The sequence below is a fragment of the Sipha flava genome, unplaced genomic scaffold (assembly GCF_003268045.1).
Source record: "Sipha flava isolate LNK unplaced genomic scaffold, YSA_version1 35a_pilon_pilon, whole genome shotgun sequence".
NCBI classification, from domain to species: domain Eukaryota; kingdom Metazoa; phylum Arthropoda; class Insecta; order Hemiptera; family Aphididae; genus Sipha; species Sipha flava.
The window spans coordinates 1019853-1129084 of NW_020273058.1; the positions used below are offsets into that span (position 1 = coordinate 1019853).

General features: G+C 30.1%; 11 protein-coding genes across 20 annotated transcripts; 3 read left to right on the forward strand and 8 right to left on the reverse strand.

Annotated features, from left to right (window-relative positions):
- Positions 1-1851: 1851 nt before the first annotated feature.
- LOC112687601 (glutamine-dependent NAD(+) synthetase) lies at positions 1852-5998 on the forward strand. Of its 2 annotated transcripts, none has more exons than XM_025560395.1 (3): positions 1852-1939; positions 3662-3918; positions 3994-5998. In XM_025560395.1, the coding sequence occupies exons 2-3, from the start codon at positions 3670-3672 to the stop codon at positions 5899-5901; spliced, it is 2157 nt and encodes a 718-aa protein (XP_025416180.1). In that variant the 5' UTR covers positions 1852-1939; positions 3662-3669; the 3' UTR covers positions 5902-5998. The 2 variants fall into 2 exon arrangements, with proteins under 2 accessions (XP_025416180.1, XP_025416179.1); XM_025560394.1 differs by lacking the exon at positions 1852-1939 and adding an exon at positions 2366-3134 and having other exon boundaries at positions 3994-5997.
- A 1953-nt stretch (positions 5999-7951) lies between these two features.
- On the forward strand, positions 7952-18187 carry LOC112687602. 4 transcript variants are annotated; one of them, XM_025560396.1, is made up of 9 exons: positions 8238-10397; positions 11296-11374; positions 12769-12958; positions 13401-13560; positions 14247-14508; positions 15045-15163; positions 15240-15371; positions 15961-16095; positions 17843-18187. In XM_025560396.1, the coding sequence occupies exons 1-9, from the start codon at positions 10215-10217 to the stop codon at positions 18065-18067; spliced, it is 1485 nt and encodes a 494-aa protein (XP_025416181.1). In that variant the 5' UTR covers positions 8238-10214; the 3' UTR covers positions 18068-18187. The 4 variants fall into 4 exon arrangements, with proteins under 4 accessions (XP_025416183.1, XP_025416181.1, XP_025416182.1 ...); XM_025560397.1 differs by having other exon boundaries at positions 8240-10397; positions 12814-12958; XM_025560399.1 differs by lacking the exon at positions 8238-10397 and adding an exon at positions 10429-11200.
- A 1545-nt stretch (positions 18188-19732) lies between these two features.
- Positions 19733-22522, reverse strand: LOC112687591 (vigilin-like). Its single transcript, XM_025560385.1, has 5 exons — positions 22340-22522; positions 21523-21738; positions 21159-21341; positions 19978-20131; positions 19733-19902 (listed from the first exon to the last, which is right to left on the reverse strand). Exons 1-5 carry the CDS (start codon positions 22520-22522, stop codon positions 19733-19735), a joined length of 906 nt encoding a protein of 301 aa, XP_025416170.1.
- A 7112-nt stretch (positions 22523-29634) lies between these two features.
- Positions 29635-57101, forward strand: LOC112687727 (UPF0598 protein CG30010). 5 transcript variants are annotated; one of them, XM_025560611.1, is made up of 4 exons: positions 29635-29806; positions 55270-55488; positions 56438-56486; positions 56588-57101. In XM_025560611.1, exons 2-4 carry the CDS (start codon positions 55324-55326, stop codon positions 57034-57036), a joined length of 663 nt encoding a protein of 220 aa, XP_025416396.1. In that variant the 5' UTR covers positions 29635-29806; positions 55270-55323; the 3' UTR covers positions 57037-57101. The 5 variants fall into 5 exon arrangements, with proteins under 5 accessions (XP_025416396.1, XP_025416398.1, XP_025416397.1 ...); XM_025560613.1 differs by lacking the exon at positions 29635-29806 and adding an exon at positions 52230-52250; XM_025560612.1 differs by lacking the exon at positions 29635-29806 and adding an exon at positions 53286-53381.
- On the reverse strand, positions 35837-37091 carry LOC112687592 (prostaglandin G/H synthase 2-like). The gene is made up of 2 exons (XM_025560387.1): positions 36760-37091; positions 35837-36359 (listed from the first exon to the last, which is right to left on the reverse strand). The coding sequence occupies exons 1-2, from the start codon at positions 37089-37091 to the stop codon at positions 35837-35839; spliced, it is 855 nt and encodes a 284-aa protein (XP_025416172.1).
- Positions 37932-39095, reverse strand: LOC112687593. The gene is made up of 4 exons (XM_025560388.1): positions 38748-39095; positions 38557-38673; positions 38308-38462; positions 37932-38179 (listed from the first exon to the last, which is right to left on the reverse strand). The coding sequence occupies exons 1-4, from the start codon at positions 38983-38985 to the stop codon at positions 37943-37945; spliced, it is 747 nt and encodes a 248-aa protein (XP_025416173.1). The 5' UTR covers positions 38986-39095; the 3' UTR covers positions 37932-37942.
- Positions 49650-50625, reverse strand: LOC112687728. The gene is made up of 2 exons (XM_025560614.1): positions 50486-50625; positions 49650-49957 (listed from the first exon to the last, which is right to left on the reverse strand). Exon 2 carries the CDS (start codon positions 49928-49930, stop codon positions 49682-49684), a length of 249 nt encoding a protein of 82 aa, XP_025416399.1. The 5' UTR covers positions 49931-49957; positions 50486-50625; the 3' UTR covers positions 49650-49681.
- Positions 57102-57716: 615 nt separating the features above from the next.
- On the reverse strand, positions 57717-62985 carry LOC112687629 (tetratricopeptide repeat protein 27). Its single transcript, XM_025560451.1, has 17 exons — positions 62758-62985; positions 62521-62689; positions 61771-61851; positions 61541-61682; positions 61208-61463; positions 61027-61154; positions 60841-60953; positions 60706-60772; positions 60509-60622; positions 60230-60448; positions 59983-60171; positions 59569-59721; positions 59130-59291; positions 58885-59055; positions 58634-58829; positions 57895-57998; positions 57717-57818 (listed from the first exon to the last, which is right to left on the reverse strand). Exons 1-17 carry the CDS (start codon positions 62840-62842, stop codon positions 57717-57719), a joined length of 2451 nt encoding a protein of 816 aa, XP_025416236.1. The 5' UTR covers positions 62843-62985.
- A 5192-nt stretch (positions 62986-68177) lies between these two features.
- Positions 68178-75784, reverse strand: LOC112687652. The gene is made up of 3 exons (XM_025560493.1): positions 75630-75784; positions 70570-70688; positions 68178-69333 (listed from the first exon to the last, which is right to left on the reverse strand). Exons 1-3 carry the CDS (start codon positions 75663-75665, stop codon positions 69072-69074), a joined length of 417 nt encoding a protein of 138 aa, XP_025416278.1. The 5' UTR covers positions 75666-75784; the 3' UTR covers positions 68178-69071.
- Positions 75785-80053: 4269 nt separating this feature from the next.
- LOC112687655 (extensin-like) lies at positions 80054-83825 on the reverse strand. The gene is made up of 3 exons (XM_025560497.1): positions 83367-83825; positions 81752-81840; positions 80054-81479 (listed from the first exon to the last, which is right to left on the reverse strand). The coding sequence occupies exons 1-3, from the start codon at positions 83385-83387 to the stop codon at positions 80321-80323; spliced, it is 1269 nt and encodes a 422-aa protein (XP_025416282.1). The 5' UTR covers positions 83388-83825; the 3' UTR covers positions 80054-80320.
- Positions 83826-83925: 100 nt separating this feature from the next.
- LOC112687654 (uncharacterized protein DDB_G0283357-like) lies at positions 83926-90415 on the reverse strand. 2 transcript variants are annotated; one of them, XM_025560495.1, is made up of 6 exons: positions 90307-90415; positions 87004-87197; positions 86139-86389; positions 85770-86068; positions 85216-85522; positions 83926-84383 (listed from the first exon to the last, which is right to left on the reverse strand). In XM_025560495.1, exons 1-6 carry the CDS (start codon positions 90313-90315, stop codon positions 84121-84123), a joined length of 1323 nt encoding a protein of 440 aa, XP_025416280.1. In that variant the 5' UTR covers positions 90316-90415; the 3' UTR covers positions 83926-84120. The 2 variants fall into 2 exon arrangements, with proteins under 2 accessions (XP_025416280.1, XP_025416281.1); XM_025560496.1 differs by lacking the exon at positions 83926-84383 and having other exon boundaries at positions 85118-85522; positions 90307-90414.
- Positions 90416-109232: the final 18817 nt, after the last annotated feature.

The window sequence follows — 109232 nt, forward strand, 5'->3', positions numbered from 1 at the left end:
ATTTTATAATTATGTAATCACCAGTCTTTGTTAAACTCCTATTATTTTAACATTATTGAAAAATATCTTAGTTAAGAGCATATTTTAAAATTAAAATAATGGTTTGTGTTTTAGGTTTGTTATTAATTTAAATAAATTACAATGTATTAGTTATTTAATTTTAATAATCACCTTTTGTCCAAATTAAGAACTCTACTTAAATCAAATTAATCAAAAATGTAATATTAACTTAATAAAAATACTATTACATTATCAGTCTTACTCGTTACAATCAGTTAACTGTCTTGTAATTCAAAAATTAATTTAAATATTTTTTAGTCATTCATTTAAATGTCCAGAAAATTGTAGTCTATCATGTTGTAGACAGGTACAAACGTACTTTGTTTAGGTAAGCACTTTCAAATAAATTAACTGTTGTAATTTAAATGATTATGTACTCCTGTATTGAAAAACTATATCCATAGACTTACAACTCATACAGTAAGTCATCCACTTGATTTTTTTTTAAATAGAGTTGTTTATATATAAAAATAAATTAGAATATCCAAACATGTATGGTTGTATAAAAATTTGAAATCTCGAAGTTACAATGAGAACTCATGAAAATTGTATCAAAATAGTAAGTGATGATTTATTTAATAAAAATTACTTCTCCCTTTATTTTTTTAGTAAGACTTGGAAAAATAGCATAAAATACTTGGGCTTAGTTGTCCTGTTTTGATTATATATTTATTATTATTACTTTAACCCGTAACTGGTACAGTGAAAAAATAAACTGTAACTGGTACAGTGCGGTGTGACATACCGCTTCATTTGATATCAATATTTGGACCTTTTTAGATTAAGTTCTTAAATAATTTTATTAATATTAATTATCTGTATAGTATTACAATCATTCTACATTTTTTTTTTCAAACAAATTATTTCTTAGTGTTTCAATGAATGAATTGTTACATAAAAAAATTATAGTACAATTTATTTCTGAATCTTTTATTTTATTCTAGAATTTTTCAATATCAGTTTTTAAGGTTCAAACTTATATATAATAATAAAAGACATACTGAAGAATAAGATTAAAAAAATATAATGAGAAAAATCATTTTTTAAGTAAAAATAACTATAACCAAACTCCAATTAAAATGCTTTATTATAATAAACAAAAATAAATACAATAAACTTCAAATATAATAGTAAATATAAATAACATAATAAAATATAACTATAGTGAACTAAATTTAAAAATAAAAACAAAAATTTCTTCAAACATATAAATGGATATCGAAAATGTTATGGATATGGTACAGTGCGGTGTGAGATACCACTGAACATTTTATATCAACAATAACAAGTTATGACAGTGAACATAACATGAAAAACTTATATACATTTTACCTCCATACAAAGATATACGTAACCTCCAAGTAATATTATCAATATTATAATTGTTATGTAGGTTAAAAAAAAAGTACAGCAGTGTATGACACGGCAAGTACCAGTTACGGGTTAAAGAACGTCTTATAATATTATTAATTAGTATACTATTATTATTATAATAATCATTATTAGTCAACAAAACATCTCAATATTGTATTTACATCTGGTAACTATTAATATTTATTACAAATAACCATGTGTAATTATTGAGATGTTAAGAAAAATGTAAACGATTTTAATTTTTCTGTAAGAAAACGTCATTTAATTTTATTAGTGTTTTAAAATTTTCGACAAAAACCGTCATGAAATTAATTGAAAATAAAATGTGTATAAATGTAATAATACATTATATATATGATATCAGTTATCTCATCGATTAATTATTCTGTTATAGTTATTAATTTGTTCATAATAATCAGTCATCTAGGAAAATTAAATGTCTTATTCTGGTTAAACTGATTCTTCCATCTATCGTTTATTAAATTGTAATTATGGTATTTTAAACGTAAGTTAATACATTTTTTTTATTCCGCGGCGTTCCATGTTGAATCCCAAATAGTTGTATCCTATTAACAAGCCACAGATCGATTACAGTTTTGTGCAGTTCGAAATGTTTGGTTGGTGCAAATTGTGCAACGAATCGTAAAAAAGCGCAAACAATTTACCAGCTGTGGTGGAAACACAGATATATGTATAGGAGAGGATCGCAACTGCAATGTGAGCTAGTTTTTCGGAGCAATTATCATAGCTAAAATTTTTTATTTTCATTATCATCCTATGTTTGTTATCACTAATATATATCAAATAGGTAAATATTATTTCTATATTACTACAATATTATAATATATTATAATGTAGTATATATAATAATATTATATTATGTAATTGGTTTTTTCTATATACGACACTGAACTTAATATTCTGGTCTTATAACACAATAAAAAAATTGTGTTAAAAAAGAATTATAACTATTCAAGCATCCAAATTGTGCCGCAATTGGAAGCGGGACTGGGGGTGATCAGCACTGTCAAGGGGCCTCAGCTTAGAAAAATTGAGGACTCAAAATGCATAGAATTTATTGTACTGAATACATTTGTGAGAATATCAAGACCAGTGGTACAGGAACTATTTTACATTATTTTTCAAATTATAGTTTTGTTCCCCTTATATCAGAGAGGTAAATTTTCTCCGCTCCCATATCTGATGACACTGCAAAGACTTAAGGTAAATTGAAAAATATTGAATATTCTAATTCACTGTAAATATTAATAGAGCTAATAACATCAGAGTTTAAATTGTGTATCATATTTATGGATTTTATATTATATTTAGTGATAACTAACACAGGATGATAATGAAACTATCATTAATTTCAGCCATGATAACTGCTCCGAAAAATTAGCTCACGTTGCTGTCGCGATCCTCTCATATATATATCTGTGATAGAAACGAATGTGTTATCAATGTTATCATCACATTCCAATCCAATCACGTGTTGGTTGCATGTAACTAAGGAAACGTATTTTGACTGTGGAGAGGGGGTGGGTATTGTGATATTTTGAAAATTTAATAAATTGATCAAACTATAGGACATCATGAACTGTGAAGAACATGATTTAATATTAATATTATTTTCACCCTGAGATTTACATTACGTCGTGTAAAAAATTTTTTGTTTTGTGAAATAAACTGTTATCTGGGTAAGTACAATTTTGAACTTAAATTGAAAATAAAACTATTTTCCCCAATAAATTATTGTCAGCATTTATTGTATTTTTTTTTCTTATTTAACTTCTAAATTAAAAATCACTAATGAGTCATAACTTAAAGAAGTATAAAATCGTTTCCCCGTAATTTAAATTAATTTAGGTAGGTTTTAGTAGTTGACAGTTTTCATATTATGTAATATAATATAAAATCATTTTAAACTTAACACATTTTTTAATTTAAATTGAATATTTATTTTACTATTTTACATTAATCCAAATTTAACTGTATATACAATTATAAATATGTATAAATTGTTATGTTAATTTGTCTCTGGGAGAGATTATATGTAAATATAATAATTTGAATAATAAGGACATTTAGAAAAACTATGATTTTATAAGTTGCCCATCTATTTTCTCCACAAAACAATATAATGTCTAGGATCTTATAAGAGCTATAAGAAATATTTTAGTAAACTTATATTCAACTGTATCTAATTTAGTAATTAACATTTTAGTTAGAAAAATGGGTCGCTTTGCTACTGTAGCTGTAAGTTGTTTGAATCAGTGGGCTTTGGATTTCGATGGTAATAAGCGTCGTATATTGCAAAGTATTGAAACTGCTAAGCTATTCAATGCAACATACCGCAGTGGACCTGAACTTGAAATATGTGGCTACAGTTGTGAGGATCACTTCCTAGAGAGTGACACCCTTTTGCATTCATGGCAAGTTCTGATTGATATAATGATGCATCCATCTTCATCAGATATTTTGGTTAGTTATTCATTAGTGTTAATAAAACATTTATATTATACATTTTTATATATTAATATTATATTATATGCTTAGATTGATGTTGGTATGCCAGTAATGCATAAAAATTCTACTTACAATTGTCGAGTTGTATTCCTCAACAAACGTATTTTGTTGATCAGACCTAAATTACTCATGTGTGATAGTGGTAACTATAGAGAATCTCGTTGGTTTACTCCATGGAAAAAAACACATTCCATAGAAGATTTTTATTTGCCTCGAATTGTGCAGGAACTCACTGGCCAAACTATTGTACCTTTTGGAAATGCTATAATTGCTACTGTTGATACTTGTATTGGTTATGAAATTTGTGAAGAACTGTGGACACCGAATAGTACTCATATTCCATTATCTATGGATGGTGTTGAAATAATTGTAAACAGTTCTGGTTCTTATATGGAATTGCGTAAATCTTCAATTATTTTGGATCTAATTAAATCTGCCACTTTTAAAAATGGTGGTTGTTATTTGTACAGTAATCTTAGAGGATGTGATGGCCAACGTGTTTACTTTAATGGTTGTTCAAATATTGTGATGAATGGTTCTCTTATTAAAATAGGCTCTCAGTTTAATATAAAAGATGTAGAAGTGACTTGTGCTACAATAGATTTAGAAGATATTCGTAGTTATAGGAATGCTATAAGATCTCGATCCAGCTTTATTTCAGAGCCTTACCATAGGATAAATGTGTTAGACTTTAGTTTATCTAGGGAAATGCGCAAAACACCAGATCCCATTTTGACTGATTTTAAATGTTTATCTCCTGAAGAAGAGATTACCTTAGGTCCAGCATGTTGGCTTTGGGATTATTTGAGACGTTCTAAACAAGGTGGATACTTTTTGCCATTGAGTGGTGGTGTTGATTCATCAAGTACAGCATGTATAGTATTTTCCATGTGCAATTTAATATATCAGGCGTGCAAAGATGGTGAAACACAAGTTTTGAATGAAGTGCGTGCTATTGTTGGTCAACCTAATTATTTTCCTTCGAATGCAAGAGAACTATGTAATCAGTTGTTAACAACCTGTTATATGGCTACTGAAAATTCGTCTTCACAAACAAAAAAACGAGCTGAAGACTTATCTTCTCAAATATTTAGTTACCATTTGAGTGTTGTTATTGATAAAGCGGTCTCTGCAGTAATATCTATTTTTGTCGGTTTAACTGGTAAAACACCACAGTTTTCCATTTATGGTGGATCTCCCCGTGAATCGCTTGCCTTGCAAAATGTACAAGCTCGGTTGAGAATGGTTTTAACATACTTATTTGCTCAATTAATGTTATGGGTGCGAGGCCGACAAGGCGGACTTTTAGTCTTGGGTTCAGGCAACGTCGATGAAGCACTTAGAGGGTACATGACAAAATATGACTGTTCAAGTGCTGATGTGAATCCAATTGGTGGTATTTCAAAATCAGATCTTAAAATGTTTCTCAGATATTTTAGAAACAAATATTCATTATCTGCAATAGATGATATTATAAACGCTACACCTACAGCAGAATTAGAACCATTGGTTGCTGGACGCACTTCACAATCTGACGAAGCAGATATGGGCATGACTTACGATGAGCTCAGTGTTTATGGAAAGTTAAGAAAACAGAACTATTGTGGTCCATATAGTATGTTTTGTAAATTGTTGTTGTTATGGGGTGATAAGTATACAGCTGAACAAATTGCAGAAAAAGTAAAACACTTCTTTAGGTGTTATGCCATAAATAGACACAAAATGACTATCTTGACTCCTAGCTATCACGCTGAAGCATATGGTCCAGATGACAACCGTTTTGATCATCGGCCATTTTTATATAATGTTTTATGGCCATGGCAATTTCGTTGTATTGATCAAAAAATAGAAGAATTCAATGACAAAAAAAGTGAAGTTCCTAGGTACCAAATATCTTTTGAATCTAATAGAAATGGAAAATATGCTGTGAATGTGTAATAGAATTTTTGATGTTCATGTAAAGTATTGAACTGTATTAACATTAATTTTGACATTCAAATAACTATTAACTTATAGAATTTTTTCTCTTTTTTTTATAAATCGATTTTAAGTTCATAAAATATAACTATTAGTACTTATTTTGTTAAATGAATTATATTATGTTGTAGAAGTGTTCAATCATTTTTAACTGTTCATAAATGTATTGTTGCTAGTTTAATATCACTTACACTACTTACTAATTGCTTAACTAAATTGGAAAAAGGGGCATAGATCTATCCTATTTATATATTATGTATTAAATATTATAATTTACGAAACAATAAAATATCTTATTGTCATAATTTTTATTTTATCAAAAATTGTTTGTGTTTGTTTAATTTTAAATTTGACTATCATTCTGCAAGATAACTTTGCTATATGCATAGAGTCATTAATTTCTACAAAACATGTAAGTAAAAATGTGTTTATTCCATAATATAAATAAAATATAATGAGATTACATTTTATTGTTAAACTAAAAATTATACACATCTATTAGGATAACAGTAGTTATCAAATAAAAGTTAAATTCACGTTGGATATGACTTAAATTGCTATTATTGAACCGGGTTGTTTATTTTTACAATCGGTCAGCTTACATATTTACGTATATACAATGATTTGTAATAAACTAATTGAAATTGATTAATTAAACATTAAACTATCAAAAACACCCAGGTTCTTTTCGATAAAATTTTGTGAATATGATTTATATCACTATCCGTAAAGAACACAAATTTAACGTATTAAAAACTGTACCTATTATCACGTATAAATACATATTTGCGAAAAGTGTTCTCTCTGATGAACTCGTACCCATTGCGTGTTAAATATTTGAAAAAAAAAATATTTTGAATATGTTACCTATATATTATGAAGGCCAGATACAATAATACTACAATCATAATAATGTATGAAAAAGATATATTACGATATTATAACTATTGTCGTGTTACAGTCATAGTAAGCATCTGCATAAGAAATTGTTTTTTTTTAAAGATTTTTCCAAGAATTCTCATTGTTCTATAGTTGACTTGATGATGCTATGGTCTTAAATATTTACAGCGCCAAACGCATACGTGTTATACCGTTATAGATTTATATTAAGTCGTTTGCATGTCGTAATTTCTGATGAATCATTATATAAAAAAAACGACGGAGTAACTGTTGATTAAAGACTTACACGGATAGATCGTAACGAATTCAATGTAAACTCACACCTTCTGTTCCTCCTAATTTTAATCATCGAAAATAAGCCTTAAAAATAAAATACTCATATACAAAACCATTACAGACCCTGTTTGTTCATTAAGCATCGAAATTTGAGGTAAGGCCAAACTTTCCGCTGCCCACTGGAAGAATTTCATAAAAATCTTCAAAATGTCAACATTAACCATTCCGGGAAATCATATTCGATATTTTATCGTGTTGCAAACGACTAGATACCTATGATATGATTTCAGTTCGGTTGTAAGTAAACAAAAAAAATTATTTAAATAAATCTATATTCTATCTATACTGTTATAGTCAGGCCCGGCTCAAGGGGTAGGCAATATAGGCCCAAGCCAAGGGCGGCATTTTTCCTGGACAATTTTTATGTATAAAAAAAAAATATTTGATAAAATATTTACACTAAATTTCCCCTATGTTTGTTTAAACACTTGAGCCGGGCCTGGTTATAGTATTACTACATTTAACTAAAAGTGTTTTTAACTTGGAATGCTGTGTAACCTACGTGTGGTGGGTTCGACACAGTTACACAATCATAAGTTGTGAAGATTTAAGTATAAAAATTAATAGACTTTCAAGAATTCTTGCTTAGGTGTCACTGATGTTTATTGACTTGTTATAAGACCGTTCACTTCTCTTTACATTACCCTTATATACCTGAAATGGTATATACCTAATTAAACAGTTGATTTTCGCACTACATACTTGTGCTAATCTCCTTATAGCTACAACGTGTGAACGATCATTCGTGAAACCCTGACATGTGTTCATGGAATATAAGTATAAGTATTGATTAATAGAATGTTTTTTAAAAGTTTAATACGTACAAGTATTTTCAAGTTATACACATGACTTATGATCAGATTTATAACCAATCGGCATTTGAACCGAAACACACAGAAAACCTCAACATTGAAAAATTGTTGAACGATTTCAATTTGAACTCGAACAGGGAATTACAAGTGTAGGTAATTAAACATTGATCTTAATAAAATTAATGATTATTACACCTCTAACCTATTTGTTCATAATATACCTCTACCATGGTAGATATGAAAAAAAAAAATATCTAGGTATAGTTGATATTGCATCTAAAACTTCTAACATTGTGGTCTAGCCACGGACAGTATTATAGGACGTGCGGAGACCGCAACATGATGCGCGTGCTACGACAGATGCTGTACCATTTTAACGGGCACGTGTCGCGGAACGGTGCAGTCGTATTCAATTGGCGCGGTGATTTTCAACGGGGACGCACAAAGTTAATTTTTACTAAGAAAAAAACGATCGAAACATTTTGTTCGAAACAGTAGGCAAAGAAGACCGTTTTCTCATTAAATTTTCATCGGAAACACTTCTATGAACGTTTAACCATCTGTTTTTTTTTTTTCTATTATTTTTACAAAATCAATCGTCCATGGGTGCAAACCGGCAACGGTTTGTCAATCGCAACAAATCTACGCTCGCCTGATACAACCCGGACCAACCGCAGCCGTAGTGCATACTCGTATCGTGCGTATGTCATGAGACGCGCAAATCGCCACCGTCGCGATCCCATCGAAACGCGCGTGCTGTGGTATGCGTCCAAAGAGTCGGAAAAAAAATTCTACACACGCGCGCGCGCACACACATACGAATTTACTGACGCGCACACGCGTCCACGCAAGAACGCGCGCGTGAACGGGACCGTGTTATTTATAGACGCGTTGCGACTGACTGATATGCGCGCGAGCGTTTTTTCCTCTCTCATTATTTCCACTATTATTCGTTTTGTTATTATTACATGCATACAGAGTGATTTATTTGCATTAGCCGTTTGCTCGGTTCTCGAGCGTACCCGTCGGGTTTCGCACCACCCGAGGTGTTTTGGGAAAAAATAATTCCTACGCGATCGCCGTGACATTTTTCGCGTACGCGACGGCTGGTTTTTCTTACCGTTTATTTATTTTTTTTTCCTCCGAACCGTACACTTGCGTTTCCCGAGTCAGATCTCTCTGTTCGATCGACGTGTGTACGATTGCAGTGGTAAAATCGCACGCGAAATGATTTACCGCGAAACCTTGTCGACGTGCACTACCGAACGGGTAGAATACGAAATCACGTAGTTACACAGGGCAGGGCCCCCTATTATCTTCACACGCAAATTCAAAATTCACGCATCATATTGCTTTTGTAAATGTGAATACCTATCGTGAAACGACAAATGAAAACAATTCTCAAATGATATACCGAGTAAAAAGAAAATCCAGTTAATTTTTCTGCAAAATAAACGTGTTATAAGTTACGTGAATCATTGATACATTTAAATTCCGATTGTCACTGCAATCACCACGTAGGATTCGGGAGTTTACTGTTGAACGCGTCAACACTGTCGATTGTTTCAATGAATAAAAGTGTCCGAAACGTCCAAGGCCGTCCGGGGCACTGGTTAGCCTGGCCCTATGATGGCTACGACACCGCGTACGTGCCACTGTCGGTCGTGCAGGTCCGGCGGAGAACGTCGGTCGAAGTCGGGCGACGAGCACACGTGCACGTAGAAATCGTCGTTTTTTCGAAAACGATTGGTGTTTTCCAAGCGCCGGTTTGAAAACTAATAAAATACGCGCATCCTGTATAGCCGTGTACTGCACGTATAATTATACGTACGACGACGGCGGCAGCTGGATCAGTCCTCGTCGCGCGCTCGCCGTCCGACGGCCAACGACCGCTGGTGGGCCCGCGCGGTTATCCGATCCCTGTACGGTCGCGCGTCCTCCGTCCGATCCTTTACCCACCGCCACCAACTCCAAACGGGCTCGTCGACGTCGTAACGGGTCCCGTGCGCGATCCTGCTGACCGGCCGGCAGTGCTATCGGTCGCGCGTCCAGCGTCGTTCCGCCGGGGCCCGCGGGCACACGGTCCGCGGCAGCCAATAAACACCCGAAGTGTACCGCGACCGGCAAACTGCGGCGTTGAACGTTGCTGCAGAATCTGTTTTTACATATAATAAATTCGTTCGTTTATTTCGGATTCGGGCGATCCGGCCGGCGGACATCGTCGTCATGGACATCGCCGCCGCCGACGGACAGCCGCACGGCAACAACGGCGGCAACAGCTATTGCCGGAGGTACAAGCGCGGCAACCCGAGTCCGAAGACCAAAAAGCAGTTGGAGAACGAACTGAATCGCCAGAGGAGCTTCTTCGTCGGCGGTCCCGCTCCGGGTCACGCGACACAGCACATGCAGGTACCTACGACCGGGACCGGGCGAGATGCGCGAACAGTGGACGGCGGGGTTGGCGTCGGCAGGACATGTACGCGTTTCGAGTTCGAAAATAGAAATCAAGTCGCGATCGTCGTCTTCCTATGCGTCTCCTCCGCGTCAGCGATTTGGAGATTCCCGCGCGCACAAGCAGCTGGAACCGTCAAACTGCGAATCGCGACAGGAAATTATACCGTAAAGTCGTCCTGTAGCGCGACGTCGTACCGCTATTTCAAGGCAACCCACCGTGGCGCTCATTTTATTTTTTTTTAAAAAAAACCCAATTTTAATTGAATACGAGCTTTTACTCTACTGCTTAACCCGTGGCGACCGCCCATTTTGCCAACCCCTGGTCACGGCACTGCCGTTCGAAAACGCTTTCCTCGGTACCGTGACAACATATAGTCTTGTACGACTCCGGTGCGTTCCGTACGCCCGTGGAATGCTGTTGGTACGGGCACGGTGCGCCCTGTATTTCGGATGATATGCCGCAGCGAATAAGGATCAGAACGTTCCCCTCCCACACCGATAAAACCGCTCTTTTTCGATAGCGCGAAATATATGTTCATTCGTTGCACATCACGGAAACGCGGTGTAATTACCACACCCACCCACGGTGCAAGAGAATTTGCACGCGACTACGGAACGCACCACTCGTATTCATCGGCTGTCTTAATTTAGACATGCCAATGGACATGGGTATGGATCATTACAAGTAATAATTTGTGTTGTATTGCACTGCTATGCGTTTGCATAACTCACCGTACCCGAAAGCAGATTGATATCGAGTGCGATTTTTTTTTTCTTCAAATTTCTATTAACCGTCCCTCGTTTACATGTTTTTGTTTTAATCTTTTTTTTTTTTTTTTTTTTTGTTGGTCAGGGAGGCCATTTGAATAGAAGTAATAGCGGTGTTATGGGACAAAAGAAACATCCCACACTTGCTATTTATCGTCCACCGAGTATGTATATAATTTTGTGCTTTGACGTTATGAGTAATCACACCGTGTAATCACTCATAACATTAAGTGCGCTAGTCTCGAATTTAAACAGTTAATTCTAAACGAGTCTTAATAATACAACACTCTTGACTGTTTTTCTAATACAATTACTTTATGTGATAATATTTACTCCCGTTATTAAAACGTTTAACAATACGGCTATTCTTACGGTTAGTTTTTTCTCCGCAACCAATTATAAATATTAATATTATATAAAATGTTTGTGAATTTGTAACTCGAAAACAGTGGCATATTTTTGTTGGGGAAGGGCGTTCCCCCCATAAATTGTTATGTTTTTATAAGTATTTGCTTTATATTTACTAAGATAAAATTACAAAAATTACAATGAAACTTAGAATTTATGATTTATCAGATTACCTATTGTTGATTATTATTTTAAATAAATATTGTTTTTTGGTACCTAATATAAGTTTAAGATGTATTGTTATTTTATGATATGATGTTATGTAAATTTTCAAAAAAGAGTACGTATATTAGGTGCAATAAACGTTGTTGAACGTCTAGAATTTTATTGAGAAGGGGAAAAAGAAATAAAGCCCCCCTCCATAGAGTAAAGTCAGATATGCCACTGCTCAAGAGATGCATTGATTATTTGTACTGAAAGAATCACGTTGTATGCATAACTTGAAATAATATAGTGTGTAATATTAACAACACAATTTTTTAATTTAAATTCCCATCTTACCGTTTGCCGTGAAAAAATTATAATTTCAACTGTTTTGAACTGTCATGTTTGTTGTTTGGAAATAATATTAAACACGAGTGCTTCGATTATGAAATATCTTAAATAAATGTTCCGTTCTGTTCAAATGCATATCAAACGCATATAATACATAATTTTTGACTAAAGTAATAAATCATTATAAAAATAAACATGAATTTTCAATTCGATTAATATTTTAATATTCCGATATAGTAAAAAATATATTATATATATAATTTTCATTCTATTTTTATTATACGCATTTTAAAATCGATTTACTTACCGTAAACTACAAAGGAAATCAAAAATTTGGCTGTAATCACCCAAGGTTTATAGATTATAATCAATAAACATTGATAATCATCTATTATAAAATTTATATTTATTATAAAATTTGTAAACTAATAAGTGACACGACTATAAATACAGAATAAGCAAAACATAGATCTTATATCAATCAAATTCGTTTTGATAAAAATATTTGACATATAATTAAGTCATAACTAAGAATTATATTAATTTACAGCCATGTATTGGTTATTTTTTGATGGACCACGACTATTCTTATTAATGTGTCTTGTTATTCAGCATGAAATCTTTTTATTAACGACATGCATTTGGCATGATGTAGGTGTTCGAGGTGACATAAATAATAACAGTGATAATGTATATATAGCCAACGGAGTCCAGAAATCCAAGAACATCAAAGTCGCTTCAGACGCATCGGAAGGCTGTACTAATCTCAACGTGCATGCCAAAGAGTTCTCCTTAGAACGATCGAAAACTGCTCCTCAGTCCATCATGAATGGTGCAAAACCGGAGTAAGTTGGTCGTTTAAAATTAATATTTTAGAGTACGAGAACGAAATAGTTACAATGTTTTCTAAATATTGTTAAATCCTTGTAATCGATTTATACTTCTATTGACCAATATACAAATATAATGTACTAAGGTACCTTTTTGTACTACAATCGTTTAGCGACCAGAGACGTTTTAATATTTCTTTAACTTTCTTTCGATGTTTCAAACTATTTTATCCATCTAATGTTAATTCTTAACAGCTCATATATCATACAAGAATATAAACACACCCTTCGAACGCATTAATTATAACCGAAATCCATCACGGTTCTGTTAAAACATGTTTATGTTATAAATTGGACAATCATCAGAAATATAACGTTGTAATTCACGATAGCACATTTTCATCATTCTTTTTACGGCGAAAGATAAAATAATATAATACATCTATGTTCATTTCAGGAGCACTCATCACGGTGGTAGTACGACCATGTCGAGATCGAGAACGTTCTACACCAACGGCGAGATAAAATCGAATGGCCAGAAGAAAAGTTTTGAGTACAACAAAGGGTATAAGAATAATTTTCAACAGTTGAAAAACACGCAATACAAAGATATTCAGGTAATTTTCACACACATAGTACGTAGTGTATTCTGCTAATGGTAAAAAATGTTTGAATAGGTGATGCAAATGCAGGGTCGGACTGATTAGAGTCCGGCCCATTATCCCGATTATAATAGTGACTCTAATCTCTGGCCATAGGCGTAATTAGTTGGCGACTAGAGCGCTTAGCCATCAATTTTTTTTGCTCCTCTTCCGAAGTGTAATTTATGGATTATTTGTTATGTAACTGAAACTCCTTGTCATAAATCTTTTTCCATCAACGGTAGCTACATTCTTAAATTTAAATTTAAATGATCGCTTTATTTTTTATTAACAACATCTTGAAAATGTTTTATTTTTATTTATTATTTACAAACTATTATATTATTGTATGTGATGTATTGTAAAAAATATCGTGTCGTATAATACTTATAAAATAAAAGTAAATACAAAAATATTCGTCACTCAGAAGAATAAATGTACAGATTTAATTTTAGTAACATTAATGAATAAAATGGTGATAATAACCAACAAGTACCGAGGGTTGTAGGGGCAGAGTCGTCCACTTAATTTCCTGTCACTATAAAAATGGAGCTCTCTCCCCTAACTTTAAGGTCTAGCTATGCCTATGCGTCTTTGTCTGCAAGTTACATCACGACAGTATATACCTTTATGTGTTTGGTAACTCAAACGAATGTCTTCAGGGTCCGAAAGTGCAATTTAAGGAGCCCAGAAAGAAGCCAAAACCCACGTCCAATGATGAATCAAATAAACACGTGATAGATTCAAAAAATGACTTTAGTTTGAGACGGTCAAAAAGTTATAATGGCCCGGACAGTAAACATTATCAAAATACTTCCGAAGAAACACATTTGTCGTGGAAACATCAATCGAATGAGTTTTGTGTTAAAAACTTAAATTGTTTTCCTGAAGATATTAACGACATGGCTAAACGTATAGTTAAAGGTAAATATATATATATATATATTTAATAAAATATTTACAATGAAAATAGAGAAATCGTTTAAGACATTTTCATGGATAAAAATATTGTTTAACGTAATATGGATCTCAATATTTGATTGTAAAAATGCGTATAATATTGCGTTACATAATTTTTTGTCAGTATTGTGGTCAAATTACTTTAAACTAGATAAGTTCACATAGATAATATTACGTAAACACGTTTTTGTTTTATTAACTAATAATATTACTTAACAAATACCGTTTTACATTTATTATTACAATTATTGCTGTCGTTGGAAATTTCGTTTCTTATGTAATCCCAAAGAACATTTTTACGGTTTATTCTGGCCAAAATACCATTCTTCATTTGAAGGTATTTTGAGTGTTTAATTGTAGAATAAGAAATATTTCTTAAAACAATACGAAATGGTTTGCAATTGTATTGCATGTAAAGTGAAATCCATACTGGGTAAAATAAAAACACACGAGTATAGTATATTTTGTATTGAAACAATTGAATACATTTTACATTCCAGATACGAAAAACTCGCCGACTAAAGATTTAATGCTTTTGGCGTTGAAAATAATTGAACATGCGGTTAGCAAACAAGCCGCTTTGAACCCTTCGGTTAACCTGTCACTATATATCATCGAGGTGATTTTTTATTATAACGTCGTCCTGATACACATTAACAATTTTTATTAATTTCAAGTGTTTAACATTATGATAGAGAGACACAAGAGACACCTACGTGAACATGGTAATTAATACCATACAACTGTGGTTCGTGAAACGAGATAAACTCTTGCAACCACCCAGATTCTTTTTGTACGCAACGTTCGTGTTACAGATGTACAAAGGGGTAAGTAAACGCTCCAACACTTTATCGTCATATTGTTAATTATTGCGGTCGTGTCGTCATGGATAAAATATATGCATTCATAATATTCACCTGTATAATATAGCGACGTCGATGCTTTAGCTTGAAAAAATTTAACAATGCGACGCGTTTGAATGTTCGGGGATCATTCAGGTTTTTTTTTTTTGATTTCACGGCGTATATAACGAAAGGAATTATTTTATGGAACGCTTAAGCTTAGGTTCAATAGAACTAATTAGATCTATTGATAGTAGTGAAAGAGGGGATAGCAAGATTCCGAGAGAAAAAATATTACTAAATACCTAACTGAAGCTTATGATTTTAAATGTCTATTACATTTTAAATTCAAAATTTGCTAAAAAAACAAACACAATTATTTGTCTGCTAAAATATAGTCTTTAATTAGTCTATATAGTTTTGCCTTTGCCTATACATAACCATAATGTCATATTATAAATGTAGGTATTATTTAAATTATAAATTATACATTATCCAATATTAAAAATACACAATTAATCGTTATTAAATTAATCAATTTAACAATTATCCGTTCGTTTCGAATGATTTTCAGATGAAACAGAATAAAGTATTATTAAGCAGAATGGAGAAGGAGGCTTATTCTCGTAAACAAACCCTGCTCATGTTATTGTTCAAAATCTGTGAACACTGCTTGATGCCCACCAAAGAGCAGACATCGACTGAAGAAGTAATAATAATCTGCATTGCATTATAATAAGATCATTGAAAACGTTACGATAATTAATTACGAATAGTTCAAAAAGACCGTGAAATAATTGAATAGCTAAAAATACCTTATTAGGTTAGTGGTTCAATGAGTAATTATTTTTAAAGAATATACATAAGACATAAATCATACAGAAATAAGAAAAATGTCTAGACATTTAGTGACACAGTTTTAATACCTCATTGGTTCATGTTTATCCCATTTTTCCTAATTTAGCATTACTTAACTACTGTTTGTACACCGAATAAAAGTACTACAGATGAGAGAGGATAGAAAAATTGGGTGAATGTAAGTTACCACATAAAATATAGCAGGTAAAAATCACTTTTTGGTTTGTTTATGTAAGTTCCTATACGAAAAAAATATACCGGTACGTAAGTTCCTACACAAATAAAATGTATAAAGAACACAAATGTCCTTCTCACTTTATTTAGACATAGGACTGACAACATAGTTGGTGTGGTTAAAATATGTTTATTTTGCATTTTTTTAAAAAATCTAATTCGATTTTTAATTGAATCATGTCCATACTTATAGAATAGTGAGTCATCCACATGTCACACGTATTCTATAGGCATGATAATAAAAATAATAATAATATAAATTAAATCGTATGTGGCTTATTAAGAAAACTTTTAACATAATCATACTGCGTTATATTGTGTTAAAAAAGAAAAAAATGTATTAATCGTATTATATGCAATGTGACAAACCGCATTTTTATTACTATTCAGAGTAATAACTAGGACTCAGAAGTTGATGCATTTTGCATTTTTTAACTTTTTAGACGATGCTCTCCTGACTAAAAATGTGTTTAATTAGCATGTGAATCCGAATAACTAATTTTTATTTTGCATTTTTTGGTATTTATTACTTTTAAAATCAATTTTTGACATTTTCCAGTCATTTTCTCACATTTTTAGTCATTTTTACTGATTTCACATTAGGTCACTTCTTATCGTTTCTTGTCGACCATTATGCCGATAACTTAAGACTTAGAAATTACCACGAACTTAGATTAGTACTCATCCGATTATATCCCTCCGATTACAGTCGTCGCGTCGTTGTGTTATTATTTTTTTGTAATATTTTCAAAATTCCAAAAATTAAAATGTCGGTTAGTTCTCGTCTACGTCTCTTAATCACTTCAGTGGACGTGTAGAGAAGTTTTTCCAAATATAAATATTTATAAACAGATAATCGTCGTTCATTTACTTTTGATAACATTGAATAGGTACGCTTGCATTGTACAATGCAATGATTTTGATTTTTGAGTAATTTTTAAGCTTAGATAAATTTATATAGAATTTTATAGTAAATATTTGTAATTTTTTAAGGACATTTTTTGTTATTATGATGTCATATTTGGATATTTTCTTAGGTCATTTTTTTAATGTTTTTAAGGTCATCAACTTCCGAACCCTAGTAATAACTAATAATGATGGTAGATAATAATTCATTATATTTTCAATCATGGAATTGCATGTAGAAAATTACATATTGCATATTGCTGTACTTTTGTTCATGTAGGAACTTACATATGTAAACGTTTACTTGCTGTGCTTTGTGTGAGAACTTACCGTGGCCCGAAAAATTAATATCATAATTAATTGCTTTTTCAGTTGTAGGCAATAATAATAATAGTTAGTACATTGTTATTGATTTATATTATTATAGTTATTATCACTATTTGTTTTCATCTGTGCAGATCGAATGTCTGTTCGACATCGTAGACGCCGTTGGACGAGATCTGGAACAGGAGGTGCCGGACTCATTAAAACAATTGTACGTGACCATTCGAGACGTGATGTTGACACGCGACTGTACGTCGTCCGTGAAAAAGATCCTTTTGCACCTGATCGAACTGAGAGCGTCTAAATGGGCATTGCCGTCGTGCACGATAAGTTACTACAACTCGAAACAAAATGTTTAGTGTTTTTATAATTATATTTAAGACAGTACTGTAATCATGATGATATTTTTATTACGGGGACGATTGTAATAACTCCTCCAGACCTTATATGATAAAAAGATCTAAATTTTTCTGAAAAAATTGTGTTATTGAATTTCTCACGCATGCGAATTCTATGGAAAACTATCTACTAATTGAGTTTCTCATTTGCGCAGACATTCCTCGAACATTTTTTTGAAATCGGATCGTTGAAACTTGATGAACACCGGTACTTCGAGATATTCTGACTCGATTGGAAAAATATATTATACTCACAGCAGTGATCGTAGGTTTTCATTTATTTTCAAACCAAACCTCGCAAGAAGACAAATGTTTAGTTCTGCGTTTCAAGTATGAATATGAAAAGATACGGCTCTAGCCTTTAAATTAATAATATAAAATCAATTGTAAACGCTTTTATTGTTTGAAGTTGGTTGAATGAATTAAATTCAGTATCAATTGAATTATTCAGTAAGTTCAGAACAATAATTACTCAATTAATTGTTTGCGACAACGTAATATTTAAAAATTTTGAAAAGTGAATGCAATTTTTTTAGTGAACAATTTGATATTAAAATATCATTTGATCTTATTATTTTTGCAGTGATCTATATTGATATTTAAATTAAAAATGGATAGACGAGAGCTTCAGTGTGGAATGTTATGTTTCGGTAGTGTAATACATTCGCAAGGATGAAGAATATGAATTTTTTTTTAGCGAAACTTCGTTTATACTTATAGCAAAGCGTAGGAAAAATATCTTGTCTTATGTAGGTTTCTAACAATTACGTAAACGTGTTTAATTTTATTGTTGCATAACAATATGCGTGTTTTTACCTTTAAAACACAATATCTAATCCAGTGTTTTAAACTTTTTTTGGAATTATAAACACGACCGTAGTCGATTATACGTAAGTCATGCGTATGCATTATTGTTACTTCGTTCCTAGTCAAATTAAGAATGCAAAATTATACATTAATTTTTACTTGTTTATACTATTTTTTCAGCGGAGCTGTTTGTTTTGATTAAAAAAAAAAGAAATAAATCTTTTAACAAAATCGAAACAATTAAAAATTACACATCGAAATTATTTTTTATATATGGTATTATTTTATTTATTTATGTATGCGAGATATATGAATAAACACAGTTTCCTTGTGTAACCGGAGAATACACGTATTATTGATACCTATATTTAAAATTGTTTTTTTAACAATTATGTGTTAAAATAAATAAAACAGAACTAAATAAATAAATGTGTAACTTTGATTATTATTATATGTGTAATATACGACCGGTTTCGAATTATGGAAATAATTATCTTTACCAGGTTACGCATTCATTTATTTGTTTATTTCTACAAAACTATTTATTTATATATTTAAACATTATTTTAAAATCTCGTGTCAAAAAAAATGTAACTTAAAATCATAAATCATAAAAGGTTTTTTTTCCAGTTGAATTATATTATGAGGCGGAATAAATGATGTAAATAATATATATATAATATACTACTGTAATCCATTATTAGTATATTTATATAAAATGCACAAAAAATAATGTTTTATATAATTATTATTTTAATAAATATTACATAACAATATGCCAACATGAATATATCCATCTTTTATAATAATATTCAACGTTTAACAGGAATTTGATTTGCTATCATTAATCACAACTTTATTTCCAGCACCAGGTTTGAGAAATTTTAAAGACTCATCCAATGCCTTAGCCAATTCAGATATTGATTGAAACGCTTTATTTACATCGTCTTTCAAACCTCGTATTTTGACTAAATTGTTTTTAGTCGCGGCTAAAATATCGAACCAAATATTATTTATCAATAAACAAAATGCGAAAAAACAAATAAATCAACATTATTAATTACCTGGACTGGGAAATGTAATTTTAACGTTAAAGGTTTCTTGAAGTTGTATAACGTTTTTACCCTTAATTCCGATCATAGCTCCGTGATGACGTTGATCAATTAAAATTTCTTTTTCACTTACATTTTTTAACTTCAATATAATTTCCTCCAATTCCTAATAATAATTTAAATTGTTAGAAAACCACGAATGAAACTACATGATGGACATTTTTTGAAATACCCAATTTTGTTAATATATAAGACTTGTACATTTTTTTGGGACAAGATAAATTCTTTAAAAAAAAAAATTCTCAACAGAAATTTTGTAGAAAATTAAACCTAATGTATTAAAAATTAATTTTTAATGAATCGATATCGATTTTTGTTAACATTTAATTTTCAAATGATTATAAATCTATTTTTTAACATAACGCTAATTTTTTAATAACTATTAAGATACATAAATAATGGAAAGTTGTAGTACATTTTCAGACTTTTTGTTGAATTTCAATAATTTTATCTACATACAGTTCATGATATTTTCAAGTATTTATCAAGAATTTAATTAATAATAATAATAATAATATATATTTATTGGCCAGAAAAATTACAATGATTTTATATATAACATAGTTAAATGGTCCATCTCACTACTGAGGATTACTTCTTATCGGATATCGATAACCGCGAGAGATTTGACTATATTAAGTTTGATTAATTTGTTTTTTGATGCAAAAAATTTATTTTAGATTGAAGAAGGGCAAAACCATCAAATTCTTACAATTTTTATTTACATTGATATTATTACGATATTAGTTTACAAATATTTAGATCAGTGTTTATTAAATTCATCATATTAAACAAGACAAAATATCCCCTTAGATAATCGAAAAATGAAAAAATGTATATAACTAGTTCTATACACAAAATTGTGCAACAATCTTTCCTTACCACTTTTATAAATAGTAACAAGTAATTTATATTTGCCCAAAATTTCAAATTGATTGTGATAATGGTTTTGACTGTACACAAATCACTGACCGAGTGATACATGAATTAAGATTTAGAATAACCCAAATGTTTTAAATAATATCTACGTTTTTAAAATTTCAATGAATGGTTTTAGTGGTTACCACAATCATACGGGATATAATTAAAAAAATTTATATTTCGATTCGTTGAAACATATTTTTGCTACATACTTTTATTGCTTTTGCCGTACTATTTCTTGTTCCGGTAACATTAATAATCTCGGACGTATTTTTAATGCTAGGTATATGTATTCGTGCTCCGGTACGTATTTCGATATCTTTTCGGACCGCTCCTTTTTTACCCATTAATTTACCATGATGTTCCTTAGCAATATTAATAGTACGAGTAATGTTCTAAAGAAAAAAATATTATTATAATTATTTATGCGTACAAAAAATTATAAAATAACAAATGATTCGTCAATTTTTTATTATACACATTTAAGTATTAAAATATTAAAAAAAATATATATATATAATTCATAATTCATTTATAATTTGCGCACAAAAATATACTTAATTACAAACAATTTACTTGGGTTTGGAAAAAAGCGATGATCTTAAGTTTCGCTTGATCAACGTTAACTCTTTTTCCCCTGACGAGAAAAGTCGATTCCATATTTTTTGATGTGCTAATCTCTACTTCCACATTAGTTTGTATAGCAATTTTTCTAAGTACATCTTTATATTTTTCTCCCGCGCATGGTTTACACTCTTCCATATTACAATTTTCGGCAGTTATTGTAAATACCTACAAATTGTACTGAATAAAAACTATGTTTTTATTTTATTTTTACTCCAGATATAAATTCACAAAAACTTTTTAAAGCTTAACTATTCATACAAAAAGAAAATATTGTTAAAATATTAATAAAAATAATCGTTATCTTTTTTTTTTCGTTGCACAGATAAAGAAGATAAATAAGAAAAACTGCTATAAACAGATATTATTTTATACAACTTTTTTACCAATTTACAGTTTACTTTTACATTACAGTAAATTAATAGCTATTGGAATATAAAAACAGCATAGTTAACAAAACTTTTCAAACACCTATCAATATAATTATTTAATCATCATAATATTTGTATAGTAGTATATTTTAAGTCAAAGCGTAATAATGAAACTACGAATATATTACAAGTCATCAATAATAAAACAATTTTCTTTTTTTTCGGCCCTGAGGGGGGTTTGAACCCGGGAACCCCCCGTATGTTATGCCACTGTCCTGAACTGACTACATGGTTATAATCGTGATAACGCATCGGTCACATTACAATCCCAAAGACATGTAATCATGTTTATCGTTCTGATACTAATTAAATATTATTAAAATGACTTCATGAATTACTTCATTTACAGTTGAAGTTTTAACTTTAATCTGTTTTGCAGACACTGCACTCTGACGCTTGGTCCTTATGTTGTCCAACGTCTTTAAAGACGGTAATGCCGGAAACACAGTGGCATAGCTGGTGCCGTTGTATCCTGCAACTCCTGTGCTAGTAAGGTTGGACACAACTGGTACACTGTTCATCTTTAGAATATTATTCTGATCTCAAGTTTTAGTCCTGAAAAAATACCAAAGACTTATCTGTTTCAAAACAAAACTGAGAACACTAATCAAAATCTGAATAAATGTAGTAATTTATTTCAGTCTAATTTGATATGAATGCTCAATTAGTGTGGTGGTTTAGAAAATGATTTAACACTTCATATAAATCAAATAGATATTTTTCTATGACTATAAACAATTGACAAACAGATTCAATCACCAATAGTTACGAATATGCAAAATATTATTGTAATATCGATACATAACATGTGTGCAGAGTGTACCGCGCAAACGGGCCCCAAGGCTTACATACATTTGGGGACCCTTATTCCCAGCCTGAAATAAACTACACTTTACACACAATTATTTGATAATAAAAAGAAAATTTTTTAAAATTTAGATAAGATTGTTATAATGTTTTAGAATAATATAATATTTATTTAATAATGAGTCCATTGAGTATTTGAGTAGGAATACAACATACCTACCTAAACTACTTAAATAAATTTACTACATAAATATAGTGAAGTATAACAGTTATAGGCAGTGATGTATTGCTAAAATAAATCATGGGTAGACGCCTTATTTCATTTAGTAACTATCATATGGTAGGAACCAATAAAATGTTTTGTCGCTTCGCTGGAACAATATTTATTTTACGTATATTATAAACCTGATATAATATTATACTTTTGTATTTATTCTATAATACAAATTACTAACATGCTATACAAATGGACTAATTATTTTATTTTTTATTTTAAGTGGTTATTGATTTTTAATTTAACCACTCTTCATATCTCTATCATTGATTAAACATACATATGTATACAACGTAATTATTTATGTATAACAATATTAATATATTCGAAAAGACGGCAATTAGAATGATACAACTTGATATGATGTTGTGGGTAAAACCCTTCGTGATAATTCTTATAGTTTATTATTATACAGGCGCGACATTCACAACACTCCAATAAATGTGCGTTTTTCGATTTACTTTGTTCGTCATACTTTTATGGGACACATTATGAATTATTATGAATTGGGTCCGGACGTATTTTATGGAGTACATGAGTCCGGTCCCAGTATATTTAATAGAGTGCATGAGTTGGGTCCCGATATACTCTAGCCTATTAGCGTTACCCAGGAGACACCACGAGGAGGTTGGCTAGAATGTCTCCCAAAAATGTTGTTTTTGTTACTTTAAGGTAACGTTCTGATGTAGATATTATTAAAATATTAAAATTATTATTAAATATGAGACATTTTTTTTTTTTTTGTTACTTTTATTGTTTTTTTTTTTTTTTATCGGAAATATTTGTACTATTTTAAACTAAGCAACAAAATTTAAAAGACACATCTTTTACAAAATTTAAGCGGCTCAATTCTCCACTAGTAAAACTAAGCATTCCTCGTAAAAATTTTTCTTTTTTTACTTTTTTGATTGGCTGTGTGGCTGAGCTCCGAAGTGATACGTAAATTTCACTTTGGATCCCAAGTAAAATTTCTATTAAAACAAAAATGTTAGGATGTGCTGCACTGAAACTAGCATTTAATTTTGCATGAAAACTTTCACAACTATTTGTGGTTGCTGCAAACTCGGCCCAAATATTAGGAGGAAATAATGCATCTTGCTCAATATATGTTTTTAGAAGATAATCACAAAATTTATCGACGTTTGTATTAATTGGTTTGATAGTTATTAAGTCATCAATAAAACAATTAAATACCTCCTCTGGTTTCAAAAACGGTAAACCAAAAACACACTTAAGATAGTCACTTATATCATTATCGAAACGTTTATACGTGTTTGATATCCCAAGCTGTTGAATTTTTCGCCACCATCTTTATGCTAAGTGAAATCTACAACCCTTAATAATAGCATTTGGCCAAACACACTTGACAGACGTATGAATTGACACCTCAAAATCGACATATATTTCGGTAGGTTGAAAATTCAGTTGAAGAGACGTGCAATAACTCACAATATACTGAAAAGCTTTAGTGTACGTTTCTAATATTTTGTTGGGTAATACCAAGAAAACCAATGATACATACAATCCATTTCGAAATCCATGAATAGTAAAAAGTTGTAAAAATTATTTCGTACAAATTTTAAACGTCCCGTCCATGTATACTTTAGTAACATCACACAAAGCTTTCAAATTCGTCTCAGTTGAAAAACCTATAATATTATCTACCAAATTATTACAGAATAAAAATTGTTCGCCTCTGTTTGTAGTTATGTTCATTATGGTTAAACAATTATGGGTGTCTTGTATGCTTTTAGGTAATTTAGGATATAGTACTTTACGAGCATGATGGATGTTGTTTTTTATTAATTTCAAATCATTAGTGTCTATCGAAAGTATATCGCTGTTTTTCAACTCAGATCTAATGATCTTTGAAGGTCGTGTAGAAATATCATCTTGTGCTTTTCTTTTAACCGAGTTACTTAACTTTTGTCTATTCAGAACCTTCTCATCACATTTTTGGTGATTATGCACGTTACATTTCTCTATTATGTCTAAAGTGCAAGATAGTTTTAAAAAACACTTACAGGTATTAAGATAACACTTCCAACGTTGTGCATCATTCCGCAACATTTTGTGGAAGCGAAATTTAAATCCGTCTTTAATGATAATTTTTTTACCATTTTCGCTTGACATGAAATCTATAATTTAAATTTTATATGTAATATAACAAAAAAAAAAAATACAGGCTATACTTTTTATATTTTATATTTTATTAGATGGACTTTTAGACTTGACACGTGCCGGTATACTGACAACTTACAATATGATTACAAGACTGTAAGATAAGATATTACCGATTATTATTAAGACTGCTCTTATAGCCGGAAATTATCACGGACCCAATTCGAGTATTGTCGAATAACATCGCGGACCCAACTCATGTTTATTTTAAGCGATCAAATAGCTCGGGACCCAACTCGCGTTTTCCCCTATTATGGTCATTACAGGCATAATGAAAATTTTAAATTTAATCTTATTTTGTAGATAATTTATATAGATTTAGGCTAGGTTCACATGGACACGCGTATACGCGTGTTAGCACGCCACAGAACGCGCGTATAACCGTTCAGATGGCTGCGTGTCACGCGCGTTGTACGGGAATGTTCTAGTCAAAAACTATACTACTTAGTATAGTTCAAATTATCATGAAGAATGAATGTGGTAGATGCTGTGTGTTTATTGCCCGTCCACCGAAGGATGAGAAGATGCAGACAAATGACGGAAAGGAAATATTGGGTTCATCCTATTTTGAAAACAAGGCTTTCTTTAAGTCTTAGATTATTATTACATTATATTTAGTGCTACATTATATCCTAAACTAATAGAGCACCATGACATATTTTTCAATTCCTTTAAAATGTCCATTAAATCATTTGATGACCTATTGGAAATAATTAAAGACTCCTTAGAAGCTGATGACAATGTCCCAGATGGCAGGCCTTTTTTTTATTTCATTAATTAACTGTATTGAATATTGAATTTATTATAATTTATAACTATTTATATTAAAATTTGAATTACTAATAATTATTTTTATGAATGTTTGTTAATATTTAATATTTCATAATCTCTTGAGATAATATCACAGAATAAAAGTATTCTGTGATAATTCTGATAAATATTTTTTGAAGATAAGAGGTACGATTGATAAGAGCATAAGGCCGCCATCTTGCAGCAATTCGGCGTTTTCTGTCTCTAGACGCTTGTCACTATTGGTCACCGGGTGACATACAAAAAAATTTCAGGCTTCGCTTATATTTTATATCACGTTTATTACTGTCACATTGACAAAATAATTTAATTAAAAAAAAAAAAAAAAAATAGATTATGTTTACTTTTTTTTTACGTCAGTATTCTTCAAAGACTTGTTTTATTTTTAATATTCGGATCTACATCTGAGTGACATAATTTACTTCTATTGTCTTTTGCTGATCTATGATTTATCATCTACGAATTCACATAGTCTTTGGGATTCTACTTTTCTAATGAAAACTTGTTAAATGAAAACAAATTTGAATTTTTCATAAAAAAAAAAGTAATAAAAAAATAATATATACGATACCGAATCACGTCATAAATATAACCAAAAGTTTTACTATTTATATTTGTCAAATTATAAGCTATACGCTAGATACGGCTGTATACCCGCGTATCATCAATTTCTCATAAGCTATACGCCATGAATAAAAATAGCATATTGGGTATATGCCATATATCCCCGTATACCTTCCAATACACCACTGGTTATAGGTATTTAGTTTGATGTATATACATATATCATACAAGGCTGTTAAATGCTGTGAGTATCATTTGTCGACTGTTGTTTTTTTTTTTACGTTTTTGTGGCAGACGTGCCTTACATAGTTCCTTTGTTTAAAAAATTAATCTAGCAATATCTCAAGATCTCATTTTCATATTTCTATTATACATTACGTTACATTTATTTATATTACCGAATTATACATTTATTTTATTGTTTTTTTATATATGTTTTTGAGCCAAAGTGGCTAAGGTACCAAACCTAAAGCATTATTTTTATTATTATTATTATTATTATTACATTATACAGTCTACTTAAACTTCAATTTGCATTTGTTCTATTTTTTATATTTATTATTTATTTTCAACACATCGTTGAGTTTCTCCTGAGTGGCTACTGCTGCCACCAGGGCAACACTTCTTCCAATCTAACTATATACTTAGCAACATTAAATACAAACAAACGAATAATAGTTTGAAATTGTGAAGATTGACAATAATCGTGTATTGAGTGATAAATATTAACAAATTCAAAAAATGTATAGATTTGACAATAATAACAGCAAGCCAAACATTTACAAGTACCGATATCCCTCTTACCTGATGGGAATAGCACCTCCTCGAGTATACTCAAGTGTTGACGTTAGAAATATGTTGGTACCCAAAACATATGAATTAAGGAAGGTCAGCTCTGTTATGAACCATAGTCATCGTTTTAATGTTATGTCTACCAAATCTCTGGAATTCAAGGACGTCAAGTCAACGAAAGAAAATGTTAACGAAGACAAAAATACGAACAGTGCAACTGATATTTATCAAAAAAATAACATTAAAGCTGAACGCGAAACTGATGTTACCGACAATTTAAATTCTGTAACAGATTTCCAGAATATTGATGATGAGGTTAAACTAATTAAAAGGTGTAAAAAATGTCATAAAGATTGGCCTTATGACGATTTTGTATGGGATCAACAAGTAAAGACCCAAATGATTAGAACAATTAAGGAACTATCTCCAGAATGTTAGTTCCTTAATTGTTAATTGTTAATTTGTAATAAATATTTTAAATATTTGCCATATTTGATTTTAGTATACACACGTAACTCATACTCTGAATAGTCAATACTTCACTTTTGGACAGTGGCGTACCTGTGAAACATTTTTTGGGGGGGTGGCATAAATTAATTGCACAATTTTTTATGGTTATAATATAATCTGAAACTTTATTATAAATTATTACTAAATACTTAAAAGTCATGTTGATCACTTGATATCAATGATAACCACATTATAAAATAGTGACTATGTGTGACCATCACTCCTAATCCCAATTCGGTCTAATATTGATATTTTATATTACATTGATAAGTGATATCAAAAACTTTTGATATCAAACACGATTATAATCAGTGAAAATTAAAAATATTTATAATTTACATTTACATTAATTTGCATTATGGCATCAAAAAACTTCTCGGGGTGGGGGCAAATGCCCCTGTTGCCCCCCCCACAGGTACGCCTGTTTTTTTTCCAATTATTTTTTCCATTTTGGGGCCCTATTAATAAATTTCTGGGTTACATGCTTTAGATATTTGTGACTTTTATCCAAATATTCATGAACTCTTGAAAATAGTTTGTACTATGCCTGTATCAACTGCTTCACCTGAACGATGTTTTTCAAGTTATGCCGGCTACACACAATCAGTTCAAACTGTCAGTTAAAACTGATGCCCCTTGAGTCCGCACACGTTCATTTTTAACTGAATACAGATATCATTTGTTTGTGTTCTCTGTCAGTACACCTAGTGTAGTGTAAAGTGTGCACACAAGATGTCATCGGATGATATTTTAGCAATACTTGGCCTTTTACTAGTGTTTAGAAAGAATAAAAAAAATCCATATAAATGCAAAGAGTGGTTTTTGGGACATTTTTGATTTTTCACGGTTTCAGAGATCTATGAAAATACAAATTACGGATATACGGGTATACGGGTACGTATGCGTAGATAACTGCGACACGGTTGACGATAATCACCTACACATTCTATTTGTACACATTTTTAACCGAATAGTTCCGTCATTTCAGTTTAAAAATATGTGAAATCATATTTCAATCAGTTATAACTGACAGTTAAAACTGTTCAGTAAAAAGTGACAGTTAAAACTGATGGTGTGTAGCATTATAAATAAATATTAATATTTATTGTGATTATAATATATATTATAACATACGTTATAAATAATAGAAATTAGTTGTTGTTGAACTGGTAATTTGCGGGGAAAACCATATAACGACCATATTATAATCTCCGTTGCGCAATGACGCTTAGAAAACGCGCGTATTATTGTTCGGTCACTATAATATGACGTACACTGACAAACGCTACAAACATTTGTTATACACAATTTCACAAAAGTTTTGTGATAAAACACAATACTCATTTATAGAAAATGATTAAGCTTAAGCTCATTCTTCATTATTTGTACAGCGGTAGTACATTGTAGTATTGTACATCGTTAGTTCGTCGTTACATACATAATTTTAGACATTTGTCTCTGAATTTCTTAACACGTTCGCTGCTGACGACGTTAATTGGCGTCATCAATATGCGATTTTTCTTTTCTTTATAATTTTATCAGCGTTACTGATAAACAAATAAGTTTTCGTCAGCGTTATCTTCAAGTATTGTTTAATCGTTTTGTGCTAGTCGTACCTTGATAATTCTAATTTTAGATCTTGGTTTATCCAGTTGAAGTAGGGAAGTTTTATCTGTTATTTTTCGTCAACATAGTAACAAGTAAATCAAATTATGGTCAGCAGTGAACGTGTGAACCGTATTTTTATTGTATCGTTAATTTTTGAATTTTATAATTTGTACTTATTTATCTAAGACGGCAGTAGTGCGTACATACACCTGCAGTTGTCCTGTTTAAAGTTGTATTTGTATAGGTACCTACATTTTCGGTAAGTACCTGCAACTTTTTCATTGTCGTGCCGAGTGCTCCCTATTGTTATTAATATTGTAATGTAACTACCTAGTTCCCATACTAACATGGGTGTGGGTGAGTTGCGGCCCGGCGTGTCGTTTCCGGTGTTGGAGACCGGTGAATTCTGGCCCGATAATATTTTAGCCGTAGGTTAGTTGCGGTCCAACAATATTTTGGCTGTAGGTGAGTTGCGGCCCGAATAATAATCATTACCTATGTACCTATTGGCTAGTGTAACTATTTGTACTATGTGGTGTTGGCTATACATTTAGTGATAAACGAATAACTATAAACAAATTGTTCGATACGTATGGCAAGTTATATCAGAGGGCGGACACAACACGGCGGCAACGAAATCAGCGGCCATTTTAATTGAGACACTTTAGTTATCAAATTATAATCAGTGATAACTGATATTCGGTATTAGTTGTAATTTCAATTATGGTAATTGTTCAAAATGTGATCTACCAACAGGGGCGGACTGGGTATTCGACAGGCCAGTCAGCGGTTTCAATACTTCGGGCCATTTTTACGGAAAATTAATAACCATAATAAAGTCAATTTTTTTTTTATCGAATTACTATTCAACTATGATGTTTGCTTATAAGTGATCACAGTAATTGTTGATTATTTATTAGTATCATATTATAAATATGATAATATTAAAAGACTGGCTACAAATGTTTGTGATTTTACTGTAGCACGGCCTAGCCCACGAACAGACTACAAACTATCTGCTATGTAGACAGCAAATCAAGATTTACAAGAACCACATCATACAACAAATATTTAATGCATATCTATAAATATTTTTGTCAGTATAATGATTATTCTTAAATAAAAATAATTGCAACAAATAAAAATAAAATATACAAGTACAATTCTGATAATAATATATTTATTTACACTAAATTTGAAACATAACTGAATATTCTTGCAAGTATAAAAATTACCCAATAAGCATCCTTTTCATTTCAGTGGAAGTGGCACCTAATCGATCAATTATAATATGAGGTACAATCAAGCCATGTTCATGGTTCATAAACATGAATGCTTCTAATTTGTCTTTAGAAAGAGTTGACCTAAGTCTAGTTTTTATAGTTTTAAGTATTGAAAAACTCCTTTCACAACTTACTTGAGTAAAATCTAAACTTAATATTACCTTATATACCGTATATCGTATACCGTATATAACATTGTAATTTGGTGTATGAGTCATTATTGTGTATACATATAAGAATAAACATGAAATGCACGATTTACAACGATTTTTTTCGGATAATGCACATTTTAAATCATCTCCCATATCTGTGTGGTTTTCATTTTCTTCGAAAAATTTATCGTTACAATCTTGATACAAAATACTAGCATCTATATTTGCTATGGCCTCGTAATTTGTAGCAAATTCTATTAACTGACGTTGAATATCTAAAATATCGACATTGGCCATGGATGTGATTTTGGACAATGACCCTTCTGGAAACATGAATCGGGGAGTTTTTAATTGTGAAAATGTTCTTGGATCAAAAAATGCAGCATCTTGAATTACATCCTCATTAATCATATACCTGAACAAGCAAAATAAGTATGTTACTAAAAAATATTGCTATATCTATAACAGTAAAAAATTAACAAAACTAATATTTTCAAAATATAATTATACTAAAACATACCTATACGCGTTTTTGATAAGTGTGATATTCTGCTTTTTGATCTTTTAGGAAATAGATCAGCATTTTATAGGAATTTGGGTTATTTGTCATAATTTTTAGGCGATCTGTCGAGGATTTACAGTAGAAATTATTTACACCAATTAGTTCAATAAGGATTGCGCAAAGGTCTGTAAAATTGATAACGCCTCGAACAAAAATTGGTGGAGGTAGAGTTGGTTTGATACCGACGTTGAGGGTTTCTTCCGTATACTGCACGGGAGAGTCCGGTTGGATAGTATTTGATGTGGTAGCAGACACTGGTTCGTCTTGTGAGAGAACTTCATAACGGTTTGAAGTAAAAAATAATTTTTTGTTGTTTTGAATTTTTGGTGAATTTTGTTCAAATGAAGAGGACAAGTTTCTTTTGTTTTTTGACGAGATCTTTGTTCAACTGTCTGATGGAGAATGAGAAGGAGAATTATTCATGTTGGTGATATCCTGGTTGCTGACTGGACGGCCACTGTTGTTAGTTATTGGAGTCTTGTTTAGGCCAACAGTCTGTGGTTTACTAGTGTCGTTAGTATTTGTGGTGATCAAATTTGAATTTTTATTTTTGTACGTTGATTGCGACATAATTAATGTACAATACGAACAATGTCGTTACCGCCGCCCGCGACGAGCGATAAGTCGCCGTCGTCGTCCGCGGCGTGCTATAAGGACGACTCGTTAAAACGGCATGTTGTATGTAATAGCGAAAAATGTAGGTAGACGACGGCTTGTTATTGAATTTTTATTATTTATATTATTTATAAACAACTATAGAGACAATATTGAAATTTGTAATTTCACATAAGTTAAATTAAAAGTGTAAACGTCGATTTGTGGATTTCACATATTTGACATAGTAAATGTAATGACGGAAAAATAAAAATAATGAAACACAAGAACGGAGCGTGCTAGGCGGGTGCACGCGACGATCGCCGAACGTGAATTGAATACACTACAAATATTTATTTTAATTATAATTATTTATTATTTGCAATTATAATACAAAATCTAGTTTCTTTGTTTAGTTGCTGGTTCATCAATTATTTTATTAATATTTATGTCAATTATCTGATAAACTAATAAAAGTGCTAGTCCGATAAGATGTTCTTAAGGAAAAAAAGACTAAGGAGGGATTGATCCCCTAAATCCCTCCCACATAAATACGCTGTTGCTCTAGGGCAGAGAACTTGCAGCGTTTGCATATTTGTTTTGCACAATTAGAAAAATAGTATAGTACGAAATAAATACGTTTCATGCTTTCACAAAGCTGGTCTTGAAATATTATATAACATATAAATGCATATTTTGAGTTGTTTTTTGTTTTTAAGACATATTTCTTCCACTTTATAATTTTAGATAAAACTTTTAAATAATTTTATAATTTTATCAATACTTTTCCGTCGACGTTTTTATTTCATCTAATGTGAGACCGAAATATTGTTGAATAAAGAAAAAAAATGTTGATCATATAATATGGTTGTTGACAGTCGTAGACGTATGCTTTTCCTAAAAATATGTCTTTAGGGTCGCCTATTTGATAAATTTTATTTTTAAAAAATAAACTCGTTATCTATATCATACAATTATTGACGGAACTTGGTAAATTCTAAAATATGCTAGGAACTTTTTTTAAGATACTAAAAATTGCATTGAATCTTTCTTTAATAATTTTGTATTTTAGCCATTTAGTTTTAGTTCTACCGTCTGCGTATGTGCATCTATTCATAATTCATATCAACTTTACGTATTTGTGTATCGTTTTAATATTAAAATGTCGAAAGGTAAACAATCTTTTAATATTCAGTTAAAAAGTTATTTATCGAAATTTGATGATGATATATTTTTGACTGACGGTTAAGTCCTATACTATAATTATTCTGACATTAAAAACGATTTAATGTTATTATTAACATTTAAAATATTTATAGAGCATATTTTAGTGCATATTATAGGATTTTTAAGTATATATATGCTTGCAAATTTAGCACTTTTTTAGAGCTACAAGTTCTCTGTCCTATTAATCACTATTGTTCCGCTGTAGTCCAAACAAAACAGTCGATAGGCTATGATTATTATTATATGTACCACTTAAGGCAGGTGCCTAGTTTGCCTATACCTTGAGCCGGCCCAGTGTGTATGTGAAAATTACTTAAATTGGATACAGATAGCAACTGGCCAGCATTGCATCGTTAAATCTGGAGTTTTATTTTATATGTTATTAATAAAGCAGAGGACTTGTAGAATTTGTATATTTTTTTTTGCACAGTCACAAAAATAGTAAAGTGCAAAATAAATATGTTTCATGGTTCCACAAAGCTAGTTTTGAAATTTTATTGTCTATATAAATGCATGTTTTGCGTTTTTCTGGTTTTAGGGCATATTTCTTCCGTTTTATACGTACTTTTAGATGCATATTTTAAATAATTTTTAATTTTATCAATATTTTTTCGTCGACCATTTATTTATATGAGTTACCTTTTTGTTATAAGTTTTAAACAAAGTAAATACCATAGGTATAAGAAACTTATAAATTATTTTATGACTTTATTTAAAAAACTGGAAATTTCTTTCATACACATAGGTGTGTGCAGGAATTTTATATGAGGTGTGCTATAAAGAAAATGTGGCCACTTCCCTTTATATGAGACATACCAAATTTTACCTAACCTTCCCTCCTAAAAAAAAAAAAAAGAATAAATTTGGGTTACACCTTGTGCGCATGCCTATGGTTAGACAGCATTAAAAAATATTTATAATAATTATTATAATATTATAATATTTTATCATATACAAGGTGGAAAAAAAGCATGATAATCTATGTGATTATTATAATTTGTGCATCAAAGAAGAACATACATTTTTATTCTTTTTAATAATACTGTACTCGTAGTTATTAAATGATTTCAAAAAAAAAAAAAAAAGTAACTTTTTATTGAGAAATTGTTATTATTTCAAATCTATGTTTTATTATTGAAATAATATTGCAAAATTCTACACTAAAAATTTGACACAATATTATTTTTATTTTTAGTCCCACTAAACACAATGGTGGTGCCAAAATTGTGAAAATTTTATGTATCAAATTGCATGAAAATCCTAAATACAATTTAGTGGTGGCAATATTTTTTGACTATCCTAAAAACTATTACTAATTTTTTTCTATAAATCATTTAATAACGACAGTCTTGTTATACAAATAAAAGTATAAAAATGTATGTTCTTATTTAATGCACAGATTAGGAAAATGACATAGATTATCATGCTTATTTTCCACTCTGTATATGATAAAATATTATCATTACTTTAAATATTTTTAATGCTGTTTAATCATAGGCATGCACACAGGGTGTAACCGTAGGTTAACTCAAATTTATCATTTTTTTTTAGGAGGGAAGGTTAGGTGAAATTTGGTATGTCTCAAATAAAGGAAAGTAGCCACATTTTCTTTATGGCACACCCCATAAAAATTCCTGCGCACGCCTATGTGTATAACATTAGATGTTTTTTACCACTTTGTATAGTGTGAAATGTATGTTGTTATACATTGAATCCATAGACCTTATACTCATAGACCGGCCTTGCTTATAAAGTGACCGATGCACACCCCCAATTTCTGTGCGCGCGTGACAACGCACGCTTGTTATAATGTTAATAATTATAGTAACACAATTGTGTTCATTGCAACTTGTGATAATCATTAATCACTATTCTCTTATCAATCACAATAACATGTTCATTAAAGTGATTGCTACAAATTCTATAAGAAATCAAAACATTTGAAATGAAACACTTGTCCATCCACAAATTTCTGACCTCTTCATCTATTGGAAACCTATTTTATAACAATAAACCTATTATTACAATAATCTATAATAACCTATTTTATAATGTTATTTTTTTTAAATTATATTACTACAATATCTACTAATGTTTTATTATTTACTTGTGCAATTTTATTGGATAATAGTTGTCATTGTAAACTTGTTTACAAAATGGAATGAGGCATTTGTAAACCATATTGAAAAATTATTAAAATGATATTATACCTATTATAGAATAAAAATATAAATCGTTAAAAATTCAAAACCTGGAATAATCGAAAAATCAAATAACAGCTGATGTCTAATAATCGTACACTCATATTATACATAGATCTTTTATGGTATGCACAATAATTTTTATATCGTGCGTCAATTATCATAACGCTGCCAGCGCCTCTATCACGGTTCAGATTTTAATTCACAGGGCCGGTCTATGAGTATAAGGTCTATGATGAAATCACCTTGTATAGATGAATACAAATATATTTATTTAGTATAGAGGTCAACAATAAGCTCATTGTTGTCACATTCATCTTGTAAGTTATTACAGATGAACGTTCTAATGCTGGCAGACTTTACTAAGGAAAACCCATAATCGCCGCCAAACGTATCGGAATTCCACATGGTTTTGGTGTATAGAGGATTCGTCACAATTGAATTGACGATATAGCTATTCATCATTACCGTAAACGTGGGAACAGAGTTATCACTTGTTTTCTCCGCAAACATTCCGACCAACAGTTCCACGTTGTCGACGTTCTCGTACAACGATTCCAATCTCCTGGCAACTTCACGATTGCCCGTGAGCTCGTAAAAGCTTCCATAAGCGTGCAGACCCAAGTGCGTCCGATATCTGTTGAAGCTCTGCACAGAATTTTCTCTCGACAGCTTCATCAGAACCTTCGTCAACGGCTCCGTCTCGGCACTGCCGTTGTTGTTACTCATTGCGCCCATCGGTTGGTCCACCATCAGCTTGACGGTATCGCTTATATCGCTATCCAACAATCGGCTGAAAACATTAAAATCAGACAGACTCAACGTATTTCATATATTTTCCAAACAGGATTTTATCTCGACTGTTTGGATACGTCCGGAACGTAGAAAAGCAGTTGATTTATCGACAAGTAAAAAAAAAAAAAAAAACGCACAAAACGTAGCGCTTTTTCGAAGATGAAAACGAAACTAGCAGTTGTTCGCGTTGATTATTATACCATTAACGATATGTTTTGGCGTGCAACAGAAGTGTGCATGTGTTAGCAAACGTAAAACGAAAGAAAAAAAATATAATATACTATCAAGAACGCATTGTCTCGCGGTCTCGTCGCTCGACCGTTGAACAACGGACGTGCGTCGTCGGGCGACGAGACCGTTCGACCGCAACGCTGAGCGAACAATTTCGAACAACCGACCTGCTGTCGCGATGGAAAGACGTCGAGCCCGCCTTAGCGTTCTCGAACCCTGTATGCGCACCGGCACCACCGGACGGCATCATCATGGTCAGCAACATTTCCAAGGGCGTGGTGGACGGACGATCGCCGGCGGCCCACCGTGCCGCCGAGTCGTGCTTGGACGGCCACCGGTTGCCGCCCACGTTCAGGACGTCGTTGATCATGATGCCCATCATCTGGCCGACCAATATCCGCCTGGCCGCGGCGTATAGCCACTCGTCCGTCCATTCCGGATGCTGCGCGGCCAGTTGGTCGCATACGCGGTTGTGTTCGCGCACCCACAGCGTGTGCATCGCGAACAGCATCGGGTCCGTGCTCAACAGCGGATGACCCACGGACCGCTGGCGTGGGTTCACGGCATCCGCCAACAGCGCGTACCACCCGACGTCGAGATCCCGGCCCTCAGTCGTCGCGTACTCGGCCACCCTGTCGAACTACCGTGCAAGCGATCAAAGACTTTGCTTTTTTTTTTTTTATTATATTCGATTCAAGACGTCATTTCGCGTTTACAGAAGCATTAACTGTGCGCGACGAAGGGTAATATTTTTACTATTATTACATATTATATCGACTACAGATTGTAAGTATAAACTATTATTATTTATAAATGGGTAATCAAATATTTGCATCTTATATGTTCTTACTAAAATTTATTTGTACATTTTTTTTCAATTTGTTATTTCTATAATTTCTATAATTTAACAAATTACGTTTCCATATTGCATATTTGCATCTCACTTTTTGCTTTTGAAAATTTTAATAAAATTAGTAAATAATTATCACTGCAACATCAAATATAAAGTTTAATAAAAATTGAAATTTTATTTTGTATGTTTTGCATTTTTTTCTTGCATATTTTGACTTATTTTAGTGCATTTTTGCATGCATATTTTATAATTTATAATACATATAAATCCAGTCTTTAATTATAAGTGAACAAAAGTAAAAATAAAATATGTATGGAACTGATCAATTTTTTTAAAAAATTATATTGTCAAATTAACTGCGGTTATTATTATATATCGCGTATTTGTAAATAAGTATTTATTGAATTGATAATTATCTGGACCTCCGTCTTTTTTGTTATTGAGCAATAAGAAGCAAATAAAAAGCACCTCCTTCAAATTGCAAGATAGATATACTACTACAGAACACCGCAGCCACGACGAGACGGTAGTAAAACGGCGAAGATATTTACCCAATGAGTTGGTCCACCGGCCCTTATCCGGGAAAACGCCGAGATGAACTTTTCGATGAGCGTAAGCCGCGGTGGATAGTGCTCGTCGTTCAGACGACGTTCGGTTCTCAGCTTTCCGCCGACAAACGATCTCAACTCTCCACGGGCGGTTCCATCGGTCCCGTACAGCTGGGAGCCCGTCACCTGCGGCCGCGTAACACGTGATTTATTGATTGTTCAAAACGAATATCAAATCAATACGATGATAATCGCCAAGATCCTCTCTCTAAACACCGGGTTATGTGCGAGTGCGCTACGACACATATACAAACCGTTGAATTGAAATCCTCATCGAGAAATTGCAAAACGAAATACTGATAGAACGTGTGCCAAAGCATGTTCCGGCGTCTCGGGTCCCGTTTCGTCAGGTCGTCGGGTTTCCTACGGATAATGTTATCGTACACCGTGTCCAATGGTGGTAGTGTGTCTGAAAAACGTATCGTTCTCAGAGTTCAGCGTCCTCACGCATGGCGCGTAGATATATGGTTAAAACGTAGGTATATTAAAACGTAAAAAATTACCGTCGGTTGGACTGTGTAATGGGCAACCGGGTGGTAAGATTCTCGTGTTCGTCATTGCATTGCCGCCACCGTCCGAAAACATTCCTTTTTTCATCCGTCTCATATGCTCTTGGTAAACTGCAAAACAACGCAATAATCGTAATAACAGAGCGGACGCGACGGAGACCATGCGTCGAGTATGAGTAGCTTACACGAAACGATTGTCGTCTGCTGGAGATCCGACGTGAATGGAAGAAACGACCACCACATGAGGGGCATGCCTCTACGAAGGTCCGAGTTCGTGCTATCGAACAGACGGCCTATATACCGGAACGCCGCCGAGAAGTACGACTCTGGGCGGGAGTAAAATGCAAAAGCCAAACGGATTATTACAAGAATTAACGTTCGCATTTTTATACTGACGTTTAAAATACACTTCATCGCCACCATCACCAGAAACCCAACCCAACCCTGTTCCCAAACATACTGATCTCTTTTTAAATAGTGGACGCCTCCGAATATTTATTTCGACGACCAAGAGCAACGGTGCGCAACCTTTTTTGTTCCACGACCCATAAATGAATTTATTTAGATGAGGCGAACTACAAAAAACTTTCTTCTTACCAACATTAAGTAAGTATATAACATAAACTTACTTGTTGTATACAAACATTTTATTCATATAAATTATATTGTTAATTTTAGGCAATTTTATTATTTCTTTCATTTAATTGATCCAAAACATAAAAAAAAAATACAAAATTATAGTTTTATAAAATCTAAGATGCAAACATAAGTTATATGAAATAATATACATAATATTTAACTTTTTTATTTGGTATTAAGTTATTAGCGACCTTCTAATAAAATTTGGCGACCCCAGGTTGCGCACCACTGACCTAGAGGTTTCATCGTATCACATCACATCATAGTCTTACCAGAGTGCAAGCAACGTGCACCGTAGTAGCCGTCGACGCACTTGCACGTGAAACCGTAACCTTTGTCCAATGGGTATCCGCCGTTCTCGCAACTGAGCCGGTCGAATGCTTGGCAGTACGTCTCGGTCGGAGAATCTGAAACTATTGCATTAGACACGCGACGTGGACACGACCGAAAGATGATTAGGTGCGTGAAGAAAGAGAAAAAAGGGGAAAAAATTATAGCTATAAAAATAAAAATGTTTTATCATGGCTTACCTTTGGTCCCTTTGAATCTACTGTAGAGACTGTGGTGCCATCCGAACAACGAGACTGCGATTACAGCTATTATCAATGGAAACGCAAACCTGGATACGAAACCTATACGTGGAAATGACACACCGCCAATGCAAAATTCAATGCACCATAATAATATAATTTATTATAGAATATATTCTAATAATAATCATATAGCTTATAGCAAAAAAAAAAAAAAAGTCTTTTAATTAAAATAATATCAGATAAAAGAGAAGATTGCTTACAGCGATCTTGCTATTTAGCTAATACAGTGGATTGCATAAACACAGGTTTAAGAATTTTAATAAACATTAATGATATAAAAATAATAAAAAATGTCGGATCGCTGGTTGTCAGAACTATGTGCTGTCAAATTTCCCATTTTCCTTATGCGTGTCCAGTACTCAACGGATTTAAAAGAGGAGGGTACAGAGTATCGATCATTCAAACTATTTTGTTTACTAAAATTGCAACCTCTCCTTACTAAAGGACCGACGTTCCTTTTTTTTTAATGTAACAACGGCTGTATATAAACTGTGGCAAAATGAACCTTTTACAAAAGTCAATACGTGAACTGCGGCGAGAAAAAATACAACATTATATGATCTGTGACATAACCGATAAGATATATTATACAAAATTCGGCAATTTATTTTATATACCTACGATATTATATATACCTAGTATATAATGTACCTATACTATATAATATCTAAATCATATATTCCAACCTATGAGTACCTATTTACGTATATCGTTTAATTAATTATGTTATGTTGCTTCATGCGTGTTTCCGTGTTTTATTATCACTTAATGTTGATTCATATTTAAATTTGAATTTAAAATTGTTTGCCATTCTAGCAAAACATTGTTCTAAATTCCATCTCATTGAATTAAATATTTAACTACTTCTACTGACATCTAACTCTAGTAAATACGTGTTTTCTAGTATTATCAAAAGTTAAGGAATCAATATTTATATTCCGTTCAGCGAGAGAACGTGCCGCGGCATAACCAAAATTGATTTTTGCGTATTTCCAACCCGTGCCCCAGCCATAGATTTCCTCACTGAGACCACTTCGTTAACGATTAATAATATTAGTTTATTATTGGCATAACATAATAATTTCGGTGTGCATACGTGTCAGGGGCAGCTCTAGAGTCATGGTTAGGGTAGGAGGAAGTTATAATTTTACAAAATCTATTTTGTTAACAATATTCATTTTTTTATAAATACAGTACGAGCTTTGGGGGGGAGCCTGTAGCCCCTAGCTCCCTCCCCCTGGAGCCGCCCCTGACACGTGTATTCTATAAAGGTGGCAATAATCAATAAGTTTTCGTATTATAGTTTTTTGAATGATTGAGGTAGCTAAGAAGGGTAAACGAGATCTCGGCGACGGATTGATCGTCATTCTACATGCGCAGAACCGGCACGTTCTCTCGCTGGACAGACTATAGTATGTTTCGTTAAGACTTAAATATACATTTGGATTCCTTTACTATTTTGTATGCAAGACGCAACATAACATAATTAATTAAACTATTACAACTATAGCATACTATAAAGTACATAATATTGTAGGTGTACAAAATACATTTCCGCAGCTTATATAGTGTATCTTATCGGTTTTGTTGCAGATTGTATAATGATAAATTTTTTTTTGTTGCAGTTTACTATCTCCCGTAACAACATCCTGCTTATTTTTATTTTTTTTTTTTTATCCAATCGTTGGTGTATATCGTACACGCTATTGTTTATTTATTATGTACTTTTTCGCGACGGCAACAGATTTTCGTCGACCAGTTTCCGTCTTGTGTTACCAACCACCGATGTCTTGCGATTCTTTCCCAGCAAATCGTCGGACACGATTAATTCCTTCTTTTCGCATATCGCGGCAGGCGCCTTGGGTACTACATCATTGGCTTTGTACACTAATACAAATTTTGGCTTAGGCGTCGGCATCAATCTTAATAAGGATTTTGTTGAACACAAATTGTCCACAGTCAGCTTGATTGTCTGACAACGACGCGCTACGTGCTGGTCGGACTTGTAATATACAGACATTAATTCTATAAAAATCAAAACGAAAAAAAACACGAATACAATGTCCTCGTCGTGATAATAATAAGATGCAACCATTCGACAGGCATTATCATTCTGGTCCGGACGTTATTTATGGCAATTTCTTACTTTCAAAAATGTCGAATTGTTGTCTCAATTCTCTCCGTCCGAAAATACATTCTTCCATTCCGGCGTCAGAATCTAGTAGCCATATGATTTTTGACAAACTCTTCTTTAAACGAATAATTGCCCTAATTTCTGCTATCACAATAAACGACGATTTTGTGTCGTTTTCTCTCGACTTCATAACAGTTGAACTAGCTAATAATTATAATAATTTATAATGTTAAAGTATTATTATTTTATTGGGTAAACATTTTTAAATCCATCGAATATACAACAATAATTACATACCTCTTATCATTTCCATTTTTTGTTCAATAAAACTATTTTTGGGCTGCAGAATTCTAATTATTTTTCAACTGATATCTACAAAAAATTTTAATACAGTAAAAAATCAAATGGTTACCTTTTGTATATACGTACAAAACTGTTTACAATAAAACTTTCATATTTTTTAATTTATTTTTATTCAAACCAGCTAATAAAATAATGATTTCATATATGTCAAACAGAAGATTACTGATCAAACTCGTGTTTGTTTAGATAGATCATTTTAAGCGTTTAATGTTGTTTAAATACATTTCAGTTGAAGTCGGTTGTTGTTTATAGTCACATGCCAACAAAAACGTGTTCTTAATCTAATTAAAATGAAGGTTTCATTTTTACAAAAATATATTTGAATCAAGTCTACTAAATAACACCATGATAATATCATAATATATTATATCAGTGTAAATTTCCTTCGTTATATCCTGTGTTATCATGATAGGTAGGTTCATAATAATAATATTGCCATAATCTTGAACAAGTAATCGGATAAGAACGTTATATTAAATGTATAATATTCTAAAAATGGAATTTAAAATTATAAATCTTCCTCGATTAAACACCGTGGTAGATTCTATACTACATCTAAAGCAAGTAATCATCTCGCATCTATCGTCTTAATTTATTTAAAATTTAGATTTCAACTTATTATGTATGTTACAGTTACAGTATTAAATCAGTTAGTCTATTAAATAATTAGATAATTTATAAAATAACTATAATGTGTAGGTAAAAGTAATTAATAGGAAACAGAAAGATTGTTGCTATTCTTTCCTAGGTACAAGACGAAAATGTTAGCTACCCCTCGAGAATTTCTCGAATGCAAGACTGGACTACGTTTATTACTAAGTCGTTGTCGATTAAATAAAACATTATTTGCCTATTTTTAGGTGATTTTAAAAGTGAGCACGTATATAGGGTTGGTTTGGGGGTTAAAACCCCCCCGAAAATTAAAATTTGTTAATTTATTTACATCAATCATTGACAACTACAATAACGAGTCGGTGATGGATTAGTGTTGTCGATAAGATATTTATGTGATTACAACAAATTATGATTTTTATGAAATTGATGGTTACATACTTACTATTGAATTTTGTGTTGATTCATTATTAGTAATTGATAGGACTGTGTCAGAATGCAATGCAACTTCAATAGATGGTCGCGTGCTAGGTATAAATCCAAAATTTAATTTTTGTTGATTTTTGTCGTGAGCAATAGCTTTTAATTTTTGTCTTATCAGTTTCATTTTTTCTTGCCCATCCAGAGCTACGTTTTAATTTCATAGGGTATTTATTACTATCGTCATCACCACTACGCTTGTCCATTTTAAATTGAAGATATGTTACTCATCTAAATTCCAAACAGTATTGAATGAATATATTTAAATAAAAAATTAAAACAATTAAATTAACCCATCATTGTACTAATACTTAAATAAATTATTGATGGTAATATAAAAGACTAGAGTACTAGACTAAAATACCGTTTCCGCTAAAAATCACATTTCTAATACAATGATATACCACTGAATTCAAATTGAACACAATATACATTATAGCAGTGTTTAGAAGGTTCCATAAAACAGTGAACGCGTTCATGGTTAGTTCACGTAAAATTAAACTCGTTCTTTCAAACACTGCATAATAGTATTTATAGTCACCCACTTGACATTATATACAGTAAAACGTTACCCACTTGCGACTAGCCCGCATTTTATTATATAAAATAATAATTAGTTATAAAATATTATAATTTACAAATTATAAATTTTATACTAAAATAAATTCAGTTTTTAAATTGTTTGATATTATTTAACAAAATCCAATAATCGTGACTAAAGTCTAAAGAAATTAAGCGAAGAAAAAAATTAACATTTATTTTATATTTTTCAGTTTTTATAGTCTATAATTAGCAATATAATTTTAGTTGTCTCGTAGTTAGCTTTTACGCTGGGCCCCATGCATGACCGTAATACGTTTAGTAAATATTATGTCGCATGAATTCAATTGTTTTGAGAAATTAATTTAATTTCTGTTTTTTTATATAATATGTAATGACTTGGTACGAATTAGTTATGAATTATGATTAATGTTTAGACATTAATAAAAATAAAAATAAACAATGGGTTTGATATACATGATATAATATTATGTTCTTCCGTTATCAAATATATGTATAATATGTACTGCGCGACGCGGGTATAGAAATAACCCGAAGCCCGTATAGTGATTTAATCAGAACGATGTGAAAATAGAATAAGCCGATAAAAAAAACAAATTAATGTGAATTCATTTTCAGCAGAAACATTGTGTATTAAGCTGGGCGTCCACTAAGTCGGAGAGGTCGGCGCGACGCGGAGCGGCAATATAATAAAATGCCTGTTAACTAATACAAATCCGTCCACTAGGAGGTCGGAGCGGCGCGACGCGACGCGGCGCCGCTTTCCAGAGCTCCGGTGACTTCTTGAGATCGGCGCCGCGTCGCGCCGCGCTGGCTCACCGACCTAATGGACGATGAAGCGGTCGGATTTTTCCATGTTCGTTTGCTGTCGGTTAGTTTCGGAGTATTGTCGTGTCACTTGCGTGCTTATCATGTTTTCAGTTATCACGTTTTAAAATTTTAATTTTTATACAAATTTATATGATAACTTAAAATCATTTATGTATCATTTAATGTTCAAGTAGGTATTTCAACATAACCATCAAATATAATATATAACACAACATCAGGGTAAGTTTATATACAAAACATTAATAAATAAGTGTCATTTTAAATTGTTCATCATATATACCTCATATTGTATTTGTTTGATGTTAAATCAACACTTCATTTGGAACTTTGGAAGAATATATTTTTATATTTGATACATAATATATTATTAGGTGTATAGGCACAAAAATAATTTTGCTATATTAAGTAAAGAGGTCGAAAGGTGAACAAAATAAAAAAAAAAACAAATTCATATGGTAGAAGGAAAATATATTTTTAAGTATAGTATAGTATATCATGTTGCAGGATGAAAATAATAGCTTAATGTTTAATGAGAAAAAAAATAGTTTAAATATTAAGATTAAATTAGATACTAGTTCACAATATTAAACGTAAAGTTCATAGACCATATTTATATGTTTTTGCATACCTATATGGACGGGTGTCCGGATAAAATCCGCACCGCGCCGCGCCGACCTCTCCGACCTAGTGGACGCTCAGCTTTATTGTCCAGTGTTTAGAATTTGTCTTATTATTATTATAAGATACATTTTTATCTGATTTTATATTTTATTTTTATAAATAATGCAGGGCAAAATTATATTTTATGGCCGATAGGCCAGTCCGCGATCGCTGACCAGCGGACCGGTTCGTCCGCCCCTGTCTACCGAACAGTGTGAAACATGGTGACCTACTGGATACCAAGAAGTTTTTACTTGTGGATCATTTTTTAGATTGTATGTATACCATAATACAGGCCCATGTGCTGGATTTCAGAATAGGAAGTGTTTAAAAAAAAAAATGTATAAAATAGATTCATCGATGATTAAATAGTATTATACAGGTATTTATATACATTTTTTAAGAATATTAAAAACGTTTATATCGATATAATACTATAAAATACAAATCATTGTTGTAGTAAATTTACAAATACAATTGTAATACATTTACAAAAACACAATTTATATTTTTTTGGTAATGATGGGAGGTTGGGGGTTGACTCATGGTCATACCATAGTATAAGTCTTATAAGCCCCCCAAATCTCAAACTCTTATTGCACCTAATACCTTGAAAAATAATACTACTACTAGTAAAATTTTAAAATGCGCAGTAGCTTATAAAGAATATTACTACCGTTTCATGATGGAATAAAATGTTACTAACTTCCTACTGTACCTCAAATAAAATGGCTGACTAATTTCATTATTGTCCTATGCTGCCCATGTAATTTGTTATCAGTGTCTATTCTGTTTTATTCTGTGGTTATAACTTTATATAATATACAGTTTATGTTTTTATATATATATATATTATTAATATAATATATTATATATATAAATATATTAAAATTATTATTTGTATAAATAATATAAATAAATTATGGCTAGACAAAATTGAATCGATGTTCGAAAACAAATTGTAAAATGGGAACAGTGTACATTTTGAAAAAACTTGACGTCGAATCCATTTGCGTTCTAGAAAATAAATATATTTTATCAGTAAAATGTTAAATTATTAAAAATCTCATTTATAAATCTATAATTAATGCTTGACTATTGTCAAGTTCAAATAATTAATGATCTTATGATAATTTGGAGTTGAAATATTCTATTAGAAACAGAAAATCATAAATCTTGTATAGATTAAAAGAGGTGAAATATCACTTCAAATAAATTGTGATATTGGTGTCCCATTCTGAGTATATATATTATACTTATATGTTTACATAGATTATGAAATGCATCTACCTATTTAATGTTTACTTTAAATATGCACTTGAGTTCGGTTGGTTAAATTCATATTTATAGTAATTTAAATTTTTCTTAAATATCTTATAAAACAGTGTTGTATCTTTTATAGATGAATTATGGATGTGGGTGTAACTGTTCGTATTTATTTTTAAAAAATACCTATCTTCTACGCGTATTTTTTATCGTTGAAGCATTTTTCCACTTTTGATTATTTGAAGAAGCATTACGCTGTTTCGGACCTCCGGTTTTCGATAAGTTGCTAACTGCTGTTGCTTTAGATACAAGTTTAACTTCGTTAATAACAATCCTGCAGTAGTTTTCATATATTTCTTTCTCTTTTATTTGGTTTGTGTCTCCACACAGCCACAATGTAGAGCCATAAATGATGGATCGCAGTATCAATACCATTTGTGATATAAACTTGAAGTTATCGACGGGTTTAATAGGTGCACTCTAGAAAGCAAAATTTCTATAGCTTCTAATATCTTTCCTAATGTTGTTAAAGCCTCTTTCAAGTGAACTAAAATATGCCGTTGAACTGGTGAACAAGCAATTAATTTTCGCTTTTTTTATGAAATATGTAATTACGTCTCCAGGACATTACACATTTCGTCTGATATCATTCAATAACCTATGGATGGACAAAATATAAATTATATTTTTATCAAATTTAACTTTTCAAACCTTTCAATCAGATATAGCATATATATATACTTATGTATAGCTTTGGTATGTATTGAATGATAAATAAGTTATAAATATAAGTATATTTACTATAAATAATTTATACATCTATGAAACATGTGAATAAAAATCAAATATACTCGTAATATCTATACTTAGGTAATAATTATTATTATTAAAATAGGTTTGATGCATCTCAGAACATTTTAAACATAATTAGTTTTCTTTCAAAGACGGGTATTCAGCGTTTACTTTATTCACCAGATCATCTGAACAACCGTTCTTTTTAGACTGTTCAAGGTCAATGAAAAGTAGAATGTCGCTCATCACTTCTAATTCCAATATTTCTTTCGGTGTGATATAAGCTTTCAACTGCGGCGGCGGTACGTGATTGAATATCTTGCAAAGGTTTTATGATAGAATTAAAGGTCAATATATTTGGTAATTTCTTACACTTACTTTAGAGGGGATGCAAACTGTTATACTTATTCGGGTTCCAGCAAATATACTAACAATAACTTCCTTGACTTGCTTCCAATCTAAACCGTCATAACCGCAACCGATTTTTTAATTTTGTTAAGTTCATGGCTTTAATTTTTTCTAATAGGGACTTGAGAACTACTGTTTACGATTGTATTGTAAGTTTTCCGCCACTGTATTGCTTTGTAACCAAGCAAAAAGCAGTTTAATTATGCCTTGATAACCACGCCAACATTTCCTACTGTTAGATTTTGGTCGAACAGTTGACCAACACCGCCGAAATAACGTCTAGCAATCGATCGCAATTATTGTTATTTTTATGAATATAATTTTTTTAAAGATATTTTTAGTTGAATTTCCCCGCAATTCCAAATCCAATTTTTAAATCCTCGGTTACACAATGAGCCAGAGCAACATCTCTGGGCAAGTTGAATAAATTGTCATATGTTTCTTTCGGGTAACTTGAAAATATTTAAAAATATTTTTTAAAAAATTGAAAATATTTTTATTCATAAACTACTAATAATTCATACCAAGTTCTCTCTTCTATTGTCGGTATTTTTTATTTTAAACTATTAAACATAAATAATTTTTCGCAAAAATCCCGTAAGGTGCTATATAATATTACACGTTGCTGTTCAAATACACAAGAAAAAAATTGATATAGTATGGTTATATATACCATCGAACTACTATTACATACAACACAGACATAAGATAGGATATTTGTTCGAATATTTACAAAGTGAGTAGGATCAGTAGTATCGTTGGTTGGACACGTATGGCTCTTTTCCTCCGCAAATACGTTGGTGACAACGTCCGGGGTGGCTGTATCGAGTCCTAACGGCAATTTCACTTACGGCGTACGGAAATATGATCACGTGCGAAAAGACGGCGTACAGGATGACAACCGCGTATAACGGATCGGCGTATGGTACGCAGACAGTGGGGAGGTAATCGAGTTGGCCTGCAAGTATACCGTGGTCGACTCGACGTCTTTGACTGGTGGCGGTGGGTACCACTACGACGGCGGACGCGGTCGAAGCGGACGGACACGATCGGAGCGGACGGACTCGGTCGGAGCGGACGGACACGGTCGGATCGATCGCTAATTTATTCCGTTTGAAACCCGTACTATCCTGGACTTTAAACTATAAAAGTATACCGTGGATAGTTCGGTAAAGAAGTTGGCACTGGGTTAGAACACGCTGCAACGGAAGGTTGTGGGTGGGCCTCGGACAACGACTAGTTTTACGAAACGAACTGCTACCGAGTCCGGGGAGGGAAAAGGTTGTCGTGGTCGACGGAATCACTGGTACTTATGTGTTTACGCCCGACACGGTTTTGGAACCTCTCGTTTCTGGTGGCCGCATTGGTGGTGCCTTAAGACCGAACGGTGAATACTACACGATCATAGACGGAACAGCAACGTGGTCCCGGTAAGGTTTCAACTTGAACCCGTTTTTTACTTAAAAAATCTACAAATGTAAACGGAGATTTATTTATTTTATTTATTTATTGTTGGTTAGAGCGTTGTATACGTCGTGGCGATCAGCGATATCTGTGTTTAGGTAAATCACGGTCGAAAGCTTGTTGATGATAGGGAATTGTACCGATAGAGGTCGACGGTGTCCCGTTACATGTTTTTTTTTTTTTTTTTGAACTATGTTTATTACATTTAATTTAAGTATTTATTTATAACTCGCAGTTACGCTATTAGAAATAATATACAATAGTTGAATAAGTTTCTGTTTTTATTTTTATTTTCTACATTGATTCACAATTTCAATTAATCCCACTTGTGTCTGTGATGTTCTTCTTCCTTCCTCCTTTTATCAGCCCACATCTTTATATTGGCTTCATTGTTGGCAAACTTCTGTAATTGATAGAACACAGGTGCGACCAAAACAGCAGATCCAATGAGCCATGGGAACATCCAGTGGTGTTTAAAATGCAATTTAAATGGAAACTGAACAACCTTCGCAGTAAATGTGTAAGGAAAGATCATCTTACGGCTCAATTTTTCACCATCACCCATCGTGAATTTCTTTTTGTAGGACTTTCGCTGGAAATCAAAAAAAATAATTGACCTCTAAAACGGTACTCACTGAAAGGGCGACGCATACGAGATTAGAAAATTAGAAAGATTAGAATATTAGGCTTTAACAAGCTAAAATAAACGGTAACGCTATAATACACGGTTAGTTGGCTGTTGTTTTTTTCTTGTCTCCTAAGTTGATTACATATCGTTATAATAAATAAAAAATTAGTCTTCGATGGGTTTACTCTCTAAGACACCTAATACCTGTCGCACGTTAGTGTGATAACCAAAAAAATTTAGACAAACATTGTGGGTGTATCAGTTGTTCAATGCGATAAAACGGTGAAACGGTATGTACCTACAGTACAAAACGAGATAGTGAAATTATTTTCTATGGATTTACAATTTTTTGGGAGATCTAAATCATTCCACTACGACGTTAGTGTAATATATGTTACGTAATTATTATGCAAGAATCGGTATCGCTGCATTGTGTGAAAACGCGATAGCGAATATTTAAATAATCATATTAATAAACAGTCTGTGTCTTACTCGGATACCGTGAACTGGTCTTGTTGTCCTACCACATGTACGTCTTGTACGTATATACTTGCAAACCAGTGGTGTTTTGGAGGGTATACGCAGGTTTACGAGGTATACCCGTGAACCATCATGGTGATTTAGTGTATACTTTATAAAAGAAACACCAATACGCACGTATACACACGTATACGCTCGTATACCTACTTCATAAATAGAAAAAAAATCCACAGGACATACGTTTATTTTTAGAAAATTTGTTATTGGTAGGTTAATAATAACATTGATAACTGATTATTATTTATAGCTATCGATTATCGTCTAACTATATTCATTAGGTATCAAATTATAATATCTACAAGTGGCCGTTGACGTTTCTATACAAGAATATACTAAATAGTGTGGCCATTGATTAAATAAACATAGATAGCCCACGCAATGTTAATTTTGGAAACTCCTAAAAAGGCCCAAATGGAGCTAGAATTGTAGTAGTAATGGATTCCTGGTAACAGAATGCGCTGACGTTCCAAATAAACATTTGTAATCTCCAATTTATTGTTATTCGTGATCAATGTTGATACATTGCTGATAAACTATAATCAATTTTAACCGTTGTAATTTATTCCTTTTATTATGTATAGGTTCTATTAAAGTTAATCGTATATATTTTATATGTTTTGTTGTTACCTATTTGACGATTACATGATTAAGCTTTTATTTTACAATTATATTTATATTTTTTGCCTTTAAAATCGGGCAATTATTGAATTCTCCATAGAAGCTTTAAATACTTAGATAAATCAAGAAATAATTAATACACTTTTTTTTTTTATATATTAAAGTTTATACTCGTGAACATGAGATCCAGAAAAGATCTGAATACTCGCGAGTGAAGCGAGCGTCTTTTTGAATGATAAAATCTGATAAGTTTTGATCTTAATGAATACACAATAGTCATTGTCATAAATCCTTAAATACGCGTATACCCTATATTTTTTTTGTCAAAACACCAATGGTGCAAACATAACAGTTAGGAATGTAGCAATTGTGTTCAATATCACTCCTGCACGTGCACTTGTACTATCGTTCATAATTGCTGTGACATTCGTCCCCCCCCCCCGAGAAATATCTCTATGACGTACAGGGGTTGGTTTAGCCCTGAAAGTTCAGATGGGTACTAGTGGTATGAACTAGCGAACGAGTGACTCGAATTACGATCACAAATGTAGGTCCGAACGTTAACATTTCCAAATTGCGCTGTCGCGTCCACTCGGGTGTGGATCTAGAAATGAAATAAGTGGGAGGGTGGCTAGTAAAGTGAGTTAAGGGTACCATACACGGAACGATCTATTGTCAAACTTGTCGTCAAACCAATCGGCCGATCAGTTGTCAAACCTGACGCAGTCCACACACCAAATGATTAGTTTGACGATATCTAACCTAACTTTTTAGTTGGTGAAGTTTGTTTTGTTTGTTTATATTGTGATAATGTGATATGGTTTATATCGCAATTGAAAATCGAAATATTATTCAAGTGGTTGCATTTTATAGTTTATGGAATTTTTTCAATTTCGCTTTGTATATTTTTGCGCACAATGGACAAAATAGATCGAAAGAGGAAATTATTGCTGACAACTGCTCTTGTTTTGTATGTGGATGATGATGACGATACATAAAAAAAAAGGAAATGGTCAAAACAGTGGCTTTTAGAATGTCAAAAATATTCGCATATGAATTTGCTACGTGAATTGCAGTTCTGTGGCATCATATGCAGACCGTAGGTTGTTTATTTTACGTTTTACAAAAGCTGCATTAGCATCTTTAAATTTTTCTTGACACACCTTTAACAAGTCTTCGATACCTAAGTTCCTCAAATGTTTATTTTTGGACGATTGTAGGTTTCTAAAAACTCGGTCACAAATGGTTTGTTTTGATCCATTTTATAGCGGTACGTAAATGGAATATTAAAATATAACGTCAAACACAAAATAAATTCGGATTTCGGAATAAAAATTAAAATTTAGTGTTAATCAATGTGTAATAATCAATGATAATAATAGTGATAACAATGTTGTGTAGTACACTTTGTCAGACAGTTACATACACGCACAAACCGCGTCTGTCATCGTTCAGTTGGTCGTCCGGTTGATACGTCAAAACGACCGACGATCAGACGGCAAACTTACAAACACGTCCATACACGTGACGATTTGGTCTGTCAAACGTTGCTTGACGACAAGTTTGACGATAGATCGTTCCGTGTATGGGACCCTTTACTTGCCATGATTCGTTGTGCATGTCGATTTGTAAGAAGTCTTTCTTGCGTCTAATTTTTTCAATATTTTATGTACCTACGTGCGAAATGATCCTACCTTATGTTTAAAAGGAAAGTTTCAGCCCCCATATCATTCCTCTCGTATCTACGCCTGCATCCACCCACCCGGTCAGTGTTTCGCCCCCGATAACCCTCGAAATTGTTCGTGCACAGTCCATGGCGGTGTTTGCGGTTGATGACCGTGCGTTGTCTAGTAGACAGTACATGGCCCGATCGCTGGACGTAGCTGAATGCGAATTGGCGAATTGCGCGTTGACCGGACATGGAACACGGCTGCGGCCGAATAACATCGCTGCGTCCACACTGTAGTCGCGCGTTTTGATCCGGTCCCTTTGCCGATCGCGCGCGTGTACGTGTACCCTGAGCCCGAGGGTTTAGGATGGCGTAGGATTGAGACAGATCAGGTACTTACGCGATGTGATGTTGCTGTCGATAATGTTTATTCGCAACAGTAGTCGCAAGGTTTTCAGCAGCAGTCGTCGCAAGGTTTTCAGTAGCAGTGGTCACCAAAGTTGAATACGATACAATTCGAATCCGGTTATGCTGCTCTCGAGTTGCTCTCCAAAAGGCACTGTAAGTCGTAATGCCTTTTCCAAATATGTTATTTCGACTAGATACATCCGTGTCCACGATACTATGTAGCGTAGTAACGTATTTTCGAACGTTTTTCGGCCAATGCATGGTGTAGAAAACGATTTTTTTTCTTACGTTATAAATTATATCGATTGCTGCATCGCAACCAATTCGGTTCACTCTTGGACGATTGAGTCTAGCAAAATATGATAGATTTCATTCTTACCAGATTTATTGAACCCCTACGGAAAAATGTCTAGGTATGCCCTTGCACGTCGTATACGAGCATTCTGCCGGGACGTGTTCTAGTTCAAGTACACGACGACCATTTTTTTTACTTTCGGTACTTTAATACTTTATCGACACATTATTAGTCGCGTTGCAAAAATTCAAATCGCGCCGCGTCAGTCGCGCGTCTATAGACTCATCCTAAGGAATCGCACCTTTAGTATTATTAACAGTGGCGAATGCTGACTCTGATGTATGGGCATGCTCATTTATTATAATGTTTTATAGTTATATTTAATTTATAATTAATAAGTAATACCATTGATTATAGATAGATTATCTATAATCAATGGTAATACACAAATTTGTATTAATTTATTAATAAAACTTTAATTTAATATATATACAATAGCACTTATTTAAAAAATATTTAACTAACTAAATAATATTAAAAAATAGTACAATAATACAAAACGAAGAAAAAATTATCTTACACTCGTAAACGTACATCTTATAAATTACGGTATTGACGAGGTGCAACAGAATGAGTATGCCCTGGGTAATAAATACCGCGGCTGTTAGTAGAGGTGGTCTCGGAATAACTGGCATTTTACAGCGGTAACAAAGCGTCGTGTAGCTTGCGCACACATCTATCGCATGCTCTGTCATTAAATTTTACAAAGTATAACAGAATTAAATTACATTATTGTTATACATTGTGTTCTTTTAAAATACGTAATATATTATTGATTAATAACGTTTTTATTCCTAAGCCACTCCTATGCTGAGCATGCCTGGACAATTTGCCACTGATTATTATTATTTTTTATTATTACTTTTTGCTGGGTTGCAATCAGAGGCGGCTTGATCATGAATTTTATGGTACACTGAACAACCAAAAAGTTTGGGGTGGATATCATCTTAATAGGTGGTTCTTGGTCTTGGCAACTGGCAGCGGTAGTTATTATCAAATTGGTAATTTAATAGAAATTAAGTAAATTTTTGTACCTAATATGACTGTTTGGTAGATGGGTGGGTGGTATTAAATATGATTGAACCACCAACTGAAAAATCTCAGACGGCCTATAGTTGCAATAACAACATATTGGTATTAGTCTTTGATAGATTTCGGCAAGCAAAAATGAGATAACACGCTTGATTGTTGTTAACAGTGTCTTATCACCGTTTGGCACGAACGGGTTTGGGTCAGTTCTCCTCATTGACAAGAGATAAAAATGATAAGAAAACATTTTATAACCTCTGGCGACGTGATAGTGGTCATAGAACGATAATACTAAAAATTATATTCTATAACCGTATGTTCAACAATATCAACAGTTAATTTATCATATATTACATTACTTTATGACCACTGTTGGAGAATTCTATTGGAATTTCCTGTAACGTGTACCACGAGAAAAAAATTATATTTTATTGTGTTATGATCACATTTTATTACAATAACATATTGTTTATAATTGTCTAGAAATAAATTAGATGATAATATCCGTGTTCAGTGTGATCGAAAAACGTACATAAGTATTTTTTCAAATGTAATTGGTGCCATTTATTTAATATCTTACTGATAATTCGAGTTACCTTTTTTACAAAACAATCATCTAGTTTACAATTGAAGAACTTATTGGTTTTGTTTTTTCAGAAATAATGAACGATCAGTGGGAATAATTACCGTCCAGTGTAGAACTTTAAAACTATGTCTTTAACATGTATCAAATCTCGACATTTTTTAAAGAATTTAAAAAATGTCAAACTTCTGCTGGGGAATAAAACGTACTCCTCCATGGTATCATATGTGCAAGGACAATCACCAGAAAAGAATGTTAGAGAATACTTCTATTATATAGACCATCAAGGAATGGTTGGTACACCAATTTCTATAATAACGTTCTTACTAAATAAAGTAATGGACCATTTGATAATTACTGCTAATAAGTAATTTTGTCTCTATATAAACCAAAGTACCGTTTTGAATGAATAGGAAATGTTTATTTTCTATAACCAGAAATGTTCACGTTCAATTTCAAAATAGTTTGGGTTAATTGATGATAGTACACTAAGAATTTTTTTTTTTTTAAATTATATGGAATTATTTTTTTTTTTATATATAATTATAATTTTAAGGAAGGCACAGTGGCGTAACTGGGAAAAAATTTAGGGGGGCAATATAATATATTTATTACCAAAACCCTGACACCCCTCTCCCTCACCAGTTAAAACATATTTTTATTGTATGTATTTTATTATTGTATATATAAATCTAATTATTTGATTTTACATAAGTCTTTTAACTCATTTTATAGTTTAGATAAACATAAATATTAGGTAGCAGATACTAGGTATCAATATTGTTAAATAATACCCATAAGAGTTCATTAATAAAAGGTGCTATTTGTACTGTTGGATTATCTTATGGAGGGGGAAATTATATTTTTATCTCTCAAAAAATTCTCAGAGGTTGCACTTGCCTCCCCTTGCCCCCCCCCACAATTATGCTATTGGGAAGGCATATTTAATGCAAATAATATTAATATTTTTAAAAGTGAAACTAAGTATATATTTGCCATAACTCAAACAATAGTTTTCGAACAATGCATTAGAAAAATGGCAATTTAATATATGCAAATTAAACAAATATTGAAAAAAAATTACTGTTATTATCAGGAATCTAGGCTTTTTGATTGAATTAACTGTAGTATTTTATATTTTTGTACAATATTAATTTATTTTTTATGGTAGTTCATATGCACATTTTAAGTTTACAACATTTTAAATCATTTTTAATTATGGATTTTTTTCTTTTTTTCTAGCTCTTTTTGGACGATAGTAAAATGAAAAATTTTACATCTGCCTATAAAGGTAAATTTTATTGCTATTTAATGTTTAATTTGTTTTCTTTTAATTTAATATGAGTTATTTATTTTAATCTATATGAAAGATTTTATTTCATAATTTTTCAGAAATAGATTTTTTAGTATTTTTTTTCAAACGATTGAAACCAAACACGATTGATCGATATAGAGAACATTTTCCATGGATATCATTATGTGGAAGAGAAAGGAATTTTATTCGATGTGATGATTTCCCTATTGTATTTACCCAAATAATTCAAAGCGACGATGGGAATTTCTTATTTTGTCATAACCATGCAGGATCTAAATTGAGTGTATTATTTCAACCAAATAAGCTCTGGATGGATGTTGAAAATGGTAGAGTTTACCATCCAGCTAGTGAACAACACGGGTCCATTGGACTTGTGTCATCTAGAACAGCTATTGAATTAAGTAAAATGTTTATGTATAATATTGATAAACACAATTATGTGCCAACACATTTCAACTGGTGTAATAAAAAATATACATTAGATCCAGATTGGTTCAAAAATTTGATTGTTAAACGAATTAATTGAATATGTGGTTTTACAAGCATAGTAAAATCATTGTTATGTGATATTTTCAAATAAAGTTTATATTAGAATGTATAGAAAATTATATGTTTATTTTTTAAATTGCATTAAGTTAAAGTTTTATTTTTTGATTATTGATTATTATAATTAATAATATCTAATATGGGTAATTTAAATTATAATTATGTTAATGAAATTGATGTAAAAGTGAAATGTTTTGACGTTGTAGTTGATAGAACAATAAAAATGTCACTTTTGAATAATGTATGATAGCATTGGTATTGTTCAACCAGTCAACGATACCGTAATTTGATGTACAATTTTAACAATTCAATTATGGAACCTCATGGCATGAGGTAGTGGAAATTAATCAGTTAATAGGAAAACATAAATTAGTAAATTAGATAATTTTTAGAGTCTCACCTATTACGTTGATAATCATACATCATTATCTCTTCAGCGTTTTAAATGTTTCTCTTTTACTGCAACAGCCTTTTGATTATAAGTATAAAAAAATTAAAATTATAAATGTTTTTAAATTATAATAGTATTAGCGATGGTAAAATCATATACCAGTTGGACACTTTTTAAACATTTTGGTAACAAAATAATATTTTTGTATAAAAAACATATTTATTGAATTAATAATAATATAATACAATATAATAAATTATAACAAATATTTATATTACTAAAGAAAGTTGATGTTTAATTTGGTTCAAAATAGTTTTAATTTTTTGAAGTCCTTCACTTATTTCTGGATTTTCGATTAATTCTTTTTCTTTCTATAAAGTATTCAAAAAAGTCAAATTAAAAATTGTTAATAATAAACAAAAACAATTTTAAATTTATAATAATTACTTCAATTTGTGAAATTGCAGACACCAACATAAGTTTAGAAGATGAAAGAAATCGCTTTTTTTGATCATTATTATTTTCTACCATGTTACTACAACCAATATAAGCTATGGAAAAATAATACTAATTATTATAAATTATAATTTTTTAAAATACATTATAAAGGGATTTTATTTAAGTAATTTGCCAAATTTTTCTAGATTAATTAAGAGTTATATATGTTAAAAATAAATAAGTTTTAAAAATGGTCAAAAAACCCAACTTACAGAGTAGTGGTTCTCTATTTAAATGTATACCACATGACCAACATTTTTTTTTTTTTACTTATCAAAAAAATAAAATTATAAGCATTTAATGGACCAAAGTTAAACTAAATATGTATAGTTATTATTTTTATCATTATTTATGATGATTAATTACGATTATGAATAATGATAAATAATTTAATGTGATAGTTGATGTTTTATTGAACGAATGAGGACATCAAAACTAAATAAACCAAATATTAAACAATGAAAGTTATATCAGACTATTTAAAAACTTCCTGCTTATCACAGATTAAAGACTGCTGATATAGAGAATAAACCGTTAACACAAATTTAGTAGAACACTTGAACCCGATTTGATCTAACATACATTTTTAGTTAAATATTCTGAGTTAATTTAAACAAGTCACAATAACAATGATAGAAAAAAGAAAATTAATAATCTAATATATGTGCCACACATTCTAATTATATACCTTCAGCTAGTTCTATTGACAACTCTATGACAGTCAAACAAGAATTTTTTTCTTGTGCCCATTTATTGCCTTGTGTGATGAAACGATGGGCATATTGTAAGTGGTGCAAAACTTTATCAGCAGATTCTTTGCTCAATGTTGGTACAGCTGCTTCAAGATGACCATACAATTTCCAAATTTCTCCTTCATTTTGTACCTAAATATCATTGTATTTTAAATCTATAAAAAAATTAAAACAAAATAAAGCATACTTGTGATGTAAGTCTTCCGAAAAGTTGCAATAAACTTTTCCTATGCTCCATTGCAGGTCTACCATTTTCATCTTTAACATTTTTTTGTACAGCTTGAACTAAAATGCTCAAAACTTCAAAATCAACATGTTTACTTCTTAAGTCCAATAATCTATGGTAGCATTTAATTGCCTGAAGTTACAAACATTTTTCAGTAATAATAATTTTAATTTTGTTTAAACTTAATTGATGGTAATACATTTTACCTCTTCAAAACATCCACAGTCCACACTAACAACCATTAAATTATCCCAAACCATCCAATTTTCATAGTTACATTTGATGGCTTCTTTTAATGCATAATAAGCTCTTGATTTTTGATCACTTTTAATGTAGCATTTTGCTAAGTTGTTCCATGCTTCAAAACACTAAATATAAAAATATTAGTTACTCGTAATCAACTTAAGTCATAAGTAAAATGTATCTAACATATTTTATGTATTATAACAACCAAAAACCTATGCAATAAAAACTTTGATTGCTGGTTTCCCCATATGCAATAAAATATAATATAACCACGTATAAGCACAGAAAAATATTAAACTTTAATAACTCTGCTGCTGCGATGTGGTATAATTTATTAAAATATAAATTTGATACTTTAAGCTGATTTAAACATTTAAATATTGGCATTACAATACGTACATCACTCTCCAAGTCACAATATCTTCTATATGCTTCTGCAGCTTCTGACCATCTCTCTTCTACCATACATGCAAAACCAAGTCTAAACCATAGATTTTCTTGCAAAGAATTTATTTTAAGAGAATTCTTGAAGTGATCTATACTATCTTTATACTAAAAATTAAAAACATACATTAATATTAATATCTGAATTGATGACTAGTTAGGGTTAGGTTAATTCTCTGTATTTTTCATATCAAATTGAAATATTGATACATTTAATTCAGCTAAATTTTCAACATTTGATTAATGAATATCAATTGGACATATTTAAAGATTTCAGGTAGTACTAGTAAACTTATTATATTGTTCAAAAATGTATAATTCATAATTCAATAAAAATAAAAATATTGATTCAATAAAACTACGTCTTACTTCTTTTCTTGCGTAATAATAAAATGCCCAATGTTTTTGTGCTCTACTACTTCGACAACCTGACAACTTCCATGCTTCTTCATAGAGTGATTTATTATCAGTAGCATCTCCAAGCAAACATAAAATTAAAATATGTTTTGCTATCGTAAGATTTGATGATTTTAATTCATTTTCAAGAATTTCAGCAGCCTAATTTAAATATACTAATAATAAAATATTATTAATTCTAATAAACATTTTAATTTACCTTATGTCTGTGGCCTTGAGTATTATAACAGGCAACACATTCTTCCCACATGTCTATAGCCAAAAACCAATCTAATGCACTTTGAATTGCACCAATTGATAACATTATGTAACCTAAATTTGCTTTGAGTTGCCAAGAAGGTGATACATAAGAACAATGAAACAAATATAATCTTTCTACATTAAGTGGACATGAAATTTCTAAACTGGTCACTAAGCTCTAAAAAAAAAAAAAAAAATTAACTAAAATAATTATAGTTTTAGTAGGTAAATTGTTTACTTCTATTTGCTGCATGGCCCGTTCAACTGATCTTCGACTATCCTTTTCAAGCAAAGAACGTTGGAGTAAGGCTGAAACATGTATACTCCACACAGACTTTTGTGATACCAAACACTAAATAAAGAGATAGTTTTATTATTTTTTTTTTAAATATAATTCATACCTATAAATATGGAAATAATTGAAAATATAATTACTCTTATAAACGGTTGCAATTCTTCAAACTGAAGATCATCTTTGGGTTTACTCTTTAACTCTAACATGCTTAAAAATTAAAATTAAATTTGTCAGTAAAATTACTTAAGATAATATATAAGATTAATAAACTTTACAGTGAATTTAAGATGGCTGCTTGTTGAAGACTGTTTAATTTGGGAAATGTACCAGCACTTTCTTCAGAAAATTTTATATCTGGTAGACGGTTTTCATCATCTAGTACACAGTCCTAAATCAAACATAAATATTAACATAAGATATTTAAAAGACATTTAAATTCATTTTGTAGTGTTGTAACATACATCAGGTAAATTATTACACTCATACGTAGTCAATAGATTTTCATTATTTTCTGTTTTAAGTGAATTTACATTTAGAGTTAGTTGGGCAAGTTCTTTAACTTGAAACTTTGTTCTTTTCCCCAATGCACCTAAAAACATTTAATTTTCAAAAAATAATAATTTATGGTAAAATTTAACTCACCTACAAGTGAATGCTCTAATCCTAATAATTTCATTGCTGTGTTCAAATAATTAGAGGCTTTTGTAACATTGCCATAGTGAGAAAGATAAATTTTACTTTGTTCTAACCTATACAAAGCTTCTTCTTCATTGGTTTCCCAAATGAATCTATCTATTTTTTCAAAAGCTTCTTCAAACATGTTTTTAATGTCATTCGACAGTTCATTTAATAACGACTGTAATGTTGAGAGCATTCGTATTTGCCACCATATACGTGTCTAAATTATATATAAAAATGAATCATAAAACAAATCATAAATATATTATTAATTATAGCAGCAGTAGTAGTTCTTACAGAAATATTGATTTTATCACTATTAAAAACTGCATAAGAGAACACTAATAGTTCAGGATATAATACTTTTTTAGATACACAATCCAAATCGCTGACTAAATTTTCCACTACTTCAGTACTTGAACCCCAACTCTTCAACTCCCTAAAAAATTAGGTTTAAAATAGTTTAATACAATATTATAATTCAATAACAATCCAATGGTATAGTGGCTAATTTAAATATGGGTTACAATTTTAATAAAGGTCCTGTCCAATTTGCTTGTAAGAATAACTGATAACAAGCTATGCCAATGGTAAAAATTGTATCACTTCTGAAAAAAAATAAAGAATATAAATTATAATCACTTGGACCTCACATATATTTAATTTTCAAAATACAAATAATTAATTAAAAGATTTTAATGCATAAATTCATAGAATATTTGGGAAATAATATACATTTTAATAGTAAAAAAATTACTTCTCCAAAATTTGTATGTAACTATATAAATACTGGGTTTTTCATTATCATATAAGTTATTGTAAATGCTGTAAAAATCTTAAGTCTTATAATTAAATTTTAAGTTCATACAGATCTCCTCTCTTAAAATTATAAAAACGAATAACAAAAATAATCAAAAATTACTTCAGTTTTAATAAATTTTCTCAAATAGGTAATTAATTTTAACATTTTATAAAAAAAAATTATTTGTCACCTACAACTTGAAAACTTTAATGTAATACATAGGAGAGATGGATAAACAGTCAATATGATTCACCAGTTGATTGTGTACAACTTAAAAATTGATTTCCAGTAATTTGTTAGAATTAATTGATTAAAACATTTATTAATATCTAGAACGATACTTTTATCATTTTCTTTAATATATAAATAAATATCTAACTAAAAAAGTTGGTCCATCTTTGATATATAAAATAAGCAAAGCCACACAATACAATTTTCATTGTAATATAACTTAATAATTAAATCAGTTACTAACTCAAGTGGATTCAAGTTTAAAAAATCACTTATATGTTCCAAAATATTGGAATTAAAATTTGATCTGTTCAAATGCTCAAACTCGTTATATAGACGCACAAACAAATCATTTTGTAAAATGTCGACATAGTTGCCCTTAAAAACATTTTTCTTGTCTTTTGATAAGGTGCCTGAAAACCGGATATAAGTAATGAAAACAGTAACAAATTTAAAATTACATTGAAAAAAAAAATGATACCAGAATTAATTATTTCATTATACGCATTTGTTTGAGTATTTCCAAAAATCAGACACTTTTCTGAGTCAACGGATGTATTTTTCATAATGGCGAGCGACAAACTTCAACAAATTTGGCAATATAACAATTGAGAAACAATACACGGTGCTAAGTGAACGAAATCGAATTGAAAATTTCAAAACAATAAAATTTAAAAAAACATGCCTTCAAGTATCAATAGATGTAGAATGAATAAAATACATAACCTCAAATTAAAAACTTATCACATTATACCGCGGTGCAGATAACGGTTTGTTGTGTTATCGCACCAGTTTTTCTTTCAGAAATTTCTCCGCGTCGAGGGGAGAGAGGCTGAGGTTCCCCTGAGAAAAATTTGAAGAACAGTTAGGAAACGACACTCGATTTTGAACATGTAAAAGAATTTCTCCAATCATTACAAAGTAAAAAGTTAAAGATATATAGTAAATATGTACAATTTGGTGATTTGAAGTAATAATTTTTTTGAAATTTTTAACAATTTTTTCGATAATTGATAAAAAAATTAACGAAAAGTTACATAAAAATGACAACATTAACGGCATAACGGTTTTTGTCAAAATCGAATTCATTTTTTTTTTATTACTGTTAAAAGAGGTTTGACCGAAAAATAAAAATAACTTAATATTTTCACGAAATGTTTATTAAATTATTCGTCATAGATGAAATAAATTTCAAACGATTTTCTTAAACCATTTAAAGATAGTTGAAAATGTCATGTTTTCTTAACTTTTTTCTTAAAATGTTGATAGTAATAATTTTAATTCGACTAAATGTCTTGAAAAAGGCAAAAAATATCACATTTTGACATTTTTATTTTTATCAACTATCGAAAGAGTTATTAAGGTTTTGTCGCCAGTTCGGACATCTTACATATAATATCACAGGATTTATGCGAGGTATTACGTATGTATATTGCCAAATACATAAGGATTTGACGGCTCACCATGACGTACGTGAGGCGCATTAGGGCGGTACCATAGATACCATCACTTATCAGTAGTTCGAAGTGTAACCTTTTTTTATTTAGAAAGAACCAAAGAACACCACGCTAAATAAAAACGATTTTAAATTTAATAAAATCCACTTAATATATCTACATAAAAAAACAACTTTATTAAATACACTTAACTATTCAGGCTAACCCCGCGGATTGCCTATCGTTTTTAACAAACACTCAAGTCGTCATTCTGACTTGAACAACCTCTCTTTCCAAACAGTCAGTGCCGTATTTAGTAATTTTGCGCACCAGCGTAAAAAAATAAATTAATTGGTGCCCCTCTAAAGGGCCTATATATGATAAATATAGGAAATAGATCCTCATGAACCTTTTAGATATTGTAAAATCAATGCTATTTTTTTATAGTAGGCACGCCACCGCACGCTGCACGCGATAACATAATACGCCGTATTATTATAAATAACTAAGGAACGGATTTATATGTAATAAAAACAGAAATATGTACATATGTATGTAAGTATAATTTATAAAATATGTGCTAAAAACATCCAAATATGTAAGAAAAAAATTATAATTATTAAATTATCAAAATGATTTGTTGCATTGAATTATTACAATATCTTTTAAATTTTCAAACATTAAATGTCATCTATTAGATCTGAAAATATTTTTAAAACGGCTAAATGATCGTTCCATTTCAACCTACATCGGTTGATTAAAGCATAATTGAAGCGAATGATATCAGAAGGTGATAATTCCAAATTTTTAGATGGGTATCTGCCACTTATGTCATTGATTGATTGAAAATCAATATAGCCTGAAATTTTTTTCTGTTACAGCATGAATTTTCTTTTTTACAACATCAATTGGTCCGCTTACGAGTTTTCATTTTGCAATCGTTGATTCAACAATTTACATATTTTCATTTAAGGATTTATTTTTGTTTCTAATTTTGTAAAAGTATATGTAATTTAACTAAAATTCACTGAGATGAAAATTAAATTAGTTTTTAATGTTTCATTTTGCATAATATTTTAAGCTTTTCTAATAGTGATAGAAGTTACTGGATTTAAATTTGAAATAATTTCTTGTACTTTTGTACGAAGAAGACGTATGAATGATGAAATGATAAAATATGTTTAAAAATATTTACAAATTAGTGAAATGTGTAAAAATATGTAAAGTAAAAGTAGCATTATATTAATAGGAATGATTTAAATCATGAACATTTTTTATCGAATCATAAATATCTTTTTTTAATAAAAATATGTATTTACATATAAATCCGTTCCCTATAAATAACTTTTATTTATTGACATTATCACAACCAATTTGAGAACTGATATTAGGTATATTAATGATATTCTGGATCGTTGATAGCTATATTGCTATAAATACATTAATAATATATATTAATAAATTAAATAAATTAACATTAATTTATGACACTGTCATTAAAAACAAAAAAAAAATAATAATTTCAAAATAATTTTAAAAATTCAATAATTCACAAGTGAGCAAATTTCCAATCACAAAATTTTGACGCCTCCAAAAAACTGGCGTCCGGGGCAGTTGTAGCCAGTGTCCCACCCCTTAAATGCGGCCCTAATAACAGTGTTGTAACGGAGACCATCTAAGACAATGGTGACCACGCCATCTGTTTAAGTTTACAGACATTTGATGTTTTTGTTGATATGTTTTTAATCATTACTCATCGATGATCTGTCCATAAAATTTGCGATGACGAACTTACAGATTCATCGTCAAGTTCTTTACTGGCAGTTTCATCACTTTCCTGATCTCTAATTTAAGTTGGATGAGATCATAGGGTGTATACTCAAACTTCTGTTTTAACCTAAACCCACAAAAAAAAAGTTAGAGAATGGCAACTAATGCTAGGGAAGTCAAATATGCCCGAACGTTCGGTAATATTTTTAATCTTTGTCCATACTTTTCAACAAATTCCAACGAAGAGCGTTTGTTTGCAATCGGTCAAATGTGTTTTATTTTTTGATATTATTTAAACTCAATAGCTAATCATTAGTGTCTTAAGATCTTCTCGAGGAGTCTTCTGAAATGACGTTTTCAGTAAATTTGATTTGAATATTATTATTTTCTTTTTAAGTTTACAAATTTGTACAACGATGTCAAGTGATGAAGACGATTTATTGCTTCATAATTTTACTCGTACATTTACTTTTAAAGAAAAATAAAAAAAATCGGTGTTGATGGATCTAAGGGTAAACGTTAATTGTGCCTATCAAAGGGAAACAATTGTAAATTGCGCCAGGTATAAAGGTATGAAATTTTGTGTAGTAAATTGCGCCCAATAGAAATATTATTTTTATGATAGTCATTTAGCATTACCCAGAGGACACCACGAGGAAGCGACTATCACTGTCCCCCAAAAATGTTTTTTTACTTTACTTGAGATGAATAAATTAATTAATAAAAATAGGAAAATTCTTTTTTTTTAAAAATATGATATTAATTATAGTTTTTTTAAATATTTTTTGTTAGATTAAAAATGTTAATAATAAAAAATACAGTTATAAGTTATTTGCATAGTAATGATACAAAATCTTAACATACTCATAATTCACATAAAAATAGGAAAATTCATTTTTTTTTTTATAATGTTATGGTATTAACTATAATTTTTTTAATATTTTTTGTTAGGTTAAAATGTTAATAAAAAAAAATACAATTAGTACAAGAAAGATTCACAAGCATTAGTTGTCCGAGTTAATGTTGCGGAAGCTGATGCCCAAATATTTGGAGGAAAATCAGCGAATAAAATATACTTGTTTCAAAAATAGCAAGAAAATTGTCTGTCAATTATCTTCAGGCAATGTAGGCATTAATTCATAGTTAAAATAATTGTTAACATTTTCTGGTTCTAAAAATACCAGGTAACGATGAATTCAAGGTCACTTAGATAATAGATACTATAGGCGCAATTTACTATAGTATTTTTACTACCTACTTAATGTGGGCGCAATTTACAGACGCCCGGATCTAATCGTCATTTAAAAGTAGATGATGGTAGTAATTTGAACAAGTTTCAGATAGTTTTCATTAATCCTGTTGCATTTCTCTAATTTTTCCATTATTGAGATATTAAAAAAGTTGAAACAACTGAAAAAATAACTGCGTATCGTATTGTATGTTGAATCGTATCAAATGTTCGTGAACAACTAAATCAGGTCAAGTTTCGTCCACACAATAAATATAATTCCTTTGATTTACTGTTTTTTTTTTTCGAACGCGAACGAATCATTCAACAAGGTCTGACCAATCTTTGCAGGCCTGTCTATAGACAGGTTAATATATATATATTACAACGGACGATGCCGAACGTGTCGTCATATGTGCCTTTGCGAAAATTCGTCGTACAGTTTGGTCACGGCTTATAACATCGATCATTTTAACTATTAACATTTTCGGGTAAATGAAATCGTGTTCTTAGAAAAAAACAAGAAATGAAAACAATTACAACACATTAACAATTCTGTGTGGTGTTTTATCAAATATTGATTATCATGAGCTTTATTTAAACGAAACAGCTTGTATTAAGTATGCACCAATCACTTCAGTGGATGTAAAACGTCTGTCTTCGATGTATGAAAATATTTTGTGTGATGATAAAGCCAGTTTCCAAACTGAAAATCTATATACATGGAAGTTAATTATTATTTTAATTTTTTTATTTAATTTTATAGCTAATTTAAGTTAACTTTTGTTCAGGTTTTTTTATTTTATATGATTTTTTTGTTATTTATTTTGCTTTAAAATTATGATTGGTCAGAGGCGTAAATTCGATAATACATGTTATTAACAAATAAAATATACTTATCTAATTTTTTAAAAAAAAATATCTTGATATCGATGCTTAAAACTATATAGTTAAAAATATTTTTTTTCTTTTTTTAATAACATTTGTAATCTATTTAATTGATTTGACCAAAGTTTTCGAAAATTACAGTGGTTACCAAGGCACTCTAGGTTGTCGCCGTATAATCGCTTATAGTAGTTATATTTTCTTTAAGTTCTCGATCAAAATGTCAATCTTATATTATATATCAATTTTTAGTTATTTGGTTATTCGTGTATAATAGTCTGGTATAGGATCATGGATCAATATAGGAACACGAATTTCCTTTCTTTTAGTATTAAAGCAACACGATTATTCAAGATGCCATGAAAACGTTTTTTTTCGAATTGATGGTTTACTAACCTCAAGTTCTATGCAATTTTTCAAATTAATGTTATTTCAAACTTATCGAAAATTAGAATTATTACAATTTGAAAGTATAATCGATTTAAATCACGAGACTTTAAATATTAACTACTGAGTACAGTTTTGATTAATTAAAAAGTACACATATAGTTCAAAATAAATAATAATTTAATATATTTCCAATACGTAAACAATACCTGCTTAAAAATATTTTCCTTATTTTAACAAATACAATATTAAACTCAGTAAAAGATTTTCCTTATAATCTAAGTGCATAACAATAAATATTAATTAATTATCCTTAATTTAATTCAAGATTAACAACTATACTTAATTATTGCAATGGTTCGAACCATGCCTCGTATGACTCACAACAAACACTTAGGTGAAATTCAAATAGTGGATCAATGAGTCACACTAGTACGTGCATTTACTTTTACATGTACAACAAATAAAAACGCAATGAGACATAACAAGTTAACAATGGTTCATATTATTACTTTGGCGTCAAAACTGTCATCACAAGTAATATTAATAAATTAATAAATTGAAAGGATCAAAAATAGTATTGTTAACAGTTAAATATGACAGTTGTTCTAGTCGAAAAAAAATATGATTTATAAATATTTCGGATTTTAAATTTTCATTTCAAAATTGTTAGTGTTCGTATAAAAGTTAAACAGCTATGTAGGTAGGTATGTATAATTTCAGTGACACTATTATTAATAATAATAATATTAATTACAATTTATGATTGTAGTAAAGTAGATCTTAATATACATGTAAGATGTACCCTACGTAGAAAGTAGTAGAATCAGATCCTATTATAAATATGTTAACGACAAAATAGTCTTATTAATTACCGTACAGACTTTCATGCGTTATAATAAATGTTACTCCTATTAGATTTCGCTATGGCTGTGTAATGTAGATACCCGTATGGATATATACACAATCTTTTTACGATTTTTTAAAGTAGTGTAATGGATCCAGTTATGATTTTATGTCGGAAAAAAAAGGAATGAATATATGTAAAAAAGTATAATTTTTTTCCGATCCTAACCTAACCTTGTCCTTTTACGTCATAAACTCAAAATCATGTATATCTTCTTGAACGGCTATATGTCTGTAAATATTGAACATGGCACCGAGGACGTCTTTGGGTTCCGACCCTCCGTTGTTGGTACTCCCAGTGATGTAGTTGTACATTCCAGATAATAAACCACCAAAAGCGCTTACCATGTCGGGCACGTTGAATGTGATCGGAAATATAGGAACAGTCTCTACTAGATCGCCGATCGCCGAGTAGAAAATCCTAGCCATTTCTGGTACGTTCGTTCTGTTGGCACATCAAAATAATTGTTAAATTTGATTTATTTTTATCATATAAAGCCTCGGTAAATGTGGAAGCATTTGTTAGTACCAAGTGGTTGTTGTGTTATCAATGTCGAATACATTTTTTGTCTAGAGTCGTTTAATTCGTATTTTATGTACTCGACGTTTACTAGTTAGATCCCGAAGACCCTTATTTAGTCTAGTTAGGTTTCAGTGTTTTACAAATTAATTTTTAGTTACTTTGAAATTAGAACATAGGTATGATCTTTTTTTAAAAGATTCTAATATATGGTATATAATTATGAATTGAAAATTAGAATACTGGTATATGATAAATAAATAAAATTATAAAAAAATTAAAAACTAATACAGTTGGTAAAAATTTAAATGATAGAGCTTTTACAAACTCAAATCTATTAATTTTTTAACATTATCTAGTATATATATACTTGTAAGTTATAGGTTTAATTGTCGTAGTGGTCGGACCGAACTCGTATGTTATCGTTTTTATAATCGGACCCAATTAGTTTTTGATCTTTATAATAAATATTACATGGGATCAAACTCGGATACGCCATATGTACTTAGGGAGAGCTTAAGAATATTGTTTCGTTTCAGATAAAAATAAATATAAGATTATTTAGAGGTTAAATTTGATGTTTAATAATCTCATTGTTTAATTTGAAGTTGACTGATTAATATTTTAGCATACGTTTTACTGTAATAAAGCTGAGTTTAATTATTCATAGATATTTCTGAAAAAATAATTAAATCACGCCATTATTGAAATACTTTTATGCTATATGATATTTATAAATACGGATTATATTCCCGTAGAATATGATATGTTAATACAATAATATCGAACGTTTCACCGGGAACGATAAGATGTTACTCTTCGAAGTGTACGTGAGACTGTATACACATGTTTGTTGGCAAGTTTATTTATAAATATACTAATGTAGATTTAACCTAACCTAATTTGATTTTCTACCAATACCAGTTATGGTTAACTATACGAATTTCAACAAAGTAAAATAACTGGTATACCTAGTAGTGTCTGTGTATTAAAATCTACTAATATTTATCTTGCCATCCCATGTGTATAACTATATAGTTTTATCGGAATCAGTGTTTAGTATTTTATCTGCTAGTCATTACGTGGATGAATAATAATTTCTTTTTTAGAGAAATTTGATCGTATTTGATCAACATAAATATTTGAAAATATTCTACTTACGCTGTCTCGGTCATTTCATTCAACGGCACTGCTGGTACTACACCTGTATCTCTTAAATATTTGGTTACACCGGCATTTGCATAAAATATATTAAGCCAAAAAAATACGAGAATTATCATCTGAAAACAAAAATATATTGATGTTATGATGTTCAATAAGAAAATAATTGTTTGAAATAAAATTTTTCTTTTTTCTTTTTAGAAGGAAAGATAAATTGAACATCGATACAATATATCATAATGTATACTAGGTATAAAATGTAATTAGTAAGTGTGATGAAGTGTTTTTTAAATTTTTACGCAGGAATGCATTTAAACAAGGCTAACTCATTAGAGTATGAAATACGCTTGTAATTTGCGTTCAAATTATTTACTGAGTGAACTGAGAAATTTATATTTATATTGATATATTAATTTTTTTAATAAAAATACGCATTTATACTTTTATGAGTAAAATTAATTCTATAAAAGATTCGTATCAGTATAACACCACTTAATATGGATTATAAATTGGACTATGTAATATATAACAGTATATAGAAAAGATCAATCTTCTTTTTGGTTTCCTAAGAGTGATCAAAAAATTAAATTTGCCATGTAGATATTTTTAATTAAATAATCTTTCAATTTTAAAGCTTTTAAAATACTTGAACACAAACTTTCTTGTATAGCTATTTAGTTCTATAAAAAAAATAATTTAATGTATGTTGATACAAACATTTGAAAAAATTTCTTTTTAACAATGCATATAATAAGCTTACATGTTATGTAGATGAATGGTATATCACGGCTTTAAAATGGAAACGTTTTTTTATTGAATTAAAGCATCTTTATGAATATTATTATTTGATAAATATGTTTGCATGATATTTTTATAGTATAAAAATTGTCTTGATGATCAAAGAAAATATTTATAATTATATTATAAAATTTACGAGTATGTACAGTGTGAGAAGTGAGGTGAAATAAAAAGTGAAATGATTATCCACCATGCACATATCTCTTGAACCGTAATTTTTTAAACTTGATATCCAGCTTCCACAGCGGTAGGTATTTTATTTTTTTAAATCAAAAAAAGGTACAGTGAAAATGATACGCATTAAATAACGGATACATTTCAGAGAAGTAGGTTAATTTATAAAAAAATAAGTTTTTTTGCGAAATATTACGATTTAGAAAAACTTTATCGTCATTATAATAGGTTAATAAACTTAGATGTTCTTGATAAAACTTAGAGTAAGTAATTCTTTCTAAATAGGCAAATTATAATTTGTAGCCATTGGACAAATTTATTGATATATTTATTACAAATCACGCATAATATGGAAATAAGAACTCTTTATCCACCCCTCTTGCGCATTTACGTAAAATCTAGAATTGTACGTTTTCAACAAAAAGAAAATATTATTTTAACATTAACCTTAATCATTTTTTCCTAAATAATATATTTGAAATATTTATTATGTTGTTATACATTTCTAAAGATACACATTCCTGTTATTTGTTGGTATATTTAATTTTAAAAGTACCAATTACACAGTATGAATACTTTAAAAATTACCATCTTAAAATATTTTGCTAACAAAATGTTTGGTTTTTAAACCGTATAATAAAAATTCATTGTACTTCCAGAAATAATTAAAAATACAAAATTTGTAAGCTTAGAGGAACGAAATAATATATAATATTGTATATGAAAACAATTATTGGGGGAGATAAATACGTCAAGATATTCGGAATATTTTAAAAGAAGACAATTTTTATTTACTATAAATGATTTGCCAATTAAATATTTTAATTTTTACTATTACTCATATTCTTACAAATGCGCTAATATAATTCTCAAGTATTGCTGTAATGTAAAAAAAGATTAACTTTTAGTTGTTTTAGTTTTTTATATAAACGCCTATAGTTTCAATAATTGAATTATAGTCCTGTTCGTAAATGCGCATTTAATATTTAAAAAAATATACACTACGTAGGTCTACTAGATAATAATGAATAATGGTCAAATTCTTTTAATTTCTCCTGGCATCTCAATAAACGCAGGAAAAACCGGTTCTCGTGTACCATTTGGTTAGGATTTCAGTAAGAAATAAAATAAACTGCTGAAAGTGGAAATTCCACAATACTAGGTAGATGGGTACCCAAAGCATTATTGTACTAATGTAGAAAAAATTACGAGTTCATTTAATCGTCATATAGTAAAAATTCCGAAAGAGATTTTTATGCCTGACTAGATAGAATAGTCGAATCTCGCTCTCAAATGGTTACTTCTATTTAGTGTATACTTGTGCATAATTTACTGTCAACTAATTATTTTCTATGCTGCATTGAGTCGATTGAAATGTATTTGTCTATAGAACGGGTTGTAATCGTAGAGTCTTACTCTTCAACCTCTCATTGGCAAATATATAAAAGAAAACATTTTTTTATGATTATTCACACTTAGCATTTATACATTATTTGTCCAAACTGTTTATTTTCGGTTTGGTGTTTAAGTCTTACATATCTGCTGTGAAATGTAATCAATATATACAAGAAATAATGTAAAATTATTTTTATATTGATTTTGTTGTTGGTTATATTATTACATTTTATTAATTATACATGTTTAACGTTCCAAATACATAATAATTATAATTTAATATTTTTAAAACATTGTCGTGAACATAAATATTTGAATGTTTACAAGTATTTTTTCAGGTCTTTTATTTACAATTTTATTCATATGATTTAAATTGTAAAATAGAATCGTATGTACATGTTACTACTATATACTATAAAGAATCTTTATAGTAATCTATCATAATTTATATTTATTAAGGATTTGTGCTTTCTCGTGTATGCTAAGAACGGATCGGTTTTATATTTTCAAAACAATTTAAAACTGGTTTGATAATATAAGATAAATTTGAAAACGAAACCAGAAATAATAAAATATAATTAAATTAAATTAAGTAAAATAAAAACGCTAACTAATGGCTATCAATTAAGTATAAATAAAGTGAAAATATTTTTAATTTAATTTTATACTATTACAGACTATGGTTATTGATATAACTGTATAAAAAACATAGGAACCAAAAAAATAATACATGTTATAACCTAATTATTATAATACTACTTCTGTAAAGTGTTATTAATGTTATTAGTGTTCTAAAAAGTTATTGGACACTGTTTAAAATTAACTAAAGCTATTTTAATATTGTACTGCTGTACTATTGTGTAAATATTATGAAAAAAATGTAATAATAATGATATATGTTGCCATTTGGTTATTTTTTGAACGTGTTTAATAATTTTAAAACTATTATGGCTCTACTGTATAAATAGATTAAGGTTTAAGTTCAAAAAAAACTTTCAAAGTAGATGCCCGGTAAAATATTTATAGTAGTTACACAACGTTGAATTAATTAATTTTTTTTTTCATTTTTAAATTTATTCCAAAAATGATTAATTGTTAATTCTATCAAATTAAAAAAAAAACATTCAACTAATATATTTTATTGAATTTCTTCTAATAATAAATTTGATAAAATGTTGTTAGGTAACTGAAAACACGAATAATCAATTAATGTCAATGACGGCTAAATTATTTTTTAAATTTCCATCATTAGTATACGTCTTTTCAGATCTTATTAGTTACTTTCCATAATTGAGAGATAATTTAATAATTTAAAATAAAAATTTAAAAACATAAGTAAATTCAAAATGATTCTATCACTAATGATGTTAGAAATCTCTACCGACACAATACAAAATATAATTGTTGTTATAATTTAATTTCTTTGAACTCATAGTAGGAGTACTTATGTTACTCGAATCTTTATGCTGTTTCACCATACTTAGGAATTTGTTTTATTCCTTGGGTCATTCGTGGAAATCATTGAAGGAGGATTATTTATATTACAACTTTATTCATCTCACGGTTTACTAGAGAAAGTTTTGAATTCTTATCGTAGGAATCAAAGACAAAAAAAAAATATTACACCGGCTCCGTAGCCTCCATATCTTATTCTTTTATGTAAATAAATATAAATATTTGTATAAGTGGCGATGAATGGTTCCTATAGAAAGTGCAATAACATAGTCTTATTACTGTATGACAAATCGATTCACTTATGGAATACAATAAAACAATTTATGTTGTTCGAAAACAAGAACTTTTCATTTCCATAAAAAAAAAAAAAAAATACTTTTTTTGTTTAAACGTCTTTCTATTATATTCTAATTGATTTATAATCATTCACAATTAATATAAAGTTTTATATAATTTTAAATCTTTAGACTCTATATTTTATGATAGTGTTCAAATTTTATTTTAGGAAATAAACTTTAATTATTAAATTATAATATTTTTAATATTTGGATAATAAATATCATATATAATTTCAATAGTTTTAATTTAGATTGAGTATAAAACAAATGATATCTATGTAAGTGATATTTTAAAGTGTTATTTAGAGCTTTTTATATCAATTAATTTAAACGTGAATATAAGTCATACTTACTAATCGTATTTATTATATTTTTATAAATGTTGGTGAAATTTATATTTATTAAGATTTACGAGTATATTGATTATTTTCAAAGTTAAAATATTTGTTATGCATTACACATCAAATGTTATTACTATTTTTTAATAAAATAACTATTCGAAAAACAGCGTATACTTTGAATTATCATGTATACTTAATAGTGAACTATTTAATCCATGCTAAAACATGTATAAGTTGTATACAATTATTTACACATTGGAGTAAATTTTACTTTAAAGTAGGATTTACTTTACTTATATTATGTTCTGATTTATGAATTAAAAACAACTACTTATAGATTTAGAGGTATGAAAACTATTTGATAGAATATATCAAATTGGTCTCTTATAAAGTAGGTGGTTAAATAATATTAAAAAAATCTAATTTATTAAAGAAATTTAAGTAAAAAAATATAACATACAAAACAGTTATGATAAATTGTTATTTTGGAATATTTTGAATTTAAAGAATAATTAAATATATGTAGAGTTGTAGATGCTAATTTAGAAACTGTACTTACATTACAATATAACTTGTTTGTCCAGTATCTCATCATATTTTTTTGTTATAGTTTTAACGGTAATATTAAATAAATAATTTGCACTGTCTTTAGATATATTTCAGTTACTAACTGTATTACTGCAGGTAACACGATCGTTCGAGAGTCGAGTAAAGACTGAGAGAACTTTCTTTTTTTGAATACTCAATGCGGCGGCTAAAGAGAAGCTGTTACCAAAGCTGGTTTATAGAAAAGGGTAGTCATGTGCGTAGATACATCCTACACAATATTTATTATTTTTTATTTATTTATTTATTTATTAATTAACACCCGCAAGGGGTAAAAGTACAGTGGTTTAATATTAATTTTATTATTATATTAACAAACATACAGGTAATATAGTTATTTAAATATACATAATTTTAACTTATACAACGAATTAAAATTAATTATTAACTTCATTACATGACTTAGGCAAGCGGGATATTGGACTATTAATAACATAATTTCGAGTGGTTGGAGGGATATGAAAACTTAATATGTTTCTAGTATTAAAAGTAGGGACTTTAAAACCAATTAATGATAAAAATTCTGAACAATCTATCATACCATTTAATAACTTATACATAAACACTATATCATTGTACTTACGATGGGTAGCTAATAGTTTAAGACCAATACGGTTTGCAATATCAGAAGGAGACATGTTTAAAAATCCCATTTTATATCCAAAAATATGTATGAAACGTCTTTGTAGTTTGTCAAGTTTTTCAATTTGACCAGACTGTGACGAATTACAAATCACAGACCCAAGTTCCAATATAGACCTAACTAATGCATGGTAAAGTGTAGTAAAACATTTTATTTCCTTAAATTCGGCGCAATTTCTTTTCATAAAACCAAGAACTCTCAATGCTTTATTATAGAGGGAATCTATATGTGCATTGAAATTTAAGTCATTTGAAAAAATAATGCCCAAATCTCGTACATTATTCTTTTGAATAATTTCTTCATTGTTAATATAAAACTTAAAATTAATTGCAGAACTATGGCGATGAAAAGAAATGTGAACACATTTTGATTTATTAATAGAGAGACCATTTTCTAACCACCAAACAACTAGTTGCTCCAAATCTGATTGTAAGTTTTTAGCATCAGAAATTGAAGACAGAAGCAAATACATCTTAAAATCATCAGCAAAAAGTGAGTACTTAAAGTACTTAAAGTATTACAGTACTTAAAAACATTTCCAACGTCATTTATAAAAATTAAAAAGAGTAATAGCGATAAATGATCTCCTTGGGGTACTCCTGATGAAATAGACACTATATTAGAAATTGAACTGTTAATTTTTATCATTTAGACACGGTCAGTCAAATAAGATTGAAGCCAAGATAAAAACGGGTCACTTATACCAATTGCGCTCAATAGTCTTCGCCCAATTGTCGTGCGCTCAATTTTCTGCGCTCAATTGTCGTGAATCCAGTGTATACAGACTTAAAAAAAGCATTTGACACTGTTGATCAGTTTATTCGTATCAGTAAGCTCAAGAAAATTGGTATAAGTGACCCGTTTTTATCTTGGCTTCAATCTTATTTGACTGACCGTGTCTAAATGATAAAAATTAACAGTTCAATTTCTAATATAGTGTCTATTTCATCAGGATTCACGACAATTGAGCGCAGAAAATTGAGCGCACGACAATTGGGCGAAGACTATTGAGCGCACGTAACTTGAGCGCTGCGAAAATTGAGCTCTAAGATAATTGAGCGCGATATAATTGTGCTTTTTTTCATTTTCTTTAATAATTTGACTATTCATCAAATTAATACGACCACGACATTTTTTTTCGTATTGCATTCGATACATCACTAAATATTGACAACTAACCTTTTTGACTTTTAATAATTTCCATTTTATTATCAAAATTATAATTTAAAAAAATTAAAATGTTTTATACAATTAAATTAATAGTGTTCAGTATGCACGTGTGAAAATATAACATCAATAAATACCTTGCAAAGTTCACATGTGTAGTTATTCAGCGATAAGAGCCTACATTTACTGCTGCGTTACCGTCGTTGGAATTTTATTCTTTCAATAACACCGTATCGATAACATTATCTGATTATTATCAAATATAAGGATTTATCTGACGGGTTATATAGGTATTCGCAGATACTGCGAACAAATTCATTTCTAATTTCATAATTTCATGTACAGCAGTTCTGCACTAAACTTTTACTCAGTATAGTATAATATTATATTAAAGCGCTCAACTGTCTCAGTGCTTAATTTTCGCAGCGCCCAATTTTCGCCGCGCTCAATTGTCTTCACTCAATTGTCTGCGCTCAATTGTCGCGCGCTCAATTGTCAGGACACCGTATACACTACGTCGACTTGTTTACCACATGACACTTCTTGGGCTAAAAATGTGTAATATACTAAAAGATTAGTAGTAATTGATTTTTCACTTCGAAATCCGTGTTGTTCATTCATTAGTATATTACTAAAAATCTTTGATATCTGAGGTACAATAAGTTTTTCAAATAATTTTGGTAAAGTACTTAATTTTGATATTGGTCTATAATTGTTGATATTAGAGCGGTCTCCAGATTTCCAGATCGGAGTAATAAAACTAGATTTCCATTTTAGGGGAAATTTGCCAGCTTTTAAAGACAGAGAAAAAAGATAATGAGTAGGTTTAGCTAAGGCATAACGATAGTTGTTAATTAAAATAGGTGGCAACATATTTGGTCCTGAACATGTTTCAAATCCTAAATTACTTAAAGCATCAAATACTTCTTCAACAGAAATTGTAATATTAGAACAATATACTAAGTCTTCAATGTGATATAATGAGGATGGATTTACAAAATTTGGTTTTTTGTAAACAGAGCCAAAATAATTAGAAAACAAATTTGCAATATCTAATGGTTTATCGGAAAGCTTACCCTCATATGATATACTATTCGGAAAGTTACTACTTGTTTTAGAATTTTTAATATAATTCCAAAATGAGCGAGGATTTTTAATGAGTGAATTTTGAATATTGGTTAAGTATAGTGAATAACATAATCTTGATTTTTTTTTACAAAGTGCTCGCAAATAAGAAAAATGAATATGATCTTTGTTATCGCCAGAATTTTTTAACTTTCTATGTGCTACTTTCTTCTTTTTTAATAACTCACGGAATTTCAAGGAAAACCAAGGGGGTGTAAAGCGTCTTCGCTTATTTTTCTTAGTTATATTTACCTTAATAATGTCAAACACACTCTTATAGAAGAATTCTGTTGCTTTGTTAATGTTAGATTCATTATATAAATAACTCCAGTCAGCATTATGTAACATTCTAGAGATTATCTCATAATTTGCTTTTTTAAAATTATAATCTAAGGCATTATCTGTAGGTATATTTACTATTATATCATAATAATTATATGTAACGCTCAAAACAGGATGGTACTTATCAGGGAGGAGAAGAAACTTGTCTGAAATAGAAACAGATAATTTTAATATATTTGAAAATATTAAGTCTAATTGTAATAATATTACAACAAGTATTAATAAATAAAAACACTATAAATTCGATATGTATTTGTACTTATACGAAGTTTTGGGAGCAAATATAGTCTTCACAATTATGAAGATTTCAAATATTTTCAAATATTTTAAATCGTATTAGATACACATAAACGATTTATGTTCCTTAATTTGTAGAAAATGGTAAGTAAAAAAAAACAAGCAAGTTAAATCATCACGTTTTTGTCTTTATTGAAATAAGATAAATGACAAGTAATTAAATAGTTATAAATACGTTTAGTTTGTTGATGAATTAAAAATTGATTATTATTTATGTTTGTTAAATATTACTTGTAGATATAAACTTAATACAAAGATATGAATATATGATATTTACTAATATTATATATGGATTGAACTGTTTAATGTAAATTTGGTACGTAAATGTAAATTGAAGTCCAAGAGTTTGGTTCAGGTTTGATAATCAAATTTAAATTGTCAAAAACCGAATTTAATCGAATTCAAATTGAAATAATTAAATTTAATGGCCTTACATACATTTTGTTTTTACATATAACTATTTTATTTTTATTTCTTATTATTATCTCAATGTTCGAAATTGAGAGATCATGGATAATTTATTTTGATTTTTAAGTCGTAATTAATACATAACGAATATTTAAAAAAAAAAAAATCATATTGAAGTAATAATAATAATAAAATTATACTTATTAAATAATAACTGTATCTTGTGTATCAAAATACATTTGATACAATAGATTTTAACTAAAAAAAATATTGTGATGATTTATATCATTCAAAATTTGATTATTATTTAATGAAGGAATATTGATATATGATACTTGTTTTATTTTAATTTGAATTATTTTGATATTTTTACGTATTATATTTTTATTGCAAATAATGAAATAAGTGGCATAATTAATATTATTTTCTTGTTTCAATCCAATACAATATTATTTGTGAGTTCGATTCAACGTTTAATAAGTTACTACCATTAAAATATTTTATTCCGGTCTTATGTCATAATTTTGAGTTATAGCAAACTTTAATATAATATATTACAATATGTATGTATATAAAAATGAATACAAATAAATAATTATATAATCCTAATGTATAAATATATAAATTATTATTATATATTTTCACGTTGAGCCTAAAATATATTATTCTTGATCTTCAGGATGGAAAGCTGCATATAAACGAGGGAATAATAATTGTTTTAGACGTGCAAGAGGCGGTTTCGGTCTACGAGTGCTCGTTTGAACTTCGTAATGTGCCTGAGTATTTGGCACGTAGTATACGGGCAACGGTAAATCTGGGGACGAAGTAGAAAGATTTTTGTAGTAGAAAAACACGGAGGAGCCAACAACGGGTTGGGCAACTAGGTTCAGCGGTGGAACTTCATTGGGTCCACTATAACCAGATATAGGTTTTGGATCACTCGAAGCTGTATTTGGTCTGGGTGGACAAATTGGTTTTTGAGGAGTTGGTAGGCATTGAGGTTTTTGAGAAGTCACTTCCGGACATTTGGATTTTGGAGTAGTTACTTCCGGACATTTGGGTTTTGGAGTAGTTACTTCCGGACATTTGGGCTTTGAAGTCGTAGTTTCTTCAGTGCATATCTCTTGTTTTGGTGTAGTAACTTCAGGACATAAAGGTTTTGTTGTAGTTATTTCTTCCGGACATTTTGGTTTAATTGTAGTCACTTCTTCAGGACACTTAGGTTTTTGTGTTGTAATTTCTTTATGACATTTTGGTTTAGTCGTAGTTACTTCTTCGGGACAATTCGGTTTTGGCGTAGTAATTTCCTGGGGACAATTCGGTTTTGGCGTAGTTACCGCTTCAGGGCATTTCGCCTTAGTCGTAGTTTCTTCTTCAGGATATGGCGGCTTAGAAGTCCCTAAATCGAAATAATACGGTTTCTGCGTCGTAGGATCTTTGTAACCCTCTGATTTGTCCGGATTTGTATTTTGATTGCTAATTTCATTTTCTAACGGTACTGGAATGATCACTATCGTACTTGTGCCGTTGCATGGAAGTATAATTTGTGTGTCATTAGAATTATCTATCTGGTCTCCATCGTTCTCTGAATTATTGATACCGGGTCTCAAGTCATTTAGGTACTCTGGAGGGTTGTATACGGAAAAATAGTTTTGTATGCGTTGTATGAAGCGTTCAATTGGAGCAGGAAACTTGCCTCTGAACTTGTTGGGAACATTGGGTTCCAAGCGTATCAACGTCGGAGAGCTATCTTCTTTACCGGTCTTAACATTTTCCGGCGGAAGTGCCAGGTATATGTCGGCATTGGCTGATTTTTTCGGCCTGAAAATTGAAACATCGATTTAAATTAAATTAAATAACACACTTATAAATTAAGCTGTTCTTGTTGTTTGATCATTGGGTTTCTCACTCAAACTTGAAAATTCAATTTGTTCTCGTTAAGTAATGCATAATTTACGTATGTATCTAAAGCTAATAATTGAATATTTTAAATTCTCATTCTACTATCTGAACCTAATGGACGTTCTTCCTCTCTCGCATGCTTTAGTAACAGTCAGTCAATTATGTACACATGTAATAATAATGATGTTCACCTTGATCTGCCAGGATCGTTCTTGTTGAGTACATTGACGTTGCTTGCGATGCTGAATTGTTCGTAGCATATTATAAAAACCACAATAACCTAATAATATATGTATAAAAAAATGTAATTAGTAAACATGACCATATTTTGTTTAATCGTATTATATATATGTATGTATGTTTAGCATCAAAAATTCGCATTGTAATTACAATACATAAGGTATAACTGTTAACTGTTAAAACTGTAGAAATATAGTATTTAATAAATTGTAGTTTTAACCCTTTGTTGAACACCTTATGTTTTATAGTTTTGAGTCAATGTACGTCGATATAAAAAACTGTAATAAATAAGGAAATAATATACTTATAAAGTATCGTAACAATATATGAGGGTAATTAATAGTATTATCCATTCATATATTTCATTTATCAAAACCTAATATGATAAAACTTATAATTACACATCAATTTAATTGACGTTACGATAATACTATCGAAATTACGAAACACTATCAAAATACATTCAAATTATTTATGATTATAATAAGATTGGTTAAAATAATTTTATTTTTAATATCTTACAAAGAGTTTAAATAATTGTATAAGAACTGCCCTGTGTTTAGTTTTTTTATTTAAATTTTACATATTAATATGTTTCTCGACTTAAACTTAAGTTTGGCCGAGCATTCACAATTATATCAGAATTATTAGTTATTTTAAATGTTTATGTTTAACATTTTTTTTAACTAGGTAGTTGAAGTATTAAATTTTATACTAACATGATTCCATACAATTTTAAATATATCATGGATTTTATATTATCATGTTTTACTTCTTCGCACAGTATAGATAGGTAATGTTATAATATTATCATAATTAACTGTTAAATTATAAGTATGTATTTATTAAACCAATCAGCTACAAATGTATATAATAACCTATTATTTTTATTTCTTACTGAGATTTATAAATACGAGCACGTACTATACATACGTATATGAATGTATTCATTTTAATTAATATTTTGAATACATTCTCGAATACAAACAAACAATAAACAAGTGATTAAAAAATTATTGTAAATAAAATATAATACAAAATTATTTTTTAATTGTGTATGATTTTCAAAGTTGAATTATAACTAATTTAAATCAAATTTGCTTCGTTTTTACTATAAAATTTCGAAATTTAACGTGGAATGAAAAATTCCAGTTCAATTTAAAATATATTAAAATATGTAACATATTATTACATAAATAATTTTTCTGAACAAATTATCGAGTCGACTTATAAACTACCGTTTATACGAGTACAGTGAAATAAAACATTTAAAAAACATTTTTATTATTTTTTTGTTATAAAGTACAAAATATTATTTGAATAATGGAAGGGAAATATAAAAATGTTATTGAATATATCTCTTAAATACAATTATCAAAATATCTTCGAAGAACTGTGAAAAACTAACTAAAATATTCAACGTTCATTTTCATACTTGTCGATGTATGAAAATATATTATAGAAATGGTACTACACAAGTTGTGGTAAAACGTCGAATGAAATATAATTATTTTTCGATTATTAAACCGTATCGATTTATTATATTCGTAACCATGTGGTACTCACCCAAAGTTTTGTTAAATCCATGGTATCTTGTTTTTAAAGCGCAGTAAGCAGTGTGCCTAGTGCGATTATGTAACGAAGACTGGCATGGTGAATCTTTCCGGTCTATTAAGCTCCCTTCCATCATCATATCAACAAGGGTCATCGATCTTTAGAACAAAATTTACCTGGTGCGCTGTTTGGGTCTCTGCTATAATCTGGTCTAACGTGTTATGCTATACATGTGCAACTCTGCATACCGATACCGTGCACCCGTGGGTCGAGATAATAGCTTCACAACGTACAGGTCAAAATGTCAACTCATTAACGTTCCCTGTCTGTATCCTCTCGAACGGGTTCGCTGAAGATGGCGTTCGTACTAACACGGCAATGCGTCTGTATAGATTAATCAAATCACAATTTTTTTGGACAGCGCTTCGCACGGATCTACTTCTACTTAAAGATCAAAAACATTTTATTTTTTCATTTTTTGCGAACACTACTAAACGGCAGCAAAACATTTTTCCTTATAACTGTTATAGAACAGTCCAGTCGTTTATTATAATTGAAAGTATTTTACAGCTTATGACCGTATTATATATTTTACATGGCAAGATTTTACATTTTATTAAGCACATCTTGAGAGTGAGTAACATCAGTTTAGTGTGTGTACTATAACATTATAACTCTGTATAATATCCGTATAAAATTACTATCACAAATTCGCCTTACACATTAATACTAAAAATATAAAATAAAAATATTTATCATTTTTGCGTTAGGGCTCCGATGTTTTGATTTCAGCTACTTTGTAAACTCCCAGTTCAGGTGCATATTTCGCCACATAGGCGGATGTCAACTTGTGGACGGGCGTTAGGTTAATCGTTGGCGTTAGGTCCAGTGATATAGCAGTGGCGCTGGGCTCGCTAATCGCCGTTGCATTTTTTCCTACAATCGCTGTGCCTATAGGTCCAGCGCCGGCTCGGCCACCGATTCCGGCGAACGCCATACCCTGTGGCTGAGCCACAGCTATTGTTGGATCTATATTGTGCATACGAGACAAATTAAATTATGTATAATAAAAAAATTAGGTACAGTAAAACTATAACAATAATCTAGGTATATATACGAGTTTACATTTAAACGAAATAGCGTGGAATAGTAAATTAAATTGTACGTTGCAAAAACGGTAGTGATTATTTTTAATTTTTTAATTTTTATTTGCTTATAATTTATTAATATATGCAATCTTAAGCGTACATTTATTTTGAATTGAATCGAAGTAGGAATTAAGGAAAGTCGGTGTAGAAGGATTTTAAAATACTGTGTTACATGTGAATATTTGCTTCTTCACATGCGCATCCGGAGGGGGAAATCCCCCATCTTACCTACAACCCCCAACAAATTGGTATAAATTAAAGGATCTAAATACGTCATGAGGCAATTTTTATGAGTTCAAATCTGATTCAAAACAATTGAGCACTTAAAATAAATATTATTAAACATATTTTATATCAGTGTAATAATTTCAAAATGAAAATTTAATGTAAAACTAATTCAATACTATGAGTAATTAATTTTAGTAAAATAAATACATTTATTTTTTACTAACCAATAATTTTATATTTGACAGCGATAAAATAATATTAAAATACAATATAATTTTGAAGTATTATTTGACAATAAATTCGTATTTTCACTTTGATTTATAAAAATAATACTAATATGTTCATCGAATTGGACTATATTACTATTATATTGGTTTTTACTCAAAATAACATTTATTATAAAAATTAATAATATTTATAATTATTGAATGAAAAAGTTGTATAAAATAAATTCAGTCGGGTTAGAGCTCCAAATTAGTTCGAACCTGTAGCTAATTTAGATTGTGGTTGATTTACTGCTTCCTGGGCTCCAGTTGTATTTGAATCGACAACAACGGAAGATTCGTCTTGTTGACTTTGTTGATCATATTGTTGTGGTTGTTGTTGTTGGAATTGTTGTTCTTGTGGTTGTTGTTGTTGATGGAATTGTTGATCTTGCTGTTGTTGTTGAAATTGTCCTTCTTGGAATTGGCCTTGTTGTTGTTTCTGGTATTGCAAGTATCTTTGGTAAGCTAGAGCTGCGGTACCATGGTTAAACTGAGCTGGGTTTTGGTAGTATTTTTGATCAGCAAACTATGAAAATTAAAGAACATTTTATAGTCTATATTTTGATGATATCATATAAATTAATATTTAATATTATATGAAAAGCGTATAAATGAGTGAAAATATAATTTTAATTAAAGATATGATTGTCATTGAGATTTCATAATAATTTTTTTTTACAAATTTTTTAAATTACATATTGTTACTGGAAATTTTTTTTATGTTATATGTTAAATATGTATATGTATTATTTAACAATAAATTATATATTTACTCCTTGAGATGCTTGAAATTCGGGCTGAGATGCTTGAAATACGGGTTGAAGTTGGTTTCTGTAAAACCAGAAATTGGAAACTGCACCATTACTCGCAGTATTCAACTTGGCTGGGTCATAAGCTATTGGTTGGTAGGGCAGTTGTGCAAAGTACTGGGGTTGGCCAACATAATCGAATGAGGATGGTGCCGATTGTTTGGATGGCAATTGTACTGTAGATTGTTCATTGCTTGCCGATTGTTCTGTCTTTTGTTCTCCTGTTGGTTTATCACCTTTTCCTGGGCTTGCTTCAGCAGTAGCTAAAATTAAAAATTAAATCATACGCTTTACATGCGTTATATTTGTACAGTAATACATGTAATCACATACAGGAAGCTTCAGCAGTAGATGCCGATGATGCTGATTCTGAACCAGTAGCTTGGCTTTCAGATGAACTGGAACTGCCGAATGGATAGTTTGGTACATAATTCCAGATACTGGATAAATACTCTCCCCAACTAGGTTGAGCAGGTGCCGGTGCTTGGGCTCCATCATTTTGAACGTATGGATATACGTACTGTTGAGGATATGCTGGATAAGGAGCATATCCGTAGTAGTAAGGATTATAGGCAGGATTAGCTCTAAAAAAACATTTATACACAAATAAATAAGTATTATACTTTGTATAATTATATAAGTTATAACTTATAATAATTAAATTTACATGTTGATTATATGCATTAAATATTTAAATTCACGGTTTAATAATATGTGATCAAAAATTAAATTCATATTCCTAAGAACACAATAAATAATATTAAAAATATTTATTTCTTATATTAAAAAATAAACAAATAACATTATTTAAATAATAAGTTATGGTTTTATGTATTATTAATGTGCAGGATCGTGTTTCTATGTTGAAACATTGATGCATATTAATATAATCATAACCGAAAATTGTATTTCTAATAATAAAATTGTTTGTTATGTATTCATAATCAACTTTAATCGAGTTGGGAAAGATATTTAATATGAAATATTAAAATATCTATTCTATCAATGCTAATTGAAATAAAGTTATAATTTATATTTTTATTATTAATACGATTTAAGTATATAATCTATTAATTCTGATTGTATACCTAGTAGTGGATCTGTATGTTTGCGGGTTGTAAGTAACTTTTAAATATTCTTACTACATACAGTTTTACAATTTATTAGGTTTTTGGTATTTTTCACATATTTTACTTACGGTACATAAACTTGACGGTAAGGAGAAGCGGCTATATAGGCGGGCTGAGCATTATACTTCGGTTGTGCTACGTAAAATTGAGGGTATATTTGAGGATTTGCTGTTGGGTATGGTTGAGGGTAGTATGGCACAGCAGTATTTTGTGGGGTCTTGCATTGAGCACCGACAGCCAACAAGCAAGATAGAGTAACGAACTGTAAAAAAGTAATGAAAAAAAAAAAAAACACTCGTTAATATTATAAATCACTGAGAACCATTGAAGTATAAAACGTATTTGATGTTAGAACTGATATTACGATAGTTGAATAATAATTGTGCTGTGTTCAAATATTATCTATGTACGAATAAACTCAACATGTTTACCTAATCCAGCTATTTTAATAACGGTTGTTAAAATTATACCTGCAATCCCACATATGTTTTTTAGAGCATTAAATGCACGTAACTAGCAGTATTCTATTGCGTATCAAGTAGTTATCAATAATTCTAATAACAATAGATTATTAGCCCATATACCTGTGGGCTATGACATATTATAGTGACGAGGAATGAGGATCATTACAAAGAATCGTAGTTGTGCAAGTGTAATTATAGATATCCCCTTCACTTATTTCCTCTTGGACACGGCGAGACAGTTCATTCGACAAATAGAAAATAAGCATATTGACAATATATCGAAATTTTTTTTAATAGTATAAGATAATTGAGAAAAGTAGACTTCAACGTGAATACGATCAGACATATTTTTTGTTTCTGAAACATTTGGACTTAATTATGTTTTTAAGTATTCTTTTAATTTTAGAAATCAACTAAAGTGTGGAACGTGTTGATTACACTAACAAATATACTTCTATGTTCTACAAAATTTTTTTTGTTTTGTACAAATGTACCAAAAGTTTTGTGCAGTAAATTTTTGGATAGAAAATATTGAACAAAAGTGTTATTGTTGACCGGTTATTTTTCGATTTAATTTGACAGTCACCTTTAAATGCAAGAAAAAATTATAAACAATGAATTATGTTTTAGATAACCCATTTACCATCAACTGTCTATTAAGGAGTACGAGTATTTTGTTTCAATAAAGGTTTATTTGAAAAATATGAACCGGTATAATACAATATAAAAAATTAATATTGATTTATATATTGAGTATATTTATTATAAAACATTTGTATTGGTTAATTTATAAACATTATATATTATACATTATATTTTGTACAGTTGTCATTTGAACTTTAATAGTATAAATTATGTGGTTACTGGTCCTGATAAATTATATTTAGACTGTCGTGAGAACGTAGCCTAGTAATATTCTAGTTAATAGTCTTCGTAGAAATCAGTTTCATTGATTTTGGTATTTTATAATTATAGGTTTCCGATCTTATATTAAAAAAATAGGAATTTTGTGCAAAAGCATATAAAATAATAATATACATATTACACAAACTACATTAGAAATAGATTCTACTAATTAAATAATAATTTGCAATTTGTGCATCATTTAAAAATGATTGGATTAAAAAATATTAAAAGGTTATTACTACTGTTTAGAATGTTTAAAACAAGGATAATCAAAAATATAAACTAATAGTTTATTTATGAACATTTAACTATTGAATCATTGTGAATCATTAAAATTAATTCAAATTATTTGTTGTTGCTATTGTAAACACAATATTATGGTACTATTTTTTTTTTTTAATATCTGAAACATATTGATCATTCATTTTTTCTAGTAGAACATAGAAATTCTTTCTGAATTCCATGATTTATTATTGTTTTTAAAAGAAATAAAATCACTTATCCCAGAGTTTTACTACACACAACTCCATTATCTCACTTAGAACCTGTTTTTAATCGAAAACTTATTTCCGGACAGTTTTTTGTAAATTCTGCTTTTGTAGGATTTGTTTACCCGAGCTAAATTTTAACTTAAATGTTTTATACATAAAATTATAAAAATATATTTTGCTTATACATTTATATTATAGATAATAAATATACTATTTATACAATATATATATATATATATATATATATATATATATATATATATATATATTTGATATAATCAATCATTATATTTCGATAATTTCGTATGTTTCTTTAAAGTGATTGACGTGTAATAAAATACAATATAAACATATAAATCAATAAAAATATAAAAACCAATATTTTTTTCAATCAGTAAATTATATATTATATTTGAATTTATTTTAAATATTTGTTATACAAAACAAAATGTTTTGATTTTTATACCATACATATATACACAATATTGTCTTAGACGTATATACTGTAGACAGTAAAAATTATGTTCCTATATAAATAGGTATCTCATTATTTTTAGTCGACTGATGAAGTTAAAATATTTGTTTTTAAATTTAGCAAAAAAATAACTTATGCTGAGTAGACACTCCATTGATAATACCGAACAATAATTAATAGCTTAAGGCATTAGTAAAAAATCAAATTTTTGCATCTCGGTTCATTGTTCTGACGAAACGGGTTTAATATTATGTATAATACATATTTTGGCCATTAACGAGAAACGAATGACGAGTTTCGATCGCACCACGGTTATCGAGCGTAAACTACTATTATAAACCATACACATGCTTCTTGATCTAGTCAATTTGCCTTGGGGTGTCCAAAGGTTATTGCTACTAGTCATTAAACTCCATGGGTTCAATTGAACCGTCGATTAAAATTATTTATTTTACCAATATATATATTTACCATTTAATTCGAATTTATTATATTAAGAAACATATAATTAAATATTTTACAAATTTAAATCAGGTGTTTAACATTAATAATTTATGATAAGAATAGCCGTGGAAAATATTTGTGTTATAAAGTACATACAATGTTAACCTATCTTGTATATAGTGAACAACTTTGAAGTATTCCGCGTACTCGTTATAAGTTTAAAATAATAAACTGTGAAGAGTTTTTAATTTATTTTCGAGTTTAATTTATCTTAATATTAAAATAACAATAATTAATGTTTTTAAAAATAAGATTTTACAAGTTAAATAACAAATAATATCATTATAAGATACGAATTTTAGAGTAAAATACAAATACTCATAATATTATTATATATTATGAGGAAACTAAGTAAATTTTCTTAAACTTAGTAAACGAAAAAATAATTTAAAAAAAATATGAGTGCTGGTAGCAAATGAATAACGATACAAAAATAAATGTTACTATTTTTTTACTACCAAAAGTGTTAAGTGTTTAAACTATACTATGTTGGCATGATGTATGTAAACAAATAACTATAATAGTGCTTACCTTGAACATGATTGCAGACTTGTGAAGACCAGTGAAGTGAAGTGTACGAGGAGCGTCTACATGCAAGCCTTATAAAGGAGTTGTACTCCCTACCAACGAGTCGAGGTAATTGCCCAACGATTCGCTCCGGTAGTAAGACCAAGCTGAGGACTTGTGATATGAAAAAAATAAAAAAATTATAGATTCTCGACATGATCTCCACCGAAGTGTAGGATCGACAACGGTTTTATCGTACATATTTGCATAGTTTATATGTTAACACCGGCGTAAAATGTTGGAATGGATGACATTTTTGCGGTTCAATGAAATAACTATAAAATATGGTACAGTTATCATTGTGATGATGTTCTGTTTAGTAGCAAATAGTATGAATATTATAATATAATTTTTCTACAACGAATCTTATTAATTGTACCAGCATCTAACCAACAAAGGTGTGTAAATAGTTGAGGGTTGAAATAATTCGAATCCATCGTATGTAAATTGCGTGTACCTTTTTAAACCATGCTTAACATTTTTCATTCGAAAATTTAAAATTGTAATAGTTTATAAGCCCATATATTTGGTACACTTGAATATTGCAAAACATACAGACAAATAATGCATTTTGATAAGTACCTAAATGTTTCTGTTAGAGTATTGCTAAATAATTATTTTTCAATTTACTTATTTTATTATTAAAGCTACACAATTCTTATCTATGACTGTAAACTAAATATAATACTATTAAGTTGATGGTATAGAATTTCAATAAATATTGGCATTAAAAAAACGTAATTTTTTTATTAAAAAACAAGAAACCATATTTAATTGTGATTTTTATCATCTAAGTGAAAAATATATTATCATACAATAGTATTTTTTTTTTTTTTTTGGTAATTTTCTTCAACACAAAAATAAAACTTTTTTGAAAAAAAAATTTTTTTATTATTTTTTATTTCATATTGTAGACCTCAACTACCATTAATTATGTTACATGTTAAATTTAAATTATGTATCATTATATTTGTTATATGTTCGCTTTATGTGAAGGCTGATCTATGTATCAAATTGTATTTCTATTCGATGATTTATTAATGATTTTGAATCGGTACAAATAAAGACGAATAATACAATGCAGCAATATAATCAGCCTTTGAAAATTTCAACAAATAAATCTTTATCTAATATATTATTTTTATCATGTAAAAAATAAATTAGTTTCAAAGTTTAGAAAAACAAAAAAATCAAAAAAAATCATCCAATTATCAAATATAGATATAAACAGTTTTAACAATGATTAATCATTGTTAAATCAATAATACATACGATATTTAAATACTTTCTAAATTATTTTAAATCAATTCATTATCATTAAATAAACAATATATAATTGCACGGATGTAGACATAATAAATATAGAGCAAAATATATATTAATTATATGGACCATAGTAATCATTAATTGTTATGTAAACAGCAAACACTATAATATTCTACTGACACAATAAAACACATAATACCAATAAATATTTTTCTTTTGCAAATGATAATGATCAGTGTGAGGTATTCGAAATGAACTGTTTATTAATACGTGTTATTGCTTGATTACAATACGTATACACATGTGTATTTATTCGCCGAACAATGCTGGAAATTCTGGACACTCCTTTGTTTTGCTAGGTATATTACGACTCAATGATTATAAGTTATTATTTATAACTTATTTATAACTATAACTAATGGTTATTAGAGTGAGAAGGAAAATTATCGAGCACAGTTATATCCAGTGAATTACGGATCCTGAATCGTCAATTCTCATTAATTATTATCTACAGTATTATTCGAATACATTTGAAAGCGATTTAAACAATCATAAATTTAAGCAATGTTAATAAATGTAATTTTTTTTTTATTATTTAGACGAGCTGTTGCTCAATTACAATTCATATATGTATTATCAGTGCTTGAAGTGGGGGGGATACTGAATGATGGCATCCCTCTCCTTTTTTGTATTTACAGTTTTCATCCCTCTACTTGTTTTGTTTAGAATAACGTATTCCTCCTAAAACTTATATTTAAAATGATATACTTACTATCATTTTTATATTTATATATAAGAAATTATTTTTTTTCAGTGAAAATAATTGTTTTTAACATTCAGGCCCGGGCGTGTTGTTCAGCTTATCGTGTTGTTTAGTATAAGCCGTTTCACAACTTGTATTACACCTGTATTTAGAGCCACGGACTAAGATAATATACTTTATGTGAACTATAAAAAAAAAAAAACTATTATAAGTACACAAGGTGTGAAGAATGTTATGATGATATTAGGAAATCTGAATTATAAGGCATCCCTCCACTTATCTTGAGTCGTTTCGACCACTGTGTATTATACTATTTATAATGTATTATCGATTATATATTATTTAATGTAATATTTTAGATCGAATATTACAGTACCACATAAATATAAACGTTCGTATATTCCAATATCGGTTAAACATGATGTTCGAGAGGGGGGGGATGCAAATAAAGCCAACCCTCCCCACCCCATAAAATGTTTATATTTCATATCTATTTATATATACATATAATATACATACGGATTATTGGTAAGGTGACCAATAAAACGTCTCGTTTTGAAAGTGATATTTTCTTCTTGTATCTTTGTCCCGTTGTCCTCCGAGGAATCTTCGGGACAATAAAATATCCCGTTTTTAGAAAGTAGTAAAAAATAACGATAGTCAATTTTAATTTTTTGATGAATTATATATTTTATTATAATTAACTAGTATGTGCAAATGCGACGTGTATACACTGTATTAATGTATGGTTGACGGTGACGAGTGACGACGGCGAATGGCAGAGGATGTGTATGGTGTATCAATATGGGTAACTACTCTAATAAAATATATAATATAATTTATAATATAGTATATAATTACCGCAATATCAGCGCAAACACAAAATTATTTTTCATAGGTTGTTCATTATTTCGGTATTGACCATTCATCGCAAGCCGTTTTCTTTTCGTAGACACTTTTCTTAAATATACAAAAAAAAAAATTGTATATAATAAAAATTAAAAATGAGTTACTTACTAAAAAATGTAATAAATTAATTAAATTTTCTTGTTTCTAAAAAACATAATATTACTTTATTTTGTTAATAATTGTTAAATAAAAAAAAAAAATTATATTTAAAATTATGAAGATTTTTTTTTATCCCATTTTAACTTGGAAAATATACGGTTACCTTAATTATTGTTATAAATGTATAATCATGTTTATATATTAATAATGTAAACACACTTTAACATTAATTTATTAAAAAAGAAGATATTAATGTATTGACTTATAAAATTTATCCTATAATAATTATATCGGTCGTGAGCAACCGAGTTATAAAATATGAAAATATACAATATTATGATATTATATTATCCGTGATTAAAACAGAAAAATATATTGCTATCAAAACATAAATTTGAAAATTTATAAATAGGTGTTGTTGGGCCAGCGATATATTAAATTAAAAAAAGACCAAATCCCAAGGAGTTATTGAAAAGAAAAGTATTCAAGTGTAAGAATAATTTTAAATAAATAAAATAATTATATTTTATCTAAAAATCGCTTAAAAAAAGTGTCAAAGATTAAAACTCGAAAAAATATTGTAAATAAATTGTATGTGACATATTTTGTAATTTAAAATTGTTTTTATGAAAAAAAATTAGTTTAGATTTAAAAAAAAAAAGTACATTGGCATGAAGTTGGGTTTGCATAATACTTTTGTCACAAAATACAAGAGATTACTCATTTCATCTTGTATGATTTATAAATGGTTGCAGGACACATCTTACATTATTTCTTTAGTAATTAATATTTATTAAGTTTTTTTCTGTATACAAAAAAATAATAAATAAAACATCTATCAATATTATTACATTTAATATCAGGTATATTTTGAAATTATTTTTGGAAGGAATAAATAAATCTTATTGAACGTGTTTAAAAATTCCAATTTTGAGCGCTTTATATATATATATATATAAATAACCATTTTTCATATGAAGTACTGCGATACGTAACTTTTAATAATATTTTACTTTTAAAAATATTTTAATTATAACATAATACAATTATCAAAAATTTTTCCGAAGTGTTAGTATTAGTAACAATGAGTATACTAGTATCCTTTAGATTACCGATTGTGATCATCATTGTTTATTTAAGCTACATATATTCGAAGATGTCAATGAACTATTCGCAAAGTACTTAGTCATAGGTGTATATTTTACGTAATTACATTTTGGCGAATAATTTATAATTTACTAATTTGGCTTTATTACACTGAGGAATGGATTTTTATTATTCTTTCATTAATCATATTTATCTTTTCAACATTCTATAAAACACTAAAACATTAATACAAACAAATTATAAAAGCAATTGAACAAACACACACTATATAATGCTACCTTAGAGTTTTCAGGAATAAGATAAAAGTATATTAAAAAATACCGTTTGGCAAAGTTAAAATAATATTGATTTATAGTCGAACGGTATTCGAAAGACGAGTTTGTTGTGGGTCATGATCGAAAATTTAAAATAAATTTAAACACATACCATGTAACATGATGTACGAGTTTTATAATACCATAATTATAGCATGTACATATTTGATGGTATATATTTTAATTTTAAAGCACTAAGAAACTGTAATTCTACTTACACATTTCCAACGGACATAATTTCTATACTATTTCGCGTCTACGGTGAAAAACGATATTAGTCGTACAAAGAAAATATTTGTGTGTATTTTTTTTTTTTTCTTAAAAGGTTTATGACATCATTGGATTTTATGGAAATACATTATTAGTGTGGTCACTGGTGGTGTACTATATTTATGTAGACGTTTATCCAATACGCGTATGCACACACGCCGAGAAGTCTTATCGGATTTATGGGTTTAAGGGGACGGTGGACACGGAGAACATTGCACGGACTTACTCCGTAGCGGCCAAGGACATCATATTATTATACCTATGGACGCGAAGTTTTTTTTTTTCCCCGAGATTCGCGCGTAGGCTCACCGTGTACAACGCGCCCGCAGAACCGGTCTATTAGACGATAAATTAATCCAACCGACCGTGTATATTACGTACGAAAAATAAAATAATAATAATAAAAAAAAAATAAATAAATAAAAATAAAATATTATGTGAAAACGTTAACTTTGGGCCGTTGACCCTGACCGAGAACTTCAAATGATATCGTATTCCGAGTTCAGAAAATCACTCGACTTACCGATGGTACAGAACTGATATAATATTATGCGCTACGCCGGATAAATATACAATGTAATCGCATTGTAATTTATAACGACTTGTTAGTTTCTTTGGACTCTCCCACACACGTTTAGAAATTCAGATTTCATAACTATTATGGGAAGTTGTTTCCTGTACGACGGATTAATCGGCTTAATCCACCGGAATATGTTTTACTCTCACCCGTGCCAAGGCCAAGGTCTCGGATTTCCATATGAATATTTTCTTCGTTCAAATATCTCGTTTACACTGGTTCATTGTAATATTATACAATGACTCGATCGGGGAAAAGAAAAAAATATCGCGTGAAAGCATTTTCCACGATCTGAGTGTGTTGTTTTTTAGGAATCAGTATCGACTTAGTAATCTGAAAAATCTGCAAAATATTTTTACTGCTGCACCGATTTTCAACACGATTTGTCTCGCGTATGAATATTTTCATGCAGTTACCATACTGCACTCTAAAGATACTTTAAAAAATAAATATTAATCAAACATTTATTTTCACATAAAAAAAAAAATTGGTACCTACTTTTTTTTTTATTCTCTTCAAAACCAGTGCGTAACTCAGAGGTTTCCAACATTTTTTGACTCACGGCACCCTTTATTATTTTCTAAAAATTTGGAGGCACCCTATAGCTTATGCCCTATACTCTATATTTTATACTGAATACGCAATACTAATATATTGTATACTTAAATTTATATTTTGTAACTTCGGTTTTATTTAGCATTAATAAACAATAAAGATAAGATGAAAGTCACAAGTATTTCACCGTAAATAACTTTAAAACAGTTCACATCAAATCTATAGCAGTCGAACCAGTATGAAAATTAAAATAGATTGAACATCTCAGTATTACTATGTAAAAATTATATGTGTTATATAATTAATACATTAAATTATATTGTATATATCTAATTAATTATACACAATGGGTTTTATACTATAGACAAAGAGTATAGTCTGTTTTATTATTCACAGTGCTATTTTTCATGAAGGCGTTTAAAAATAAATATATATTTCAAATATTTTTGCGGCACCCTGGTTGGGAACCTTTGACGTAACTTATACAATTTATTAATAAATATCAAATATCAATTGAGAAATATCGTACGTTATCTTCGTACATAATTTTTTATACTAAATATTTTCATAAGTACTGGTCTCATTTTTAAATTAGCCAAATATACTACAAAATACACATTATCATAATTATATGATTTTCTCAATCTTCCGTGCTGAAGATTCAACTAATAAAATAAGTACTTATTACTAGGAAGTATCGGATAAAGTTTTTTTCACTTGTTGTAAAATCAAGTAATTAGATAGACGGAATAAATTACTTGATACGTATTGAAATGAAAAAAAGTTTTGATTTATTATAAATATTGAATTCACCGATTGATGTACTTACTCAAAGTTATTGAACGTATTTGAACTATATTATTTTGATATGTAATTTTAATGCATTATACTCACATTTAAATAAAAACAATTTTAGGTTTTACGGAAACCATTTGGTCAACATCATTATACATTTCTCATGTCGACATGATTAACATCTTTTTAGTTTTTTTTTACGGGTCAAACGAGACTAGATTTCTTGAATTTAATGTCCCAACACTCGTTTCTATTTAGAACGTTGAATTCCATATATTATATCAAAATACTTAATCATATATATATATATATATATACAGTACCAGGGGACACATGTTATCAAAAACAATTCATAATAATATCCTATGTTCGCTCATGTTCGTAACTATCATCAATGTTACTGACTTTTTGATGACGTTACTCCGCGAAGAAATCTAATTGTATTCGGTTTTGGTTTTTAATTCATAAATTCCCTTTGAAATTTCATGCTTTGATGGCAAAACAAACACCGTTTGCATAATACAACTGGCATAAATTTTAAAGGTCTTTGACCTTAATCCTGACGGTAGGGCGTACACAATCTGGTTTATTTGACGTATATATTCCAACTTTTTTTTTTCATATTTTATTTTTTTTTCTGGCCGCTCGCGCAGACCCGACATGGGCGAGCCAAGCCAAGCTTTGTTGATGCCAAACGACCTACACGGCCTTTTTTAAATTATCGCACGTCGACTGTTTCTCACCTAAAAAATAAACACGCCAAAACGCATTATGACTAAACAAACGCGGAGAATCATGAAAATATACTATATTACGATATATTATTTACGCATAACTATGATAATAAGATCACCAAACTCATTCAATTGTTCGAAATGAAAATAACGAATATAAACTATACTGTACAATTATTTTAGTATGTATAACAACATCAATCACCGTGATTTATATTAAATTTACGATTTCAAAACGGTTTTATATCTCGTATTATAGTAATATATGCAACCCACACGTGCTTCGTGTGTAGCCAAAACCTAAAAACGCAACTGGCGTTATTGATTGAATGTGTGTTTGGAATAATTTAGGCTTATAAACTATTACTGTTCACATTTTGTTTAAATAATTGTTAGCCAATAGTTACATTGAATATATTTGTTTATACGATTGTTTTCATATTTTATGGACATTAATTATACATCTATAAATATTGACTTTATTTTAATAATTTCTCATGTTTTCACATATTGAGAAAAAATAATATAAAAAATGTATACATTTAAAAAAGTCCACCAAAAAAAATAAAAATGTTCGGCGATATTTATTTTTTTCAGAGACATTTTTTCACAAATATAATAAAAAAAAAAAAAAAATGTATATTTTACTAATCATTTTGAATTCGTCGTAATGCTATTAGAATTGAAAGCTAATTATTATTTCATCTGCTTTTAAAAAGAAACCATTAGACTCTTTAAACCAGTTTATGTAATGGACACGTAAATTTAAATATTTATAAATTATCTGGAGTTTTTTTCTAATAATAACCACTGGCACTAAGATATAATTATATATTCATGCAAATATATAAAATTGTATAAATATATGTAACAAACTTAATGTATTAAAAAATATATGCTATATACGTATGTACCAATGTAGAATAAACCCTTCGAATTCCTCTTTCATGTTGTAATTAATTTATCATATAAAATTAATTTAAGTTTAAACTTTAATTTTAAAAATTTCAATTTTAACATCACATTTATTATATGTAATAATATTACTATATTATTACAGTATATTTATAAAAGAAAAAAATGTAAATTTTTGAAACAAATATAAGACACTTTTATATCATATATAATAAACTACAAAAAAAAATCGAAACTATAAAATTGATAATTATTGCAAAACAGCATTTTAATTAAATTTTATTAAAATTGAATGGGATATTTTTTTAAGGCATACAATTTTCATAAGGAGGTCTGAAAAATATTAAGTTCAATTTTAATATTTTTTGGGTATCTATAGACCCCCCTTGATTTTTCTTGCTAACGTCTGTTCTTTTTACACTCTATTTGTTAAAAAAAATACCTAAACCTGTGCCTTTTATTTTTTATTAGAACGTGCTGTTTTCATGTAAGCAAAATTAATATCGAACAGAATCCCGAGATAGCTTAGCTTGTGCCATAAAGTATGTAATGAGATTGATTTAAATGAAAAAAAAAAAAAATAATATAATATTTCTATTCGGACGATCTCACGCGAATTAATAGTGACACTATTAAGTAGTCGTACGCAGATTCGTAAATAGTATGTTTAGCTTCTAACGAACTTGTATTACAACATTATAATATTCAGATGGGTAAATTTTTTTTTTTATTCAAATTTTAATTTGTATTACATCGTGCAACGTAAAAATAATTATTTTTTATTTATGAGTTGAATAAATTCGATACGAGATTTTTTTATACATACGATGTATATATATATATATATATATATATATGTATACTCGTATATATACTTCACTTATTATAAACGATTTGTGGCATTATTTTTTTATTTTTTAACTTTTCCCATGGAGTTTAAATATAATTTATCGGTGTTATAGAGTGGCTCATTCATTGTGTACTCGTCGAATGAACGTCTCGCTATAATAGTATGCTTTTTTTTTTTTTATATTGCACGACTAGGTTCACATAAAACTAGAGTGCAAACGTTTATATTATAAATGTGAATTTGAAAATATGTACAGTGTCCCTTAAAAGACTCACCTGGATAACGGACATCTTCAAATAACGGACACTTTTATAAAATTTTAATTTTTCAAATTTATCATTTTTATCATGAATCAAGAATAATTGTGGAATACCTAATTACAAAATTACACTATTAAGTTATATATTATTATATACATTATTATACAGTTAAGTATATCTTATCTTATCCATCTAGTCATTGAAATATTATTGGGTCGACTGAATGTTGTGATTATTGTATTAGTATTTAGTTGCGTTTGTGATGCCAATACGGATGTATATTTTTCATAAACGTTAATTTTTATGATGTATGTATCTAATTTATGTAAAAATAAAATAATTCTAATTTAAAAATAAATAAAATTTCTCCTTCAAAATAGCGGGAAAAATTTAAGAGCCGACAATGACCGGTATTTAAAGGTTTATTTTTATACATTATACAACATTACTATAGTATGGGCATATGACATTCGACTATTTGATTGAAATTTTATGATTTTGTATTTATAACTGACTGATTTATGTATACGAGTATGGTAGTACAATAAGTATAACGTAATAACGTAAATGGAAGGAAACTTTTTTTGGAACATATTTTATTCTAAATTTCATTAAGTTAAACATTCATAAATGTAGAAATTGTTTTAAGAACTTCAAAATGAAGGAAATTCTAATATTTTAAAAATTCAGCAGTATGCTAACAAAAATAATTTTATCAAAATATAAATGAGAATTAAAACAATTTGAGTGTAGATTATACTAACTGTTATAACTAATTGTACTAATTAAATTATTTCATGGTATAGTATAGTACTTTTTAAACAATAGGCTATATTCCCCAAGGAGCCATGAAATACTTATATACAACAATTTAGTACAAGTACTCCTATAAAGGTAAGAAAAAAAATCTCTATTATTTTAACGATTACAAATCTTACTTTATCGTAATTTATGATGAAAAAAATTACTCACACATTTGAACTAGGGGAGCCATAAAAATGTACAGTAAACTAAAAAATTTAAGAAGTTCAGGTACTGCATAAGATTTTCAAATTACAAATATAATTTACAAGTGTTTATTTAGTAATATAAATATATTATTTTTGTTACGGAAAATTCGTGGGTGAACAATTGCCGTTTACAAAAAATTGGTGTGCGTATAACTAATGATTGATATTCTTGTATGTTGAATGTTGAATAAATTTCATGAAAAATAATATCATTATTTAGATGTATTGTTATTTTTCTTTTTTCTTTTATGGTAAAATCATATAGACCTTACATAAACAGTATGATCAAAGAGCTGGCCCTTGGTATGTTATATAACTCAGTTAAAACCTTCCAATTTTACTACTACTTATGTAAATGATTCCGTGTTTTATTCTTAGGATCTCATGCGTTAAATACTTAATTTTAAAGTATAAGTACGATTTATAGTCGAATTGATTTATCACATATTACCAGTGTACGCGTGTTAAGTGATCAATCATAGTTAAATTTATTTTCATATTTTTGTAAAATATATAATTACTAATTATTACAAAAACAGAAGTAGAAAATACATCTAACAATACGTTTTATATAATATAATTCTTAAATTATCTAAAAACGTAAAATATATGTTAAATAATATTATAATTATTATTATATAAATAGTTTTATCTGTAGCAATTTACTTGTAGAAGAGGAGGTTATTTTAGAAGCTGAAATATATCATTTTTCCCGTTTAAGGATTTTGCCATACTCCCCATTCGAACTTTAAGAGTAATGAGTAATGCAGTTAAAATAGTTGATATTTTAGATTTTGCTGAAGATACATCTTGGAATTTTAAAAATATGTAAGATAATTTAGTAAAAAAATGTAAAATTAAAAACAAATACCATAATATAGAGAATAGAATCACAACTCACTTAACATTTCCTATTACACAAAATGTGTTGTACTGCATAAAATTTTAGTCTCTGAGCTACTTCATTAGTTATCAATATTAAATACATAATACATTTTGATTATATATATATACATATAATATTATTAAACGAGTATCTTAATGTATTACTATAAAAATAGCCATTAGGTAAGATGCAAAATGTCTGGTGGGACGTCGAGACCCAGGATTTATTTCTATTGTTGTTTTCCTTTTAAAGAATATTTGTAGTGAACTTATATATTTTATGACTTATTCAAATTTTGAGTAGACTACTAAGATGAATGTATTATAATCGTATCATTAATTTAAAAATAACAACGAACCAAAAAAAAAAAAAAAAGAAAGATATTATGTTAAGATCAGAGTTGTGATTTATTTAAAAAGAGTTTATTGGAAGAATAAGAACTTTGATCCCAAGTAAGACCCGAAGATATTATACGTATTACCTGCACTATAGATAATCCGTTGTCTTGTATAATGCCTAGGCATTATAAAAAACGTTTAAAACCAACATTTAACGTACCTAAATAATTCTTAAATTGTCTGGTCATTTTATAGTGACTAACACAGAGTAGAAAATATGGCATAAAATATGCTACACGCAGGGCTTGATTTAAGAATTTTGCACCCTCGTTTAACACATGTTTTCTGTTTTTTTTAAACATAGTAATGGTGACCAAATATTTTTTTCACCGGGAGCTATAAAATAAATTCATTAATATTCATCATTATTATAAATCGACTTATTACACGAAAAAAACACAAGTAACAAACTTAGATACTATTTACCTAGTATCTAGTATAATGTACATAATAATAATGAATGATATACTCAATTAATATGTAATAAATATTTATAGTATATTCTAAAATTTTTTTCTTGATTAAATAGTTGTAAAATTATCTATAATGTCTTCATAATTAAATTGTTTTGTTATTTCTGCTTCTAAATGTAATATTGTAGGTGAATTTAATCTTTCTTTAGATATGGTTAATCTTAAATATGATTTTTATATTGTAGAGTAAAAATGACCGTTCAGAGGTACAGTTTTAACAGGGGGATACATAAAAATATGGGTAAAGCAATACGAGTAAATGTCTTCTAATTTTTCAGTTTTTAATATAGTACTCATATCAATTATGGTCGATAGAGGATTTTTTATACTTTGAACATAATTTTTAAAATGAACACATTTGTTAAATCTAAATCTTTTTTATACATTAAGCATAAATCTTCAGCTTAAACATGGACTTCTAATAGTTTTAAAAAAAATTCTATACTTTGTTATGACATTATCATAAACTGACTTTTGACTAGTTAATTCTTCTATTATTGAATCAAAAATCACATAATATGTATTTACTTTGAAATCTTAACCACCTGTTGAATTTTTTTAGTTTTCATTGCAAATAATTGTTTCATCATGACGTTATGACATTTTTTTTACGTTTATAAATCGTTTCGTAACAATTTACAGAAAACGTTTTCTTTATTAATTCTTTATAATATTGAAACATATCAGAACCAAGTGTTAGATTATAATTTATCAATGCTTTATATTGATCACATACTGTAATCAATATTGACTAATTGTAGATATTTACTAACTACATTGAATAGTTTAAGTAAATCACACCAAAATAGTGACATAAATGTAACTTAAAAATGGAAGGTCGAATTGCACATATTACCTACAAAAATTAATGGTCAAATTATTCTTGGGTCGAAAAAAGGTAATGATCCAACAGCATGGGTGGTCCTAGTTTGCATACAAATACCTAAAAGACAACTTGTTTGCATACAAAACTACATCTCGTTTGAGAAGAGTAGTACTTTAAACGAAACACATGGTTTACGCATTTTTAACTTTATCAACTTAGGTGATTCATGAATTATCTTCCAATGATGGTGAAGTCATGAATATTTCATTATTTAATAATACATGCAAACTGTACTTGATCTAGTTATTTCATAGAATATCTAGTCACTCTATACAATTTTAGTTTAATAATTTAACATTTTCATTTTGATTACCTATATTTATTTTTTATTTTTCAATGCTGTTTATTTTTATTGTCTATGTTTATGTTTATTTATATTTTTTATTTATTTTTATTGTTCTGATTTTTCAGCTAAAAATCATAGTGTGCAAACAAGTTGCAGCCAACTGTACTCGAGTTAAAAGCAGGTAATAATCGAACTACATTCCTTAAAAAAAAAAAAAAACTCAAGTTAGGTTCCCACTATGAACGTTCACGTATGTGTATATAAAAATTATTTTAGCCATGTTATTGGATATGGCTGAAAATATTTCGTATATAAGACTTGTACACAAAAAATATTATATTTCCATTACACACGTCTTTAAAATAATTCGCCTTAATAAACGTTTAAAATATTAAGGATTTACGAAGGCTACGGCGTATTTAATAGTATTATATTAGTTTGTGAATGCTACTTACTTAAAGCAGATAATTATTGTCACCGAAAATCGATAAAAGAATCTAACCTTGCCGTATACTAAATACCGTACACCAAATAATATTCCTTTTTCTTCATTTAAAATGACAAAACATGGGTAGAATAAAAAATGTATGTATATGTGAATTAAAAAAAAAAAATAATGTAATTTTCGGTTTATTTTATCTGAGATAATTTAGCCGCCCCCGAGAACTCGCTCACCGGTGCCCCAGCCTCGATTTGAACCGACCCGGGTTTTATGAAAACATGAAATGTAATTCACAGTATTACTCGTCAACTAAAATACCAAAATAAGTAATTTTTAACAGTAATAAAATTTTATATTACGTTCTCTAACATAATATTAAGTAGGTGTTTAATAATCAATAATACTTAAATTTTTACTCAAATATTACGAATAAGTTGGTATTCTTACGTTGCCCGAGGCAAACGGTGCAGCGCATAATTATGAGTACTTAGTGCAATATATCCAAAACGAACCGTAGAAATGCGCTTCATTCACGTTGCCGAAAACGTGCTAGAGTCACTCCATTAATGCCCCGACGAATTACCTACCACGTCATACCTGTACGTTTGCTTGGCAACCGTCGGGTTCCACTGCGATGACGGTTTCGTCTATCGGACGCCACCGTTGTGGTTAGAACATGAACGAACAACAACAATTGTAGTGCGCAAATCGTATATTATATCAAAACATCGTGTACACCGACTACGCTAGCGATCGGTACGTTGCGTTCGCGCCGAACGACACGACGGTAATTGCATCGTTTGCAGTTACGAACCGTCGAAAAACGTTTATCGGTCATCGCGTCGTGCGTTCAGCCTACAAATCAAGTATAAATAAATGCGGGTAAAAAAAATTAAAAAAAAAAAAATCAAAAAAAAATTCAATTTTAAATAAACGTTATGAACGAATGGCAGGGAATGGCGGCGTGGATGGCTGCGTACGGCTGCGGGCGCGGTCCGTCAGTCCGTCAGTTCGTCAGTCCGTAATCATTGTACACCGGTCTCAGTATGAATCCCCACGAGTGCGACTCGGGTATCTTGTACAGCGGGTATGTGGGCCACACCGCCGCGGCGCTCGCGTGGACGGGCCCCCGTTGGTCGACGGCCGCGGCCCTTTTGCTCTTGACCCCGGCACCGGCGGTCGCCTTGGACGGTTTCGGCGTGACCGCGGCCGCAGCCGCGGCGGCCGGTTTGTTCTTGGTCTTACCACCGTTGCCGGCCACGCCGACCAGTGCCTCGGCGCCGGGTATGCCTGCGATGGCTGTGGCCACCGGTTTGGCCAGCGCCAGGCCTCCGGGCCCGACCACCGCGGTGGCCACGGGCTTGGACGACGCCACGCCGCCGGTGCCGGCGATCGCTAGGCCCACGGGCTTGGCCTCGGCCACCGACGCGTTGTCCGGCGGCAAGTTCACGCTCACCGACTCGTTGGGCGGCTCTTCGGACGCCGTGCCCGGCGAGTCGCCGTCGCCCTCCTGGCCCACGTCCTCCTCGTCGTCCTTGGGTACCTCCGGCAACAGCGACGGCTTATGGTCCTCCACCGTGGTCCTGCCCGACGGGTGGATCACCAAGTACTTGCCTTTACCACCGCCGTAAAACGGTATTGCCTGCACGCCGTCCTCAGCAGTTTCCGCGAATCCACGGTGCTCGGCCCACGATCTGTAAACAATGCGACCCCGTGACGGTGTTAAATAGTGTTACGTAAATAAGCGTGCGATAGTGTTTAATAACTCGGAAACCGTCACACAGAACAACAAAAAAACGGGACAAGAGGAGTACAGGATATTTCCTGTACTACTTCAAAGGAATTGTTTTACGCGCGTGGCCCAGAATCACTCTCGGCACCATGTGAGCGCATGTGGATAAGTTAACCATCCTGGTTCGGTTTTCGTAATACTAAATCATCTCTGTTCGTCGTGGTCACTTGATACTTAAGTGCGAAAGCACCTTGATAACAGTCACGAGTTACGAATAATGAGTTATAATAGTCACATAAGTCTCTTGTTATAATATAACGTTATTGATATTAATCAACACACAGTGTATCTAAAAATAACGTTGATTTATAATACAATTATGTTTGTGTGTTCCTTTTATTAAACACGTATTTATTTATATTGTTCACAATTACAAATAACAGGCAAAGGTAACACTGGTATTTTCAATAAATATATTTTTTCAATGCCCTCGCAGAGAAAATAATTTTAATTATTATCTGAGAGACAAACGGTTTTAACACACACAACTGTGATCGTAATTGATTAATTGTAACAAATTCAAGTTAGTTCCGTCATTTTGATACACGATATACGTTATACGACATTTGGTTATCGTTCGATTGTCAATTTAAATAGTATTGTAATAATAATTCATTGAAATATGTTACGCAAACGAAAAATAAAAAATTCGGGTATTTATAATATCCGAATTTTTGGATACTCAATCGGTTTAGACTTTTCGCACCATGACAATATGGTAAGGGTCACCGGCTGTCAATCACACACGTCATCGGATACCTTATGTTCAACGCCTCCACGATAAAATTCACAAGAGTAGACGTCCTAATAATAATATTATTAATACCAGCATCGTGGAAATGGGTTAGGTCTTTACGGCGACATTATACCCATAATATAATATAATAGCGCTGTAACGAGCTCTTAGAATTTTAGCACCTCCACATTTTTACATTAATTTTTCTATATAAAATATTAATATATGCTGCACCTACTCTGGCGTCGAGCACGTCCGTTCCAACGTTTTATTTATTTATTCACATGGAAAACGTTGGGATAACATTAACATAATATAAAGTTTGAACATTTATAAACACACCCAAATTAGCAGCAGGTGAGTACATTGTTTTCAAATAGTTTCATTCATCGCTGCGAATTTCCACCACACGGACGTTCCGCGTGTTTTCTGTCTGCAGAAAACCTAACCTATCGCCGTATAGTAATGGCATGATTTTTACAGTTATTAATTTGCTCAGTTTTATATAAGTTCTATTCTATTCAGTTTTCACAACAGTGGTAAATTTTAAAGATAAATGTTTTTAGTTTGCGTGCGCTGAGTGAGAGGTGTATCGGTTATTCTCGACTCTTAAACAGTCGTGTTTTGTACCAGTAGTTTCACTCAGCGACTTTTTTAAATATGAAATTGAACACTGCAGATGGTATAAACTTTAAAACAGGTTATTTTTGGATTTTAACGGTAAAGGTTCCCCAACGGTTAAGTCGAAAAACACAAAACGCGAATAGTACCTAAGTAAATCATATAATTCGGGGGGAAACTTGTACATTCATTACACTCATTCGGTTATGTTGCATCAGAATTTTCCGTCCTCAGATGACCCATTAATTTTTCCATGGATCTGGAAGACGTGATACCACGTTATACAGTAAAGCAACATTACACGGTGAGCGTGTATTACGGTTCAAGCGCGTGTGCACGATCTTGATTGTCTATGGAACAATATATACTTAAAATATACGAATAATACGCCAGCCGATTGGGGGGGGGGGGAGAATAACTTGATAAATATTTAAAAAATTTGAAGTAAATCTTACTTATATGTTATTAGTATTAATAATTGTTTTACCGTTGATCGTGTTAACGTTAAGGGTGCAGTGCGAAACATTACGATATGTACCCGAAATTTTTTACAGGACGGTGTTCAACAAATTGTCAGATGAAAAGTGACCGGTCATGTAAACGGGCAACGAATCGGACAAAATCCGAGAGCTAGCGCAAGCCTAGAGCGTTCAAGTCTCCGAAGCTCATATGTGTAAAGGTCTCATAATCTTAAAATTACTTTGAGTGATGATTTTTACTTTTATGGTACCGACGAGAATATTTTTATTTTTATTGCTTTCTCTTGTTTGAACTAACGGACGTTGCGGCCTGTGATCTTGTTCACCATCATTGGGCACGGTAAGGGGGCGGGGGCAAGCGGTCAGGTTTTGCGTGATTTTTCGTTTCAATATCAATTTTTATAATTTTTAAAGAACCGTATTAACTGCGGGGGTAGGGAGGGAGGGCTACGACCATGTATAGATGGTCCCTGAAGGTCTGAATCCAGAATCGGGCGCGCGTACACGGTTTTACGGACCATAATGTCGCCGCGGACGTGCTTACACGCGTTTGCGTTCGTGTCTCGCGTAGCGGCCGAGTATGCGAACGTACGTCGTCGCGCGACATTAATTCACCACGCGTGCGTAGACTGGAAGGCGGCGGTCAGGAGACGGATAACTGTTGTTCGACTTCAGCGCGGGCCGTCACGAAATATGGGCCGACGATTTTTTTTTTTTTTTGTTCCCTGGCAAGCAATCAAACGGCCTAACTGCAGTCCGCCAATCGCCAGTTCGTCCGTAAACGCGTTCGTGACGACTCGCGTGACGTGTTGAATCCACGGTCGATGACACAAATAGTAATGGTAATGCAGTTGTAATTATTTTCATCCTGGCCGGGAAAGAAAACGGCGACTGTTCGCTGGACGGGGCACACGTTTTGCGATACGATGTGCGTACTCCGTTAGTTGTTGTTATCATTGATCGCGAACGGTCTCTTGACTACTGGAGACGGACGTTTCGCAAAAGTCCGACATCATCTTCCGGTTTTTTCGATATTCGTTTACATTCTTTGTTTTCTTCCACTGTTGTCGCAGTCGATGTTGTGAAAAACGTATAACCAAACCGATGACGCGTTTTCCCCGTCGTCGATCGGTCGAAATCGCATTTTACGCTACGAACACTAAAGTGTTCGACATTCCCTATCCGTGCAACCGAAATATCAAACGTTTTCGGAACAAAAAATATTTAGTTTTGGAACGACCAAAATGTTTGTGATTTTGTTTTCAAACTTGTATTACAATATGTCATAACGCAATAACTAGCTTAATATTTAAATCGAGATTATAACATTATACATTGAACGAACATTTTAACATTTTTTGAATCAACAATTTATATTAATCGAATTTTAAATGCTTTACGATCAGTCAAAACATAAACTGTAGTTTGACAATGTTTTGTTTTTTAGTTACACATTGATAAACTATC

What these genes read in the sequence shown, in the direction of transcription:
- LOC112687602 (XM_025560396.1), top strand. Translation starts at nt 10,215, where the DNA reads ATGGACATCGCCGCCGCCGACGGACAGCCGCACGGCAACAACGGCGGC. An exon ending in CGCAATACAAAGATATTCAG is followed by an intron (nt 13,561 to 14,246) that starts GTAATTTTCACA and finishes GAATGTCTTCAG; the next exon opens with GGTCCGAAAGTGCAATTTAA. An exon ending in TGTCACTATATATCATCGAG is followed by an intron (nt 15,164 to 15,239) that starts GTGATTTTTTAT and finishes ACATTATGATAG; the next exon opens with AGAGACACAAGAGACACCTA.
- LOC112687591 (XM_025560385.1), bottom strand. Translation starts at nt 22,522, where the DNA reads ATGAACAGTGTACCAGTTGTGTCCAACCTTACTAGCACAGGAGTTGCA. An exon ending in AAACTTCAACTGTAAATGAA is followed by an intron (nt 21,739 to 22,339) that starts GTAATTCATGAA and finishes TACAATTTGTAG; the next exon opens with GTATTTACAATAACTGCCGA. An exon ending in GTACGGCAAAAGCAATAAAA is followed by an intron (nt 20,132 to 21,158) that starts GTATGTAGCAAA and finishes AATTATTATTAG; the next exon opens with GAATTGGAGGAAATTATATT.
- LOC112687728 (XM_025560614.1), bottom strand. Translation starts at nt 49,930, where the DNA reads ATGGGTGATGGTGAAAAATTGAGCCGTAAGATGATCTTTCCTTACACA.
- LOC112687629 (XM_025560451.1), bottom strand. Translation starts at nt 62,842, where the DNA reads ATGAAAAATACATCCGTTGACTCAGAAAAGTGTCTGATTTTTGGAAAT. An exon ending in AGTGTAATAATTTACCTGAT is followed by an intron (nt 60,954 to 61,026) that starts GTATGTTACAAC and finishes TGTTTGATTTAG; the next exon opens with GACTGTGTACTAGATGATGA. An exon ending in GCAGCCATCTTAAATTCACT is followed by an intron (nt 60,773 to 60,840) that starts GTAAAGTTTATT and finishes TTAATTTTTAAG; the next exon opens with CATGTTAGAGTTAAAGAGTA.
- LOC112687592 (XM_025560387.1), bottom strand. Translation starts at nt 37,091, where the DNA reads ATGCACACGCTGTGGGTGCGCGAACACAACCGCGTATGCGACCAACTG. An exon ending in TCTTTCCATCGCGACAGCAG is followed by an intron (nt 36,360 to 36,759) that starts GTCGGTTGTTCG and finishes TAATGTTTTCAG; the next exon opens with CCGATTGTTGGATAGCGATA.
- LOC112687652 (XM_025560493.1), bottom strand. Translation starts at nt 75,665, where the DNA reads ATGATGAGATACTGGACAAACAAGTTATATTGTAAT. An exon ending in CAAACAAGTTATATTGTAAT is followed by an intron (nt 70,689 to 75,629) that starts GTAAGTACAGTT and finishes TTTTGTTTTCAG; the next exon opens with ATGATAATTCTCGTATTTTT. An exon ending in AATGAAATGACCGAGACAGC is followed by an intron (nt 69,334 to 70,569) that starts GTAAGTAGAATA and finishes ATGTGCCAACAG; the next exon opens with AACGAACGTACCAGAAATGG.
- LOC112687601 (XM_025560395.1), top strand. Translation starts at nt 3,670, where the DNA reads ATGGGTCGCTTTGCTACTGTAGCTGTAAGTTGTTTGAATCAGTGGGCT. An exon ending in CATCTTCATCAGATATTTTG is followed by an intron (nt 3,919 to 3,993) that starts GTTAGTTATTCA and finishes TTATATGCTTAG; the next exon opens with ATTGATGTTGGTATGCCAGT.
- LOC112687654 (XM_025560495.1), bottom strand. An exon ending in ATCTACTGCTGAAGCTTCCT is followed by an intron (nt 86,069 to 86,138) that starts GTATGTGATTAC and finishes TTTTAATTTTAG; the next exon opens with CTACTGCTGAAGCAAGCCCA. An exon ending in AATTTCAAGCATCTCAAGGA is followed by an intron (nt 85,523 to 85,769) that starts GTAAATATATAA and finishes TAATTTTCATAG; the next exon opens with TTTGCTGATCAAAAATACTA.
- LOC112687593 (XM_025560388.1), bottom strand. Translation starts at nt 38,985, where the DNA reads ATGGTGGCGATGAAGTGTATTTTAAACGTCAGTATAAAAATGCGAACG. An exon ending in GCAGACGACAATCGTTTCGT is followed by an intron (nt 38,674 to 38,747) that starts GTAAGCTACTCA and finishes GTTGTTTTGCAG; the next exon opens with TTTACCAAGAGCATATGAGA. An exon ending in ATGAGGATTTCAATTCAACG is followed by an intron (nt 38,180 to 38,307) that starts GTTTGTATATGT and finishes ACGCGGCCGCAG; the next exon opens with GTGACGGGCTCCCAGCTGTA.
- LOC112687655 (XM_025560497.1), bottom strand. Translation starts at nt 83,387, where the DNA reads ATGGATTTAACAAAACTTTGG. An exon ending in TGGATTTAACAAAACTTTGG is followed by an intron (nt 81,841 to 83,366) that starts GTGAGTACCACA and finishes ATATATTATTAG; the next exon opens with GTTATTGTGGTTTTTATAAT. An exon ending in AACGATCCTGGCAGATCAAG is followed by an intron (nt 81,480 to 81,751) that starts GTGAACATCATT and finishes TTCAATTTTCAG; the next exon opens with GCCGAAAAAATCAGCCAATG.
- LOC112687727 (XM_025560611.1), top strand. Translation starts at nt 55,324, where the DNA reads ATGTCTTTAACATGTATCAAATCTCGACATTTTTTAAAGAATTTAAAA. An exon ending in ATATAGACCATCAAGGAATG is followed by an intron (nt 55,489 to 56,437) that starts GTTGGTACACCA and finishes CTTTTTTTCTAG; the next exon opens with CTCTTTTTGGACGATAGTAA. An exon ending in TTTTACATCTGCCTATAAAG is followed by an intron (nt 56,487 to 56,587) that starts GTAAATTTTATT and finishes ATAATTTTTCAG; the next exon opens with AAATAGATTTTTTAGTATTT.